The sequence below is a fragment of the Eucalyptus grandis genome, chromosome 11, assembly GCF_016545825.1.
Source record: "Eucalyptus grandis isolate ANBG69807.140 chromosome 11, ASM1654582v1, whole genome shotgun sequence".
Taxonomy (NCBI): Eukaryota; Viridiplantae; Streptophyta; class Magnoliopsida; order Myrtales; family Myrtaceae; genus Eucalyptus; species Eucalyptus grandis.
In genome coordinates, this window is record NC_052622.1 from 25823592 (window position 1) to 25966280 (window position 142689).

At 38.7% G+C, this 142689-nt stretch overlaps 12 protein-coding genes and 1 pseudogene across 16 annotated transcripts; 6 read left to right on the plus strand and 7 right to left on the minus strand.

The window, feature by feature from the left end:
* The first annotated feature begins 8386 nt into the window (after positions 1 to 8386).
* Positions 8387 to 14881, plus strand: LOC104425558 (E3 ubiquitin-protein ligase RHF2A). 2 transcript variants are annotated; one of them, XM_010038279.3, is made up of 10 exons: positions 8387 to 8704; positions 8831 to 8898; positions 9558 to 9695; positions 10073 to 10119; positions 11000 to 11062; positions 11149 to 11254; positions 11339 to 11721; positions 11835 to 11942; positions 12032 to 12394; positions 14599 to 14881. In XM_010038279.3, the coding sequence occupies exons 2-9, from the start codon at positions 8893 to 8895 to the stop codon at positions 12342 to 12344; spliced, it is 1164 nt and encodes a 387-aa protein (XP_010036581.1). In that variant the 5' UTR covers positions 8387 to 8704; positions 8831 to 8892; the 3' UTR covers positions 12345 to 12394; positions 14599 to 14881. The 2 variants fall into 2 exon arrangements, with proteins under 2 accessions (XP_010036581.1, XP_010036580.1); XM_010038278.3 differs by lacking the exon at positions 8387 to 8704 and having other exon boundaries at positions 8725 to 8898.
* A 3391-nt stretch (positions 14882 to 18272) lies between these two features.
* On the minus strand, positions 18273 to 20148 carry LOC104425559 (fra a 1-associated protein). The gene is made up of 2 exons (XM_010038281.3): positions 19943 to 20148; positions 18273 to 18835 (listed from the first exon to the last, which is right to left on the minus strand). The coding sequence occupies exons 1-2, from the start codon at positions 20131 to 20133 to the stop codon at positions 18466 to 18468; spliced, it is 561 nt and encodes a 186-aa protein (XP_010036583.2). The 5' UTR covers positions 20134 to 20148; the 3' UTR covers positions 18273 to 18465.
* A 10217-nt stretch (positions 20149 to 30365) lies between these two features.
* Positions 30366 to 34272, plus strand: LOC104425560. Of its 2 annotated transcripts, none has more exons than XM_039305484.1 (5): positions 30366 to 31036; positions 31747 to 31902; positions 32030 to 32716; positions 32868 to 33654; positions 33705 to 34272. In XM_039305484.1, the coding sequence occupies exons 1-5, from the start codon at positions 30647 to 30649 to the stop codon at positions 33986 to 33988; spliced, it is 2304 nt and encodes a 767-aa protein (XP_039161418.1). In that variant the 5' UTR covers positions 30366 to 30646; the 3' UTR covers positions 33989 to 34272. The 2 variants fall into 2 exon arrangements, with proteins under 2 accessions (XP_039161418.1, XP_039161417.1); XM_039305483.1 differs by having other exon boundaries at positions 32868 to 33543; positions 33675 to 34272.
* A 1531-nt stretch (positions 34273 to 35803) lies between these two features.
* Positions 35804 to 36118, minus strand: LOC104427543. The gene has a single exon (XM_039305225.1). It carries the CDS (start codon positions 36116 to 36118, stop codon positions 35804 to 35806), a length of 315 nt encoding a protein of 104 aa, XP_039161159.1.
* Positions 36119 to 40520: 4402 nt separating this feature from the next.
* On the minus strand, positions 40521 to 43288 carry LOC104425561 (putative phosphatidylglycerol/phosphatidylinositol transfer protein DDB_G0282179). Its single transcript, XM_010038283.3, has 5 exons — positions 43128 to 43288; positions 42899 to 43011; positions 42567 to 42668; positions 42208 to 42368; positions 40521 to 40956 (listed from the first exon to the last, which is right to left on the minus strand). The coding sequence occupies exons 2-5, from the start codon at positions 42981 to 42983 to the stop codon at positions 40849 to 40851; spliced, it is 456 nt and encodes a 151-aa protein (XP_010036585.2). The 5' UTR covers positions 42984 to 43011; positions 43128 to 43288; the 3' UTR covers positions 40521 to 40848.
* A 5384-nt stretch (positions 43289 to 48672) lies between these two features.
* LOC104425563 (putative RING-H2 finger protein ATL71) lies at positions 48673 to 49516 on the minus strand. The gene has a single exon (XM_010038284.3). It carries the CDS (start codon positions 49412 to 49414, stop codon positions 48779 to 48781), a length of 636 nt encoding a protein of 211 aa, XP_010036586.2. The 5' UTR covers positions 49415 to 49516; the 3' UTR covers positions 48673 to 48778.
* Positions 49517 to 54840: 5324 nt separating this feature from the next.
* On the plus strand, positions 54841 to 57503 carry LOC104425564. Its single transcript, XM_010038285.3, has 3 exons — positions 54841 to 55270; positions 56735 to 56842; positions 56934 to 57503. Exons 1-3 carry the CDS (start codon positions 54947 to 54949, stop codon positions 57243 to 57245), a joined length of 744 nt encoding a protein of 247 aa, XP_010036587.1. The 5' UTR covers positions 54841 to 54946; the 3' UTR covers positions 57246 to 57503.
* An 18331-nt stretch (positions 57504 to 75834) lies between these two features.
* Positions 75835 to 85508, plus strand: LOC104425566 (nuclear transcription factor Y subunit A-10). 2 transcript variants are annotated; one of them, XM_010038288.3, is made up of 6 exons: positions 75835 to 76104; positions 76637 to 76982; positions 83787 to 83887; positions 83981 to 84049; positions 84316 to 84453; positions 84711 to 84843. In XM_010038288.3, the coding sequence occupies exons 2-6, from the start codon at positions 76742 to 76744 to the stop codon at positions 84756 to 84758; spliced, it is 597 nt and encodes a 198-aa protein (XP_010036590.2). In that variant the 5' UTR covers positions 75835 to 76104; positions 76637 to 76741; the 3' UTR covers positions 84759 to 84843. The 2 variants fall into 2 exon arrangements, with proteins under 2 accessions (XP_010036590.2, XP_010036589.2); XM_010038287.3 differs by having other exon boundaries at positions 75856 to 76104; positions 84762 to 85508.
* Positions 85509 to 86549: 1041 nt separating this feature from the next.
* Positions 86550 to 88701, minus strand: LOC104425565 (syntaxin-121). Its single transcript, XM_010038286.3, is given in 3 exon segments — positions 86550 to 87173; positions 87705 to 88154; positions 88157 to 88701. Coding segments are annotated over 3 exon segments (999 nt in total). The 5' UTR covers positions 88284 to 88701; the 3' UTR covers positions 86550 to 86751.
* Positions 88702 to 103315: 14614 nt separating this feature from the next.
* LOC104425567 (DExH-box ATP-dependent RNA helicase DExH1) lies at positions 103316 to 112000 on the plus strand. 2 transcript variants are annotated; one of them, XM_039304866.1, is made up of 16 exons: positions 103316 to 103543; positions 104138 to 104283; positions 104692 to 104791; positions 105015 to 105224; positions 105353 to 105448; positions 105795 to 106070; positions 106521 to 106724; positions 106822 to 106977; positions 108718 to 108810; positions 109417 to 109631; positions 109967 to 110126; positions 110250 to 110523; positions 110604 to 110796; positions 110904 to 111090; positions 111204 to 111572; positions 111681 to 112000. In XM_039304866.1, the coding sequence occupies exons 2-16, from the start codon at positions 104138 to 104140 to the stop codon at positions 111810 to 111812; spliced, it is 2811 nt and encodes a 936-aa protein (XP_039160800.1). In that variant the 5' UTR covers positions 103316 to 103543; the 3' UTR covers positions 111813 to 112000. The 2 variants fall into 2 exon arrangements, with proteins under 2 accessions (XP_039160800.1, XP_010036592.2); XM_010038290.2 differs by lacking the exon at positions 103316 to 103543 and having other exon boundaries at positions 104147 to 104283; positions 104688 to 104791.
* Positions 112001 to 118092: 6092 nt separating this feature from the next.
* Positions 118093 to 118974, plus strand: LOC104427544 (dof zinc finger protein DOF3.5-like). Its single transcript, XM_010040625.2, has one exon. The coding sequence runs from the start codon at positions 118093 to 118095 to the stop codon at positions 118972 to 118974; it is 882 nt and encodes a 293-aa protein (XP_010038927.1).
* Positions 118975 to 123860: 4886 nt separating this feature from the next.
* Positions 123861 to 125492, minus strand: LOC104425568 (E3 ubiquitin-protein ligase PUB23). Its single transcript, XM_010038291.3, has one exon. It carries the CDS (start codon positions 125295 to 125297, stop codon positions 124053 to 124055), a length of 1245 nt encoding a protein of 414 aa, XP_010036593.2. The 5' UTR covers positions 125298 to 125492; the 3' UTR covers positions 123861 to 124052.
* A 13377-nt stretch (positions 125493 to 138869) lies between these two features.
* Positions 138870 to 140114, minus strand: LOC104427545 (annotated as a pseudogene).
* Between the last annotated feature and the right edge of the window lie 2575 nt (positions 140115 to 142689).

Sequence of the window (142689 nt, forward strand, 5' to 3'; positions counted from 1 at the left end):
AACAGAAGCATTGCAAGTATAGAGCAGATAGCCACATTATCTTTATGCTCTCTCTTTGACCGTAGAAATGAAAGCACAAGACATTTATGGCAAAGTTACTTCCTAAATTAAAAGGGCCATCGAATTACTAGGAAGCAAGATAGAATTAAATTGGTTTTCCTTTTCACAACCAAGAGTAGATTCCGCAAACTTTTCATGCGAGTATAGCAATATGAACAATCAATGCAATCTTAATTGGCATTCAATTCCATGCAATTTTATCACGACAAAAGATAATTCGAATTTAGTATGCAAATTCAAGGCAACTTACGATTTCATGGGAACATGTAATTTCAAGGCACCATGCGATTTTAAAACGGCATGTATTTCCAATATTAGCACACGATTTAAAGCAGTGTGCAATTTTAGGATTGTGATCTACATCATTTCCTTCCTGATACCTCTCAAGGAAAATCCTGAATTGGATTCCAAATTGACAAGTTAGTGTGAGCTTATCCATGCGATTATGCACTCTTCCTCAACATGTTCGAGCGGCGGCGTAGTAAAGTGATCAAAGGTGCGTGGTATTGAAGGTTGGCCCCTTTGAACTCACAGGTGCTTGAAAAGTCACATTTTCCTTTTTTTTTAAATATAAATATATATTTTCTCTATATTTTAACCCCACGTTGATGGTGGGTTTCTCTCTGGTCCAATGTCCATTTGACACGATCTCGTGGCTATCGAAAGGTTGTATGTTGAACTTCTCATAAATGCAATTTGTGTTTTACGAAAGAGTCGGTGTTATATAATTCTGCAAATCAAACAGATGAAAAGTCACGAACTCTTCCTCAAAAAAATTTCATCCAAGTAATTCCGCAGGCGATGTAAAGCTCACAAATAGATTTACATGATCCCATCATCTACTATACGAAAACACCCTATCAAGGTTAGATGGGTATGATTTAAAATCGCAATTTTAATGATCTAGCTATTTGATTTGGTTAAATTCTGATCTCTCATGGAGCATGAACCAATTGTACCATTTAATTGAAAGTTTGACACCGTTGATTTCAAGTCAAAATTTGGTCAAATTTCCCATAAAAAATTAGGTATCTACAATAGCCAATAACTATCTCTCTCTCTACAAGTTCTTCATATTATCAAGACGATTTGAGTTCAAAAGAAGAAAGTCGAGAAGTGACATAGTACAATTGGTAAGAGTTAAAGGATCAAAGATACTTAATCCAAAAATAAATTTGATGAACAACAACTCATCTTCCAAGTGATAATGATATCACCGTGAATCAATGAAAAGATAACTTATGAAATTCAGTACGATTCTCATCATGTGAACCAGAAATGTGTGGATACATAGTTGCGTTTGACCAAAATCAATACACGACAATAGTTATTTTCTAACATTAGTCGTTCGCCTCATTGTATTTGTCTTCATTTGCCCCTGTCCACTGCTTGGATCGCCCACTTCATTTTTATCCTAATAAAATCTGAGAGGAATCAGAAATGATGGCAAATGTCAAGGTTGACTCGCAAATGAGACAACGATTTAAAATCATTGACCCATAAAAAAGGGGTGCTGGAGTGCTGTTGTTGAACGACCCGCCATTGGGATTTTCATCATGCTTTCAATTGAATATATGGGCAGGCGAGTGGTTGATTTTCCACCACCTGTCGACCCAATCAATTGAAAATAGCCCTTCAAAGGGGACAGATGAGTTTCCACTTTGAAACGGCTCGGTATGATTAGCTAGGTTATCCAGTACATGAAATGCTTCCCTAATCTTATTGCATAAATAAAATATAAGTTAATTATCTAGATTGATGACTCAGCTATATGATTATTTCTACTTCGTAGTGGTTAATTAGAGATTTTTTTTTTTGGTAAAGGGTAAATATATATTAGCAAAAGAACCAAGGAGCTACACACCTATATGAAAAGACCCTAGCACCTAAGCTTACACTCAAAGGACAACCAGTCAAGCGAGTGGAAGAGGTGCCGGGGACGGGGGAGAGGGGGGGGGCAAGGAGCTGCATGACGAGGAGAGAAGGAAAAGCAGCTAGATCCAGGCTAAACAGCAGCCAAAAAGGAGGAGAAGGGGAAAAACAAAGGCACCCGCGCAGGGGAGAAGGAATAACACCAGAAAACTGAAAGATATGAACGAAGGGACACCATGGATGCATCCAACGCTGAAGAGAGAGGACGCATCATTACAGTGAAACGCCTCATTCGAAGATCGAAGGATGGATTCCCCAACTGAGTTGTAGTCTTCTCGTACGAGTCGTATTCTGGACCTTCAAAAGGTAAAGGCTCTATCCTTGATAGCCATGCGAAGATGTTCCTTCAAAGCCGGAGGGATAAGGTTTGGTTGGAAGATAATGTTATTCCTTTCCTTCCAAATAAGGTAGCATAACGCGGCAAAGCCAAAACGAGCCACCGATTGATAGAAGCCGGTGTCGAGAGATGCTTGATAACCCAATCTAAGTTATCCTTCCACGTAGAGTTCCGCCATGGGAGGTTACATTTATTCGCCTTAAAAGCAACCAGACTAGCCGAAATCGGGCATCCGAAGAATAAATGATCAACCGAGTAGTCGAATAGAGGAACATAACATACATGAGGATATTGGGATTCTCCCATGAGCGGACAGATTACCTGGGTTGGTAATCGGTTGCGAGTGATCAACCATAAGTGGGTTTGATAGCGGGGGGAAGAGAGGAATTCCAAATGAATCTCGACCAAGGCACAAGATGGCCCCTAGTCCTTAGAAGTGTTGGTTAATTAGAGATTTTATTGCTTATGTAATCATCGCACGCGAGTATTCTTTCTTTCATTGCTGAATTAGCCCTCCATGACAACCTCATCAAATCTTCCCCTTATCACTATTTTGAGCTACGGAGTTGAGCGAACTTTAGTTAGTTTAATCCTTAAGCATTTTTTAGTCATGTGGATGGATTTCCCGACCATTAACATGCCATCAACCTTGGATTTTTATGTTGAGTGGAAAAAGCAGTTACGACATAAACTTAAATTGCAGTAATGAATGTAAAATCTGGGATAACGTCTAAAAGTGGTGGTTGCTCTTATTGCCTTTCCCAACCCTTTTGCCGTATAAACAAAAAATTGGGACTCAAAGCATCTACATCTACTGTCAAGTCGTGAGAAATTTTGCGAAATTTGCTCTAAGATCCCGGATTTTCATCCATAACTAAAACTAGGGCAGATAATTTGATGCATCACTAATATTAAATGAGGTAGGTGAATTTAGTTGCGCTTGTAATTAACCCTATTATTTTTCTATTTCAAGATTTTTCTTCTCTTAGTCCATTTGGCATATATCAAGTTGGGCGTTCTCTCCAGACCGTGAATGCATCATTTCAACTTGTGACTGAGCATTATATGCACGGAAAGATTCGATATCTCCTATTCAACTTGGGATCAGCTCTCCATGCATTCTTAGCTCTAATTTATGCGTTCTTGTATGTTAATCTTATCCAATTTAAAAATTCCATAGCGAAAACATTTGGCCATACTTAGTAAGAAGAATATATATGGCTCTTATTCATTCCCCTCGTGACAAGAGTCGATTGAATTCTATCTGGAAACAAGCCAAATGTTCTTGCTTCATAGGGTTGTTGTTGAGCTCCAAAATGATATACTCTGATCATAAGGGAAAATTACCAAAAGTGTTTCAAATTTATTGCATTTATGTCATTTTATTTATAAATTCTTCAATTGTGTCAATTGAGTCATAATTTTTTTTTTATAGTCTACCAATTTAGTTATTCCAACTAATTTTGATCAGAAATTATTGATGTGAATACCAGCTAGTCTAACACAATACAATCGATGTTGCCCATGGACAAATTTAAAAAATGATTGAATTTCTCTTCTTTTTTTCTTTTCGTTTTCCTTCTTCTTCCACCGTCGAGCCTTAGCAACAATTAGCGACCGGCCATAGGAAAGGGTTGACCTCGCCGAGATCTAGCCTTAGTTGAGGTCATTGAGGCTCCACCTTGCCCAATCCCAACAAGGGCAATCCTTGCTAGGGATTGGTTGCCGAGGTCCAACAACCGGCAAAATAAGAAAGGAAAAAGAAAAATATTATTATTTAAAAAAAAAATTAAAAATTATACACACCAATACTAATCACGTCATGTATGATAATCAGCATCTATCAGTATTTTCTATTAAAATCAATCCAAATAACTCAATTGACATAATTGAAAAGTTCATGCCTAAATTTGTATAAATACAATAAGTTTATAAATTTTTTTTGATAATTTCTCCCTGGTCATTCGCGCCACAATCATGAATATTCTATTGATGCGGTAAGCCCTTGTCCACTTCTCATCATGGGTCAAAGATGAGCAGCTTCTAGACAGGGTCTAGACCAGTTCGCATTAATGGTGGGGGCGTGGGGAGGGGGACCAGGAGCAGTAAGGTCACCGGCAAGAGCACCCAGAAAACGTCAAAGAAAATATCTTTCACTTTTAGGACGAGGAAGTCTGTTTAAGGTAGGTTAATTCCGACCCACAAATGTACGTTCAATCTCATTAAACCACTATCCGACGCAAGCCAGAGAAATCGAAATTGCTGTGGGACATGTCCATAGGTTGAGGATAAGCAGAAGTTGAAGCAGCCATGTGAATGATTTAATGAAGAACTTGAAAGTCCATGTAAGAAGAGGACGTATATATAGGGAAAAATTGCTCGAAAAATGTTAAATTTATTGTACTTTTGCCAATTTTATCCTAAATTTTTCAATTTTACTAATTGAGTCTTAAATTTTTTCACGTTTTGCCATTTGAATCCATCTAGTCAATTTTAACAGAAGATCGTTAACATAAACGCTAGCCAAGTGTGTAGCACAGTTCGCCTTGACGTTAATAATTTTAACAATATTAAAATATTTTTTTGATATTTTTTTTTCTTTTGTTTTTTTTTTTTTTTAATCCTAGACCAATGAGATGGTCGATCACAAGCGAGGGCCACTACCCTCACCCTTTGGCCAAAGAGAGCCGCAATGCCCTTACCCGTCATAGGCAAGGACATCGGATCCTCGCCCTAGTTAGCTAGTGAGGGTCGCAAAGTTTAGACGCCGTTGCCCAAACCTTTTTAACCCTTGCCTATGGGTGGTGATCTTGCTGGCATATGGCAAGGAAAAAAAAAACATAGATCAGCGATTTCTAATTAAGATTGATTAGATAGACTCAATTGGCAACATGTGAAAAGTTTTAAAACTGAATTGACAAAAGCACAATAAATTTTAAACTTTTTTAGACAATTTTCCCTATTCATAACCGCTACAAAATCATACTGTAAGGTAGAGATAGATGGAGAAAAGAGTATGGATCAGCTCATAAATGCCAATAACACCGCGTTATCCCCGTCATACATATATATATATTTGTCTAAACAATAGTAAAAATTAGCACTATACCGATGGTTTAAAACGTGAAGAGAAAGGAGAAAGCTTGTTCCACTTAATCGTTACACCCAAAAGTGATAAGTGCCCAATCAGTCCTAAATCAATTATACAAAAACCAATCTAGTCCTAAACCATTCAATTTTACTGATGCAGTCATAAACCTCTGCACAAAATTCCAATGTAGTTATTCTAACATGACATTCAATCATCGTCGATAGTTTAATGTGATATGTTGACGTGGGACAACTTGTGAATCGCGGTGTCAATGATTTCAGTAGCACTTGGTTGAATGACTACATTAAATTTCACATAAAATTTTAAAACTACGTTGGCCAAATTAGAAAATTTTAAAATTAAATCGACATCCATAGAATAGATTTTGGACTACATTGATAATTTCCCCCTCCCAAAAATAGAAGGTAATTTCATTGCGTAATTCCCTCTAGCCTATTTAGGTCTTAGGCCTAATAAAGAAATATCATGAATATACAAAAAAATCCTACCATCCTGTGTAAGATATACATAACAACGCAAGTCTATAAACAATCTTTGGAATATATGACGCATTGGTATCTCTTTAATGGTGTGTTTATTTGAACAAGAGAATTATTCACAGATTAGTATTATGAACTTTCATACGTTTGGTTTGCTAAGAATGATCAAATGATGGAAAACCATTTATGGTCCAAGAAAATATTCATGCTTAAAGTTAGGAAAAAAATTTCCCCACGTTTTTTAAAAAGATTTTCCAAAAATTATTATTTTTCTTTATAATGAAATTTTCCCCGAGATAAACACACTCATGTTTCAATGACATGTTTGTCATTAACAGGTGAACATTCTAAGTAATTGCCTAGACCAAAAAAAAAAAAAAAAAAAAGTTATTGCCAACTACATATATTTGAAAAGACATAAAACATACTAATGTGGAGAGACCATGCATTCATGCCTAAGGTGCTATAGTACGTATTGCCCCTCCGATTAGTTATGGTAGAAGCAAGGCACGCACTATGCACATGATTGAAGTAAGATCATTATGTAAGAGTTTTCCTAACGTAGACTAAATTAATTAATATTATAATTTACTGTTTTTACGATTATCGTAAAACAAGGTTGGTCTAATGTGAGATAGAAGGTTTATTATTTAGTCTAATATGGGCCTAGCTAGTGACGGCCGAGTTGAGCCTGGCCCGTAATGAGGAGACTTGGCTGGAAACTCTATAAATAGTGTTTAAGTCTCTCTTCTAACCATAATTCTCACATATATCATCACCTAAGGAGCGTTTACCTAACGCTAAACGTGAGAGGCCACCTCATTGAGCTAGTGATACGGAGGGCAATAAAAGATAAGGACTTGCGCGTGGAACATTGTGTTTCCGCTTCCGCTTCAAGAACGAATCTTTTTACTCAATTATGCATGTTCTTGTTCTAGTTATGGAGATCTTGGGATTGTGCAAATTGCATCCAACATATTGTGCATGAAAAAATGGTGGATGGTTAATACATGAAGTTGATGAGTAACTTACTGTTCATACTGAAGAAGTTGTCACTTTGGTTCATTAAGAGATGATGACCGGTGAAAATGGGGACGATCTGTCTTGGTTGTGGACGAGAGAGGAGCTGAAAAAAAAAATAGAGTGAGAAAGCATTCAGGGAATCATCTATCTATAATGTTTTAAACTTGTATCATGTATTGACTACACCTCATCATTTAGTAATTGATATTTACTGATTATATTTTAGGTAATTAATTTAATTAAATGAGAATATAATTTCTTGGAAACTGTACAATGACCAAGGCGTGATTGTTGGAGGGTCATCACTCCGAAATTTATTATACATAAATTTAGTTGTCAGAGATTATATATTTTTCTCTATAAGTGACAAATTAGGAGTAAGTCCTGGAGAATCGGTGAAATTGACTCACAGGCTTGATTGACGGAAGTAAAATTGAATATAAAGGCCCAAGACACACCAAACTAGGAGGTCAAAAAATTTAGATAATTACCTAAGTTTCTATCCAAAAGATATCTGTGAAAATTTATGCATCACATGGGCATCATACTAATTTATTCTCAATATCTTAGATTACCAAAATTTAACAAAAAAAGAAAAAAAAATTGATATCGAGCTGTAGATTAGTTTGCTTCATTTTAAGTTGACTCATCCTAGCATCTTAAATGCCCATGCTGATGAGGATTTATGTATTAAGGGAAATAAATTACCCTCGTGAACTTCTTTTGAAAAAAACAAAAAACAAAAATACCAATGAGGGGAAGACACAATATTTTTCTTGAATTTCTACATTTCTGTATCTTCCTTTTTTTTAATTTGAAATGTCTCGAAATCAAATTTCGACATGGTTGAGAAGGTCGCCATTGAAATAAAAAGCGGTCCAGTGAAAACAAGTAAGACGGGCGTCTTCCTCCCATGGCGGATATATTCTCTCGATCCGTTTGAACATTCTTCACAGGGAAAATCACGAAATGTTCTATGAAAACGAGGTTGTCTTGGTCATCTGAAGGGCAGGTGTCTAATTGGAGAGCCGACATCATAGTACTTGGATAGATAAAACAGATGGAAACACAGGTGAATGTGTGGCTTACATTGGAGATGATACCCCTCCGTGAATGAACGTGCGAAATACAAACAAAGGTTGGACCTTTTTCTATGGTGAGGTTGGTGGGACGGAGCTGTCCGGCATTGACCCGCTCTCTCTGGAGTTGCCCAAGGACCCTCCTGCTTCAACACCCCTCATTGAATAGACGTCTCAATCAAAGATGACAACTTCGACCCCAAAAAAAAAAAAAAATTCAAGATGACAACCATTCCACAGCATAATTATTGGTCCTTTCAAAACGAGATTTTTATGGGAATTCTTGGAAAAGTAATCTCCCCCGATTTCGTCACGGGCGCCACGAGGAAGAAGCAGAAACGCCCCATTATTGAGGAGCGATTCCTCACTGGAATAGATATGATGATGAACTGCGAGTCCCTCCTCCGCGCCAGGGGGAGAAAATAGTGCGTTGGGGTCATATCAAGAATGAGATTTTTGTGGGTAGACCGTAGAAAGATCATTGGGGGCTACTACCCAATGCGATAAGATGCCCAATTATTTAAAGCTGCGTGGAAAAAGATGGAGCTTTTGAGGCCCCATTTTCTGATGCTCTGGTTGGAGAGAGAGAGAGAGAGAGAGAGAGGGTCTGTTGTGTTTTCCAACGCACAAAAATACATAGAAAAGCAGACAAAAAGAAGAACCAACCAACCCATTATTAAAGGTGGTAATAAGACTTACATGTCTTCTCCTCTTTCCTTTTTTTTTGTCCTCTCTCTCTCTCTTTTCCTCTGTTTGATTAGATGGTCTGAAAAATCTGGGGTTTCGTTTTCTTGTCATGGATCTCTAGCATTGTCGCAGTTCGAGGAATCAATCTCTCTTGCCCATCTTCCGGGGCGTTCATCTTCCTGAATGGAGGTATGTGGATTTATTCTTTTTTAATTACTCAACCATCGAGTTTTTCGATTTTCTCTTGTTCTTTTCTCGGTTGTGCTCTTGATTGACCATCTTCACGTATTGTTTTCATCTACCTGTGACCAATTTACATCTGGGTTTTCTGTCTCTCGTTTGCCCTTTTTGTATTTTTGGCTGAATTCTGCCATTCATTTGTGGGGGTTTCTGTCCAAAGGGTATTTGGATTCTGATTGAATTATGCATTCACGATTTTTTTTGGGGGGTAGGTGAAATTGAAATGAGCTATATTTCTGAAGAGGTGTTGTTGAGCATATACGAAGTGTTATAAGCTGGATTCACACTGTATGTTGTGATGACATCTGGAAGGGATTTGCGGATAATAAGCCGGAAACTGTGAAGGTAGAGGGAGATTATTCATCAGGAAAACTTGTAGTTTGAAGAATATCACAAGAAGAAAATACGGTATTTATACCGTATAGAGAGTCTAGGCAAGTGTCTTGGACTAGCGAATGGTGGAAGACTTATAACTTTGAATTTTGTGAAAAGGTAGCTACAGTTTTATGAAAAGAAGTTATATGGGATACAGAACTTCCGAGATCATCTGCCACCGAAAGAATTGCATATGAATTCTTAATTTTAATTCTGGCATGAGATGTGCACAGGTTCTGGACGAGGAGGCAAAGAGAGCTGGAGATCTTATGACATCAGCAGCAGCTTTTGTGGAAGGAGGAATACAAGAGGCCAATGACGATGCTTGCAGCATATGCCTGGAGGAGTTTTGCGACAGTGATCCTTCAACGGTAATACACACGCATGCACGCACACACACACAAGTTCTATCTCCTAATGATGATGTTGTTGCATTAGGCATTAGGCATAGGCATGGGGACCTGAAGATGACATTGAATATGTTTTTCGCTACTTGTGGTGCTTCTTGTTATGCCAATGATATATCTCTTTCTTCTTTGATATTTGAGCTTTAGCACATATTAATAATGAAAAGGAAAATGTGCAACATGTGCAGAACTTTAAGCATCCAAATGACTAAGTAAGGTGTGAACATGATGAATTTCCCTCCTAATATTTTGCTTGTTTAAGTTGGTATGGGTGCCTTCTGTTCAATTGCTCTGTTTATATCTCATTATAATATGTTCTCTACGTTTTCCCCTATCCTCAGGTCACTTGTTGCAAGCATGAGTTTCACCTTCAGTGCATTCTTGAATGGTATGTTTATCTTTTGTTACTTTCTTTAGAACCCCTTCCCACCACACCTCTCTCTCTCTCTCTCTCTCTCTCTCTCTCTCTCAGAGAGAAAACGGGCGTTGCATACAAGCACATAGATTCATTCTCCTGATTGCAAATCTTTTGATATGCCTCTTTCCATAGATATATCTTCACTTTGCTCCATTTGCTTCTACTCCGTGAATCATGTTAATGAATGGTGGGGCTGAGCTTGATGTGATGGTGAGGGAGTCACAAGGTCAAACCATAGCAGCTGGCCCCGAAAGTTTAGAAACCTTTGAAAGAAGAATTTGAGAGAGCGTTTTAAAGGAGGTTTAATGAATGGGAAACAAAGTCCTAACTAAGTCTATGCACAAAGAGTAAGGCTACATAGATATGACAGTACCTAAATATACAATCAGGAGACTGTGTTTGCAGTTTGCAGTTTCCGTTTCCCTAATGAATGATATGGTTTTGTGGGATGGATTTCATGGGGACAAAGCTATGCAATGAACAATAACATTGACGTTTTTCAGTGGGTCTCCACACCTCCCCTTGCCTGACCAACAATAGCATTGATGTTATTCGGTGTAGTTTCGCACGTTTGACATCTTAAGGATACTGACCTTATTATAGCTATCATCTTCATTGAAGTCATGAATGGACTCTTGTTTCGCATTTGTTTCACATTGGTTTGCAAGCCATGCCTTTAGAAGTTTGGGAAAATATTATTCACCTCACTTTTTATCTAGCACCCATTTTTTACCTCTCTGGTTTAGCTTTCTATTGCACAATGTGTTCACTTTAAAAATGGGTAATAAGAATCTATTTTAAATCATTGTTAGAAATGAAAGCACTTATTACTCTTAATCTTGGCTTTTAGGTGTCAGAGAAGCTCTCAGTGTCCCATGTGCTGGCAGCCAATCAGCCTGAAGGATCCTTCCAGGTTTCCACCTCTGGTTTGTTTTAACACGTTTTTCTGACATTCTTATTGGTGGATCTTTATGTAACTTGAGGTGCATGTGTCGGCAGTCAGGAACTGCTGGATGCAGTGGAGCGAGAAAGGAACATTAGGCTCGCTCCAAGAAATCCAACAATATTTCATCATCCAGCCCTCGGTGATTTTGAGCTGCAGCATGTCCGTTGTTCTCCTTCCAATACCTTTTGCCATTTTTCTGTTGATAAGATGGAACTTATGTAATCTTTTCAAATTCTAATGCAGTTACCTGTTGGTGCAAATGATGCCGAACTTGAAGAGCGCATAATCCAACACTTGGCAGCAGCTGCTGCAATGGGAAGGGCTCATCACCTCAGCAGACGGGAAGGCCATAGGGGACGACCGTCTGGTCATGGCCGTCCTCATTTCTTGGTCTTCTCAGCTCATCCTAACGGTGCTCATTCTGGTCATGTCTCTGGTTCAGTGGTACAGGTAGAAGGGGAAAGTCAACCAGCGGCAGTATCTGTTGCTCGTACATCAGTACCCATCGAATCCACTGGTGATGATTCACCTCGTCAGATTTTGATTCAAACTGATCAAGTTTCTTCTTCTGCCTCCGGGTCTCCTGTTACTCCCACAAATAGACAAGGGATATCCCTTTACAGTCGGTATACAAAATTATTTATCAACCTTAGCTATCACTGTATTGAATCATTGGATACAATCAAACCATGATTGTGATCAATACATCGTCATTAGACTATGGATCATTCATTTGCAGGAGCTCTGCTGGTCACCCTCCTTCTCCAACTCAGGATAGGGCAGGCCCATCAGAATTTCAAACTATTTCAGAATCTCTAAAATCTAAATGGAATGCCGTCTCAATGAGGTACCTTATTGAGTATCTCATAAGGGAAAAATTTGACATTGTTTTGTAACAATTTGATGTAATTTTTTTTTCGATGTGCTATAAGCCAGGTATAAAGAGTCCCTTAACAAAAGCACCAAAGGTTGGAGGGAGCGGCTTTTTCCCCGTCACACTTCTGTGGCTGATCATAATACTGAAGTTAGAAGGGAAGTGGTTGCAGGAATTAACAATGTGCCTCACATGATGGGAAACCTTGAAATTAGGGACAATAGTGTTGGTAATATTACTGAATCATCAAATCAGTCTGCTAATTGTTCAGCTGATGAGGCTGCCATCCAGAGCAGTGCAGAGAACCGGGAAGAAAATCCATCAAATGAAGTCAGTTCATCTGCTGCCAGTGCTGCCAGTTCTGTGTCCATATGATTTGTCAAACCATCAGGAGTTGCATCATCTTCGGCATGTCATATCTGTAGGTGAGTCTTCATCTTGAAGCAAAAATCTTTTAAGACCTGTAATGTTAATGAGATGTCACAATGCATGTTTGTCATTACAGTTGTTAGCCAGTTAGTTGTCGTCAATTGTCTTAGTCACTTGCAAATCTCAATCGTCCAACTTATTAAAAGCAATTTGACAATTTCATTGGTAAGAATGTCAGCTCAACCCAACAGTCAAAAATCCGATAAAAGGTGTGACTTGTCCATGTCAACGCATTTCCCTAATATTTTGTAATGAAGCGGTCCTTTAAATGACCCATATAGTCAAACTCACTATACAGTTGCAGAACTGGTTGGGTCTAGAATTTCCATATTGTAAGATTATTTAGACCGTTCATGTTACTGCTGTCAAATTTATCTTCCTTTTGTTGGGAAAATAGTATAAGAATCAGAAAAAAAATAAAAAATAAAAGTAGCTTCCGTCTCAGATGTCCACTAATGTAAAAATGTGTAAAAGTAACTGCTATATAGAGAAGAGTGAGTTGAGCTTATCATCTCAGCCATCAGTGTATGTTAATTTTTTCAGAATGCACTTGGTCCATCAATTTTGTCAAAATACTCGACTGATGATACTTCCACTACTAATGAACTCATTTAGAGAACATGTGGACTTTATTATTGCTCGCATAACAGATTAAGAAAAAGACGTTACTTATCAGAATCATAATTTACAAAAGAGCAAAATGGTTGGAATTGTAAAAAGGAAACATAATTGATGTTCAAATAGACGTTGTTTAAAGTTGGAAGAAGGTTGATCAGTAAAAAAGTAATAGGTAATGCAATAGATGAAGATGGAAACCCTTTAGTGTACTTGAAAGAATAAATGAGAAAGGGATGCTGTCCTGAATGAAGAGTTGTGCAGTGATGATGTATTATAGAGAATTATGAAGTCAAATCATAAGAAACTACATAATTGAGGCAAAATTTGTTGGAGGAAAGTGGCTAAATATCAGAGAAGATTCTGTTTGTTGGACTGATTAGTTCCAAAATTGGTAGTTTGCTGTTTTCATAATAAAAATGGTTGTTCGACACAGTATTAGAGCTTCAAATCAAGAATCACCTCTTGACACTCCCTGTCATTTTTATCTGGTGCTCCTCTCTGTCCTCCCATCATTGTTTGATGCGGTCATATGTTTTCTCATGTAAGATTTGATTAACGCATGAGGGGAAGTATACATGGAGATACATATTTGATAGTTTAAGCTTTTGGGGACAAAAAACTGTGATACAACTATGCTATATCAAGATTATACCTAATTGACCATTAAAAAAAAAAAAAAATTTGATCCCACACATGCACTGTGCAGAAACATTATAATAGATTGATCTTTTGAAAAAAAATTGCTAACCGCACGACATTCTAATCTTGGGAAAGTCCTTGGAATTGCTTAATATTGTCCTGTGTACTGCTTCGTCTTGCAAAGAAAAGTGAGGTGCTTTACACATGAAGCATCTAAAGAAAGAGATTATGGAATTAAGAGACTCATGCCTGTCATTTCTCACGAACTTTTGCTCTAAATAGCAAAGACTTTCTGATGTTGAAGATGATTAGTCAAAACTCTCTTTTCTCCTCTGGAGTTCAACAAGCCATGTCCCCTTTTGCGCCGAATAGGAGGATTAAATCTTCATCGAGTTGATATAGGTATGCTCAAATGGCTAAGGAAAGGCATATCCAATGACTGGAATGGAAGTCTTCCTCTGGAATTCAAATTCTCAATCTGATTTGAAGATATTCTAAGGGAATACGTACATAGTTTGAGGATTCGGCCTGGTTAAAAGGTTGCTTACCATTGATACGTTTTATTGCTTACCAAACTACTTTCTGGGGGTTACTAACCCCCCCCTAAAAAGAAAAGAAAAAAGAAAAAAAGAAAATGTCTGGTGGTTCAAGAAGCTGACCAGGATGCTTGCCACCAATACAACAACACAAGCGAACAGATTTCCCTACCACTATATTTGTTGGCTGCATGAACATCTGAAACCTCTATGATGGTTGCCTTTGGATTGATTTTGCTCGGTTAACATTAGCTTCTTGGTCATATTAGACCGTGGAAGCGTGGCTTTTGAAGTCTGTACCAAAGTCTCAAACAAACTTCCGTTATTTTCTCTTAGAATTGGAATGAGTCGGTTTACGTATCATTCTTCAGAAAGATGTTTCCCACCGAATTGCTTTCAAATTGCAGGACGAGTATACTCCCAGATATGACTTGCGGATGACCAGATGCTTTGGGTAAGAAGTCGCACAAGGTCCTTGCCATCTTTATGGGATAAAAGAGGGAAAGAGTTTAATGTGGACTGGCATTCATAATGGGTACATCTATGTAAATCTTGTTTATGTGCATGAGACTCAAAGATTATATGCCTATTATGCTGCCATTTTGGAGGGTAATTTCTCATTTATATATGGAATACGCATATAGTTGAAAATGCATATCTATCCCCCCTCCCAGTCCCGGATTTGTTCTTAATCTTTCAATCGGGATCTAGCAAATCCTGTCTTCTCTTTCCGCCCCTCTTTAGATTACCTTTCTTCAGTTCAGCATGTTTTGTGAGGGGTTTTGGTTGAAATTTGTTTGGATGCTGGCGTCGTGAAGAGGTGATTCATGGTGAACGGATGGAAGGGGTTCTTTCTCAGACCTCGTCTAATGTAAAGAGGCATCTGGCAGGGCAGCAGGTCAGCAGGTCAGATGCACATACTTTAGATTCACTCCTATATAGTATCTGTTGTGTCACCGTCACTGGGTGTGCAAAAGAACCAAGATCCGCCCGAACCATCCGAAACTGGACCGAAACCGCCCGGAACCGGACTGAAACCGCTTAGAACCAGTGCTTCTTGAGGGAACCGGTCCAGTTCCCGGTTCCAATTTATGAGAATCGGTGGATACTGGTCCGGTTCCCAGATCCATGGACGGATCCGTCCACCTGTCCACCCGGACCAGATCGATAATTTTTAATATTAAAGAAAATTGATATTACTAATTAAGGCAAGCAGTGCACGAACCAAAATTAATCCCAATCTTTGTGTGCAGAAGAAAGTCCCGATCCTCCTAAGGCGCCGCTTAGCCCCTAACCTTCTGAGACTGCCAGAGGGATGATAAGCCTAAACCCGACTCCCGTTTTGGGGTAGCGTAGCCTTTGTCTTCTGGGTATCTTTCCAGAGTGGGATCTCATCTCTCTTGATTTGTTGCTGCACAAATACTTAGTGCGGCAGTGGCTTGCATTAGCTTGTATGTTTTGTCTCGTTAGTGATCGGATGCGAGTGTTTGAGCTTATTTGAGTTGATCTTGATCTGGGTTTTACGTCAAGTTCGTCCTTTGGCATGCAGTTTTCTTGACAAAACGTCGAGCAAATGGAGGCATCCAGAAGTTAAAAAGTCTAAAGTGGACCTTGACAAAACACCCGAGTAGTTAGTGGGCAAAACTCAAAAGGCCAATACGCTAGGAAGTGGGATGGGATTAAGAAAGTGATATTATTATTATTGTGAGACAGGTTCCATGGATCAATCTGGGAATCAGACCGGACCGACAGTCTAGTTCCCGGGTAGATTCATGTAACAAACGGATGGATCCCAGTTCCAAATTCTCGGAACTAGTCCTTAACGGGCAATTCCCGGTTCTAGGTTGGAAATTGCCTGCCCAAATCATACACACACAATTAGGGGTGATCGGTAAGGTCTAAACTTGGACCCTATACCCGACCCCGTTATAACTAGTTCTCCTTTTTTGGACAATGTGTCCGACCCTGTTTATATTGGACCCTGTACCCGACCCATTCTATTTTTCCAATTCAGTTCCAATGTCAATCCCGTTTCCATTGGAACCTGTTTTGCAATCTTCCGATATCCTATATAATTTCGAATTTTATATTAATACGCGAGAAAATAACGTAATCCTCATAATTTGTATTGAAACATTAAGCATTTGTAATAGATGAATACATGAACTTTTTTACTAAATAAAAAATTAAGGATCCACGGGGCTGATTATAATTTATAAAATCATAAGGCAAAGAATTAGCAACAAACATAGGTCTATATTAATCTTATTCCCATAACTACTATATGAAGCTACTCATTTATACAAGCATAATTCCTCCTACAAAAGAGAAATTAAGTGAGCCAATCCACGTGGTACACAAGAATTTGGCAGCAACGAACACCATCCATCCGCCGAACGGTGCGAGAGGGAGCTAATGAGGGAGGAAGCAAGTGAGGAAGAGGAACGACGAAGGAGGAGTGCCGTGCATGTTTGAGAGAGCTAAGAGGAAAAACTCCGTGTGATTATAGAAGTAGGAATAGAAATAAGAGGAAAAATTAGAGTTTTGGATCTATACTTACAAAACCGGTCCGAGAACCGGTTCCTGAGTGGGTAATCAATCGAACGCGGTTCTCGGACCGGTTTAAACCGATTCCAAATTTTAGGAACCTGTTCCCGGACCGGATTTAATGGGAACCTATTCCCGACCCTATTTTCCGAGTGGGTTGCTCCGGTTTCCGGGTATACCTGGTCTGGTTGCACATTCTTAGTCACAGTGATGCCAGTTGCTCAAAAGATGCCTTTAGCGACGAGGTGATTTACAACAATTACTTGTCCATCCTTGAAGAGCCTCTTTGCAGCATGCGAACACCTTTGCTAATCATGCCGTTGTGTCTTTCATGTTGCGAATGCATGCGTGCGTGCAGATCCCAAATAGTAACACAACCCTATGAGAACAATCACCAAGAGTGAAAAAGAAGGTGATCAGTGAGAGGAAACTAATCTAGTTATGTCAGTTCAGTTTGGGAGGGAGACTAACGCAAGGCAATTACAAAACTGAGCTCGAAACAGTGCCTAAGATATTCCCTAATTTGAAATCCTAGAAATAAGCATTGGATCAGCTGTAGAGCGGATTTGCTGACATTCTTATATAAATGGGTCAACTCTTGCGTGCACTGTAAATACGAGAACGCGCGACATTATCCATCGACACCATTGGAAAAGACCAATGAGAAATTATTACACTTATTACATACAAACTTTCAGGATACAGAGGCAAGCCCCATTGTCCATCGACACCGTTGGAGAAGGCTGATGAGAAATTATTACATACGAACTTTCGGGATATAGAGGCCCGTCTTGGCCGAGGGACACTTAATGAAGCTGGTCATTGCCGTGTGCGGTAACATCTTTACGTCAAACACATAGGATGTGTTCTAGGATCAACATAAGGTGTAGCAAGATTTGATACATCCGAAATTCAACGAGAAAAGAGATCCAAACATTGAGTAATCATCAACCATGATAACAAAAGTGTCGAGTCTGATCGGCATGTCGGGAAAAGAAAAAAGGTTCTCTTCGAAGCACTGGCGTTGAATAACCAGAAGAAAACTTCCATACTCAAGGCCTTTCCTGCCGAATTCAGAGAAATTGGGGAAAGTAACGCAGTGTCTGCCAGTTAAGGAATTGCTCGGTATGCCGGTCAGTAAAGAGATTCAATAGAAAACCCCAGCTGACCGAGTTGAAAGCCTTAATATTAGCCTACATAACACACCTGTCATTCTTTGCAAGAATGAAATCTCATCTACATAGACGAAATCAGGGGAAGAACTCTTCAACCTGTGTGTTGACATCCTGAACATGGATACATTACGTCCTAGATTTCTCACATTGAGACGGTGACCATCAGACTCACAAGGAGAAAAAGAGCCTTTGCAGCATCCAATTCTTGCACAATCTCAACATCAAGAAACTACCTTTACTGCTTCTTTACATCTTTCCTACTATGATCTCACAACATTCTTTTACTTTTATCTTTTCATCTGCTGCTAGATGATATATATCACTCGCCGCATAATTGAATAAAACTTCATCCTCGATCATTTCCCAGGAGATAAACAGCTTTATTGGCCCAAAATGTTCACAAACAGCTTCCCCAACATCAGATGTATTTTTTCGACCACCAAAAAAAAAAAGATGTATTTCTAGATGCTATCATCATTCTTGCCTACTTAAAAGTAAATGGAAAATCTTGCAAAAACGCAATATAGCATCTTGATGACCAACAGGCTTGGTCTAAACGTCCTTAGCTATTCCAGAAAAGTCAAGTCCAGAGTCTGGCTCATTTGCTCCAGGCGATTTTCCTCTGGGAGAAGGCTCTTCAATCGGTACCCCCCGCCTCAAAGATGACCAAGACGAATCTCCATCGTGCAAGGAAGGGCCATCAAACATCCCAAACAACCCTTTCTTCATCTCTTCAGCCGCCTCAAAGAAACGGTCTAAGTTACCAAAGAAATTCCGACCGATTGCATCGATGTCGCTATGCAGTCCTGGTAAGTCGAACACTCCATGGTCTGAAGATCCAGCGGGGAAAGACCCTCTAAGGACCTGTTCCGTCACATCATCTTCTGTATATTCTTTGTTAGATTGCACCACTTCGACAGGCCTGACAAACAGAAAGGATCCATACCCAGATCTTAGATTCCAAACAAAGAGTGACAAAGCACATTACTGGGTAACATAAAATTGCTCATACAAGAGAAATGCCTCACTGTCCAGCAGATATACTAATCAACACTAAATGCTTGCTGTTGACCATCATAATGCATCTAGGAATCCTAATTCACAACCTTATCAACATTTGAGAAAGACGCTAAGAGTTGATTTTCCAAGAGCCACCCAAAAGTTTCCTAGTAACTTTGCTGCATTAATAAATTGAGCAACTGGGTGAGTATGATATGGGTGCTCCAAAAACATAATCCATCACTCTTAAATTTTATGTAAATCGTACCTTTACGTGATGTTCAATAAGAGTACAAGAACAGAAAGAATACATCTCCAACTCCTACCAATTTCTCATTATTTGGGACTTATGCACAAGTCAGCTAAGACATCAGGTCGCACAACATACCCAAGACAGAACCAAGAACATCTCCTCAACAGGATACCTAGATAACTGGAGACGAAAAAAAAATTAAGACCAGGCTTTGCTTAAACTTTTACCGAAACAGATTACAGGCCCATCCTCGTCTCAATTCGTCTTTTCTCTTCTCTTTCTTCTTTTCGGTCCATTAAAATGTCCATAAAATATTGGCACACTAGTAAAGAAACCATAAATCCCTAGGATGGTATCTCCCTGGACGACATGATCGGTAGACAAACATGAGATGAACCGCCCGCAGACAACATAAGCCCGTCGCGACCCAAATACAAAACCAAACGAAAGAAGAACAATCTAATCACGACGATCAAATACGGCAGCAAGCACATTCCTTTGCGTTCATCAAGGTTGAAAGAACCTTCCACATTTGCGAAGACCAATGCCACGATTCATTCAGCGCTCAGGAACAGGAAACGAAACAGACGGCAAAGGCATCGAACGTACTGCCGATGATGAACAATCAAACCTCGGCCGGAACAATCACAACTATCGATAAAAATTACGAACAGCGCAATCAAACCCCAGGACAAAACACCCGAAAAAAGCGACGACAAGAACGTGCGAAAACCGGAGGGACGTATACAGAGGCAAGGAAGGATGAGAAGAAGGAACCTTCCGACGCAATCGCGGAGGATTTCCTCGGTCCGCTCGCACTTGCGGATGAATTTGCCGGGCTCGACCTCCTCCGTCCGGCAGCGGGACTTCACGACCTTCCGGGTCGAGCACCGGTCGCCGGTCCCCGCGCTCCCGCCGGAGGCTGGCGGATCGCCGCCGTCGCCGTCGTCCCTCCACACCCAACCCATGCTTCCACCTCTCTCTCTCTCTCTCTCTTTCTGAATTGCTTCTGGCGCAATCCAGAACTTCTACGGAAGCGAGACGATGGGCCCGACGAAGGACGGCCCGGACCATCCCGGCCTGGCCCAAATCAGCACCGCCGATGGAAACTCTCGACCCACCGTTTTCCATAATTTCCCTTTTTTCTCGGATTCCATTGCGAGTCCCGAAATTACGAAATGGACCTTCCTGGCTGAAATTACGCGAAACTCCATCAGGCGTTGGCGGTTTTACGGATCTACCCCTGAACATTTTTGGGAAAGTTGGTGTCGTGTGAGAACTCTTTCGCAGGAGAGGAATGAAGAAAAGTGGCTAATTAATATAAAAAGTGCAGTAACATGACTTGAGATTTTGTCGGTCGATCGACAACTTATGATTTTTGGGAAAGTTGGTGTCATGTATGAACTCTTTGGACCACACTTGGGTATCTTATAAAAATTTAAAGTAGCTTGAATGGTAAAGAGAGGTAGCTCGAGAGGAAAGAAACGGGAAATTGTCAAGATTGACTTACTTGTTGGTGAAGTGGAGGTCGCTCTAGTGCCGGTGATTTTTCCAAGCTGTTTTGGATTTTCCAATGCCTCAATAATGCTGGTCAGAATAGATGACAATGGCATCTCCTTGATTGAAGTATTATCGAAGGAGCTTTCATTTTCTCGGAACGTTAGTACCAAAAGTCAAAGTATTCCCCCATCCTTAACCGAGGAATTAATTGGAGGGCCTACATTAATCCTTGATTGGGTAATTGATAAATAAGACCATCACCTCTGTTCATGGAGAGTATCTTATACGTCACCCTTGTTTACGTCAAAGGAGAGAGATGCTGGGAATCGGGAATCTTTCTCTTTGCATTTCTATTTTGGTCAACTGAAAATTTAAGCTTTAAATCAGATCCCAAAAAAAAAAAAAAAAAAATCTGGACCGCCATTGGTAGAATTCACGCTAGGAAAACCGAGTGAGCTTCCACTTGAAATATTTGATCATTTTTCGATGTTTAAACTATTTGGAAATATTTATTCCCACCCATTGTTTTTATTATCCGTTGTATAAGTAACATTTAGAATAATAGTACATAGAAAAACAAAATGTAAAGGCTAAGAGTGCACGTGTACTTAAGATGCATTAAACAAAGTCAATGATCTACATCATGGCCAACAGGTCAATAGAATTTATGAATACCAATATGAAAATATCAGGGAGTACCTTCTAAAAGAAAAGAGATATCATTTTTATCTCGTTATTTTATAGCTAAAATATTTTAGAGAGTTTATAAGAAACCTTCAAACTATAATATCATCAGCAACTCCGCATCATATAGATTTTAAATATTTGCATACGATGACATTTGTCTTAATAAGAGTTTCAATCAGATTGAGTAAACTTGTAAATAAAGGTACTGCAATTAATACTTGGTTTTAATTTGACTTTCCCAAGATTTGATGAAAGAAATTAAACTTTTGCTGATTAATGATATGAGAACTAATTTTGTAACTAAAGCAAAGTATATTGAACAAAATTGAACATATCTGAAGCCAAGAGGATCAAAAGTGTAACGTTCTTAGGAACTAGGCACCACATGCCGATTCACTGGTGTTGACTTGGTATATTCCGTCTACAGTTTGACCAAAAATTGAATTTTGTCATGAAATTGTTGTTGGAGATAAATGAAAGGACTAAATTATAACAAGATATAGTACATGGATCAAAAATACATTCAAGTAATAACACAAGGAAAATCTTTATAATTTTCCCAAATGAGGTTGTGTTTGATCATCTGAATTTCTAATTAAGATAAGACCGGATATGATCAGATATGAAATTTATGGATTTTGCTATATCCTATTTATTATCTAGTGAATTGTATTAATAAAACTAGATATTCTCACATCATATCATGTTTATTATTTGGTATGAACCCATATTAATGTAAATGAACCTAAAAATCGCACAAATGGGGATGGTAAGAATCTATCACAATATTCTTGCCTTCTTCATTTTGATTTGTTTAGTTATTTTTATTTTCCCTCTCTTTTTTATTTTCTTTTCTTTTTTCTATTTCTTTTTCCCCATCCATCATTCTCAAATAAAATTTTATTAGATAGTAAACTATATTAATATCCCTAAAATATGTGAATTATATTATAAAATAGATAGAATTTTGAATATATATATATATATATGTATATATAGGAATAAACAAATATGAAATTGTTGTAATTTTTTATTTTTTTAGAATTAAAATATCATTTTAATTTTTTGATTTAAGGAGTTTGTTATTCGAGAAAAATCACTTTTCATTTTATCTACTTTTATTCCACCTCCCTTATGGAATAATTTTATTTGGGTTATAATTCTCTTCTATACTACTTTAGCATGTCTTGGATAGAACCAAGTATAAAGCATGATAATTTTTATTATATTCAGATTTTTTTTATGATTACCAAACATAACCAAAGAGAATTTAGCAAAATATTATGCATTCTAATGTTGCTAGAAAAATATTCATCCCAAATTACCGATAGCTATGAGATAATGGTTTTATTTTATTTTTTAGAATTTTTTGGGTCAAAAGAAATTTCTATTCATTACCAAAATGATATATGATAAGCAATCACAAAAAGTCACAATAATAAGGCAAACCCATTTAACTCCAAAATATATCAAAAACTAGAAATCAAGGCATATCATCATAGCATGGTAGGTAGAGATGATTACAGCCTTGTTCTTCAATGACAAATTTATGAATGCGTCGAAGCAAAAGGACCAGTAGCAATCACCGAGTCACACATCATCATTAATGATAAGCATATGTCAAGATCTTCATTTGTAGTTATGGCTTTGTCTTTCGGCATGCGCCCAAGTTCAATGTCTTCAACACCATCATCATACAAAAACAATATACCATGTTGAAAAGGCTCAAATTTGACACTTGTGAGAACTAGCCTTGTAGCCAATGCAAAGAGCCAATGCAAAGAGCCAAAGTTTTTAATTAAAACGCATTGAACGAGTACAAATTTGACTATGAACACCAATAAAACTGGAGATGTGATACTTATTCATTAAAACTCCAAAATTTAGAATTAGATTGGAGAAAAATCTCCCAGATATAAGATTGGGAGAGTAAAGCTCGCAAATCTAAAACTAAACGGGGAGAATAATGAAAGAACTAAAACGAAGGGCCCCTAGGAGGGGAGGGAGAGATCTACATCAAGTCCCTCCGCTCCATAAGTGGAAGGGACGAAGAAAAGTTCAAAGAGGGAGAAAGAGGGTTGGGAAAGGAAAGGTCTCCGAGGGCCATGGTTTAAAAGTGGAGTTATTTATGTTCCTGACATTAAAATTCAGGCCTTTTCATCCATATCTTGATTCTTTTATTATTTTATTTTATTGAACTTATAAGAAGATAAAGGAGTTAGTAATTGGATAAATTTAATGCAAACATGCTAGCCACTGTTGTAGAAGACAAATTGCTGTCATGCCATATTAAGAAAAGGACCGTATTATCCCTTGCTTTTAGATTAGGCTTTGTCATCGGTTGGGCCATGTGCCATCAGTCAACCACATGGTACGAGGCAATTGAGCAATGGTTTTCTCAAATTCCCATCAAATGAATGCTTAAGATTCACATGATTACTGACATCCTGTGACCAATTTCATACCGGTTTCGCCAATTCTTTTTTCTGTTTTTTTGTCTATATTGAAGTTTGTATCTGTGTCTATGTTTCATCAATCCGACCAGCCCCTTAATTATTATATCCACCAATTCAAGTCCCCGTCCGATCCCCACACGTCCGTGTCATGAGGGCCCGTACATTTGCTACCATAAATCTGACTATGATCTTCTACCATCTTAAACATTTTTCGAATGCAATTTATCATTCTATCGATTGCAGAAGGATATGGACAAGAGGATAAATCCATCTGCCTCATTTCCCAAAGGCATGTGGGTCATGAAGTAGGTTCTTGGCTTGTCATTTTTTGTCTGTAGCTTTCAATTAAATAGAAACATCAAAACTGTTTAATCTCAAACCAGTTTCGATAAGTGCAAGTATGTGAACTTGCTTGGGACAACAATTAACATCTCCAAAATCGGATAATGTGTACTCCAATTAAAAGGTTGGGGGCAATTTTTACTCTCATTAGGAGGAAATTAGGTTTTTTTTTTTTTTGGGTAAGGAATATGCACATTTGACAGGGTGATTAACAAACGAGTTGATTACCATAAGATTTTGGGATCCAAAAATTATTAACGTGTCGGGAGTACACTTGATTATGGACTTGACAACTCACAATGCATAGTGCCAAATGGGGCTAAAGGCTAAATAGGCCGTGGATATGACAAACACATTGTAGTTATGAAACTCAACTCAACTGAAGCTCCTCCATCTCACGGTAGGCATCTAGCCTCATTCGGGTTTTTCACAACTCATAGACTCTATCATCATGAATAGATTAAAAGAGCCAATTTGATAATTAATATAGATTTGGATCAAAGTTTAGAGATTACAAAGAATATTTTTAAAAAAATTTAGAGATGGGCTTTGTCTTTCATTTGAATTTCTTTAATCCACATATTCGTAAAGTAATTTGTCTTTTTCTTGGGAGCGGGTGGTGTCAACTATTGACAAGAAGGGAGGACAATTTGTCAGGTTCGAAAAAAACAAAATTGTATTTTTCTCTTCAATAATGTAAATGCCCTTATTTGGTTTTCCACCTAGAATCACGAGCAGATCCGCACCAAAGTGCAGCTACAACTGTCGCCTACACGATATAAAATCTAAAGGGATAATTCCAATTTTTGTCCAATTAATTATATTAATTGCGCCACCAACACCTGTAATTTTCGTCTATCAATCAACATAATTGTTCGGTGAACGGAGATCGGAAAGTCCGGTCAAATTGATGATATGAACTACATTAGGACTAAAGTCATGGGACTTAATTGTACAAATTAGAAGTTACAAAACTAGATTGCACAATCCACATGAGAATAAGATCAAAAATAAAATTATCCCTAAGGAAAACTTAAATAACATGTAACTACTTACCAAGAAAATTCAACAATTCACTCTTGTGCACAGCAATTATGCTTTTCCCCCGTCGTATATACTAGACAGATTTTCTTATGACTATTGAAAGGGCGTGTGTGAAAAGAAAAATTAGATGTGCGGTGGAGAGAAAAAATACTTAAAAATTTGAGTCAATTTGGAATAAATAAATCTGATTGATTGTAAATTTGCAAAGATAAGGAGCGGGTTCAAATCCAATTTTGAAATTCGGAATGTTCATAAAATAATTTTTGGGACAACTTGGTGCATTATGAGATTTACTTTGTCAGCATATATTTAAGATGTTAGTTTGAAATTATCTTGACCTTTAAAGTTGTGAATTTGTTAATTTATCATGACATATTATCATGGTTACTAAACCTAGTGGTGGAGCCTTCACATAGGTTGACCAGTGGTGATTGAAATGTTGCATCAATGATTATCCGTGAAAATTGACCATAAAGCCATATTGGAATTTTATACAAAAGTTTAGAACTAAGTTGGTAAAATAAAAAATTTTACAACTGAATTTACATACGTACAATAGGAATAAGACTAATTAGGTAATTTTTCTTGAGTCGTTTGGTCATTTGCCCTAATACCAACAAGAATATATGGAAAGATTCTTTCCCACGAGCTATATCAAAATTTAAAAACAAAAAGACAAGGCTCAGAATTCACGTGCAGATCGAAAGAGACATCAACCAAAGGCAACATTCTAGCATCATGGGGCAACAAATCAACAGAAAAAAGCCAACCTTTTGTATCTTCTCCCTTCCAATTTTTTTTTTTTTAACTTCACATCCATTGTGAATAATCCTCATTATCCAAGCATAATTGCGTTTGACCGTGTATGTTCGTTCTAACGGTCGCAACGGGTTAAATGGAGGGGACAGACATCGCGTGTATATAAAGACCCTAGAATCAATTTTGAAATTGCAAGTTTGATTCCAAGATCAATTTCAGAGTAAATAGGGTATGTTTCGAATTCCAAAAAACTGAAAATCGATCTTGATAGGTAGGTTTCAAGTTTCTAGTGGAATTGAAACCTCCCTTAAAACCACTCACTCCTTAATTGGTCATGCCATATTAACGAATTATTATTTATTTTGGATCAGGGTTTGTGACTTTTTGTGCATGTACGATTAGACCACATGGTACGAGGCAATCGAGCAATACTTTTTGCAAAATTCCCATCGAATGAATGCTTAAGATTCACACAATTAATAGTATTTATGATTAATTGCATACGCATGTCTCCAAATATTTTTGCATGTATATTATGCTAACAACTGTTTATACATCATCAATCCGACGAACCCCTTTATCACATCGACTGATTCAAGTTCCGGTGCGATCTATGTTGGTTGTTTGTTTGTAAAACAAATCAAATGTGTTTTTTCCTTGTCTCACATAGGAAAGTTGAGAAGAGATGAGTCACTTTATAAGTATGAACTCCTTCTAGTTTGTTCAAAAAAAGAAAAAAAAGAATGGATTGTGTGCACCACGTGCAATGTGTGATTATTAGGCACACTTAACACTTAGCACACTTGCAACTTAATTAGCACTAACTTGTTTTTTTTTTTTGGGTATGATTATCTCAGTAACCTTTGTTAGTAGAAATGTTGTATTTGTTCATTCGGTATTTTTGGAAATTATAAATTCATAATATTATTAAAAAATTATTTTTTTATTATTCCGAATTTTATGTCTTTTCAAAGATAACCTTTGAAGATATACCTGTTCAACTTGCAACTTAACTTAAAGGAATATCTTTTTCATTTTGCAATCTTCTTGAAGGGTTACCTATGTTCATTGAGACCGAGATAAATATGTCCATTTTGGCACGAATGCTAATACAGTCTTTTTGAGTCTTCTTTTGAAAATTACAGCTATCAATTCAATTGTTTTCTAAAGATACTCTAAAGAAATATTAGAATTACTTTTTAGTATTCTCAATCGAGACTTCATTATACCTTAAAGGAAATTTATCGATGACTATTAACAACTTTGTATGATAAATAATTCCTTAAAGAAAGTTATCATCCCTCAAAATCCGATTCCATTCTATTTAATTCGAAATTATATTTTACGACACCCACGTGTCATGAGACCTCATGCAATTGCTAGTAGAAATGTGACTATGATCTTCTACCATCTTAGACAAATTTTTAAATGTGATTTCCATTCTATCGATTGCCAAAGGACATGGACAAGCGGTTAAAGCCATCTGCTTCAGTTCCTAAAGTTTCGTGGGTCGTGTTCCCATTGCAATGAAGTAGACCCTTTTCTTGTCATTTCGTTTGTATCTTTCAATTGAATAAAAAAATCGAAGCTGTTCATCTCAGACCAGTTTCGATAAGTTGTGACACCTAATTATTATATTATTTTATAGTACAAGTCCTTGATGACCTCCCGTCCAGCAGTGACATCTCCTTTCCGGAAAAATTAAAAAGAAAGAGAAACATATGATTACATGAACTTGCTTGGGACAACATTGGTATCTCCGAAACCGGATAATGTATACTCCAATTAAAAGGTTAGGGGCAATTTGTACTCCCATAAGGAGGAAATTAGGTTTGGGAGATGCACATTTTATAGGATAATTAAGATAAAAGTTTACTACTATGAGATTTTAGGATCCAAAAGTTATTACTATATCATGAATACACCTGATTACGATTCTTATGAGCACATGGCCCACTGGTACCAAATGAGGCTATGGACCAATTTGGTGGGGCTAGAGCGACCACATATAGCTATAGAACTTGACTCAGCCAAAGCTCGATGTAAGGGTCTAGCCTAATCTAAATTCGCCTAATCATTGGTCGAACGGTTTCAATTTGCGGGCTCTATTATCATGAATAGATTAAAAGAGCCAAGTCGATATTTTATATAAATCTAAATCAAAGTTTAGAGACTACAATAATATCATAAAAAGTTTAGAGATCAGCGTTTTTCTATCCATGTATTCGGGAAAGTAATATTTCTTTTATCTTAGTGGCCATTGACAAAAGGGGAGGACTGTTTGTCAAGTTCCAAAGAAACAAAATGTATTTTCTCTTCAATAATGCAAATGTACATGTAATGACACATTTGGTTTGGTTTTCCATCTAGAAGCACGAGAAGATCCGCTCCAAAGTACGGCTACAACTGTCGCCCACACGCTATAAAAGTAAGGGGATAATTCCATTTTTGTCCTATAACTTAGATGAATTATGCAATCGAGACCTATAATTTTGGTCTGTAATTCAATATAGTTGTTCGGCTACTAGACCAAAAAGTCCGGTCAAATTGATGATATAGGGTACATTGAACATTCGATTAAAGTTATGTGACTTGATGTACATTTTAAAAGTTACATAACCTGATTTCACAATTCACTTAAGTTATGATATCAAAAATTGAAATTATCCCTAAGAAAGATTTACAAAACAAGCAACTAATTTCCAAGAAAATTCAACAATTTCACTTATGCACACAGCAACGGTGCTTTCTCCTCGTCATATATATCAAACATATTTTTCTTATGAGAATTATAAGGGCAAACGTGAAAAAAAAAAAAGAAAGCTGTGGATTAAGCTTCAAATTCAACCAGCCACGAAAAGATTTAGTTGTATTTTTCCCTCAATTGCCGCTTTTCTTGTCGAAATGTCTTAGCCCCTCTAAAATCTTATCCATTGAAAACTCGATGATTTAAGATTTTGGCTATCAATTAATTGAACTCACTGAATTTGGGCTCGGAAATCTAACGTGGCTCTCATGTAAAATATTGCATGAATTATTCAATTAGTTTGAAACCTATTATACATATATCGATTCGATTTTTAACTTTTTAGTTTTGCCAATATGGTGCCAAATCTTTGCACGAATTCCTATGTGGTCCTTTCGACTAATTTGTTGGAAAATTGTTGATGTAATGGCTATGTGCGAGTTCGGTAAAAATTGATCGGAATGATTATATCAAAATTTTGCATTGAAATTTGTACCTAAATTGGCTAAACTGAAAAATTCATGAGTAATTAAGTAATTTTCCTTGAGATACATGGGCATTTGTCATGGTATGATTTTCGATACCAAGAATATATGAAAAGATTCTTTCCGAGGAACTACATTCATTATTATCCATTGCACTAGTGACATCTACAATAAGAGTGAAAATTCCAAACAGAAAGACAAGGCTCCGGATGCACGTGCGGTCGAAAGTGACGTTTACCAAAGTCAACAATCTAGCGGCATGGGATAACAAATCCACAGAAAAAACCCAACCTTCAGTATCTCCTCGCTTCCAAATTTGTAAACTTCATATCCATTGTAAGTAAATAATCCTTATTATCCAACAAAAGGAAAGCATAATCTTGTTGCCCGTGTGTATCCATTCAATTTAATGCTTGAATGGATTAGATGGAGGGGAGGAATACCATATATCTATATCTATATATATAGTATATGGCTCTACTATATATGCAAAATAAATCATAAGTAGATTTTTTTTTTTGGGGGTAACACATTGGGATGATTAATTTCTTGGAAAATAAATAATCCGGAAAATATTTTTCTTAAAAAATTTATTCAGAGTAATTAGTCAATGAAAAATGTGTTCATAATCGACGGTACTTGGATAATCAAAAGAGGACGGTAACCCGTATTTGGTCAAATCCCGTTAGATCCGTTTTGGTTTTTCTTGGGGGGAGAAAAAGTCATTAAAGAGCATCTCTATTGAGTTATCCGAATCTCACCGTAAATGCCCCGATTCCCAGAATCGCAAGCACAAGATATTCTCCTGCCTTTTCGGGTCAAACCCGAAACCCGCGTTCCGGGTTTACCCACCGTATTTTCCGGCGATCTTCCCTTTCGTTTCCAATTTTATTTTTATTTTTATTTTTTTCCGCTGCGGAACAAAATACGGTTCCGAGCCGAGCGTCGACGCCCGTTGACCTCAAATTACGGTGCCGTTACGGAACGGAAACGACGACGACCGAAACAAGTCAGCAGTCAACGGCCCTCGCCGCTACGCCGTTACTTCCTCCCCTCCCCGTGCCACGTTCCGTTGCGGAACCGGCGCGTTTTTTAACGGAGCGGCGGGGTTTAAGCCGGGTTAACTTAACCGCGCCCTCCGGTCAAACCATCGCCTTCGCCTTCAACCTCACTGTCTCTCTCTCTCGAGCGCACAGTAGAGCGAGAGTGGTCGCAGCTGGTCGTTCGTCTGTTCTCCATTCAACTTTCTCTCTCTCTCTCTCTCTACGGAAAACCAACGGCATATTCTCTTTCTCTCTCTACCCGCGACAATTTACATCGGGGGACGTGGATTCCTCGTAACCCACCTTGGATTCCGGCAGAGATCGTCTCGAAGATCGCGAGCGCCGCACGCCCGGTCCTGCCCCGCTCCGAGGTCGTCGTCGTCGTGGTGTGAGATTTTGTCCTGAGTGAGGCGGAGCCAATGGGGGTGAAGATGATGAGGTGGCGGCCGTGGCCGCCCCCGGCGTCGAGGAAGTACGAGGCGAGGCTGGTGGTGAGGAGGCTGGAGGGGTGCGATCCGCCCCTGCCGGAGGAGGAGGAGGGGGGAGGGGCGAGGCTGGCGGTGGAGATCCGGTGGAAGGGGCCGAGGGCGGCCGCGCTGACGATGAGGCGGGTGGCCGTGAGGAGGAACTTCACGAGGGAGGCGCGCGTGGGGGAGGGCGGCGTCGTCGAGTGGGGCGGCGGCGGCGGAGGCGGCGGCGGAGGCGCGGGGGAGGAGGCGGAGGAGGAGGAGTTCGCGGCGGTGTGCAGCCTCTCGGCGCACAGGGACCGCGCGTTCCATCCCTGGGAAGTCGCTTTCACTGTCTTCAACGTGAGCCGCCTTCTTTTTCCGATCACTTTTTACTGAATTTTTTTCTGGGTTACTCCCTTTTCCGCTCCTTCAGCAAATGCTGGTGCTTTTCTTGATCGAGCCTTCGATGCTTTCGGAGATACATGTCTTTGCATCTCTTCACCGGATGCCGAAATCGGTCGTCCGACGATTCCGGTGGCCGATTGAATCGATTTCGTAGTTACTAAGGTTGCCGGAAAGTCAAAAAGTTATCTCCTTTCTCGAAAGTCAAAAGATTTCTGACAGCCGGAAAGTCTGAAAGTGGTCGCTGATGATCTTTCTTGCTTGAGATTGGAAAGTGAAGGTAGTCAAGATGATGATGGATCATAAAATTGGTGAACTTTTTTATCGGTGTAAATAATTAAATTACAGCTTAAATTGGCTGATATGGTCCTTTTCCATGGAAATGGCAGTTTTTTCCTTTCGAGTGTTTGCTACCGTGTGGCGTTATTCAGCTTGTTTCTCTCTCTTTGACTAAAATTTCTTTTTATTAGAATTTCATAAATGAGGTTGACCGGGCAAAGTTAATGTGGGGGGAAGATTTTGAATAAACTGTTTTGTCCAATTTGAATATTGGGTGTGACTTCTGAATTGGCTTGTGGCAATGCCTCGACTCTTTTTGCATTTTCGTCTTGTGATATTCATAGTAAATTTGAGAAATTCAGTTGTGTCGGAACTTAACTGTCGTGCAGGTAATTGATCAGCCCACGAAGAACAAAGATCGGGTCGTTGGAGCAGCATCGTTGAACCTCGCCGAATTTGCTTGTGCGTCTGGGCAGAAAGAATTCGAGCTGAGTGTCCCTCTGGTTACTCCTGATGGCGCTACGAATTCGTCCTTATTGCTTTGTGTGAGTGCTGCTGCATATTCTCTGCCTGCCTCCAGTTTTATGCTATGGATAGACTTCTTCTTTCTGTAGAATTATCAGTCCTTCTTTGAGTTATTTGTGTGATGTCTAGAGCTTATGCTCCATGCAGATTGTTCTCAGGTTAGTAGAACTGCGGACTACCCAGGAAACAACTGGCATGGTGCAGACACGAATTGCACCTGTTGCATCTCCACCACAGTCGGCTGAAGCTGTGTCAGCGGGAAAAGATGAGCTTTCTGCTCTTAAAGCTGGTTTGAAAAAAGTGAAGATCTTCACTGAGTATGTTTCCACCAGAAGAACAAAGAAGGCTTGTCACAGGGAAGATGGCAGCGACGGAAGATTTTCTGGCCAGAGCGAGGATGGCGATTATAACTATACAGCCGACTCCAATTCCTTTAATGATACAGAGGAAGGAGAGTCGGATGTGAGTAAGGGAGAGTCCAGTTTTAGAAATTCATTCAGCTATGGCACACTGGCATATGCAAACTGTGCGGGAGGCTCATTTTACTCAAGTATGAGGATAAGTGCTGATGCTGAGGATTGGATTTACTATAGCAACCGCAAATCAGATGTCGGTTCCTCGCACATGGACAATTTCACTGCATTGGCTTTTGAGCAATCACAGTCACATAGTTCAAGGCGTGGTATTCTGTCTTGGAGGAAACGGAAACTGAGTTTCAGGTCTCCTAAAGCAAAGGGTGAGCCATTGCTAAAGAAGGCTTATGCTGAAGAAGGTGGAGATGACATTGATTTTGCCCGTCGTCAGCTTAGCTCAGATGAATCTCTCTCCTTTGGGGTATGAACTTGCTTTCTATTTGCGTTTCTTTGCTTGTGGATCACATTCTTTTTTCATGCCAGTAGTCCTCGTCAACTAGTGTCTGTTCAGTGAGTTTCCTTGCTACAAATCTATTCACTGATGTAGTAACTAACTTGAACTCTTTTCTCAGTGGAGTAAAACAGATGAAGACTCATCTGGACATCGTTCTTCAGTTTCTGAATTTGGAGATGACAATTTTGCTGTTGGCACTTGGGAGCAAAAAGAAATCATAAGCCGTGATGGACATATGAAGCTCAAGACCCAGGTTTTCTTTGCTTCTATTGACCAGCGAAGTGAGCGTGCAGCAGGGGAAAGTGCATGTACTGCTCTTGTTGCCGTGATAGCTGATTGGTTTCAAAACAATCGTGACTTGATGCCCATCAAATCCCAGCTTGATAGCCTGATCAGAGATGGATCGCTAGAATGGAGAAACTTGTGCAAGAATGAAATGTATCGGGAACGATTTCCGGACAAGCACTTTGATCTTGAAACGGTTCTTCAAGCCAAGATACGCCCTCTTTCTGTGGATCCTGGGAAGTCATTCATTGGGTTTTTCCGTCCAGAATGTATGAAAGAGGGAAAGTTCCATGTTTTTGATGATGCGATGTCCTTTGACGATATCTGGGAACAGATCAGCAGCACAGGATCGCAAGCATGCAATGATGAAACTCAGTTGTACATTGTCAGTTGGAATGACCATTTTTTTGTCCTCAAGGTAGAGCCAGAAGCCTACTACATAATTGATACCCTGGGAGAGAGACTCTATGAGGGTTGCACTCAGGCCTTTATCTTAAAATTCGACCACAGCACTACAATTCTCAAATTGCCGCCACCTGTCCAAACATCTGGCGATAACACAGCTGATCAGCAAAACTCGCTTCCTGTGCAACAAAAAACGCTGAGCCTGAAAAAATCAAGCCCCAGGAGAATTTGGAAGTGACTGAAGTAGTAAAACTCGATCATGGAGAGCCAACTGAAAGTCATGAGATGGAAGAGGTCCTATGCCAGGGGAAGGAGTCGTGTAAGGAGTATATTAAGAACTTCTTGGCTGCAATTCCTATAAGAGAACTGCAAGACGATTTGAGGAAAGGTCTGTTCGCGTCAACACCTCTTCATCACCGGTTACAGATTGAATTGCACTACACAAAGCTCTTACCATCGCTGGCCATAACTCCAGCAGATCAAATTGTCGAAACAGCACAAACTCTCGCTGCCACCAGCAGCAGCACAGATAGCCTAATGGAGACATGACTCTGTAGTGTGTGGTAAACCTTAATCCTAGCTATTATTGACTTGATTCTGTTGATATGCTTTGTGTCATAATGTGAAGCGGGTTTGACAATGTGAAAATTTTAGTTTTGAGAGCAAAAAGAGCTTGCTCATGTTTTGGACTTGTACAGAGAGATCCTTTGATCTGCGTCTGTGTTGAACTCAAATTTTAGATTGTCTGAAAGAGGTCTCGTGTGAGGATCCGAACTTCTACATAATTCTGACTCAGTCCTATTTCCTGGCAACTTTCATGAAATTTTTCTTAATTGTTTTGTCCCTTTTCCTTCCCTGGGTCGCAGTGATTCTATTTTCATAAACTTTTAAAAGCTTTTTTGTGGGATTCTGAACTACATCATGCATCTCTCTCACCAATTGCAGCATTGAGGTTTATGTGAGGAGAACTTCGACCCGGATACACACCCAATAAAAATAAGATCAGAGTGTTTCCGGGGCGCTTTAGCGAATATGTTAAGAGCAATTCAAGGCACTGATTGCACGTATGTTTAAAAAAGTTAGTTTCTCTGGAAGTTGAAAGTTCCTTTATTCATTAGTTCAGCACGGGCCTGGGAACATATGATAGCAGGAAAAAGAGGAATCTTTCTTGAAATCTTTTCATTTGAATGAGATCTAGTCAGCGTGTTGAAAGGAGTGACTGACTAGGAGTTATGGTGTCCCCAGGCTTACTCTATTAGATGGTCCCCAGGAGCACAAAGTCATGAGTTTGTGCCCATGGTGGTTTCACATGGCTGTAATGCATGACCAGCGAACGACATTTCATGTGTACTGTGGACCCGAACTTGAAAAGCTTTGTAGCATAAAGAGAGGGCATGATATAGGCAGGAGGATGGACATTGCTGGCTTCTGATTTCGAATTTCTCAACTAGAAGTCCTTTTGCACTGGTTTCTTGCAGTTAACCCGGCCCTTTCGACTCTCGAAAGCTCGGTATCAGTCTGACCCGGGTTCACTCCTTCCATCTGGTATAGCCTTATTAGATCCCTTCACAGAAACTGCTCTTTAATCAAGCAGAAACCCTTCGATGGAAGCTGCAAAGGGTTTTTGATCAATGGCCAGGATATAGGACCCTGCGATTCGTCTGATGATAAACCACAGCAAGTGACGAGTTCGCACAGCTCTAGCTTATGATAGGGGTGGCTCCTCATTCCCTTGTCTCGTTAGGGGAAAATTGTCAAAAAAGTCCTAAACCTATGGCACTTTTGCTAATTCAGTCCTAAACCTTTTAACTTTGCCAATTGAGTCCTAAACTTTTTCACTTCTTGCCGATTCAGTCCATCCGGTCAATTTTTGGCCAGAAAATGCTGACGTAGACGCTGACGGTGCCACGTAGACTACCTCTTGGCCGACATGGACAATTTTTAATAATATTTTAATATTTTTTGATTTATTTTTAATATTTATTTTTATTATTTTTCTGTTTTTTCCTTTTCTTTTTTGTTTTTCTTGGCCTTTTCCGGTGGCTGCCACCGGCCACGCCTAGACTGGCCTCGCCCACCACAAGTGAGGCCCCGCCAGGCGAGGGGAGCCCTTGCCCAAGCGTGGCCCGATAAGGGTCGCTTAGGCGAGGTCGACCCTCCCCTAGGCCAGGGCGGCCTCATCGGGCGTCGGCCGGGCGACGCCGAGGCTCGCCCTCGCCCAAGCGTTGGCCTCGCCTAGACTAGATCTGGCGAGGCCGGCCCTCGTTCGTGGCCGCGCGGGCGTGGGCCATCGGCCACAGGCTAACGCTCGGCCGTGGGCGCCAGGGAGCTGCCCTCGCCGATGTGGATCTCGCTCGCCTTCACCTAGACGTTGAGGAACTCCTTGGCCTTCACCCCGCGGAGCTTGCGGATCCGGTGGGGTTCGACATAGACCGACACGACAGTGTCGTAAGAGACAACCACGTTGTCGGCCACCTTCTGCTCCGCCTTCTTGCGGTGCTTGAGCCACACCAGCCCCACGCCCTTGTCATAGCCGTACTCCTCGATCTCCTGGGATGCCGTGACGAGGCCGTTGGGGAGGCCGATCTCCGCCAGCAGGAGGTTTAGCTTCTTGCGGCAAATCTCGTCGCCATGGTAGACCTTGGCCTTGGTCTTCATCTCATCCGTGACGAGAGCCATCCTTGAGGAAGAAGAAAATGGAGATGACGGAGATGGCGGAGGTGGAAAAGGAGGTCGAGATGAGGTGGGGGGAAAGGGCTCCCCTCGTCAGGGCTCCTCCTCACTGGCTAGGCCTCACCTGGAGGCGAGGCCAGCCCGGCTAGTTGTGGCGGTGGCCGGCCACCGGAAAAGACCAAGAAAAAGCCAAAACGAAAATAAAAAATGGAAAAAAAAAAAAAAAATTCAAAAAAATATATTAAAAATTGTCCACGCGGCGTTGGCTATGAAGCATGGACACGTTGCCGAGCCTTCCGAGTCCCGTTCAACACATGTCGACGTGTCCGACATGCTCGGACACGTCGACACGCGGTTGAAACGTGTGTCGAGAAATCGACATGTGGTCAACTTTTCTCGACATGTGTGTCCAAGAGAGATTGTTGAAGAAGACGATGGTGGGTAGAGAGGTGAGGTCGAGGAAGAGGCCGAGGAAGCGGAGGTGAGGCCGCGACGGCGAGAGGAAGAGCATAAACGGAGGCGACGCTACGATGGAGAGAGGAGAGAAGGGGAAGAAACCGAGGGATGGGGGCGATTGATGGGGCGCAGGTGATGGGGGCGCAGGGAGCAGGTGGTGGCGTAGGGGGAAAGGGAGAGAGAGAGAGAGAGAGAGGAGAGAAGGGGAAGAGACCGAGGGGGCTGGGGGTGATTGATGGTGGGCGCTGGGAGCAAGTGGGCATAGGGGGAAGGGGAGGGGGAGAGAGAAATGGGGGCAGATCTGCAGAAATCGAAGGGGAGGATTTTGGGGGTGGTGGCGTGGGAAAAGAGAGGGAGAGAGAAACGAGGAGAGAGGATTTGAGGAAAATAATTTTTGTTAAAATAAAAATATATTTTTAAATATGCACACGTATTAATTATGAATATGCTTTTTAAATTTTTTTATGAATAGATTTATTAATATCATTAGTGTAAATTTATTGTAAATTCTTATTTATTTATTTGTGAATTTGAATCAAATTAATTAAAAATAAAAATATTTATTTAATATATAACGTGTTGGAATTCTCTACTTTTTAGAAATGACGTATCGTGTGTCGTGTCGTGTCGCGTGTCGCGTGTCGTGTGTCCGTGCTACATAGAGCGTCGATAATCCTACATGGCACCGCTGACGTCCACGTTAGCATTTTCCGGCCAAAATTGGCCCGATGGACTGAATCGGCAAAAAGTTAAAAGGTTTAGGATTCAATTGGCAAAGTTAAAAGATTTATAACTAAATTGGTAAAAATGCAATAGATTTAGGATTTTTGGATAATTTTCTCCCTCGTTAGGCCAATGCGTGCCGTCATTCAGGCTGTGGACAATTAGAATTAAAATGATGATTTCGCGTAGTGACATTCATAAAACATGATTAATAAGTGTTTGGGGCATCTGCTAAACAGAGCTTTTTGCATTTTAATTTATCTAATCAAATCGCAACACCAGATCACACATTCAAGTCGATTGAACCAACAAGTAATTAGAGATATGTTAAGATACATACGAATTGATTGCAAAATGATTGTTTCTTTCATTTGATGATTATTTAATCAATAAGACCTTTTTTTGATGTGTTTGATTTTAATGTTAAAATGTTTCTTTTGTGATTTCTAATAAGATGAATCATGAAAGTATATTTCGTAGATCACTTCAAATAGTTCTAGCGCAAAAATAATCATTCAAAAGTTTCAGAATTAAATTTTACTTTGTCCGATAGTTTTGAAACTTTTACCATCCTTTTACCCGATTTTAGAAGATTGTCAATAGAAAAACATTAAAATCTACTTCAAATAGTCAATTAAAAGGAAGTTAATAGAAGAGGCATGTTATAGGGGGAACAGTTATAAGAATCAATCGTTAAACAAGATTAACTATTGTCAATCTTAAACGGCTTAGGTTGATTTGAGTAGAATCACAATTAGGAGGTAGTTGATGTTCCAGACACTGGCAAGAGAGTCTGAACCACAATAGTTGCAATCACCTCTAGCTGTGGCCATTAATAACTGATCAATGGATTAGTCCAGTTAGGAAATGGACCTAAGAGAACTTGCCCAGGTCTGACCATAATTGAAAAGTTACAAATTTCTTTGTAGAATAACAGGGCAGGCATACGTATACAGGGTGGACGTGCTTATGATTAGCTTTATTTAAACAGTTTATTCATTATCAATCTCAAACGGCTTGGAAGAAAATCTTATATCTCAAGAGGGTGTTCCGAAATGCCTTCTATTGGAGGATTGGGGATGGCCGCTCAACTTCACTTTGGTTTGATAACCGGCACCCTTGGAGTCTTCTAAACTTAATCTTTTCGGATTCACTTATCTATAGCTTCGGGCTTTCTAGGCAGGCAACAGTGGCAGATCTTTTTTCTGATGCTAAGTAGCCTCTCAAGACGGTACTGGAGTCGTGGGAGCACCCCCTCCCAAGCCTTTCTTAGGTCTCGGAATGCTTTTATTGGAGTGAGAATTCGTCGGGCCAGTTCACGGTTGCAACGGCTTGGGAGACCATTAGGCGGAAGAGGACTCCAGTCCTTTGTCATATGTTAGTCTAGAACAATGCAATCACGCCACGATATCAAGTAAACCTTTGGCTTATAACCAAGCGCAGACTTCCCACCCAAGCCCTTCTCTTGTCTTATGGTAGAATTGAGAGTGGATTCTGCGCTTTTTGCAATGATATGCCTGATTCTATTGACCATCTATTTTTTAGTTGTCGTGTCACGGCTGGTGTTGCTTTCTTTTGGGCGGCCAGATAATCTGCCCTAGCATAACAAGTCTTGGGAGGAGAATCTTCGTTGGGCCACCACTTTGCTATTGGGCAAAGATTTCTATAAATGCTTTGCCCGCTTTTCCTTTGGTGCTCTATGTCATATTATTTGGAACAACAGGAACAACATTCTTTTTAGAGAACAGCCACTTGCCATTCCGGCTATGAAAAACCATATTTTAAAAGTGGTTAGAAGCATTTCCCTAAAGCACTTTTCAGTTATAATTTACCAAATAGTCTTACATTTCTTAAAAGCTCTTTGGGCTAAAAGCCTTTGTATTTGGCAAAGGCTTTTCCCAAATGTTGAACCAAACGGGCTAGAGATAAGGCTATCACATTAGGAACGTTGGCGATAATTTCAATAATAGAAAGTTGCGGTGGGTCAACATTAACCCGATTATCTTCTCTAGGGACACTTAATCGCATTCTTCGGTTCAGCCGACGCTTGTAATTTGCTTCTCAATCCAAGGTTGCTGTTGTTTGCTGTGGAAGTTGTGGAGCCTCTCTCCTCCTTGGCTGAGGTTTCTTTTGTATTTGGTTGCCGGTTGTTCATGCCGTGCTAGTTTCTTGTTGTTTTTGCTCTTGTTGTAGTTTGGTTGCTGTGTGTTATGGATTTTACATCTCAGCATCCTTCCACTCATAATGATCTTATTATTTTGAGTGTAAATTTTGGTTCCTTGATCTTTTGTATAGTTGGTCATTGCTCATTATATTTATTATCTTTACCAAAAAAAAAAAATCTCAAACGGCTTAGGTTGATTTGAGTAGACAGACAACTAGGAGGAATTTGATGTCCTAGACACCGGCAAGGGAGTCTGAACCACAATGGTTGCAATCTCCACAGGCTCTGGCCACTAATAACCAGTCAATGTATAAGTCCATGGAGTAGTCCAACTAGGAATTGGGCCTAGAAGAACTTGACCAAGTCTTGCAAAATAAGAAGTTGCAAATTTCTTGGTGAGAATAATAGGGCACACACACAGGGTTGATGGGCTTACGATTAGGACCACACTGACAAAATTGTGAAACCATTTCATGTGTTAGTTGAGAAACATCGACTGAATTTATGTCCTTAATAATTCCGGTCTATATCCTCTCTGCCTTGCAGCACTGAACCGTGTTTATAGTCCCTTGTACTCAGCTTGCAAATGCTTCTGGTGGAATGCAGCCGGCTTACTTTCAAAGCCGGCATGACATGTGTGCTCTTTAATCAAGAGGCCTTGCGGATTAATCATAGATCTCGAACCAAGAGCAATCCTAGGTTCATCCCCTATGAGCTAGAGCAATCTCTATGTTTAATACACATTCTGTTTAAGACATCAGGAAAGTCCTCGTTCCAAAGTGGACAGAGATGAATTAAGATGGTTGGGCGGAGGCTCTGCAAATTCTCTTTTAAAACAGCTCATAGATTTCCACAGCAGTATTTTCTAACCTTAGAGATCCAACTCCGAAGCACCCCTAATCCCCTTTCTGGAGTCAGGCATCAGTTCAATGGCATAAGACAATGCCTTCGTGGTCTATGCCATCAGTCCAAGCACATGGGGAGCAACATTTCAGTGATTTATAGGAGGTTGTGGAGTGGAAAGAAAAACCCATGTATTATCCAACCCATACGTCCCAGAATTAGTTACCGTAATTGAACAGGTATTTGTGTCATAGAACTAATAATGCTTTAAATATAACTTTTACACAACAATGACAGGAATAATAAGAGAGACAGACAGTCAGCATAGCCTGACTGCAATCTAGACAGGATTTTAAACCTTCAACAATCACAATGCCAACTTATTGAACTCTATGCACAAAATATAAGCGTATTGTATTTCCAGGGACCAAGTAAATACTTACACAATTTCATCACTAGAAGATAGAAGTATCCACTCACACAATTCAAGGGACTCATCTTTGACCAACTAGCACAGATGAGATGCACACTTCATAGTCCACAACTATCCTTAAATCTCTGCCACAGATGAGCCAATCCCAATGTCGAAATTAAAGCCAATGCATGTAAGCTCTCGCTTGTCTCCATCGTACATCTTCATCTTCAGGGAATATGAACCCTGCATGCCAAACATGATTATCATAATATGTGAAATCCATGACACAATATTCCAGAAATATCCAGAACCAGAAAAAAGTCATGCTAGAAGGATAAACTAAGAATTTGCACAAACAGAACACACCTCCAGGACAGTGCCAGCAAGGACAACAAGCAGGAGACAAGGTTGGACAAAAAGAACAAAGAGAAGAAGAAGAAGAAGGAGAAGAAGAAGAAGATAGCCTTAAATAAAGGAATAGTACAACATCAACTTAGAAGTCATATGCCGTTCAAGTCATGTTATGGTTTGGAGCAGTTGATATGACATTCTACTATATTGCAGAGGAAAAACCCAACATCGTAGCACCAAAACTGCAATAATCTATGATTTCATGAGGTTTTACCTATTTTTAAGATAATCAAGTTGTAAGTCAGGGGCATAGAATAAGTTACACCAGCTATATTGACACTTTCGACAACATCACCATACTTCAAGAATTAAATTACAAGAGAAACCATCAAACAATTTCAGTGAATATCTTTGCCAAGATTCACTTGCACGAGGACCCAGAAGTATTATCAAACTGAACATACAAAAGTTGGAAGAATATACTATCCAGATATGAGAAGAACGGAAAATATCAATGCATCAATGATACTGTCTGATCAAATGGCAACACTGCACCGTATATGTTAGTCTAACATTGACTAAGGTTCTTTGAACAGAAGAAAACCACTTTAAAAATCCTGGCAAGAACAAACCACCACAGGCTGTCAATAAGAAAGTTCTGGAGATGAGCAGCTGGAGTAGCTACAGGATATTGTTTCCTTACCACAGAGAATTCTTGCAATCAAAGATTTCTACCAGAATTCTAATCATGGAGTACCACTCGAAAGTAGTAAGATAAAAAAAAAAAAAAAAAAAAAAAAAACTAAAAACGGAGCTTCATTGGACGAAAAAGAAAAGGTGTGTTAAAACTAAGCAAGGAGAACTTGTAAATGGTGATAGCAATGTTGCACAAACTGAGAAGTTCTTAATCTCATTTCCACCTCTTTACGTCAAATAACCAAGCAACACTTCAACAAAAATGAGACAATGTAATATGAAAAAAACATATCAAGCGAGCTGGATTGAGATCATTAGCTATTGCACATCAGAGCAAGATTTGCAATTACGCCCCTCTTCTACATTATAATGCAAAACACTCGTAAAGCACGCAAATAAAGTTTCTGGGATTTAAATCTCATGAAAATCATCAAAGTGTAATCTTACTGGTGGAGTGTATCCTGGCAGGACTTGAGAATGAGCAACCACAAAATCCCCCGTCGTTACGGGGCAAGAAGTCTCAGAGCAAAGGTCATGGGTCTCGGTGTGAATGTGCCACCCAAAGTATGAAACATCAATAACCAGTTTCCCTCCAGGGATTGCTAAACCTGCAAAGACAACCCCCAAGCAACGGTAACACAGAGCACAACATGCATGTTGCCCAACATATATCTCGACAAAGTATCAAATTTCCCAACTTTTTCTTTTGGGTAAGAATCAAATCTCCTAACTTGACCGTGCCTTATTTGAAACAAGGGGTATTGACACCATGGACAAAGGAAAGTGAACAGGAAACAAGAAACTACCCGTTGATGCAGAGATGCTGAACGTGGCCGTCTTGCCTCTCACAACCGGATAAGGCGAAATCTCAACCCCTGTCACCTTCACATCATATTCAGTGTTCTTATCTGCATCACACACAACAAACCCATTACCCAAAAGGGGGAAAAAATCAACCCTATTGAGCATATATGCACACTTCACCGCTTGCAACACCAAACATCTAAGCCACCGCAAACTACCATATCTCTTAAATTAATTTATGCAACAAATCAAGCACCAAAATTTATGAAACCACGACCGAGTCCTCATCGCAGAAAATCATCAAAATTCTTTCGAACCCATCAGGGAAACTGACCGCAGTAGCTGACTTCGGTGGTGGTGGCCCGAGCCAGGGACGCGATCGCGCAGAGCGCCAGCACGATCAGCTCCGACTTCGCCATCCTCGCGCACCCACTTCGCTTTTCCGGTCTGCCGAAGCAAAATTATCAACAGAATCGCAGAAATTTCAGATATTGCAGAGAACACAGACCCAATTCGAACGAATACGATTTGATAATCGGATCGCGAGAGATTCTTTCACCAACCTGCGGATTGGGATTCTGCTCGAGCAAATTGCCCGTCGGAATCGAACGAGGCTGTTGTCTGAATCGAGGAACAGGATCGGAAGTCGTCGGTTCTTGCCGTGATCCTTTTTCGGTTTTATTCTCCGTCGCAGTATTATCTGACTTCAGGAATTTTTCTTTTTTGTTTTTGGCTTGACATGAGAGCTTTCGAAATTATATTGCAAATGAGTCCTCCGACTTCCCTGTATTTGCATTTTTCATCCGACCACTTCTATTCTATGCTTTCTTGCGGTTGAATTATATGGTCCATTTGGACCTGAGCAGGTCTTTAAAAGGCTCACGGAGGATACAGACGGAAAAACTACCTTGGGTGAGAATCCCGTATTATCTTTCTATTTCTTTTCTGTTATGAAGATAAAGATAAATAGGGAATTAAGAGATCTCACGATGGTGAAGGTAGATACCATGCTACGATTTTGATTCTTCTTACTAGGATAGGCATGTATCGTAACTTCCTCGTGTCTAGAGTAAATGATGGTTAAATGCCCACAGCTAGATTAACAGCACCGTTCTCAATCACAGGTTAACCAAGTTCCCCCGGTTGAGGACAATGCCGTATTTATTTCACCTAATGTAGAATGTCACAAGATTATCGCATGTGGATATTTCTTGAATTTTTGCAGCTAATATTATGTTAGGCTGTCAGGTGAGACTACGCAAGAATCTCGCCGGAGTTGAGTTCTCCCCGGTGAGAAGGAATTGATGGCGGGTGGGAGCCTCTCAAACATCTTGTTGATTTAATAACCTCGTTTACATAGGATGTTTTGATTTTATCCAGGATTTAGATATCTATCTTTGCCTAAATTCACTTGTTTTAGACCTATTTTCCCAGGTGAACTCTCACTTTAGGTCCCGTAAATGTCGAACTCACAAACAATTGTTTTATGAGCTTCGATGAAGTATAAATACTAATCATCGAGTTTGGCGTTTAATTCTCTTTTTCTCTATCTCTTTAGTTCCTCCTTCCTCTTCCTTCTATTTGATTTTCCTGCCCAGATTACCGTTCTAAACCTATCTTTCCACGTGCCTCCATTCATCATTATTAGAGATGTCAGAACTAAATAAAAATTGAACCAGAACCCAACCAATTTTTCATCATTTTCGATTTGAATAATGAATTTTTTTATTATTTTATTTCGTTCGGGTAGTTTTGGTTTGGTTCAGAACTGAACTATAGTCCATTCTCTTAATATTACAATATTTACACGATTTCTCTTTTTTGTCACTAAACCTCTTGTTAATATTACAAATAAGAAAATAAATAAATAAAACTGACAAGTCACCGTTTGATTTTAAGATAATTCATACTCAAATAGTTTAGTTCGGATTTCATGAAAACTTGAACCAAACCGTTAATATCATTCATTGTACCAAATGACAAACATTACAACTATAAATATGAGAGACACATAAATAAAAGGTTCACCGTGGAACGAGTTAAAAGGAGGAATGGAGAATAGATCTCGAGACCTTTAGCTAGCTCCGGTTTGTTTTAACGCAAACTCAACACTAAACTTAGGATAAAGCGATAACCACTTTTAAGAACACAAGTTTGTACGAGGCAATATTGAGGTATATAAAATGATGTTTGAACTGCTCATGTACTAGATACGATGAAGCCCTAAGCGGAAGCCTCAACATATTAAATAGGTTAGGTGTCAAATTTTAAATATGTGACTTTGAATACAAGGATAGACTTAAGTGCAATGTCATTTACTAGGAACATTTTGAACTATGAAGAGACAATGCGGATTACATTTCATATCTCAAGCATTTCAGTTCAAGCAATATTTAAATTAAATAATAATAAGCACCTAATCAATCCTAGTAATTCATTCTTTTTCTGTCAACTTTCCTGACGATATGGCACTCATAACTAGGAAGTTTGAGACTGACAGATGAGCTACCTCATAACTAACAAAATTTGGGTTGACCAACATAAAAAAGGACACTAACCGATAAGTCATTGACTTGTTCTTTACCGCTTGGTAGATGGTTGGGAATATCTAACATTGTAAAAAATCTTAATCTTTTTAGGTTAAAAATATAAAAAATATTTTCACCATTGATAATAATTTATGTCTAAACACATTTTTAGACGATGGAATTAATTTTTTTTCTCACACGATATGGCACTCTTTTTTAGAATTTTTTTAATTATTTATTTTTCATAATTGACTCGGCTCACTATTTCGTTGGAAATAAAGATGCATATGTGGACGCTAGGTAATTAACTGAAGAGTGAAGATTCATGAGCTATGTGTACCTTGAAATCTGGATCAAATCACTAGTCAATGTTAGCGTTTCTGGTAGTCTCGAATTGAAGGATGAATTGAAGGATGCTGACATGTGATCCCAGCATGTTTCTATGAAGTACGAGCAAAGGGCGATGAGACGCTATTGTAGTCTCCCCGGTGACACCGATTCGACATCCAAAGTCTCAAACTCAAACAAATTGGGTTGGTCGCATCCATGGATTGTTATAGTGACAGATGAGAGGTCCTGCTACCCTGAACTAAGCTAGCATAGGTGAGACGCGATTGTGCCAGCCGTGTACGCTGATGTGGTTGTCTTAAACGGTATTTTTTAGTAGATTGAATATTATGAATCTCACGTCACTCATGTTTATGAATTGTCGTATATTAATAAAAGAAAAATCTCATGTGACTTTTAATTAACATGATAGGCTCCGATGAGTTTGCCTACAAATGAAATGTAAATCTAGTAGTTTGATTTCATGTTAAACTCATAAACTCATATACGAGTCAAATTGCCATTACAAGTAGTAAGTTCTAACGCAAAAACAGAAATTCTTATAAGTGGGAGCTAACATTAATCGCATAATATTAGAGTTTGTCTTTATAGAGTCTATAAAATATATATAGCCAATGCTAGATTGCCAAATTCATTTACACAATCTTATTATTATATCGGGCGTAGCACATATTGATTACAGTAATAATGTGGTTGGGTAGTTAAAGTAGGCTAGAATTAATAGTGACTTGTGATAGATGAAATGGTTAGAACAAACACTAGAGTTAAGCTATGGTCCTCTTTCCTATCCTAAGATTGAAACACTTCAGTTTATCCATCGAAATCATCTAAAGGAGGAGGAAAGGGGGACCTGGCCTAGAAATTTGTATGCTCGTGTTGGGGTTGATCATATCAATTGAAAATATCACCAACCATGGCTCGATCAAGTATAAATTTGCAACACAATTTCTAGGTACTCCAAATCTACATTTGGATCTACGGTTGTTAAATTTTAACATGTGGCATCAGAGCCACTTGTACATTGGTTTAGAATTCAATTGATACTTAATCTTGATGAGAATTCATGCATAGTGCTTATGTTGCAATGTCTATTAGCTGAAAATTTAGATATGAAATTCAATATTTTTGTGTACTTAACTTTGAAATTGATGTAGGGCTATTTCTAATCACAGCATGTTGAATAAATTTTGTACATTCCATGCCCTAAATCGGCCTTAATATGCATTGAATTGCATATTAAATCTAGTTATTGCACTCTTAAGCGAAGATCTTCTTCCTACAATTCCGCAGTAGAATCTTGTGAACCATCATCGATTGGAGTAGGAAGATCAGCTGTTCTGTCTGTTCACTGGCTTTTGTAATAGGAACTGTAGCAATTATTTCAGAAAGAACAATCCAAGGAATAGACACAACTTGATTTGACTTAGAAGTCTCAATAAAGGGAGATGTTCAAACTTCAGCAACATCGAACTCCAAATGCATAAAATCAACGATCTTACTACCACAAGTAGGACAGTAGAACCTGCCAACTTTTGACCTTTTAGGATACCCAATAAAGAAGCAAGGAGTAGTAGTTCTAGGATCAACCCTTTTTCTCATATGGGTTACAGATGTTACCACAGTAGACAACCCCAAACAAGGAAATGGTTGAGAGAAGTTTTCTTTCGGTCCAGATTTCACAAGTCGTTTTAGGTATGGATTTGCTATGGACTTCGTTCAGGGTATACAGAGCAGTCATAAGAGCTTCATCCCACTGATGATCTGGTAGGTTACACCTACTCATCATGCTCCTCACCATATCGATAAGAGTGCAATCCTGCCTTTGGCCGCACGATTTTGTGGATGATTATATGTCATGTTCTTATGGGGCAACAATCTAACAATTTTTCAAGTACTTGGCAAACGGCTTGATTTTCTGCCTGGTTGCATCATGTTTGCCATGGTGCTCACCACCATGACTAGCAAAGGCGTGGTAATGATCACAATTGTGGTATGGAAGGTCCCAAAGCTGCCATAAAGAAAGTTATCAAGTGCTTCTTTTGCAGCAAGAAAGGACACTAAAGAAAGACTGCTTTGAATCACAAATCTTGGTTAGCTAAAAAGGTAATTCAAAAGGAAAAAGATTAACTTTAGTTTGTTTTGCGTCCAATTTAGCGGACGCGTCTTCTGATTCTTACTGAATTGATAGTGGCGATTCTGTCCATGATGCAATCTCACCATGGTTCAAAAGCATAAGGAGACCAGATCAGTCTGACCAAGAAAGTTGTGAATAAATGAGAAGCTACTGAACGAGTCAATATGTGTTGTTAGGTTGACTTGAGAGTATGGTTTTGACCTTGCTCTGAAAACACCTTCCTTCTTTTATAAGAAACTTGCTTTTATTCCAGTGTTCGACATGTCTGGTTTTTCATTTGCATTTGGTGATTTAGCGGACTGTCTTCTAATTCATAGTGAATTGAATTCTAAAACTTTCAAAAACTGGAATCAAGTTTTAAAACTTATCAAATTAATACAATTTAGTCATTCCGTTAATTGCGTTTTCGAAAATTTTAGCACTCGATTGTATTTTCTTGATCAGTTTCAAAACTCGATTATATTTTCGTGATAAGTTTTAAGACTTTTGATACACTTATGGCAATATCATTGTAGGGGTTTAGAAGCATGAAGAAACCAAATCAGTCCAGACCAAGCTTAAAGTTGTGAATAATTGAGAAGCTGCTCACGAATTGATAGGTGTTGTTTGGTTGACTTAAGAGTCTGGACTTGAACTTGTTTCAGAAAACACTTTTTTTTTCCTTCTTTTACAAGAAATTTGCTTTCTACTCCAGCGTTGGACAAAATCTGGTTATCATTTGCTTTTGGTGATTGTAGAGTTCAGTCATCTTTGGATTGTACAGTTGTTGGATCTGGTGCTTTATGCAATGGTTTATATCAGCCGTGTTTGGCTTCGAATCATGTTCAAGAACCTTTCTCAGTTGAATCTTCTGTCCCGAAAAGATCTTTGTGAAATGGGAAGTCTACTTTGTATAATCCATGATAGAGTTTCTGAACAAAATACCCTTTAGGCTACAGCAACTTGGTGCTGCATCTACATCCATATACCCTAAGAAAATTTGAAGAAAATTACTATCTTTATAGAAGAAGCTCTAGAGATCCAAAAGAATATGAGGCTAATCATACAGGTAAAACTGCGGTATAAGCAGGAAAAAAAAAACAAGAATAAATATCCCTATATAGAAGAAGAGGAGCATGAGTTCATTTACAGTAGAACCAATTCATCCAAAAACATGATCAATTCAGAATCCTATACCCTTCTTTGATGAGGATCCATATGTGATTCAATCTCTCCTAATTGCGAGCGGAACCACCTCCGCGAGCGGAGTCGAGAGCGGAGTCGGCAGAGGCGACGTCCTACACACCGGGCACGTAGGGTGCAGGCGCAGCCACGGGTCGATGCACTTCTGGTGAAACAAGTGGCTGCAGTCGGGCAACGCCCGGAGCATGTCGGTGTCCTTGTAATCTGCCAAGCAGACTGAGCAGCAGCTCGCGGTGGAGCCCTTCTTCTCGAGCTTCGCCTCCGAGTAGAGCAGCTTCGGGTAGCCCGTGATGGTGGCCTCGTCGAGGCCCTGCTCCGCGAGGCCCTGCTCCACCACGACCACGACTCGCTCCTGATCGGTGGCGGGGGGTGGCCGGTGCAGGCGCCGAACCCTCCGGCTGGCGAAGGCGGAGGAGGCGGACGCACCCTGGAGGTTCCGTGCGCAGAAGTAGGAGGCCAGCGTTATGGTGGTGATGAGGAGGAGGACCCCGACGGAGACCCCAATGCCGTACCCGAGGCCCCCGATGTTGTGGCCGCCGAGGACTCCGCCCGAGTCGGGGGCGGTCGCGTTCATCTCCTCAAGCAGCCTGTTCTCCAATGGCGAATCCCGTGGCGAGATCGGTTTGAGGCGCGTGGGTGTCAGCCATGGCCACGGCATGAAGCAAGGGCTTTACTTCGGGGATCAAGGATTCCAAAGTCAATGGTTACAACATGCAGCGATGGAGATTGGCTTGAGAGAGAGAGAGAGAGAGAGAGAGAGAGAGAGAGAGAGAGAGAGAGAGAGAGCTTTAATTAAGGGAAGGTGTATTTGGGCGATGCGTACGAATATAAAAATGTTAAAAAGCCTAATCGCTTCGAAAGGAGAACTTGGCTGAATACAAAATGGAAGATCTGGTAAGGGTTTTCTCTCATTACTTTTTTGGTGTGGTGCGTCAACGCATTGAACGTGTCGTTTGCAAAGCCTATTGTATTGCACGAAGTGGGATTAGATGCATCAGAAAAGTTGTGGTGACGTGAATGGTTCTTTGGTGAATTTTTTTTTTTTTTTCAAAATCTGTCATCAGCTCTCCATCCCTGATGTGTCAACTTGGATTGCTTCATTTTAGAATTATGGGGTTTGGATCTCCAAATGGAATCCGTAGGCTGAGAAAAGGCAATCTCCCCCGTCGCTTGCGATTCGAGCCGGCCCCCACAGACAACGTGCCAAGGCCGACCCTAAGTGAGCTTCGCTCTCTACATCCCTCTCTCTCTATCTCTATTCTCTATCTCTTCTTTGCCACAGACGGGCTCGACGAACAAAGGGTCGAGCCGGACGCCGTGATGGAGTTCATCCAGATCTTGGTTGCGGTTTGGTTGAGCTCGATCAGACTTAGGTTAAACACTCGATGCGCGCCGGAGCTCGACTAATCCGCATTGAGCTCGATGCCGACAAGGTCATGATGTTAACTACTCATCTTTGCTCTACCGGATCTGGGTTTCTGAGCAATAGGTTGGGGGGGCGTTGTTTCAGGTTTAGGATAAGTGAGTTTTCATTAGGATTGATTTTGAAATGGTGGGAGGGATGAAGTTGCAAGCGAAGGGGTGAATATCCAAACGTCATTGTAGATTTTCAAAATTGAAGATGAAAGAAAACAAAATAGATGACTTTTGTTTTTCTATATATTCCAATATTCTTGTAATTATCTTTACCAAAAGAAAAAATATTCATTGTAATTATGACAAAATCCCGTGACAAAATCCGAAAAGAAAGTGGGAACGGCTAACCTTCCATCGTCACTCGATGGAAGGGTGGTTACCTACTACTTTAATCAACTCGTTGCAAGTGTGATTGTTTTTTAAGGTTACGTGCACGACATTACAAGCTCATGCATGGCTGCTTGTAGCAAACAGCGACACAAATGTGCCCGTCGTGATGTGGTTGGCTTGGAGTTTGGAAAATAATTTTTTTTTTTTTTTGCCCCTTTTTACTCTCTTTTTTTCCCCTTTAATATGCAGTTACCTTCATCAGGGGTTTGTTAAGTTTCTTTATCGGGTAATAATATGAATGATTTCTGAACTTTAGTTTAATATCCTTAAATTTTAAATTTGTTCAATATGACCATATAGTACCAAAGCTATTTTAAAATGTTCAAAGTAATCATTTTATTAATTTAATATAAAGAATAATATTGAACATTTTCATATAGTCCATGGGCTAAATTGAATATGTACCAAATGTTCAGATATTACATTGAATAAATTAAGAGTTCATAGGCTACATTGCATATTGAGTTAAAGTTCAGTAATCATTTGTGTCATTCTCTCTCTCTCTCTAAATATTTCATTATAGAATCTAATGACCATGTCAAGGTTGCCAATCAGGTGATTTAAGAAGATTTGTTATGCTCGATAGATTTTAGTAGAACCGAGAAACTATTGGCGTGTTAGACTATTGTAAAAATCCTCTTATCCAAAAGATAAATTTGTAGATCTAGTAATCGAATTTGATGATGAAAAAACATGTTTAATTCACTTATATGTATCTTGAAGGGTTTAAATGTTCTGCGTGATATTTAAGCAAGCTTGAACTATAAAATCAAAATGAATGATGTTTTGTTGGCACTAATAAAAGTTATACAAAGAACAGGGTAGTTGTGTAAGATCTGTTTGATAAGGCTCTTGTTTTGAGGCATAGTTTCTTTTCAGAAAGAGTTTTTTTTCTATTTTTATCCTCTGAAACAATTTTAAGTAAAAGAATATATTTGGTAACTACATAAAATTCTATTCTCGGAATATATATATAACCTATTTTTTAAAATTTTAAATAATGTTTTAAGAATTGTTTTTCTTTTTTTCTTTTCTTCACTGGCTGCCATCGGTGCCGGTCGGCGGCCGGGGTGGACGAGGGCGGGTGGCCACAAGTGGCAAGGAAGAAGAAGAAAAGAGAAAAAAGAAAAGGAAAAATAGACTCATTTCTAAAAATATCTTTGGGAACAAGAAGTTACTTTTTTAACTTCTTGTTTTTGTTCTAAGTTTATTCCTTAACCGCTTTTTTATTCTAGGAAATAGAAAAATTAATTGATGTTACAAAATGGATTTCTATTTTATTTTATTTTATTTTATTTTATTTTATTTTATTTTTTGTTCTGGAGAACAAAATAATAGAAAAACAAAGAAAGAGAAACATTAACAATCAAGCCCATAACGTGTTGAAAAGCCTATGCTAGCAAACGGCATCTTGTCTTCCATTCAAGATTTGCTTGGCATGGCCGACGCAGAGGCGGTCAACACGGAATAAAAGCTCCGACATAGGTGGTGGCGACGGGGCAGAAAGATAAAACAAAGAAGAAAATCAGTCTCGATCATTAAAGATTGTAAGTGTCGGTATCTCAAAATCTCACATTGACGAGTTGTGCAGGTCTAATTTCCTACAAAACTTTACAACCTTATATTTCCAACATGAAACATACCTCCCTCAATTTAATAATCACGTATAATCAGAAATGGTTTAATGTAATTCCTCATGGTCTTTGAAGAGAATGATACATTTTTTTTTTGTCAGGAAAAGTATTGAAAAGCTCTAAACTTATTATATTAGTATCAATTCAATTTTAAATATTTCAATTGTACTAATTTAGTCATAACATTTTTGCATTGGGACTAATTTAGTTCATTTGACTAATTTATGTTAGAAATCATTGATGTGGAAGTCAACTATCATGGGGCACGGGTCGGTACTAACTTGGATACGCCGACACTTAAGTGCCATAACTTTAAAATGGTACGCACACACCAAGTGCCATCATCTGAGTAAAATGGGACACTTAAGTGCCACTCCGGCAAAAATCCGGCCAAATGGCTGACGTGGCGACTTTCCGGCGAGCTCGGTCCAAAACGGCGTCGTTTTGCGCGACGTGGCGGCGTCTACGTGTAAATAATAGTATATAAATTAATTAAATTAGATTTAAAATATTCAAAAAATTTTAAAAATTAAGAAAAATTTTAAAAATTAAGAAAAATTTAAAAATTTTAAAAATTTTAAAAAATAAGAAAATTAAAAAAATTAAAAAATTTTAAAAATTTTAAAAATTTTAAAAAATTTTAAAAAATTTTAAAAATTAAGAAAATTTTCAAAAATTTTAAAAAATTTTAAAAATTAAGAAAATTTTAAAAAATTTTAAAAATTTTAAAAATTAAGAAAATTTTAAAATTTTTTAAAAAATTAAGAAAATTTAATTTTTTTAAATTAAGAAAATTTTAAAATTTTTAAAAATTAAGAAAAATTAAAAAATTGTAAAAGGGGGGTGGGAGGCCGAACGGGCGGCTCCCTTGCCGCCACCGCCGGCTCCCTCACCGCCGCCACCTCCGCCGTTGTCGCCTCCCCCACCCCCCTTTTTTAAATTTTTTAAAATTTTCTTTTTTTTTTTTTTTTTAATTTTTAAAATTTTTTAAAATTAAAATTTTAAAATTTTCTTATTTTATAATTTTTTTAAATTTTTAAATTTTTAAATTTTTTTAAAATTTTTTAAATTTTTAAATTTTTTTAAATTTTTTAAATTTTTTAAATTTTTTTAAATTTTTTAAAATTTTTAAAATTTTTAAAATTTTTAAATTTTTTAAAATTTTTAAAATTTTCTTATTTTTTTTAATTTTTTAAAATTAAAATTTTTCAATTTCTTTTTTTTAAATTTTTTAAATTTTTTTAAAATTAAAATTTTTAAATTTTACTTTTTTAAAAATTTTTAAATTTTTTTTTTATCTTTGATTTTTATGCCGATAATAATAAAATATTGCGCGTAGATTTCCCGGCGAGGGAAAAAAAAATAATAATAAAATATCACAGTGTCCCCATTCGAAAAAAAGTGTCCCACTTAAAAAAAAAGTTCGAGTTTTGAAGTTATGGCGACTGTGTGTGGCGTCTTGAGACTTATGGCGCTTGTGGTATCTTCCGCCTCAACTATCATACATGGCACGGTCGTGGTACTAACTTGGATATTTTAAAATTTTTGGATTTTTTATTTTATTTTATTTTTCCTTTTTATCCCATTAATTTTGGTTGGCAATGTAAGCCCTTTTCAATTGCTAGGGAGGGTTGCAGTCCATGTCCAAGCCCTCGCTTGATTTAGGCAAGGGCCCTTGCAATTGGTGAGGTAGTGATGGCCTTGCCTAGAGCCTTTACGACTCAGCCGGCTTTAGGCAAGGCGCCCTTGTCATCGATCCTCCTAGCCAAAGTGAAGTAAAAAAGAAAAAGAAAAAAAACAATAATTAAAAAAGAAATGAAAAGAAAAACAAAATAATTATAAAAATTTCAAAAAATGATTAAATATTATTAAAAAAGTCTATGTCATGAGCCAGTTGTGCCATGTGGGACATCTTGTATCAATATCAACGATTCCCAGCCTAAATTGGCTTGATAAATTGAATTGGTACTAATGCGAGATTACTTTAAAACTAAATTGTCCCAATTAAAAATGTGGTTTATAATTCAATTAGTACAAATGAAATAAGTTTAATAATTTTTTTGAAAAAAATATTCAAAAATTTATAAATCTATTGTACTTTTATCAATTAAGTCATAAATATTTTAATTTTGCCAATTTAGTATTAAATCTTTTAACAATTTGTTAATTAAGTCTATCTAACTAATTTTTGTCAAGAAATCGCTCACGTGGACATCGACCATTCTACTTGATATAGGCAGTGGTGATGTGAACATCGTGAAATAATGTTTTAATATTTTTGAATTTTTCATTTTTTTCTTTCTTTTTTATTTTTTTTTAAACTTAAGGTTTAAAGGCCGGTGAGGGCTTGGACACCACATAGGATGATCAATGTAGTGATTTTGTTGTATAAATTGGCCGGATGGACTGAATTGAGACTAATATGAAAATATCTAGGATTGAATTGACTTCGTTGAAAATTTTAGAATATAATTGATATCAATGCAACTGATTTATCACATTTTATTTTATTTGCGCTTGTCTAGTACTCAATGAACATACCGGGCCAGAATCTGTGAAATATGGGCCCGTACTGTGCGGCCCAAATGCAGGCCCACCTAGGTTCGACCGTCGTCGTCGTCCTCTCCATCCGAGGCTCTTTCACTCCAAGACAAAGACCAGACCAGAGCAGGACAGCGAAAATCTAGAAACTTGCAAGAGCAGCGTTGACCTCGGCCGGAGATCGAAAGCGAAGCCCGACCGTCCACCCCATGGCGCCGCTCCCCAGCCTCCTGGCGAGCGCCCTGCTGGCCCTCGCGGCCGCCGCGTCGCCGTCGTGGCTGGCGGCCGTCCGGTCGAGCGACACGAACGGCGCGTACTCGACGTGCGCGGACACCACCGTGCAGCGATCGGACGGGTTCAGCTTCGCCATAGCGTTCGCCGCGAGGACCGCCTTCTTCTTCAACAGCACCCAGCAGCTCTCCCCCTGCGACAGCAGGCTCTCCCTCTCCTCCTCCGGCTCCCAGATCGCCGTCTTCCGCCCCAAGGTCGACGAGATCTCCCTCCTCACCATCAACACCTCCTCCTTCTCCCCGGTCAGTCGCATCCTCCCTCTCTTATCTACTTTTGTTGTTAGAAATTTACATCAGCGGAAGCGGTTTCGTTGGGGGTTTTTCCGTTTGCTTAAGTTAGTCGGTATCATGGGTTAAGTGGGCGTGATTGCTGAATGAGCTGTGGAAATTTGAAGTCTTTGGCCGTCTGATTTGCGCTAGCATTGCATTTCCTGATAAAAAGTTTTGTGCTTGCTTCTGCATATGAGGGATTCGGTAGCTGGATCTTGCTTTAAAGGGCTCTTAATGGGAAATTTATCCATATCATTTGAAATTCATGCACCTGCGCTCGCTGACATACGCCCGTGCGCACACAGATAGGACAGAGTTTGGAATGATTTTACCATAACTTTGTGGTTTTCATGGTTTGTTGTCTGAAAATATGTTTGGTTTGAGTTTGTGTAACTATTTTGTGATCGAACTTAGTGTTGATAACCACATGCTTCTCTCGGTGTCTACCCAATCGAAAATATTATCTTAATTAGGCTTCTCTGTTGATTATGCATCTTGAGTCCTGATCCAATTTAGAAAGATTGGACGACATGAGGGTGGATTTTGTGGCCCATGTCTTGTTTCTCTCTCTATTGAAATCTATCAGGTCTGCATCTTCTCAGGGTGATAGCATTTCTTATAATTTAGGAACCCGCAGGGAATATGATTTTCGTATTAAGCTTCTTCTCTAATTTTTATGGTATATTATGTCCTTAAATGCTTTGTGATCCTTCAGAGTCTTTCTTGGTCTTTTGTTTAAGATGAGGATAACAAGCCCTTTCTAGGTTAGGACCAAAGTTCATCCTTTCATCATTCCTCGTTGTAGACTCAATTTGTGGTGTTTTCTTGCTTTTTACTTGGAAAAAAAATCTGGTATAAGATGAATGACTATGAATGATTAATTCCTTAGATTGGAGCTTAAGAATCCTTTTTAACTTTGTGGATAGGTAGTTTGCTTGGCTTTTATATACTGAATTTGTCATTACCTTGACAAACCACTATAAAGGAAGAAACTGGGGACTCTTGTTCTGGATATGTGATGTTCTTTCAAACCGTGTCAAAGATGCAGGGTGAAACTAACGTCTTTGAAATTTTTTTGACAGGAGGTTACAAGTACTCTGAAACTGTACAAAACTACTTGACTACATAAAGCGTATATTTATGCACATTACCACCAACTACAAGTGCCATACTTCAGTGATTGATTGGTTATCTGTTTACAGTTTTCTCCTAGCGAGCAATTGCTACCATTTCTTCACTCTCCATTGATTTTTAATATTATAAATTTGGTCAATAAGTTTGTCCATTTCAGACAAACAGTTACTTGAAGTGCCAGAATTTGAACTTCTCTTTCGCTATCCTTTGGTATCATCAACCTTTTGCGTGTCTTGAGGCAAAATCTAAAATTGCACATGCTATATGATGCATACGATTTCTGATAAATTGTTTTCTTCACAGGACACTAGTGGTGGCTACATGGTTGCATTTGCTGGTCGGAAATATGCTGCAAGGTCTCTCCCTGCTTTTGTTGCCAACAGCACGTACACAGTGACCAGCTTCACTCTTGTAAGCGAAAGATTTTAATCCTATTTTGGCATCTTGTCATAATCACTCTGCTTAAAGATCCAGTAAAGGAGCTGTTCTGCGGTTGATGCAGGTGCTTGAGTTTCAGAAGGGAAGGCTGCAAAACCTGTACTGGAAAAGAGATGGGTGTTCTTCATGTTCAGGAAACTCAAACTTTGTCTGCCTAAATAATCAAGACTGTGCACTCAAAACATCCGACTGTAAAAATCGTGGAGGCTCAGTAGATTGCAGCCTTGGGATTCAACTGGCGTTTTCAGGGACAGATAAGCACTTCAAAGTACTCAATTCTTGGTATGAAGTCGAAAAACTTCGCCAATACTCGCTCTATGGACTTTATTCAAATCTAAAAGACTCTCTAACTAGTCAGTATAACAAAATATTCTAAATGTTCTCATGCTCAACTTTCTATAGATTTCTCGTGGTCGATGCAATCTTGTTGTACATTTGTGTTTATAACTATCTCCATGTTTTTGTTGGAATTTTTGTACTGAAATAGTATGATGCTGGGGCTAGTTCTTTCTTGCCTCCTATTTTTTTTGTCCTCCTGCTACCGTGAGGACTTGTTGACAATTTATGTAAGCTACCTTAATGAGTTGAAGTTGTTTGGACCATGTTCATAGTGGTATTGGCTATTTTTGAGGTATCTTGCTCATCAACTCTGTAACATATATACATAATGAAAATGCATGAAATACTAAACTTTTGGTTTACATGGAGAAGTATATCAGTAAGTTATGTTGAAGTCTTGATTATGAGACACTAGGGACATCTATGTTCAAAACACGGAACCACCAAAGTTTCATTTTTGGAACTTGTTCTCTGTTTATTGCTTGGATCATTTTCAGTCTGGCAACCAGCTGAAAATAATGACTATGAGTAAGCTTCTATGTTTAGTCTAGGGAAGGTTAGATTCTCATGGTCAGTCTAGGGAGTTAGGTAAATGTGAGGGGCCGGGGGGAAAAAAAAAGAAGAAGAAAAATGTCCTAACTATGGTAAGGGGAAAAGGAGAAAGCCACATGAGAGTTTTTTTTTTTTTTTTTTTTTTTAATAAAATAAATGTTTATCTCTATTTCTCTATTTGATCAATGGATCATCCAATATTTGATTAACATGATCTTGTTAATTAGTGCTTTAAGAAACTTTTTAGTCACTTTAATTTTAACAATATTGATGGTGAGTTCCTTGGTTTCACAAGTAGCAAGGATCACAAGCTTGAAGCATGCCTTTGAGATCCCTTGATTTCTTATGTTTTCTTGAAGCTGATGTCATCCGAACTAAATTATATTCAATTTTTTCTTGCCACATGGTCAGTAAAAACTTCCTTAGGTTTAAGATAATCAAGTAAAGAAATAATGAAGATAATTATATTACTTACTATAATGAATATATCTGTGTAATTGATTAATGACTTCACTAAAATAGGTAAGGTTTTTATGCAACTTGATCCTTCCCATCACTAATTACTTTGTTTGAAATTATTGGATGAACATCACAGCAAAAACAAGACCTTTGTTTATGTTGTCAAGATCCATATACTCGAGATCTTTTCTGGTCTCTTTCCAAATCTTCCATGTTTTTTGTCTCCCCTTTTAACTTGCATCCAGGTTTTAGGTTTACACATTCTAACTAGCATATGAAGGTTTCACTTCACACGTCTAAACCACCTCAAGGAGCTTTTCTCATCTACTCTTAATAGGCCAAATACCAAAAAAAAAATCACATACTCATTCCAGGGACACAGCTTCACTTTTCAAATGTCCAAAAAATATCATGTGCTTACCCAAGGGACAAATTGTCACTGTTATCTTTTCAATCCAAACTATCCTATGTAGCAGATATGTAGCTATGTTTGCCATGCGCACCATGGCCATCATAGATCGTGTCTGCACCATGGTCATTGAAGATCGTTGCTTGAAGAGTCAATTTTGTGTGAAACATTGTTGTGACCATTGCTGACCTCAGATGTGAGGCCAGCACTAATCACTGCCTCTAGATTGAGGTTGGGCAACTTAAGTTCTGGATTAGATTGGGTCCCATGGGTATGGCCATGGGAGCCCGTGAGCTCTCTGTGCAGAACTTACATGGACACGAGCTCTGTTCCAGAGAGCTTGCAGGGCCAGCGCAGGCTCAGGTTGAGCTTGCATGGCAGGCCACACGAGGTCAAGCTCATGGCTTGTGCCATGGGAGCTCCCATGGTCACAAGCCCCAGCTTGATTGAGAGAGAGAGAGAAAGAAAAGGAAAAGGGGGTTGGGGGGGGGTGTGGTTTGCTTGTTGATGACAATTGAGAGTGGGTTTGGTGAGACACTCTATTTGGAGCCTCCATTATTAGAGTTCGCCAAGCTCTCTTGGCCTTTGCGAACTTTGTTCTGAGGTGTAATTTGATGAAGGCATAGGCCTCCAAAGTCAAAAGAGGGCATCAAGAGCACACAGCAGTAGTTGTGGCCAACATTGACCTTGACAGTTGGCAATGACGCCAGCCACACCCCCTTCCCATTTCTCCCCTTCTATCTGTGTCCTCTTTCTTTCATCTTTAATAAACATTACTTTGTTTTGACTAGAATTGTTAGCTTTGCCTTTTCAATCTGCGTGAAAAAGCTGCTCGCCAAGTCATTCTCCGTATCCGCTCTTTAATGTGTGGTTACGTAATCCGCTACATAGGGATGGAAATGATGTTGGTGGCTATTTTTATCCTCAAAGAAGAATACATAACTTTTGTTTTTGGATAATTGAAATGTAAGGCCATTTTTGTCCTTGGATATAAGTACATGTTTGATTTTTGGATTTGGCAATTCTCAGTCGCATGTACACCAAATTTTCATTGTATAAAATCATCTATAACCATCTCTTTTTTTGACTGGCAATAAATCCAGCCAATCATCTATTCATTTTTTTTTTTCAACTTTTGGTGGTTGACTGCGTTATTTTGTGCCATAGTGCATCGGCCTCTTGCCCTGGTGGTATTATAGTTTGAGAATTTAGAAGAAGGAAAAGAAAGTGACTTAGTGATTTGTTACGATTCTCTTTTTTGATTTGTTAAGTTGCACATCCAAGATAGGGGTTGGTGATATACCAATTAACACCTTGGATGGACAGTATTGCACTTACGTGCGTGACATACATGCTTTTGCCAAACCATTTTGAAAAAGGCACTTTCTTTCTTGAAGAACTTTTATCTAATCCATGCGACGCTCATGCTTGTGGAAGCTAACTTATTAGAGGTTAATGTGACTCCCTTGTTGAAGCCCTTTTCGAATAGGGTTGCCAAACGAAGCCCTTCTTTGTTCATTTGTAAAGAAACTTAGCTAAGTGCTGCATTGTCTCGATTGTGCTTCCAGAATTGGTATTCCAACCTTTTTATGAGCATTAATACAACATATCTTATACACATACTTTACATTAGAGATGTCTATGACAAGATCACATCATGAAGATTTTTTTGGCTTAGCAATTGGAATATTAAGGAAAACAGTTGAGAAGTAAGTGGAATTATATGTTATGGAGGGATTATTTAGTGAAGCGAGTATAATTTGGTACTCTCAAAGGAAAAATCATGACTAAAGGAAGAGTGCTTTGCCATGTTAGGGAATTTTTATCATTTTCAGTGTATATGTTAAGAGTTAATATCACAAAAAATCCCAAACTGGTAAATTTGCGACAAATTTATCATAAATTAGTGTTTTGATTATAAAAATTTCAAATTGGTACATTTATGATAAATTTACACTAAATTAAGTTTTTGACCAAAATATCTCAAACTGGTATATTTGTAACCATCGTTAGTTTTCGTTATATTAGATTAATATCATAAAAAATCACAAATTGGTACATCTATGATGAATGGAGTGTAAAATTTTAAATTGGTATACTCGTTAACTGTCATGTGTTATTCAATTCAACAATTTGATGTTAAGATTTAACAAAAACCGATGATAAATTTATCAAAGGTATATTGGTTTGAGGTTTTTAGTGATTAAAAAGTTAATTATGAGTAAATTTATCATAGACGTACCGATTTGAAATTTTTGTGGTATTAACCCATATGCTAATAATATTTTGATAGATTTGTTTGCTGGTCCAATGTTTTGTTTATTACTTAAAAGGAGAATGCAAACTCTGTTCGAGATGGTCTTTTGTCAGTCTCAAGATGGATATTTATTTGATTGAGAACATTGCGTTGTCAGCATCGCACGTGTCAATAACGGATATAAACCTAACCATGCAAGAGAGTACATATAGGTCGTTCCAATTCCCTCTCCAAAGTTATTGGGATTCGACATTGTACAACGAGGATACAGGTATTTTGGCACCGTTGTTTAGTTCTTCGTGGATGGCTTTCCTTTCCCGGAGGTAAAGCTTCTGGGGTTGTCATTTCTTCGTATCTCTCCGCTTCCGGGAAACTTTCGTACCTCTTCAGCAATCGTTCGATCTCCGGGCGAGATGGCCACATGACCGGTTCGGTATCACCACGACCATACATGATAACGAACGCAATGACACCGCACGCTTTATTAATCTCACTTACTTCCTCAGCCAATTCTAAATGCCAGCATTTGTTTCTCTCAATCCACATTAGCTTAACCTTCTTTCTCATCATGGGTAATTCTTAATGTGGACTCTCTTGCCTCCATATGTGTAAACGTCGGTGTATTTATAGCGTGCTTGAAGATGGTGATTCCAAATCCTGGCATTGTTGATTCAAGGCAATCGAGAATCAAATTAGGAAGTTTTTTTTTTTTTTTTTTGATAAATGTAAGATATATATTGAATTTTAATCAAGGAAGCTATACAGCAAAAGAGCCTCAGTACCAACAAAACTTGCACTCATGAATCAAATTAGGAAGTTGGGTGCACATGAATGGTGAAAAATCTGGATCATGGAAATAGATGTGCAATTCATAATGCGTAGGTTATGGGAGTTAATGATCCGACTCTTTTCTCTTTTAGGGTTATCTTATTCAGCATAGAAAATCACGGTCATTCAATGAAAGGCTTTGGATACACGACGGCCTTGTGCAGATTGCTGATTTTGTTTCGAAATCATGCCTCAAATGCATCATTGACCGAGTGTGGCAATGTTCAAAAGTGGAAGGGAACGGAAGAGGAATATTCTCGTTTGTGGCGGTTGGAAGGAACATGGATAGGTTGAAATTAATAGTTCGTAATCAGATTGAAATCCAAGAACTTAATTTATAATGGTGAACAACCAAGCATGAAATAGAGCCTTCGAATATCACATAGTCGGTCCAGCAAAATGAAAGGAAAATGAAGAGGGAAAGAACCGCACGTAGCCGGTATTTTTTGTTATGATTTCGGGAAGAATCCACCATCGGTCGTGTGATTTCACTCGATTATTGTGCATAGAAACTTATTAGCTTTGGTATGCTAGATCATGAAGAGCTAAAATGAAAAAAATTGACTAGGTTGCTTTTTGTGGAAATAAATTTTTTAGAGTTGTGAAGTAGCGCGTGTAAGTCATTTCCAATATGAAATGTTAATGAACTTTTTATGGAAGAGCTTTGCGGTGTTGATTTTTGACGCGGGATTGGAGGATCAGCCCAAATTTGGGATTTCATTTTCTATTTGTGGATTTTTACATTTATTGGAATGTTTTAGATTATGCCATTTCCTTTTAAAATGTTGTTTGATTAGATTTTAGGTATTATTTTAATTAATTAGGAGATATGATTTACTATTTAGGAGTTATCTCATTAGAATTCTTTTTACAAAAATTGATTTTTTTTTTAAATTTATTAGAACGTTTTCTCTTTTTGAAACAATATAGAGAGTTTATCGACATATGCGTTTGCGATTCGCATCTCTTGCGTTTTTTGTTTTCACCGTGTTAATTCTAGTACCGTAGTAGGTGACGCGTCCTTCAGATAGATTGAGTATCATCCTTTTATGTAAGGTCGGAATGACTAGTAGAAATGTTAGAACGTCCATATATCAAAGAGAAATTCATAGAATATAAATTGGTAATCGAGGACTCCACCATGGGCCCCCCGTGCCGGGACGGCACCGAAGGGTCGGGCCTCTATACCTTGGGGGAGACTAGCCCAGCATCCCATTGCCGAGGCCTCTTACTTAAATCACTAGTAATTGCAGGTTTCGAACCCTCAACTTTGGCGATGAAGGAGAGACTCTCAACCAACGTAGCTGCCCACGAGTAGGTTAGAATATTTAAATGTTAATCTCTATCAAATCAAGAGAGTTAGATCATGTAGCTTAAATTGCTTTTCAACTTGCAGAGTACTCAATTTGCAGTTCATGAGGAGCGTCAATTGACTCATAACTACATTAGGCCTGTTTGATAACTCAATCAAGCGCTTAAAAATGAACATTTAACATTTAGGATGCATTTGTTTGTAGGGAAACTTCACGAAGAGGGAAAATACTTTTCAAGAAATCATTTTTCAGGAAAATTCTCTATTTAGTGAAATATGATTGAAAATATTTTTAGTGTTTGAATCTCATTTGGAAAATGATTTTGATCTCATGATTTTATCTTAAGCAAATAAATTGTCTTTTAAATATTTTCCATATTTCTAATTTTTTTTTTTTTCCTTTTTCCTTCTTCCTCATTTGCCAATTGTTGAGCCTTGGCGACAATTGCCATAGGCCATTGGTGCTATTGCTGAGGCTTGGATAAAGCTGACCTAGCCAGCCTCAAGTGAGGTCGAGCCTTACTAGAATTGGGTAGGGTCAAGCTTGCTAGATCTGGTGAACCATACTGGTTGAAGTTCGGAAAACTAATTCCGTAAAAACACATTCTCTTAAACAAACACACCTTAAATAAGTTTGTTTGATAGCCTTTATAAGAATTGATTTAATAGACTCAATCAAGTAAAAGGTCCATTGAATGTAGTAAATAAGGCATACTTAATTTGTTCAATAGTGACAATAATCGATAGAAAATAGATTCATGTTAGATATATTGGCAAACCTTATTGTTCAAACCATTTGGTAAGAAATCAATAAGATCCAGCTATTAATTTTAAATTAACCATAAAGATTTTAAATTTTATTTCAGCACTTAAGATAATGGGCACTTAAAATTCACTAATGAAGTCACTCCCTGTTTGGTAAAACTGAAAATTAAGTGTCCAAAATTTTATATTTAATTTGAAGTGTGGATTCGCCCACAAAAGATAAAAAATAAAATTGAAGTGTTGATAATCTCAAATGTTGAAATAGAATTACAATCTTTTCTTATGACAATTAAAAATTGAAAGTTAAATACTATTAATCTCTTGCTTAACATGGAAAGAATACTATTGGTATGTTTTGTCAATATATTTGGCAAGATTCTAATTGCCATCGAATATTTTTTAGTTGAACAAATTGAATTACCCCTTCCTTGAGTACCAGATTTAGTGGTTGCTTTTATAATCTAATGATTTAAATAAATTTTATTTAAGGTTATCAAACAAATTTAATCTTTAATTTTTGAATTTTTAATTTTCCACACTTAATTAAGTTATCAAACAAGTGATTTTATTGGTCAATCTGTCATTAAGTGCGTTTCATGGATTTCTAATTACACACGCCTTGATTGATTATCTGTCAAAATCACTCAATTTTGTAAGCGAGGGCTTACTTAATCGGCCAATTGATTAAATATTTTTCAATGGGATATTAGGGAGCACATAATAGAAGCTCAATTACTACATCTAGGATATTGCTAAAAGGGAACTCAAGTCTATGCCCGTTAATATATTCAAGTAGACTTATATTCTCTAAAAACTTAAGCTAATAAGTTAGAGGCTAACTATAATACATTAACTATTTTATACCACACCAATTCTCTAATATGAGAATTCTATAACATTACTCACATATGTATCTCAATAATCTCCCCCTCATATGTGAACTTAGTGTTAGGTTTGATCCTCCTTAATTTATGTATTCTTTTGCATCAACTTATCTTTCACCTTTAGTCTCTTTCTAGAATGAACTATTAAGGATGCCATTCGGACCGTGTTGTTACATCACAATGCCTCAAATTCCTTCTTTGAGATATTCACCAAATACTAGAATAGATTGGGGATCTATCAATCTACCATCGGCTCTAATACTATTTGTTTGGAAGTGCGTAACAGAATCCCGATACTTTCATTTGGGGAGATCGCAAAGAGAGAGCTTAAGTCCGAGCCAATCGACATATTTAATTAGATTCGCATTCACTAAAAAATTTAGGTTAGTGACTTATAAGTCAATTATGATGTATTAACTATTCTACACCGCATCATTTAATGGAGGGAAAATCTCAAATAAGGACCCAAAGTGCAATTATTTTTTCAAAAGAGGATTTGAAGTGGAGTTTGTCTCAAAGAATGACCCAGAGTGGTTATTTAGTCTCAAAGAAGGACCTCACTCGCCGGCTGGTGAATAGATGCATATCTGATGCATATTCCGATAGCCTGATTAGGGTATTTTTATCAATTTTTTTTTTCTTTTTTTGGCTGCCCTGTTCATCGTCTTCCTTGTCCCATGTTCACTTCTTCTTGTCCAAGAACATCGGACTTGGGGAAAGGCCGGTGAGTGCCGACTGCTAGTAAGGGTCGAGCTCGACGCCCATCGCTGACAGCAAGCGAGGGCCATCGAGCCCTAGCTGGTCGTGGGGGAGGGGGCCGTCCAAATCAAGGCCCTACAAGGAGGTCCTCGAGGGAAAAAGGGCCGTCCAAATCGTAAGATTTGTTGCGGTTTTGAGGCTGCGGGGGGTAGGGAATAGGCTTCACCAATTCGGCAAATTGTAATTTTCGGGCAATGTGAATTAGAGCCCTTGCCTTTTCTGCAAAATACCGTGGGAGGAATCGCTGGATTTGGTGCGAGGGTCGAGGCTTCCTTTTTTTGGTAATCCATTTGTTTTCTTTTTTCGGTACGATTGGAGCAGATTTTGTTTTTGGAAATTCGTTGCGTTGGAAGTTTTGGATCTCGAAGGATCGTGAGGAGATCGGGTGGCGAGTTTCCCAAATCGAGCAAGTCATTTAGTGGGATGCATTTTCGCTTGGCCAATTAGCGATTGGGCGGGGCTCCGTTGGCGTTCTCAGATCCTGCATTGAGGTATATTGAGCAGCGCCAAGGTGGAGGACGTTCCTCGTCGGCTGGTGGCTGCTCGGAGATCAGTGATTCGCGTTCGCAAGACGAGGGGAGGTCAGATGGTGATCCCGATATGTGCAGAGTGGACGGGAGTGATGTCAAGAGCAATTTGAGGGAGTCGAAGAGGAGAGGGAGTTGGGAAATGGGGTTGAAGGTGTTTGGGGAGGGTCGGGTGGAGAAGTTGCGGAACACTTGTTGCCGCACTCCTTGCAGTTGCGGAGAAGTTGTCGATCTGGGAGCAATGGTGGAAGGGATGAAGAAGGCGATGTGGGCATCCTAGTTGTAGTCCTAACAGAAGATGAGGTTGTCGATAGAGTGGTGAGCGAATGCGGGGGAGGTCGCCCCTCACGACCATCAACGGGGTCGCTCCTTGCCGGCCTTGGGCAAGGGCTCGCCCACCTCATCGGCCACTGATAAGGGCGGGCGAGGGCTCGATAGCCCTCGTGGCTGGGGTCGGGGCCACCCTCTCCCGCAGCTAGCGAGGGCTTGATAGCCCTCGTCGGCTGTGGTCGGGGCCACCCTCGCCTGATCTGACAAGGGTCAGCCTGCAAGCCCTCGCTCATGGCTGGCGAGGGCTTGATGGCCCTCGCTTACTACTGGCGATGGGCATCCAACCCTCGCTGGCCCTCACCAACGGCCAACACTCGCCGGCCTTCCCAAGTATGATGTTCTTGAGAAGAAGACGAACAGGGGACGAAGAAGATGATGAACAGTGCCACCATTGACCCAAAAAATATAAAAAATAAAGAACAAGACAACCGAAATTTAAAAAAAAAAAATTGACAAAAATATCCTTGATTAGGCCATTGGAATATGCATCGGAGATGCATCTATTCACTGACCGACAAATGAGGTCTTTCTTTGAGACTAAATGACCACTTTTGGGTCCTTATTTGAGATAGACTCCACTCTAGGTACTCTTTTGAGAAAAGTAAGGCACTTTAGGTCTTTATTTGGAATTTTCCTTTCAATGGAAGACTTTTTTTTTTAACATAATTCATACTTGTATCTCATCATGGAATCATTATGATGATATCAATGTTAAAAGCTAGCAATAATGCTCATGTGTATGGTAAGAAATTATTTAATTTTCATCTATTATGAAATTACTATTCATTTTCATTTTTAGTACTTAAATACTTCAATACCTAAATTTAATTTTTCAACACTTATCTTTCAATTATATTGAACGAAATAATTATCAAATTTCCCACACGTGGCTTGTGCTTGTCCATTGCAATTCTTTGTATTTTGAAGATAACAATTATGTGTAAACTAATACTCAAGTGTTTTGAGTGTTTGCTTTTGTTGGTGCTGAGCCTCCTCCCCTGTACATCCTTTTAGTAAAATCTATACAATTCTTATCTTTACCAAAAAAAAAAAAAAATGTGTAAACTAATACTTGAGTGTGTAGACAGACAAAATATCCCTTACATACACAAGTTCATATACAGATAATGAATACATTATAATGTGTGTGCTAGTGGAGAGCTTCCATATTCTACAAATGGAGAATGACGTACTGAGTGGAAAGTGTTAAGAGTTGGAAGGACATTTGGATTTTGGTGAACATGACTGTTGAGATGCTTGGATGGACCAAATAGAAGAAGAACGACTAGGGTAACATTTAGGTTATCAATATCCTTGGAAGGACTTAAGTGTAGAAGGTGAATAAATAGTGATTGGATGAGATCGGCCAAGTTTGAATGGATCGCGTTGTAGAAGAAATTCTTTCTACAGGCAAAGTGGACCACGTATTTGAAAATGAAGACCTAGCTCTAAATCAATTTGATTTAAATTAAATTAGTGCTTTGGAGGCAATTCAGGCATTGGAATCCAAATAGAGACGTTGTGGAGAAGTCAAATTGGGATTTGCCGTTCTTGGCTAAGCAGATAAAGTGTTAGGAAAAAAGTAAAGGCAGTTTTATCGATTTCGAGTAAAGTCCATTTATTATATGCAAAAAGATGTTTTGAGTTATGGACAGACGCTGCAACGGCTTCTTTGACCTATATGTGCGTGTGTCCAATGGGATCAACACACTTTGAAACCAGTTCTTTTTTCTTGTGCTTATCAATTGAGAAAAATCTTGTGAAAGTAGAGTGATTTTTTGAGAGACTGCTGGTGTAATTGTTGTAAAAGAGTGCTTCGAGCGTAAAGTGAAGTGTGTGTACTTGTGGAATGAGCTACAGTCCCCCAGTGTAGAGACGACTTCATCTGTGAACATTGTCAAAGGCCTTAGGGTTGCAAATGGTGGATTCCGGCTTTGTTAGTGGATTGTTTTTGAGTTGAAACTTGAAAGTGGAGTAAGTCAAGTGAAAAGACCCAACCACTATAAATTTGCTTTGCAAGCCCTTCTATTCCTTACTCTCCACATTTCAAATTTTAGAAGATACTTGGTCTGTACTGTATATAACATTAACAAGCACTATTTCATCCTCTACATAGGTTTGCATGAACTTGTTATTGATTCATACCTTCTTGATTATCAATTTCAATCCATTTCTTCTTATGAACGAATCCAAACTTTGTTTCATGCGCAATTAGTGGAAAAGATAGGCCCACGGCTAAGGGTAAATATAGTGAACTTTTTTTTTTTTTGTTAGAGTAAATATAGTGAACTTTTTCATCTTTGGTAACTACCATGATTCTTTTGATAGATGAATGTTTTCTCTGTGAGATTACCCCCGTAAGAATTTAGTCGAGTTTATAATTTTGCTATGAATTCAGATTTATATTGCTATTTGACAAAACAATAAATAATATACAAATAAGAAAAGATAATTATATTATCATAAGTTTTGTTCAACGCTCATTTTAATGCTAACTTCTCAAGTGATCACATAAGTAGCACAATTTATTTAAAAAAAATGGTTTCTCAACATACAAGACAGGAAAAATTCTACTATATCTCAAATATCAAATGAATGTTCGAGTTTTAAAAATATGTATACTAGTGCGACAATCGACGAGGAATAGCACAATGGTGGACATGGTGGTCAAGTCGAAGCAAGCACTGGGAAATAAATTGAAGCGTAGGCATTGAATCACGCCCAAGTTTGATGTCCAGATACCGAAACTTTAATTTCTCCCAGTCACTTTCAAGAAGCAAAGAAAGGAGAAATTAATTTGCTTTTCTCATCCTAAGTTCGCTGGTTTCCAGCTAGTTGGAGAACTCACTTTTGTTTCATCCTTCGGTTTGGGGGGTTTAATCTAAGATATTGCTACGTAAAACAGGACAAATCGGATAAAGTTAAGAGCAAAAGAAATTTTAATGAAACTTAATGATGTGGACCTAAAAAGGATAATTATGTTGCAGTTAATGTGGACCCTGGTCTTAACCTTTTTAGTCTCTCTCTCTCTCTCTCTCTCCACATGTAAATTTTTATTATAAATGCATAGTCTCTACATAATATAAAATGTTTCCACTCTCTCTCTCTCCACATGTAAATTTTGATTATAAATGCATAGTCTCTACATAATATAAAATGTTTCCACTCTCTCTCTCTCCACATGTAAATTTTGATTATAAATGCATAGTCTCTACATAATATAAACTGTTTCCACTCTCTCTCTCTCTCCACATGTGAATATTGATTATAAATGCATAGTCTCTACATAATATAAAGTGTTTCCAAGGTTCCTGCTTTGAAAAACATAAAATGCATGTATATCTGCAAAGGGGACCCGGTTCTTTCTGTCACATAATTGTGTCTAATCAACTCAACTTTCCAAAACACAATCATTTAGTTTTTTCAATCTATGTACTTTGTTTTTGCAAGCCAAACTATTTAGCTCTGTACTTAAATTTATGTAGTCCGTTTTACTTTCTTTAAGATGGCCAGAGATTAGATATCCTTGGTGCAGGGTCGGCCACATGATGTGATCTATCCTTTTCACTTAAATAAGCATATAAAGGGTGGGAAATCAAAATAAATTGTGTAATTAGGCTGGTCAGAGAATTCCATAAACTAATTTGTGGACCGGAGAGAATACAGAGTCTTTCGGAATAGAGATATGGAAAATATATATATTAAGATTGAGTTTCTTACTTGTAACAAACTGTTTTTAAAAGTCAACTGTGGTCTATTTATTTAAATGTTTCTGTCACATCTTTTAATAAGTTCTACTTATAAATTCAGTTTTAGTATAGACCTATCATTGCAATCCAGAATATCCATGATTGGTGGTAAGAATATAAAGCCAAAAGATCTAGGCGGTTAACAAGCTTAGGCTCTTAGCATCAATTAACTTTCGGCAAGTGGGATGAGCTCGGGCCTGCATAACCCCTTCATTTTGAATTTTCAAATGACATGCATCTGTGATTTTGCTCATGAGGAAAAATTAAAACATCTCTCTACAAAGTTCGTAACTATCCACTTTTTTTTTGGTAATTTCATATATTCAAGTCATAGTACCGGAGCAGCCCATGGCGACTTGTAGTCACCGTGTCTCCACCACTTTTTAATGACGGGATCCTCGTTGCAAGCACTCTAGATCTGGCGGGTATTGCCATCGGTTCTCCAAATCTCGGTTTTCGAATTGCGGTGGAGGTGTCACTGTCTTCAACAACCATCATTGATGATAAGGTGATGACCAAATATATATATATAAATATGTATATGAGAGAGAGAGAGAGAGAGAGAGAGAGAGAGAGGGTTGGGATCTTATTAAGAGTTAGAGGTGGTGACCAGTTGGAATGGTAGTGATTGATAGGTGATGGTTGCACAATTAGTGGCAACGATTGTGGCGTCATGGTGATCATTGTTAGAATAATTAAATATTAAATTATGTCTTTATTTAATAGCCATAACTTTTAAAACAGTTGAGAGTCTCATATGATATTAGTATAGAAAGTCTTGAGTTCAATTTTTTCAGACCCCTATTTGCCTTTCTAAACTACAAAATGGCATCATTTTAACCTACCCAAAATTTTGCCATAAATTGACTAGTTGTGTAGTCAATCAAATAGTTTAGTTCATGTGTTTAATTGGAAAAGTATGACACAAGACTCTAATGCGATTGCTATTTACTAAAGTAGGATTTAGAGGGAATAATTATGATTTTATCTGCATGCTGATATGAAAGAATTATTGCGATATGCCACAATAACGAAAATAAATATGTGAATGTTCTAATAGCTACTGCATAGAGAAGATCATTACTACTATACAATAGTTACTATAATTATTGTGGTAACAGAGACACAGATTTAATACCTAGTAATCAAGAAGATTGATTCTTCACCTTTAAATCCATTATATGAATTCCAATGTACTCTTGAATCTTTCCGTTGATATAATTTAATACTAAACATTTGTGAAATTTCAATATAATCTCTCCATTCAATTTTCTTTTATATTTACTGATGTGACAGTCTATCATCATCGGCTGTCAAAGCCATCCTTCCTGCAAGGTCGACAATTGGACAAAAGGACGCTGATTTAATCAACCTTTGTTTGACATCTCCAGCGTCACCAAGCTCACTCCCAAGCTCGGCAACCTCAAGGGCATAACAGTGCTCCCGAACTCTCTCTTCCAGACTCAAAGCCTGACCTCTTTCACTTCCACGTTGTCATCAAGGGCTATTCTAACGACAATTCGCCTCATTTTTCCATCCCGTTCACCACTTTGAGGATGGACACTGACTTGCGGGCCCGACAACTTCAATTATTTCTTTGCTATGTAGGGTTTTTCTGGATAAAAAAGGTATACACTTTGCTGCATTCACAAGCTATTGTTGATGGGTTAAAATTGGATTTGTTTATTAGGTCCGCTTTGGTGGATCTTTACTTAAAAGTTCTCGAAAGTGGAGCTCGCAAAGAAGCTGTTTGATGAGACACCTGAGAGGGACAACGTGTTGTGACACCATGATCTCTCCTCCATGGCCCTCAAGATATTGACGAGTTGGCCCGCCTTTAAACCTAGATCTGGATGGCTGGCATTATCACGAAACTCGTACAACCCCAATGAGGTTGTCGTGGTTGTTGGTGACCTCGGAACAAAATCGAGGTGCCATGGACGGCGACCTTGGTCGAGGTTATTCATGGCTTCCATGACCACGATCTGAGGTCCTGGGGCTTATCGACCTTGACTCTAAGGTCATAGCGGCTGTCCTCAACCCTAGGGACCACCATGAACGAGAAACAGAGAGAAATTGCCGGTGATCAAGACCCGAGATTATCATTTTATCGGGTAGTAGGTGAAGACTCTGAAAAACAGAGGTAGAAGATGAACCATAACCAAAAGGAAAGAAAAATATAAAAATTAAGAAAAACGACATCGTTTGATCCTATCAAATTGTGACTGAATCGCAACGTTAGCAGTTTTGGGTGAGTATTGGTCATACTATATTAAAATATTACGCAAAATATTAGGATTATATTGGCTCAATTAAAATGTTTAGGCTAAATAAATCTCTTATCAATATTATATTGTTTGTCTAGAGATAATTATATAAAGTAATAAAAACAGTGCAAGTATCTTAACTTTTGACTTTTTACAATAGAATACCTAAATTTGTTACTGTTCAATCAAGTACCTCAATTTTTCAGGTGAAAGTTAAATAATTTGCCATATCCTGTGATTTTGCAGAAGTGGCTACCTTATTTGACAAAGTTAAATATAACTGGTAACATGACGTGCTTGCTCTATAAAAAAATTGGCGTCAATCCTTTTTAGTATTGGGTGATGAGGAGAGAGAGAATGCCAGCTCGGACGATTTTTTAGCCATCCAATATGTTTGTGCTAACGCGACAACATCTCAAGTTACCACATTGGATGAGAACTTAGAAAGCCAATGGCTATTTAGCGACCTTATTGTCCAAGTTGACGTCTTCCGTCTACGATCTTAAGAGAGGCCTCATGTTGACATGCATTGGAAAAGTTGTTGTACTTGATAAAACCAAAAACACCGAATTATAAAACGAACTGAAGTTCATATATTGTGGTGGTGTCAGTAATTCGACAAACTGCAACAGCTTTCACCTGGACAGTGCAAATGGAGAACCGCCATGAAAGCTCTGTCGAGCCGATCCGCGACCTTTTTTCCCCTGTAAATTTATGTGCGAAAAGGACTTGCGAGTTTACTTTGGCATGTGGTCATTGTCTCTCATTTTCATCCCTTTTCTTCCTTCTGCGGCAGCAGAAGCAGCAGAAATCTTGAAGCCCGAAGGAATCTGCAGTCCCTATCGACCAGCTGAATGGCTAAACGTTGACCCAGTCCGTGGCTTTGGGTTGTAGGATGAATCGGTCAGCATCCATCCATTCATTGCCATTCATTTGATTAATCGACTGCAACGTTGCAATCAGCGAAACTTCTTGCACCCGCATGCGCTGACAAGCATAGGACAACGCAAGTTGAAGTCATTTTATAATAATGTTTACAGTATTAGCAAGAGCGAAGTAAGCTACAAGATTGGCTAGCAGCTAGATTTACTAGATAAGCTTAAATTTGCAAGCTATTAGGGTGGCCAAATTCCCTAGAGTTGTAATCATTTGTTGTGCTCTTCAAATTTTCTTTCCCTTGAACTGTTGAGCCTGCATGAGGCGTATTTTCTAAAGTCTCTACGTACAACACCTTAAATATATTCTAAATTAATTTAGAGGAAGAAAGTTAATTTAATGAAGTTTTGACACCCTTGAAAGCATGGTATATATTTTGACCAAAAAATGATCATGACATATGTTACTTAACAAACGAAGATGAATGACCAAGATGCATTCTGTGCGCAAGTCATACTTGTGAATGGAAAGAGGTAGCAAGTGTTCACATTATAATCAAAATCTTAATATATAGGAAATGACAATATGGTCGCCATAAAAGAGTTTATCAAGTTTAGTGTTCGAATATTACGTGTCTCATAAATTTGTAAGGTTTTTGGGATCAATTCGTAGGGAAGTAATTCGTTGAGAATCCCATCATAATCGTGCAAAACCTGCTTTTAAAATTTTGTAAAGCACTTTAAAATACTATCAGACCCGGAAAAAAATGATAATGTTTTATAGCCACAGCATTTGAACATATCCTCGTACCTTAAAACATTGAAAAAATAAATTAAAGTAAAAGTGGAAAGGAAAGATACTCCCGAGGTGGCAGAGGAGCGATGGTTGAAGGATAATCCGATGCTGTCCTCTCCCAGGGTGCAAAGGAATCTGCCCCACATTGGTTGGCACGTAGTCTTGAGCCATTGTTATTTTTTTTTCTATTTTATTTACGCTATTTGATATTTTATATGAAGATATAATCTAGGGTTTCAACTATTTTATTTCTGTTTGTTTGTCGTTCCAGTTCTTTAGGGTTTCACTTGTAGGCTTGTAGCAACTATTTCTCCCCCATAGATGTTAGTGAAAATATAGACTTGTTGAATATTACGGAATGACAGTAGGCGATGTAAAATCCTTGCATTCTTGCATGGAAGAAAAAGGAGGAAAACTTGGAGACCGGTAAAGTAATTAAGAGACGAGACTTCAAGTAATTCTCGTGAAGCATGAAGTATCTCGGTTTCACTTTTACGTGCAAACTTTTGAGTTTGAGTTGTACTTTAGATGGTGAATGGGTTGCATTTGACTAGATGGGGAAGATGGATTTAGGGTAACCCAAAAAACTGATTTAGTATGTTAACTAAGGATGCGCATACCAAAATTTCTGTTTCTTTATTTCTTTGTTTTACAGTCCCTGAAACAGATTTTGAATACAAATCCGATTGGTAAAATAATTTCATTTTTTTCTTTTAATTTCTAGAATATATTTCTATTCTAGAAATAAATTTGGAATAAAAATCATAAGTTAAAATTTTTAGCTTTTGTATTTTTAGAACAAAAGTGAGAAATGATAACTATTCTTATTGTTCACTTTCGTCATCACCCACCACTCACCTATCGCCTGTGGGATGTTGGCCAACTGTCACTAGACGTCGGACGCTCGTCGCTGTCGCCGCCTCCCTAGAAATAGAAATTTATTCTTTTATCAAACGAATTTTTGTTCTAGAAATAGAAATTTTGAGTCGTTATTAAATGCTTTTCTTTGCTCAAAAACTTGTTCAGGGAGTAGAAATAGAAATTGATTTCTATTCTAGAAATATTGTCATGTGCGCCCTAGGTGTAATACCGGGATGAATATCATCACTTGTAGAGTTTTCTTCTCCAAAATGGACATTTTTATTTCCAAGGGGGAGCGAATGTTTCAATACTAATATCCTATTTTGATTTGAGACCTTTAGTAATCGACCATCTAGATAGATTACTTGTCACATTTAATCCAAGTAACCATAAATTATCCAAAAAGTTGAAATTTTGGGTGCGAGCCATCTCATGATTTATCATTCTTTAGTGGTTTTTTTTTCCTCCTTTTTATCGTTTACTTACACGATCTCCATATAATATTTACACAAGATGGTCAGCAAGGATTATAGGTATCTTACATCATAAATGTAGTCATATATATTTATATGTATAATCTAAGTAATGGGCATCTAAGTAATGCGGGTTGAATCAATCATTTCACTTTCCACATTAAAAGCAGCATGACTCCACCATTGCTAGCTATGCAATTTTGACTGCATCTGTTATCTCAGCAAAGCACCTCAGGTTGTCTTTCGTAAGTTTCTTACCAAAGCCAAAGTCATAACCCAACTTGCTCACAACCAAACCAACTGCTATTACAATATGATTTAAAAGGGGTTGCTTTTTGAAGTAGACCATTAAACAAACCTGCCACTATCTCTCCACTCGATCAACAGACACACATCCCTCCAACACCATCGATTTTTGGAGTATAATAAGAAAAAAGAATAAGTCATTTCATTAAAGCGAGAGAGAGAGAGAGAGAGAGAGAGAGAGATGTTTTTTGCTGGAGTAAATACTACGGACTGTATTTTTGAGCATTGATATAAACAAGTGCATGAAAGCTCCAGGTCATTGGCTGGTGGTCGTCGGCTACTTCTCCTCCCACTGGCGACGCATTTATCGGCCTCTCTCTCTCCTTCCCTCTCTCTCTCTCTCTCTCTCCCCCTCTCCCCCTCTCCCTCTCCCTCTCCGAACAAGGCTTTCTCTATCCTGTTTTGCTTCAAATTGTACGACATGGTTCCTAACAAATGGGTGTCTCTTTGCTTGAAGCTGTTCCTGCTTCCTTCCACTTGTGCCTGAGTACGTCTATTTACGTTTCTGTTTCTATTTCTTTTTGACCTCATCCCGTAAGAACAGTTTAATGGGTCTCACCGCAATCTTCAAGCTGTGTTCTCAAGCTTGTGTTTCCATAATTCCATGCTCTGTGAGATTTCTGCCGTTTCTTTCATACAGTTATCTAGAGACGATGTTCTTTATTTTTATTTTTACTTTTTCATCTTCGTTCAAATTTCTTTCTGGGTTTCCTCTATTTTGTTTGATTTTCTCAGTGATTTTGAGTTCTATTGCAGAGAACAGATTTATTAGTGAACTGTTTTGCCACTTAATTCCCGTTGATGACTTGTTTATTTTTCTTAGTTCATGCTTACTTTGCTTATCAAGCCAATCCTTTTGTGTGTTGATTATTCAGGATTGGAGATAATTAGAAACCCATGTAGTAATTTTTAAGTTCTTTCACTTTGTAAAATAACTTAGTCCTTTGTGTCCTTTTTGTTGCCTTTTTTCAAATCCATTTGGGAAATAATCCGAAAAGTATACTTCGTTGAATCTGCAGGTCCTGATTTGCAGTAAAGTCAAAGCAAACCCTATTTGAAAAAAAAAAAAAAAAAAACCAGAATTATCCTTGTGATATTTGCGAAGATATACTGGCTATCAAGCCATGACTTTCAAAGAGCATGAAATGATTCACAATAATCCAAATACACAGTCGTCATCGCTGTCGTTTGCGCCTTGGTTGGTGCTCCATGGCTCACAAACTCCTCAGAGTGAATCTGTTGGTCGATTGAATTCAGTGGAACACCATGCTTCTGAGGAGTTCCACCCTTTATCCAAAAAGGCGACTCAAGCTGTTGAAGGAAGTGCTGACAGGCCAGATATGACTCAATTTGCCATCTTTTCTGGTACCCCTTTTTTGAGCATATAATTTATGACTATTCCTCTCGAATATATTTAAGTCTCTTAAATGTCGCTTGTCATACCAGGAATGATTTTGTTTCAATTTAGTGGCTTTGGAGCTCACATTGGTGATGTCTGTCTTGCTTTTTATTTTCTTGCCAAGCTTATTTTAGTGACTACTACTTTCACAAGGTTGTTGATCGTGAGAAGTAACATAGCACAGAAATAGACTACATTGATGAATAGAAACAAGAATGCTATGAAGTTACTGTAGTTAATTTGTAAAAGAAATACCTTTGCTTATGGATTTCTTTACTCGGATGTTTCATCAGGAAGAAGATGATCGAAAGATGCTATTGAAATTGACTTCTCTTGCTTCTTCACTAGGCTAATATGATTTTATGCATGGCGCATTAATCTCATCTCCCATAGTTTCAAAGGTCCTCACATATTGAATTTGTCGAGTTCTCCAGTAGAAGAATAGTCATTCAATGGCTTTACAATTAGCGTATTCAGATTGCACTTTTCGGGCCAGTCCTAATCTTTTCAGAGTTCTGCCATTGATAGATAGTACATACTAATCTAGAGCATCATAAGGTACCATGTTGGGAACACAAGGTATTATTCTTGTTATGCCTAATGATGCAAGTTATATTCTGATGCTTCAATGGTTTAAGGATCTAGTTTACAGGACATTACGTAGAGATCTTTCATTAGTTAGTGTGAAGGATCTTCTTCTTTGTGTCGTGCATTTTTATGTGTACAGCTAAATCGTCACGTGCATGTAATCCTAATCAGTAAAGCACTCATCAATTGAAACGGTTTGACCAAAGCATCTCAGTATGCAAGAAAGGAGAAAACAAAACTCCGCATGCATGTCCACATAAATTTATTAACTCGTTGGTTGGATTCTAAATCAATAATCAAGAAATTGGGTAAAAGGGTACTAATTCTCACGACAAAGAACCTCGGTCATGATCGGTGATCGGTGTGCTTTTGCAGTGACATGCTTCTCATTAGCACAGTATGTAGACCTCTGTTGAGTAAAGGCTTAACTCCTAAAAATTGGATGGAGCGACTTATAGATGGACTATCACATGTCCGACTAGAGAGGAGACAATGACATTGCAGAAACAAACCTAGTACTCTCAGAAATATTTCTAGTTAGAAGCAAGAATAGCAAAATCACAGCAAACCTTAATCTTTTATGCACCTCTATTTCAGTGTCCTTTCGCAATTCAGGAGGGGAACACCTCGCTTTCTTGTCATTTAGCAAACAGTATTTGCATGCAAACGCTGCTGTCTAGGAGAACCTTTTATGTCGACAGTGAGCATATGCTCAAGGTGGCATATTCATAAAAAAGGATGCTATCTGATAGCAATTCGTAAGTACTAAAATATACTCTACCTCCACTAGAGGTTTGTGCACATCAAGTTCTACGCTTTCAGATAGAATAGTAAACTTTTGTCTATTGAATATATCTCTAGATTTTGTCCATCCGCCTTACTCAGCAGTTCGGGATTTGTTAGCTCTTTTCTCTCCCGATGCTTTCTTCTACCCCTGATTTCACTTGTTTGTATGTGTAATCACTTGTGCCATTCCTATTAGACTGGGAAGACGAAATGGTATCTTTAGAAGGTAAAGGTGATCCCATCCACAAGAAAAACATTTGAATATCTTACATGTTTCTCTTGTAGAATAAGTGGAAGCTAGTGGATCCCAGTCCTCGAGGAGAGCCAACCAAGAAATCCTCTATGAATCTAAAGAATACAAAAGTTACAACTGGTCAAGTGTTTTTCAGCCCTAAACTACACTTAAAGCAAAATCTACTAGTGTTATATCACAATCTCTAAGAAAAAAATTCACTTTGAAAACTCGCAAATAGAAAACCCTAATTTTCTCTTGCTTGTTATAGTGTGTAATAACCAAGCATAACTCTGATTTTATATGTTCTTATGCAACTTGCCAATTAAAATCAGGAAACCTAGAGGACATCCAACATACAGGCTAGACTTCTACCAAGTCAGGTTTTGTCTACAAGAACAAACAAGAAATATAATTTAACAACTCTTCACCTTCGCTCAACGTTTGTAGCCAAGTCATAGTATTCATCATCTATGCTAGCTCTCCCAATGCCACAAGCACTCAAGCATCACTAATGTCTATCAAGCCCAAGTTGAGCTTGGACTTGTCCAGAGAAAGGGACTCGATCCACATCTACAAAATTCTTCATCGCGAAAAGCTTCTTCTTGGTCATATTCTCTCTTGACATATTATTTTTGACATAGAAATATTTGTCACCAAGGAATTCAATTCTCCATATCTCTAATTTCTATCAAACACACCGAATGAAGCTGATGTCCCACGCTAACATCATTTATCAAGTCATTAGACTAATACCACCTTTTCAACTCCTATTGTTGTCACCATGTATTTAGCATTAGTCGTTGATGGAATTATCTTCTCTTAATGATGCCTTCAAACAGACAACATAACTCACAGAAGTGAAAGGCATAACTACTCAAAAATCAACCATCCTTCAAATTCCTTCTATGACCCAGCATTGCAATTCCAATAGTGTGTTTGATCAGCTTTCCCAAGGGATTTTCAACCTCCAAAGCCCCTTGAGGAAAAATATAAGGTTTTGGTTCACCTTTTGGTTTAGCATTTAGCCAAATGTTGGCCATGGCAATGTTGAAAGCTCAAAGCAAGTCCCCACTTGCTTTGGCTTTCAACATTTGCGAAAGGCCATTTCTAGGATTAAATGTTTTTTTCTTCCAAAGCTAGCCTCATTAATTCTTTTCATTTTTTGATTTTGCTCTTGTTGTGATTGTTCATCTTCTCTGTGCAAGGGCAGCCAACGAGGCCAAATCTGGTTGAAATGGGGCCGATGAGAGGTTGCGACCCCAAGTGGCCCTTGTCGAGGTCGTGTGATCCTTGTCGATAGTCACCCAAGGTTGTGCGACCTTAAGTGGCCCTCACCTGTGTTGCACAACCTTTGTCGAGGGTTGCCTAAGGATGGGCGCCCTCATACAATAATTGTTAATGCTAGAGCTAGCTCACCAGTAGCCTGAGCCCTTTAGGGTTTGAGTGTTTTTTTATTTAATATATATATATATGTTGCCAAAGCCCTTTGTAATTTTTTTTAATTTACCAAACAAACACTAACCCAAAGTTTCTTTGCAAATGAGTTTTTACCAAACACAATTTGCATTTCTCCAAAGGGCTTTAGGCTTTCAGCATTGACATTTTCTCAAAACCCGTTTCTAAAGCCGAACCAAATGTAGCCTTACTCCCACACTATTTGAATTGCGTCCTCTAAGTCTGAAAAATACCTCAATGATTGTCGTCCAAAAATAGATAACTAAGAGGATCCACTTTATAACATCACAATGTGAACTTTGATTAACCATATTAATTCTCTTGATTGCACATGAAAGATCAAGCCTAATATTATCAACAACATAATTTAGACAACTAACCGAACAAGCATGTGAAGCAAGAGCCAAATGCTCCACCTCCAACAATTTATGATAGGCCGCTGGTGGAGAACTTATAAAACTTTTACTTTGCATGTTGAAGTGCCTTGATGCTTTTTCAAAATAACTCCTTCAAGTCACTTGCAATATTTTCACATTTTTCACTCTCAAATCTCCAAACCCAAAGCTATCTCTATTGTAACCAACTTATTTAGTTCCATATTTGCATGCAATTACCACTTTATCTCAGTCACCTTTGCTGATCACCTTGAAGCTTATCAATTGTGACCTCGAAATTTACTATTATTGAATTTGGTGACTTAAAGATAGTATCAAATATATTGTGCTCTGAGTATGTTTGGACTATCTTAGAAGCTCCATGCTCCACTTGTTTCCAAATATTGTTTAGATTTTCCTCAATATTTGATCCCTTATACATCTTTCGCAAACAAAACAAATTTGTTGAAAGTAACATCTCTAATTACATAAGCTCGAGTGAATCTTTCCCAGTGCACCACATCCTATGTCACTTCATCTCATGTGCACAACTTAGGAATATACACTTCCATGCCCTTGGCTCATGTGCATCATTACTCACACAAGCATATGCTAGGCAACCAAAATGCTTAGTCCGGTGTATTCATTGCTTTGGCCTAGAAGTCTTGAATTAATCTAGCATGTAAGAGTGAAGAGTGAGCTCTCTTCTCATTCATCAATTCTAGCCTTAGATCAACTATGGTGTGTCGGCAACAATGCAATGTTTCACCATGCCTTCCTCTACACAAAATTAGCCAAGCTAAAATATAGTTAACTCCAACCCTTTCATTTCTCAAGCACATGATCTTCCTTTCTATTTGCTTTTTATCATTGCCTTCCACGATTTGAACCTACCATGCACCTCATTCTTGTACTTTACAAGACAAATCCAAACTTTCCTTGAAGTGTCATCAACAAAGGACAACATACATCTTGCATCACTCTTGGACACAACTTGAGGATTCCCATGGGTTTGAGTGTACATAGCCTATAATCTCCAAGGTTTTGTGAACTCCCGTTCCAAACTTCACTCTCCATCGCCAAAGTTGTAGTGTCCATAGAAGTTCAATTTCTCGATCCAATGACCTCCCAATAGACCCTTGTGGCTAAAAACCATAATTTCCCTCTCACTTATGTGTTTGAGACTCATTTACCACAAGTGTATCGTGTTTTCACTTGAGGCCTCAGAGAATCTAATAAATGAGCCAATCATTGTTGTTCTTTATAGGAGATATAGCTTGTCGACTATTTTCTCTTGCATCACAATAAGCATAGCTTGAGAGACATTCAAAACTCTACTTTCAATAAATATCCAATATCCAAACCCATTAAGAGACCCGGTAAGATAAGATCCTTTGTCAACTGCAATACATGCCTTACATCAGCCAATGTTCTCAACACACTCCATCAAGCATCTTAGTCTGAACTGCTGTGATAACTACTACACATGTGGCACTATTTGCCTTGAACTCTTTTCCACCCTTTGTGCATTGATAAATGATAAACCCATGTCTATGAGCAGTCATATGATAAGAACAATTAGAATCAAATACCCAATCATTACCTAATGAACTCGTGGTCACTGCTAACATGTAATCAACATCTCTGGAACTTCACTATAGTAGAAATATTACCATCACATGGAGATTCCAACTTAGCTCATTTATCCTTGTGGTTCAAACAATCTATCTTATATTGTCCTACCTCATTGTAGTGATAATGTTAATGATTCCAAATGTTGAACCTCGATTTAGAACAACTCTTCTATTTGCTACCTCCAAACCCTCTATGTTTGTCTTTTTCTCTGATAATAAAACCTTGCAGCATATCTAGTGCTAAGTTATCTTCTTACAACTTTTTTTCTCATTCTTTAAAAAGAAAGGTAGATTTGACCTCTTTCAAAGTAATCGTAGTGAGGCATTGTAATAGTGAATCAATGAAATGTTCAAAGGAATCTAGTAGAGATACCATCAACATGATTTCATGCCTTGTTTCTCACCTAGCTATTCTTTAACTCCATTGTGAGTTTGTTGCCACTCGAAATTGAAAAATCATTTTCAGATTATACAAATGATTGTTCAAAACCTTCATTTGATAAAGTTTCTCCAGTTTTGCCCACAATTTTGCTTCATCCTTCTCTTTGACCAATTCAATCAAAACCTCATTTGACAGATTCGATAGGATTATGCTTTTTTTCCTTTTCCATCAACTCTACATTATCGTCCTCTTTCATCTAACGGTTCACCAAACCCTAGATTGTTATCAGGCAAGCGTCTTAATGCTTCACAATTCTAAGTTGTTCCTTCTAGTGAACTTCTCGATAGCAACTCTTGTTTGGACAGAATTGCAAAAACAACATTTCTAGATAGTGATTAGATAAGTAAAAGCCTTAAATGAACTCTATAACTGTAACCTTAACTACAATATCAATTGCTGTGAAATAACGTGGAAGTTAATGGATATTGCAATTCAAGTCTACGTGAAAATAACAAATGACCAAAGAAATCATTGATGAATAAAAAAGAACACTAGAGATTTATGTTGTTTGGTCTAAAATTGGCACCCATTCCACAAGGAGAGCTAGCCTTCAAAATCCGCTATGAATTTAGAGAATATAGAGTTTACAATCGCTTGATTGCTCAATATTTCCTAGGCCTAATTTACACCTAGAGAAAGTGTTATCTCACAATCTCTTACAGCATACTCACTTAGAAAACTCACAGGGATAAACCACTAAACGCTTCTCTTGGTTTCTCGAGTGGGTAATAACCAAACAGAAATCTGTTTTATATGTTCCTATGTAACATGGCAACACAAATTAGAAAACCTCAATCTTCTTTCTTATTATCTTTAATCTAAGATCAGACTCCAAAAAATTTTGGACTGCACTAAATTTGCTTGGAGGTTAAAGTCCCCCTCCCCCCAAGAAGACATCCAAAATATGGGCAAGACTTCTTCCAAGTTGAGTTTTTTATATTGGTTCGAACTCGAGACATAATTTAACAACGTTAATGAAACCATACAAATGCAATTTTATTAATGGCCGCATGTGTCGTTCATAACACGAGGCAGTGGAGTTTTTAATGGCATATTGAGTTCCCGGCAAGCCTATCTAAGCATAATCGAGTTCTCTTAAAACCAGCCGGTGTAGGGAGTCTTGTAATTGTTGTCAAGTTATTGTTGTGTCGGGATGACAGGGACGCAGCTGCATACTCGAAAGCCTTTTTGCAATGATCTTATGTTATCTTATATTTCGATCATGAAGTATGACCGTCGTACCTTGTTAAATGCAGAAGAAAGTAAATTCTCAATTGACTGGCGGAAGCCTCAGCTAACCATGTCAGCTCTACCGGAGTATGGTTCTAATTTCCATAGTGAATTTGGCCCACCGATGGTATCATTCTACAAGTAGCCTTAATATTATTCTTAATTTATAGTTTTATATTGCTAATGCTAAATTTTTTTTGTGGATGGATGATCATCCAAGATGTATTCCAAATATTCAAATGTAGATCAGATTTCTGGGCTATTCCCTCTTTATGGAGCTCAATGCCAGGTTCGTTTATGTGCAGTTTTCGTCTATCACCTATATTGAGTAGGTTCAGTCTTGCACGACTAAGTGTTTGCACCCTAAACAGTTCCACTCCTGTTAAAACATCAAATACGAATCAGATTTCATTACTTGCCTCCTGATGGAAGCAAAATCGTTGCAAAGTCATGTGCATTTTCCTTGAATATAGATACGCAAGTGTGGTCTTTTTCGGTTGCGGAGACGTTCTTGGAAGTCTTATAATGGTTTGCTTTGCTCTTCAATCCATATAGGGCCGCATCATGCTTCCTCTGAATTTGACAGCAGAAGACGGACCAAGATATGTAAATGCCAAGCAGTATCAAAGGATCCTCACACGTCTCAAGTGCCGTGCAAAGAAGAAATTGGAGAACTTTGGAAGAGCCCGCAAGGTATTTCCTCCATATAGTATCTCCACAATGCTAATAATTTATAACTGTCTGCGATTGACGATGAGAAAGGCGGGGATTGAAACAGCAAAAAGTCATAGCTGTAATAACTTTTCCTTCAACTCAAGTCATATGCCCAGCGTGGCAAATGTTATAACTGTAGTAAGTCAGGTTAATCAGAGGCTTTACTTTAATTGGATTTGGTAGAAGATTACATTATGCAATAATTTGTCGTTACTCTGATATGTGCTTCTTCTCAGGAAGATGTTGCACTTCAAATCATATTCATTTCTCTTTCTATGTGCTGATAGCCATACATGCACAAGTCACGCCATCTTCATGCTATGCGCCGCCCCAGGGGATCTGGAGGTCGCTTCTTAAATACAAAAGCCCTGAAAAATGCAACAGAAGTAAACATGAAGAAAACTGGCAGTGATGGAATGTCACCCTGCCCAACCAGTCCTCAGAGTTCAGAAGTCTTGCAACCTGAGAGCAGAGGTTTGAATGCATCAAAAGTGGGAGATAACAACAGGACCAACCTTACTGGTTCGGAGGTGGCCAGCCTGTACTCCCCGCATCGGCTGCTGAACAATCATGTCCGACCATGCGTTCACCCACATCTACATGTGGACAATGGGGGGCATGACATGGTTATGCCCGGAAAGTGGGCTCCAGCAGCTGATAGCTGCCACGACCTCAAAGTCGTCTGAGGGCAAAGGAAGTGGTTCCGGTGCTAGTAGCAGAACCATGGTCACATCCTAGCAGCAATTCGAAGCTCAGTTGCAGTTACTGTTCTTGCACTGAGTTTCTTGGTCTGGAGGAGGCAAATCATCCTTGGCTCGTGCATCAAGGCTGTCTTGACCATGCTACATGGCATGGCTTTAGGCTTTGAGACCTTGATGCCCAATAAAAGTATAATATCAAAGGTGACAATTTTAGGTTTCGTTGCTGGATCTTGATGTAATAAGGGCATGTCAAATGTGTGTTTGCTGTAAAAAAGACATCAAAGCTATGCATATTGAAACCTGAGTGGCTGTGACTTGTTGGGTTTTCTGATTTCTGGGCGACTTAGTTTGATTATTTGCACTAGAGCCTGCCTTTCGGGCATATCCCTTTTCTACTGAGCACAAGTTAGTGATTCAATCTCGTAGTCTTAGTGAGTGGGCACGCCTCAAAGGTATGATAAGTGGTTTAAGTATAAACCACTGTATATGCTTGTAAAGATGATGCATTTTATGTTTGTGTAGAAGCCTGATGCTTTGTAGGAAAACTGAATTTCCAGAGTTTTAATGATCCAGTGAATAGAACACTCGAAATAGTAGGATTAGGCAGAAGAATTCATGTGGTAGGCAGATTTCCTTGCGTGTTCTCATCATTAGAGGTTAGCCTCCACTGTAGTTTTGACAGGCCACAAAGTCTGTTTGGTTCAGCACCTGTCGCAATATGGACAAGGATCGTGTCTTCACAAAAGTCAAGTAATTGCCAGAGTAGACATATCCATTATACGCTTAGATATCATATCATACTCGATAACTCATAACTAATGGCATGAACCTCATGAACCCAGTTCTAAAGCCGCAATATACCACCTTTTCCAGTAGCCTTTCAGAGCCGCTGTAAGCACCAGTTGCAATTACAGTAAGGTCTCAGTTGCCCCTGAAGATGACTGAGCTTCATCACTCAGTCGATGGATATAATATCACTAGTCTACTTTCTGATCAGACGAACACTAATATGTCTTCTCAGTAGGTTCAGTTCCAACCATACCTATGATTGAGACAACATGCGCATGACAGTCAAGAGGTGTGATCTTCTTCTGGCTGATGGAATAGGAGGGTAATCTAACATTTGGCACTGCATGCGAGACTATCGAATAAACCTAATGAAGAATGGAGAATTATCCATCTACATCCTCTCCGAACCCAGTAGAACGAGAAGTAAAGAATAGGTGAAGTTAAGAGGAAAAATCCTTCAAAAAGCAGTAGAGTCGGTCGGCCACTATGATATCCACAAAACTATGAATTTCCTTAAGCCTTTTGCAATTTTGAAAAAGCAAATGATGCAGCTCAAATCAAAGTTGGTATTGAGTCCCTCCGAAATCACTGAAAAATTCGCCGCTGACTGAATAAAAATTATAGTGTACTTCCATGAACAGATGACCTACCCCCATCAAAAATCATATGACTGAAGGCAAAAAGAATAAAGCAATCAAATTTAAACAGGGAAGCCTCAAGTGTCGAAACCACAATCTCGTATAGAACAATATGTATATCACTGAATAAACCAATAACGCAAGGAACCTCAAACTGCAGGCGGCGGAGGGGATAGCACAGGTGCTGGTGGATTATTGCTGCTGCTGTTATTTTTTTCCCATGGCTTCACAGTAAACAGTACCACAAACAAAACAATCACTAGCAAAATTATGATGGCATAACATGTCCACTTCCGTGTGTTCTTCTGCAACTTCCTAGCGGTTTGCAGGCGCTCGGTGCCACCTCGCACAAACGAATTAGCTCTCGCCACGTGGCTCTCGATGTCGTCCAGCTGCTCGCCCTGAGACTGCACCAGCACGGCCATGTCCAAGAATACCTGGTGCAGCTCCTTAAGATTCTTCTCCATGTCCTTGACGGCATCGTGCCTCTCCTGGATTTCTTGTATCGTGTCCAAGATTCTCCCTCTGCCTTGCTCCTGAATGGCCTTCTGCAAGAAGGTCTCGCTCTCACCTGCATATGAATCAGAGACTCGTAAGCATTACCATAACAAAGCTCAAATACTATCCTGCATTACAAGGAAACCAAGACAGCAAATAGAAGAGTAGTTCCTCTGCCTCGATCTTCATAATTTTTCATTGCAGAAATTATTCAAGTCCCTAGATTCTGTGAGTTCTAAAGTGCACAATGAGCCATGGCTGATCCTCAAAACAGGACAGAATGACATTTGTTCCACTGTAAGCATAAAGGCATGAACTGAGTACAAGCAACATACAATCAGCAACCAAAATATTAGATATACCCAATTCCAGTTTTCGATTCTACAGCTTCCAGTTTAGTCACACCACCAATCCCATGCCAAAACTCGATTTCGGAAACGGAAAATTTGTCCCCAAATTCTCATAATTCTCAAATCTCCACTGCGTTTGACTTTTTTTTTTTTTTCTCTATCAGCACGAATACCCTCGATGCAAACACAAACACGGAAGCGCGATCCTTTCACGAAATTGGCATACCAAGTGTCGTAGCATATTGTGAATCTACCTGTTGAGATCAAGAGATCGAGCGTCCTCTCGTCGGGGTTCTCGCCGGTGACGGTGAAGTACCTGCGCTGGACGGTCTCCCGGTACTCCGACGAGATCAGCTGCCTCAGGGCGTTGAAGCTCTCCATCGAGTCCTGCAGCTTCTTCCTCAGCCCGCTGACCACGGAGGTCCGGGTCCTGTCCGACGATGAGCCCGGCCCGCAGCCGGGGAGGCTCCGGTTGGCGGCGTTGGACCGGTCGAGGGCCTCGAGGCGGACCTTGACGACCTTGGCCTTCTTGAGGGCGGCCGTGACGTCGCCCTCCATGCGCGACCGCAGGTCCTTCACGGCCCTCGCGTTGTGCAGCGTCTTGCTCTGCTCGTGCGACGACCGCAGCCTCTGGTGGAGCGACTCCAGCTCCTTCAGCTCCTCCTTGATGCACTCCACGTCCTCGAAGAACTTGTCCAGGTTGGCCCCCCGGAGGAGGGGGCCGGCGCCGGCGGGGCGCCCATCTCGACGTCGTAGCCGCGGTCGGAGGCGCCCCTGGAGGGCGACCGGTCGCTGTGGAAGCGGGAGAAGGAGCGGGAGAACAGGTCGTTCATGGCGGCGGCGGGGCGGCGGCTGATCGGAGGAGTTGAGGAGCGAAGAAGGTCGGATGGGTTTCCGGGCGAGAGCTCGCGGATGTTATAGCCGCGGGTGGGTTCTGCGGGAAGGAAACGGTAGAGGAGAGAGAGAATGAGAACGCAGGCGAGAAGTCAATGATGGGAACTGGGGAAGGAGGAGGAGGGTGGCGGTGGGGACAGGCGGGCGAGAAGTAATTCTTATATTTTCCGGGAAAAAGGAGGAAGATTCCGGGAAAACGCGAGGGAAAAGCGCGTGAGTGGGGGTATAAGGCGGGCGGGCACGCGGAGGACTTGGTCAACCCGTGCGGTGAAGTGAAGACGGCGGACGAAGGAGGAGGAAGAGACCTGGTCAGGTCTCGGATCGCGGGGGGATCTTTGGAGTTCTCATCTTTCCTTCTCTGTTTGATTTGTTCTTTTCCCGAATGTCGTTTTGCACTTTGCGAAGGTTCGTCTGGACTCGCCCTCGGTTCCGCTTCGGGTGCCATTTGCAAGTACGGATGATGAGGAAAGAATCGGGATTTTTAAATGCCCATAATTAAGAAAAGGTCAGGTGGGGTTGGTCTCGAGACTTTGGTGCATCCTTATCGCTAACCCGCGGTTAGATCTGATCATGAATTGGACGGTCCACGAGATCATTCGAGTCGAGAGGGCTGGAGGTTGTTTTAGGGTGGGCCGGGATGGAGGTGTCTAGTTATGAGGGTCGACACGAATGGGTTTGAACCACAACTAGCCTGCAAAGTACGATAGCTATGCATATTTTCATGTTGGGCATTTTGAGAAAGGAGTTAGGCTCGATTTACGGGTGGTCTGATTTTAGGGTTAGTCCAAGACCACCCGTAAATCATCTCCTATGCTTTCGTAATGGTAGTGTTTCACCAGTTTTGTTCCTGATATGGTTCATCGAACGAATGATATGTTTTGGCTTTTATTAGAGGAGACTCAAGTTTCGTGTTGAATCCGAACAAAGGATTTCAAAATACAAATATTATTTCCAATCTTTGCATCACAACATTGACAGCTTGCTAACTTTCACCTTTGGTTCTAACTTATGCTAGAATTTAATCAACAACATAGTTTAGGAATAGTTTGGTAAGCTAGAACTTAGTCAACAACAATATTCTTAGATAAGAACACAACATCGGAATTTAATCAATGACGTCAAACTCGTGGTACAATACCGGAATTTAATCAACGACGCTACATTGGAATGTAGGCTCTCATTGGAATCTAATCAATAATGGGAATCTGGAAGCGATGGCTATGAAACTAAAGTGCGATAAGGTAAATATAAAGTAAAGGCATTTGATGTGTTGTTCGAGAAGTTCTTTATTGGATGGCTCGTGGTATATATAGAGCAATTTGGTAACCGTGGAATAGTTTTTTCTTCCTTGGTGACCGTCCTTGATATGATCTCTTCACATGTTTCTCTATCTTCCTACTATCCTTTACAATTGCCTTGGTCGTGTTATACTACTCCTAATTAGTCGACAGCGGTTGCATGACTTGGTCACTGAGTAATAACTGCTCCTTGATTTTGTGTGGTCCTTTGCACATATGATGATTAAGACTCAAATTTCAATGTCAATACTGCTCGAATTTATTACCCATGACATTATTCCGATATGTGGACACTTTGTGATTCCTTCTCTTACCATCGGACCACATGCTTCCATTCACAGGCTCATCGACACCTAGTCAAACTTTCTTGCGTGTTTTTACTTGTCCTTTATCCTTGTGACTAACACGGGACTCGTTACCATTTTTATCCTCATGACCAGCACGTGACGATATGGGCAACTTGGATGTTAGTAGGTGGAGATGGTGAAAGGGTGCGACGGATTGATTTATGTAAAAATAGATTTTCTACATTTGACCCCGGCATCCGAAACTCTCTCTCTCTCTCTCTCTCTCTCTCTCAACCCTAGTCTTTATGCTTATGTAATTGTCTCTTTATTGTAAAAGTATGTCCACATATGGTCTTTCTCCACCAAATAATATAATTTTTTAGATTTGATTCTGACGTACTATTAGTGCTAGACGTCGCTTCATGCTCATTTCATAATTGGCTTCTGCATAGTTTTTGTCTACAAAGTGAATAGATAGTTAAGTACATAAAAAATTTATAGTTTTCCTCCTCCTGATGACTTAGATTTTCGATTGAATTTGCTAATATTCTTCGTCCTCGACCTTGTTGAGAGTCGAGCCCAATAGCCTATCAAGAACAAGACTAAAGAAATCAACCAATCTAAGATCTTGCATATTGATGTTGGACACTTAGAAAATGAACCGTGAAAACGCACATTGAATCATGCTCGTTGATTCGTGGCGTTTCATCCGAAAGAAATGAACAGAGCTGATACAAGACCCCATATAATTCACGGATTGTCCCCTACTTTATAATATTCTGTTTTTGCCTACATGTATTTATAAAACAATTAATGGTAATTTACTTTAGAACTGTTATAATATTTAAATAATAAATCAAGCATTCATCTAATATCTTAAGCTTTTGAAATAATTAGCAATGATCCTATTAAATTTTACTTGGTCTTAGAGTTAGGAGATCCTAATTTCGAATTCTCAATACCTTTATTTACCTCCCTAATTGAATATTTCTTAGGCTAAAGCTAAAGTCCAGCCTAACCTTTGACAAGAACATGTGCCGTGAGATTAACTTAATCTCCACTATGCTATCTGCGTTGCACATAAGGTCAACCTTCAAATTTGTTGTCCAACCTTAAAAAATTCTGGAAACCAAATTGGATATCAATATTTCTAAACGGTAACCTAACAACTCCTACTTTTGCATACCTCTCACTTTGGAAATTTATATAATGTCCCATTTTCCTACTAAAAAACTAGTATCCATGCATGAGCATAGCATGCAAAAAGGGTCTAGAACTATGAAAAAGATGTAAGAAATGTTATAACTTTTGTACAACACTCATTTTAATACCAAAACTTTTCGAGCAATCATTTAAGTGTCACGTGGGTGAAAAGATGAATACTCAAGTATCTCCAATGACAAACGCTATTGATTCAACCTGCGTGAACTTGATAATGAAACCTTAATTCATATGTGACTTTCTTAAAAAAAAATGGATAGACACAAGATGACCTAGCAAACGGACTGTTTATTTTTATTAAAGTCAAGGAAACGTAGGGTTCTTCTTTATCATGTTGTATATTAGCAAACAATTTGTATAGTCTAGGAAAGGTAGGGTTGCTTTTTGTCCTTGTCTTTGTCTCTGTCTTCATCTTCCTTGCTAAAAACCATGGAACGAGGAAAGGTAAAAGCAACTCAAACATCTCTCTCTCTCTCACTCCCTCTCTCTCTCTTCAATTCGTTCACTTTCAATCTGCTACTTAGCGACGAAGCCACGACGGCGGGGAACGAGGTAGGAGAACTTGCTTTTCTTCGTGTACGGGCTGAGAACGAGGGTTTTGAGTTGAGGTTGCGTTAAGGGTTTTGTGGTAGTTGTGTCTGTGGGTGTTGTGGTGGATCACTGAAAATCCAACAACATTGGATTGTAGGAGGTGATTCTTTGAAAGCTCAAAGCGCATTGGACTGCAGTTTTGAATTTTTCCCCTAATTCCTCAATTTGGAGGTTAGGATTGGGGTTTAAAGAACACAATTGATTTTTGCCCAATTCATTAATTAGGGGGCCAACAATGTGTTAGATGACGTGTTTAAGTCCAATCATGTTGACTTCACGTTTTCGGTGAGTCGCATTAGACAATTTAATATCATTGATAGCACTGAAATGATTAGTTTTTTTTTTTTTTTCAAAGTGACACTCAAGTAATCGCTTAAAAAATTTGGCATTGAAGTAAGTCTCATACAGAAAGATTTCTAATCTCATTTTTCCGTTTAATTTATAATAAATATAGAGATTAATTAGACTTTACCTTCTTAAATGTGGAGTTACTTATTGTGTATAGTAAATTTTTAAAATATAATTTTTTTTTCAGTTGAATTTCTAGAGTTAACAAAATGTTACGCTAAAACTTCATCTCCACAAGCAAGATGCAAATTATGAAATTTCTACCTACTGTTGTCCATTCAATTACGTGTAGATCCTGCAAGCCCTCCACTTGTTGATAAGTAATCTCCTTCCAATCGTCGGATTGCTCAACACAATTCACTCTCATTAATTCACTTGTAGCTATTTTAAAGGGGAAGGCGCATAAATTTTTGAGCTCGAGATTATTTACGTTAATTGTAGTAGAGTCGACTCAAATATCATTTTAGGAACGAATCGACTTGATTGTATTAATTTGACTGGTCAATTAGATTTTTATTTATGAAAAGATTCGCCAAGGGAAATAGCTCTCTCCCGTGTGATTAAGAAAAATTGTCATATGTTGTGATTAAATAATTCTACATCTTGATTTCAAGACGGTTTATAGGAACGAGTTCCTATAATATGAAAAAGAGCTCTAGTTCAAGATTCCCGAGTATATTGTTAAGTCGAGCTCAAGGTAGTCATAATCAGTTCAACTAGCTTGTGAATCTAGTCATGCTTAATCATATTCATATTATTTTTTGAGATTATGCATAGTTGTAAAAATGGGGGAAAAGTACAAAAAAGTCGTAAACATATTGCATTGGTACTAATTCAGTCCTAAATTTTTGAATTAAACCAATTTAGTTATAATTATCAATTTAGTCCATATGGCTAATTTAGATAGGAATTTATTGAGATGGGCGCTGGCGTCCTATGTAGCACGCCTAGCGCTAACATGGGTATTTTTCAAAAAAAAAAAAATTACTTTTTTCTTTCTTTTTCTTCCATGGCAATTGTGTGCTCCACTTTTGCCTTCAAATACACTGTTCATCTTCTTCCTTCCTTGTGTTCGCTGGTTTGTGTTGAGGTTGAGGTTAATCTCGCCCATTGCTGAGGTTGAGGATCAAGCGACCCTGATTTGGCCCTTCGATTGGGGGTGCCTCACCTGAGGTAAAGTACAACTCAAAAGGGCTATCCAATGAGCAATGTGAGACTCACTTGTTCGAGTAGGAAGTGGCAATCCATAGGGCTTTGTTGTCTAACAACGTTCAGACACTCGACCCTGATGAAGCTGATTTCTTCTTTAGCCCCATGTACATGTTGTGCAACTTCAGCACTACCAATGGCTTCCTGGCCATCGGCCACGTGAGGTTGCTGTTGCTCTCTGTCGTGCAGCTAATTTCATTGGATTTTTGGGTTAGAGCACAGAGGGAGAAAAGGGTGGGAAGCATCAGTGTGGATGAGATGGGGTGGGCCTTTAGGATTTTTACCCAAGACACAGGAGAGAGAGAGAGATCGGTGTGGAATTGTGGATGAGAGAGAGAGAGAGAGAGAGGGCGTTCAGAGCAAGTACTCGCCTAGACCCGATCCGTTTTATTTGTTTGGAGCGATACCCTTTTTAACTTTCTGGTCTTTAGAGGTTTCACCAAGTTTTGTCCAGATTGATGAGTACAGTTCAAGGGATCACGCTATTTTAAATGAAAAGCTTGCCTTTGTTTCGTGAAAAATATAGATGTAAAAAATCATTTTCTAGGAAAAGGGACGCCATCTTTCCGATGTTTTATTGAGATCCAAAAATGAACTAAAAAATATTTTTTGTGGTTTGATAAAGAAAACCTAATTGATTTTTTTTAAATAGACATACATTGTTTGAGCGCAAGCCATTTGCGTGTGGGTAGCTATAAAATTGGACATGAGCACTAGAGCCCTTGGTTCAACCTCAATGGACCCCAATCCATGTGTCAATGGACACGGTCACCTCGGTCTCGAGCAAGAGCACAAGCGTTGATCCTTGAGTTCACGGAAGCTAAGCCCAAGAACCCGGTGCCTATCCTTGAAATCCGAGCTCAAATTCATTAACTTTAAGCTCGGGTCTACAAAACGTGGAGTGTAGGACTCCAATGCCTAAGCACAGGAGCTTGATGCTTGTATCCGAATCCCCAACATCTGGCTCTTGAATTTATTGAGGCTAGGCTCAGGTACACAAAAACCAAATGGTGTGATGCTAATGTTTGAATCCAAGAATCCAATGCCCGTGCCTAGGTACTCGACACTCAAGCCTTAGTCCATTGAGGCTATGGTCAGGATTCCTGTGCTTGTGCCTGGGTCACGGGTACTCATGTGTGAGTCCTCAAATGCCTAGGCTTAAGACCCTAACACACATTCCCAAAACCACTCATGCTAATGCCTAAGCCATTAAGGTTGAGGCTCGAGAACTCAATGCCCGTGCCTAGGTCCATTGAGGCTAAGCTTGGAACCCCAACGCTCATGCCCTAGTCCTCAGTGACTAGGCTCGACCGTTAATGTCCCAAGCTAGCCTCAATGGACAATGGACCCGGCGTCATGGACTTGTGCATTAGCACTGGGATCTTTGGCCTAGCCTTGATGGACCTATGTGTAGGTGCCAAGGACCCTAGCCCCAAGGATTGGGGCGCGAGCACCAGGATCTCAGCTTGACCTTGATGGACACAGGTCTAGTTCTGGGGAACTTGGCTTACCCTTGATGGTTGGGCAAGGGCGGGCAAGGGTACAAGCACTAGGAATCTGGTTATAAGAATGGGGACCAAGGCATGGGTGTTGGGACCCAAGCATCGCCGCCATGGTCTTGAGTTCGCCCTTGATGGGTTGGGCCTTAGCATGGGGGACTTGATCCTAAGCGCTAAGGACTTGGTCTCAACGAGCCTAGACTTAGGTGTAGGGAAATTCAGGCGTAGGCACTAGGGTCTCTAATCCAGGTGCGAGGACCCAAGCCACAAGTACTAGGGTCTTGGGCTTAGCCTTGATATACTTGAACCTAGGCACAAGTGTTTGATTTTTGGGTTGATTTTTTTGACAACCCTTTAATCAAAAGTTAATTTCAGGTCAAAAATTGACTTTTTGCTTAAAAATATGTCAATTAGCCTTAATTTTACTCTTGTCAAATTAATTTTTTTAAAAGTCAACTAAAGAATTGACTTTTGATCAAACATTGGACCAAAAATTTGGAAAAATTGAAAATCCACAAAACACATTTGGCTTTTGTGTTGAAAATTTCATAAAAATCTATCAAGAACCTTGTTTTTCGAATTTTTCGATTTTAGATTCAAAATCGGCCAAAAATAAAATTACTTTTGTTTTGGCCATAATTAGGTATAGTTCTTTTAACGACATTTAGTCTAGGGACTATTTTTAATCCACTTGTTTATTCAATTTTGAGAATTGCCATGTCAAAAGGCAAATTGCCATTTTATGTTATAATTAGGGGGTTAAAATTGATTCTTCATAGTTGCTAACGGACGATCGTTTTCCACTCATTTTCTTAAGATACGTCCAAATTGAGGTCTATTTTGAGAAATTCACATGAAAACTTCCCAATTTGAGGAATTTCACTCTCTTGAATGTAAGAAAACCGAGTTGTTGAGATTTAATTGAAGAAATTTAGATTTACCTATTCAAGACTATGGTTCAATTTCATGAATCAAGGTCCAATTTTCATATTAGACCTCGATTCATTTTTGGCCAAGGTCTTGCCACTTTAATTCAAGGTCAATTTGAATGCATTAGGTTATCCTAAGCATGGGTAATTAGTCAAATAGGTTTATCACAATGTTAATTGAATTGAATTTCAATTAATTTGCAATTTTAAACATAGAATTGCCAAATTGCCTGTTTCAGCCTACGATATTCAATTACATGTACCCATAGTTTAAGTCCATTATTTTTCACAATAATCGTTCGATTGAGTTACTAGAAAACCCATAGATTGCATCCATGGGGTTTAATTGGCTAAATTGTATCAAAACCGGACAATTTCTCCTCAAATTGGATAAGTTTTTTCTTCAAAGAACCAAATTGTATACATTTTAAGCCCATAAGGTAAGAACTGATCAAAATCGGCCTGAACCGATCAAAAACCGGTCTAGAACCAATTAGATCAACATAAATCGATCTAACTAGTTTGATCGGCCACCGATGAGGCAAGTTGATTTGGCCCCTTGCTAGTCGGTTCTAGACCTCCGGTGACTGGTTTTAGGATCTTCACTGTGCTAATTTTATCCTTGTGCCCTTGCATTTTTAAGATTTTGAGAATTACCTCCTGAATCTCGGAAATTTGCGCTTTAGCCCCTAATTGGGCCTTTAAGCGCAATTCTCGTTTTAAATCCCAATTTTTTTAGAATCAGACACATCCGATCTATTATATGACACATCTTAATGGTGTTTAACTTATAAAAATTTAATTTGGCAATTAAATCAAGTTTTTGACCATCTAATCAAATTGGCAGCCAAAATTGCCTTATCAGGATCTAGTATAAAAGGGATTTTCCCTGCAATTTTGAAAGGGAGTCTCATTTTGTGCAAATGACTCTCTCACTAAACTAAATTCTCTCTCCTCTATGCTTCTTCCCACCCTCTCTCTCTTTTCTTCCCTCATGTGCAACTACTTCTTGCTAGCGAACAACCCTCGCAAGTGATCACATCACCGCTGCTTCACACACACACACACACACACACACACACTCTCTCTCTCTCTCTCTCTCTCTCTCTCTCTCTCTCTCTCAATGCTAATGCTAATCAGAGTTTCTGCTAGCTCTAGTAATGGTTTGATCCACTCGATCAAGCTCGATCATCAGCATGGACATTGGTGATCATTCCCGTGTCCTTTCCAAGTTAGACCGTCGGTCTGACGCCCTGAGTTGAGTTGGCGCTCCAGCCGGCTCCTAGGTATTTTGTGATGGTCCGATCCAATCCTTGGAGCTTAGATCGTGTTTTGGCGACGATCTCTTCATCCAATTGTATCCAAAATTGAAGCTAAATGCAAAAAGGTAGATTCTCGAACTTGAAATCAATGAAATGAGATCGACGTATTCGATCGGGGTTAGGATTCAAGATTAGATCCAAATGATATGCTTAAATCTAATGTTGATGAAATTGTTTGATGATTTGTGGAAGTTTAAAGCTTATTGGAGATGAACTTGAGTTTTTTTGGATGAGATTGATGTTGATTTGCAATTTTCATAACTTTGTAATATGCCTACTATTTGGCCTAAAATGAGATCCTAAATGAGCTTATTTGATCTCGAGTCTCTCTAGGCTTAGAGAATAGACTTCGAGACCTTCAATTTGATAGGTCATATTGGAGATCGTTCGAACCTTGAAAAACACATCCGAATCTGGTCAATTCTACAGTAGTTTAGATTGATTTTATGGTTCTGTTCTTATTCTGATTTTTGAATTTTCTTATTTTCATGCTGATTTTTTTGTTAATTTTTGGAAAATTTTTCTTCACAAAATTTGTTCGAAATCTTCTCGAGTATGTCATGCATTTTTTCTAGATTTTTTGGTGATATTTTGGTTAGTCGAAGTTGCTTAAAACTGAGCCTAGGTTGATATGTCCTGCACCCAATCCAAGTTGCATTTTTGTGAAATTGAGCTTGTAAATGAATCCATTTGACTTCATAATCTTCATAAGACTTGAAATAAAGTATGATTCGCATGATTTGCTCGTTGTTTAGTATGTCAATTGGATGTTAACATTGTGAAGGTTTTGCTGCGAATTGTGAGTCTAGAAACATGCATCTATCTTATTTTTTTCACTTAGATTTGCGTGATCTCAATTAGGCTTTGATGTCTTAACAAAAAACGTTCCGCATTTTGTATTCCATATGTAGAATTTTTCGTTAGATTTTTGCATGTCCTTAGGTAATTGAAATCAAGCATGTCCTGTAATGTTGAGGTTAGATTATAGACTTATCATGAGCATACCAAAATGCATTCATTTGGATCTCTAAAAGACCAAATTTTATATCAATGCCTTCTTAACTTTTAAAGTGTGCATTACAAGCTTTGTGTCCATATATGATACGTCACATTTGAGTATCGTTTAGTATGTGAATTTCATGTGTTAATTAGGCTAGTTGTATTGGAAAATCATCTAGCATGTTACTTTAGTTTTAAGTCATTTTGCATTGCTAATAACTTTTATGATTCTTTCGCATCTCAACCTAGGGTTAAATGTTTATCCGAATTATTTTTCACATCCAATCCTTCATTGTATGCCAATTTCATGCCATTCATACATTGTTTAAGTGACTTTAAAAGTCATAAATGCATACTATTTTTTGGGGATAAGTACACTATGGTGCTATAAGTTGTATACGACGCTTACTTTGGTGTCAAAAGTTTCCATCGGATCACTTAAGTGCCAAAAATTTTGAAAAACGCTCACTTTGGTGCCAATGCCGATCTGATCGGTCGGAAATCTGACGTGGCCTTTTTTATTTATTTATTAATTTCTTATACTGATGTGGCTCGCTGGAGAGTCCAGTCTTTGGCGTCGTTTGGCGTCTTAAACCCCAAGTCGAAACCCTAAATCCCCAAATCGAGAGAGAGAGAGAGAGAGAGAGAGAGAGAGAGAGAGAGAGAGAGAGAGAGAGAGAGAGACCATGTCGGCGTTGTCTTCTTCCCCGAAGAACAACACCAGTAGAGAGAGAGAGAAGCCATGGCAGTGTCGTCTTCTTCCCCGAAGAACAACACTAGCAGAGAGAGAGAGAGAAGCCATGGCGGTGGCTTCTTCTTCCCCGAAGAACAACACCAGTACCGGCCACTCTTTGAATAGAGCCCAATCCACCATCTCCATCTGTGCCTTCGTTGTTTCCCTCGCACTCCTCGTCTTCTCTCTCTCTCTCTGCACCTTCAACCCCCCTTCTTCCTCCTCCTCCTCCGCCCTCGCCTCCTATTTTCCCATCACTTCTTGGCCGAGCGATGGTGGTTGAGCACGGTGGCCGAGCGACGGTGGCCGAGCGATAGTGGCCGAGCAAGCTAGGTCAGCGAGGATGAAAAAAAAAACCCTAATTTCAATCACAAATGAGCTATACAGAGTCGTTTTTCCTAAGCCATCCACATAGGACGGCAAAATGACGTCGTTTAAAGGGTTTATTGAATTTTTTTTAAAATATAAAGCCATGTAATCATTTTGGCCAGAATTTCTCGTCGGTGGCACCAAAGTGATCGTTTTTTCTCCGATTTAGCACTTAAGTCATCCGGCGGAAACTTTTGGCATCAAAGTGAGCGTCGTACACAACTTATGGCACCATTAGTGTACTTATCCCCTATTTTTTGATTAGTTAATGGCTGATATGTGCACTTTTACAAATATCGATTATTGAGCATCAAATTGACCTCGATTGAACCCGAACCTTTCTAGGAAGTCATAGAGCTCATTTGAATCTTTCAAATGCCACTAGTTTTATGTAATTTGCTTGTCGTTAGACCCACTTTCCATTTTTTTTCAAATTAGGTTAAGAATTTTGATTTAGGATAAATTCGGAACCCTTGTTTTACCCTTGTTTAGGCAGACTTTTGTTGCTTTCGTGTGAATTTTTCAGTAGTGATTCTTGAGTCGAACCCTTAACAGACTTTGATTGTTGCCCTTTTATCTTCATTGTGGTGAAATTTCATGATTTTTAGATCCTGTTTGATAGGTCAAATCTCAGTTGCAATAGCATAATGTCCTGTTGTTTTGTCAATTTTCTGATGCCATAATGTGCATTTTTGGATTTTTGTAAATTCATGCTTATCTCTTCTTAGGAAACTTTCTTCATGAAAATTATTCTTTATGATGTCATGCATATTGTATAACTTTTTTAAGGATAAATTATCAATGGGTCATTTTCAATTTTGTTTATTTGGCTTGTCTTATTTGAAATGTTCTGTTGTAAATCTTTGTTGTGATTGTTTATATAGATTTTTAAGGATGGCTCGCATGTAGAATTAGGACTCATTGTCTTCATGAAATTTGTTTTAAGTTTCTCGATCTTCATTGTTAAAAAATTTCAATAAATGAATTGATCTTTTGATCACATTTTCCTCAACATTGATTTGAGATGTCGTTTTTGCATATCAAAATGTCTTTGGTACGTGTGATGCTTCCAACATTAAACTTTTTAGATTCTTTCAAATCACATTGAGATTGTCAAGGTTTGGATTGTATTTAAAATGTCTGCAACGTCTGTGAGTGCATGATATGCGAGCCCCAAATTAGCTTTGGCAATTAAATGCGTTTTATAGCCGAGACATTCATTTGTCTAAAAATCTCTTTTTTCTTTCTTAATGTTTCATACATCTGAACTTTTTGAAGCATCAGGTGAACTACACACATGTTTGAAATCATGTCATTTTTTTTTATTTTTTTTTTAGAAATGCTTGTGATTGTGATTGGTGTATGCCTATTGAATAAGTGACTTGCCGATGGTTCACTCAAATAGGTTGATTGTTTGAGAAATAAGACTCAAGGGCCTACCTACCTATTTAATTCATGCTGATGTCTGTGGATGTTAGATGCATATTAGGTGCAATGCTTGATCCCATAGGTAGATCTTGGGTCTCATTTAGAATATGATTTAGGGATTCATAAGCATTAGTGGCCATGCGAGAACACAAATAGTCACTAAAACTGTGGGTCATAAAAATGAATTGGGGTAGGCATCTAGAGAGACTGGTGCATGAATTGCAAAGGTTGATCTTGAGGCCCAAATTTCAATAGTTTTGAACATTGCTTCAATTGTTTGATTGTTCTTGATTATTCATCGTGTCTTTGACTATTTTGTCGTGTAATGATTATTTCTTTTCATTATATGTACCGTTTTTCCTTAATATATGTTTCGGGTTTCTTCATTTGTATAAACACCTGATGAGATGTGGGTTTCATTTTTTGCACTTTATTTTTGTTCGCCAATTGGGGTTGCATGTTAGATTTATTGCTTTCCTATATTATTTACTTGGCTGTTTACTTACCATCTAGTCCTTTAAATTCAATTTTGTGATTTTTTTTCCTAGAAATAGAATTGCATGAAAACGATCATCCACGTGTAATCATTTAGTTTAGGTTCATCGATCTCAGAAAAGTAAAAAGAAATGCATGGACACCTTAGGTAACATGACATACCGTTAGGCACCGAAAGGGTGTTAATAAAAATATTAGCGTAACTCAAGTCCTCGAACCTAAATATGTAGTTGCATAGAAATTGAAGGACAACTCCCGACCCTCGATTCTGTTTTCTAGCCGATCCCCAAAAATGAGACTAGTAGCGGCTCCCATCTTTATTAGGTTATCTTAAACAATTATACTTAATAAAAATAAACCAATCATGAGGGGTATGGACCTCGATGAGGTTCACTGCGGTTTATCATACCCGCCATGGAAAGTTTCTAATGGATGAAGTGATTCCATCCATAGGGAGCGTGTATTGGGGAGGCTGCCATGGTAAAGGTAACTCAGAATCCGATTTCCACACCTGACTTCCTTTTCTGAGGTGTGCAGCTCATGTGGGTGTGGATCACGACACCTTTTGCTGTCACATGAGTACGATTTTGGGAGAGCTTGTAACTACGTGCAAGGGAACTCACAAATGGTTCGTCTTGTAAGGTGAGGTGATGATGCTTTTGTGGATGTGAACCGTGAGGGAACTCTTATGATCAAGTACCTCTAAATTCGACAATTTCCTCTATCCCCTGAGAGGCAGCGAGGTTGGGTCGCGACACAAGTCTATCTATAGTTTGTAATTTAATTCTCTTTACTTGTTAAGAAAATTCATTCAGTATATTTATTCATTGACTTGGTCCCTATTAAATTTGTAACCATTTTTTTAGAGTTATTATTACAATTTAATTTTATTGGTTACAATAAAAAATATTGTATTACATATTACTACACATGAAAGCCATCATTTTGTAACGTTTTTGTAATAGCTATGTAATGATTTTGTAACATTTGATTTATTTCTTAATAAATCCTACGTTATTTTATAACTATCCTCAATTTAATGATTGCCAATTGATTTATAAATGGTTGTCATAACTCTATCTTTCGTTTGCCTATGAAATCAAACTTCAAACCACAATCTTTAAGACACACTGAATTAAAAGAGAATTTTTTCTTAAAATGATTGTTTACTTACCAAAGTGGCACTCAAGTCGTCGCTAGAAAATTTTTGGCACTAAAATGAATGTAATGCGAAAGTTATGGTATTTTTAGTATTCTTTTCCCATCTATTGTATATTAAAGATAGAGATTAAATTGACTTTACCTCTATGATGTAGAGCCACTTATTGTGTTTAGTTAATTTTTAACAATAAAGGAACCTAAGAATTCACAAACAGATCTTGTGGCACTATTGCTTACTTTATTACTATTTTTTTTTTATATTATCTTTCCTCTCTTTTTTTAATTATTTTATTTTTTATCTCTTTTTTCCTTTCCATCATTCTTTAATAAAAATTTTAAAATAGTAAATTATACTAATATACTTAAGATATGTTATATATTACATTTATTTTATAAGATATAATTAAATTTGAATATATAAATAAAAATAAGATTAAATTAAAAAAGTAATTTTTCATCTTTTCATCTTTTGTTATTTTGAATTTCTTATATTATAATTTAAATATAATTTATACTAAAATATAATTTCAATTTTGTTAATTTAAGAAGTTTATTATTCGAGAAAATAGCTTTCTTATATTGGATATTAAAAATCCAATTCTCTTTTATCTCACATTCCTCGTAGGATTATTTTATCTTACTTATATCTTTTCTATATCCGTTTATCTTGTCTCAAGCCGTCACCAAATATAAAATATAATAAATTTTATTATATCATAAATTATACCTTGACTGCAAAATGCAGCCTTATAGAGTAACTTAGGAAAGCTTTTTTCCATTAATCATATTAGTTGGAGTTAACGGATGAATTTTATTGTACAAAATTGACAAATTCAGGACTTTATCGTACTCTTTGAAAGTTGTAGAATTCAATTATATTTCCACGATTTAAGTTCTAAGGATTCTCGAATTCAATTATATTTCCATAGGTTTGAAAAAATCTATCAATTCCATTTCTAGGGAAAGTATAAATAACCTGGCCCTGCCCCATCTCCCCCAGCTCAGCGTGCGCGGTGCATAACTACATATGGTCGCTTTCCCTGCGATCCTCTTCACTCTCTTCTCCTTCCGCGTGCGCCCCTCGCTCTCCGCCGCTCCCCCTCATTTCCTCCTCCTCTCCTCCAGAACCTTCTCCGCTTCCGCCATGTCCCACCGCCCCAACTACCAGGGCGGCCGCCGAGGAGGCGGCGGCCGCGGCGGGCCCGCCGGGGCGGCGGCGGCGGCGGCGGCGGGGCCGCGGCGGCCGCGGGGAGCAGCGGTGGTGGGACCCGGTGTGGCGCGCGGAGCGTCTCCGGCAGCAGGCGGTTGAGGTAAAGTTACTGTTGTTGACTCTCTCTCTCTCTCTCTCGATCGACCTTCGTGGTTTTAGTGATCGGATTGGTTGAGTTTGGTTCATTTGTTGGCGAATCAATGGTTCGGCTACATGTCCGTCTTGCATACGAAGACGGATTGTTGTATCGTAGTAGTGATGGAGCGGCTGAGCTTCGGGAATGTCCAAATCCCTGGCTTTGTGTTCGCTTAGGAATGATGGTACGGGCTAACTAACTTATTACTTGTTACTGATCGGCGATCATGTTTGCGTAATCTTGGACTTGGTGGAAAACGTTATTACTTCGTGGTCGGGTATACGCAGTGCCTTCTGGGAGAAAAAAAAGTTGCGGAGGTTATTCAATAGTGATGGAACCATCATGGGTACTTTCATAATTCCATTTATTTTGACCGAAACGATACGAGAAACTTCCATTGTGAAATGGGGTGCTACTCAACTTCTCTCTGTGTTGAGGAGGTATCTTGCCACTGGGTCATTTCGCACGATCGGGATAGTGATCACGTGGTAAAACTGTTGCGAACGAATTTTGTGCTTGCCTTTTCTGGGGGATTCATCTACTGTTCTTGATGTTCAGATGGAAGTTCTTGATGAGAATGAGTGGTGGAGTAAGATGGAGCAATTGAAAAGTGGTGGAGAGCAGGAGATGATAATTAAGCGTAACTTTAGCCGTGCAGATCAGGATGTTCTGTCGGACATGGCTTACCAGCATGGGCTTCACTTGTAAGTTTCAACTTTCTCATCTTATTGCTTTTGTGCTTTGGAAAGCTAAAGAGAGTGAAGTCTATACCTCATTGTTAAGTATTGGACCACGGAATCCCTGAATGGTCACTTACATGATGACGGATGAATTTTTTTGAAAAATGGGGAGCTCAATTGAGCTCTTGTTTATTTATACAAAGAAAAAGGATGAACATAACTATAATGAAAATTTTGACATGGTACATACAACAAATAAATGGTGAAAGAAAGTTACACAAGGATGCTATTGTGATTGTGACCTAAATATATGAATTTATATAACTTGAAATATTAGTTATTTTTTAATTTTCCACTAACTTTATAATGTACATTTAAGTTTGGTCTCCTACTTATTTGTACTTTGCAACTTCCTGGCCTTGTGAAAGAAAGCCATGCATACAATAAAGGGAAGGCACTTGTTGTTAGCAAAGTTCCACTGCCAGATTATCGGGCAGATCTGGATGAGCGCCATGGATCGACACAGAAGACGGTAACATTCGCACGCAATCCTTTTGTGGATTTCTGTTCGATTGCTTTGCAATGAAGTTAGAATGTGTTTTTAAGAGTGGGGCAAGGCAAACCTTTGACATAGCTTATATGTAGTGCAAAAGTCCAACTTTGGAATGTGAAAAGGATTTTTCTTTTCTCTTCATTGTTTAGAGGAAGGTTTTCCACTATTGGGCTTTTATCTTTATTTTTTGTGCTTTGTGCAGATTCAAATGTCTTCAGAAACCCAGAGACTTGTTGGAGAGCTTTTAGTTGGTTCCTCAGTATCTGTTGGCAGCTCCTCTTTCCCATCTAGGCAGGGGGGTAAACAAGTATTGCCAGCTGGAAATATAGAGAAATCTGTTTCAGTATTGGAGATCGATTCTGCTAAGGAGAAACTTAACGCTGAACTTTTGGCTAAGCAAGAAAAGATGAAGGTGGGTATTGTGATTGGAGCGAGAGATTGTATCACTCATTGATATCTATTCGTGAAATCAGATATTTCTCTTGTTTATGAATCCTCTAAATTCATCAAGGCCATTTTAAGTACAAGTTGCCCTTGCAGGATAGCGCCAATGTCAAGGCAATGCAGTCTTTCCGCGAAAAACTTCCTGCATTTAAAGTGAAAGCTGAGTTCCTAAAAGCTATTGCGAATAATCAGGTGTAGTGCCTTCTTCTTTTGATCTGTCAAGTATTGAACTGATCTTTCTTGTAGAAAAGACTTATTAGGCTGTTCTTGCTTGGATCGGCTTTTCAACACAATAAGTAAATCAGCAAGTTGTATGTTTGTCAATGAGTGTCACAACTCTAAAATAAAGCATCTTACTTGCTTTAGTAAGTCTATACTTCCTCGCTAGTGGACTTTTGAGTTTTGTATGAATTTTCACGATGCTACTACGTTACTACTATGACAGACCTGTCTGTGAGATATGTAGTGGAAGTGTTTTATTTAGATGTTTGATGTCTACTATCACATTGATTTTTCTTAGACACCTTTGATGATCTAGGTACTAGTAGTATCTGGAGAGACAGGTTGTGGTAAGACTACACAGCTCCCTCAGTTCATTCTGGAAGAGGAGATATCTTCTCTTCACGGAGCTGACTGCAGCATAATGTGTACACAACCACGTCGTATATCTGCCATATCTGTTGCTGCTCGAATATCTTCTGAAAGGGGAGAGGCACTTGGTGAAACTGTTGGATATCAGATCCGTCTGGAAAGTAAGTCTTCTGCAGAAACAAGGCTGCTATTTTGCACCACTGGAGTACTACTTAGACGACTGGTAAGAAAGTTTTGATGATTATTTCCCCTCTCTTGAAACTTTAGTTTGAGTACTGTACAGATAAAAGTAACTTCTTTAGACTGTGCAAATGCATCTTTTATGGGAATTACAGACTGCACTTGCTCTCTGTGCATTCAACACGAATTCGTAATTTGGGGTGGTACCTTGAAATTTCATATTATACCTTCTATGGAAATTTCATGATTGAACATGTTTGTAATGAAACTTTTTAAAAATAAATTGTCTTTTTATTTTTTGGTCGAAGAAAATAAATTGTCTTTGGATGTTGTATAAGTCCTCCAGTCTCATTGGACTTACATTTCTGCTACATGCTGTTGTTGCACATGGTGAAGCTCTTTTGTCAACTTATGGCTCATGCATTTTTGTTTGTTCATTTCATCACTGTGATGTGTTTTCTTTTTGATCTCTGACCATGATGTGGAAGCGCAGGCTCAAGACCCGAAATTGACTGGTGTAAGCCACTTGCTTGTGGATGAAATACATGAAAGAGGCATTAACGAAGACTTTCTGTTGATAATTCTGCGTGACCTTATTCCAAGGCGTCCCGATTTACGGGTTATTCTGATGAGTGCAACCATTAATGCTGACTTGTTTTCCAAATATTTTGGAAATGCTCCCACTTTGCATATACCGGTAAATGAATATTATTTAATAGAACAGTACTTTTGCGCATTTTAGTCTTGGAAAGATATCTCAAAACTGTGCACTATTTGATGTGTAAATCTTGCAGGGGTTGACTTTCCCTGTGGCAGAGTTGTTCCTAGAAGATGTGTTGGAGAAAACTCATTACATTATAAAGTCCGAGTTTGATAATATTCAGGGAAATTCAAGGAGGAGGAGGAAGCAGCAAGATTCTAAGAAAGATCATTTGACTGAACTTTTTGAGGCATGCTTCTGTTCCTTGTTTGTTTTGCTAATTTTGTTTAGACAGCATTGTTCATTTTCTTTCTCAGCGTGTATTCTATATCAGGCAAAAGAATTAGAGATGCATAACATTACTTCTGAATATATGTAATGGAGATTACTGGCATTTTGTTAGTCTTTAGAATGATTTGATGGGATTATATAACATTGTATTACGTTGACAACCTAATTCTTTAGCAGGGAATCACTGCGTTTTAATCAATAAGAAAAAGAGAACATCACTGATTTTGCATACTGTCCAGTTTGATTTTTCATTCTGAAAACATGGTCATTTTCGACTTGGGGTAATTCTATACCATTGGCACTGTAATTAGACCAAAGAACTTCATTTTGTGTCTGGAGTTGCAGATAATCTTGTGTGGAAGGCAGTATTTTCACACAGGACTCGAGGGAGAACCAGTTAACCAACTTTGTTTGCAGTTCAGTAAGTTTGAGTGGTTGAAATTATTAAAGAAAGAACATGGTACAGATGTAAACTGCCTGACCAGTGGATTATGATCCTGAGTTTGATAATTACTTGATGTGTGAAGCATTTTATTGATACCAACACTTTGCACCCTCCATTCAACTGGCATCAACACGGCTGGAAAATGCATTAGTGGTACATTTGGTTTGTGGAATAGAAGAGAAATTGGAATGTCACAGCCACCCTAAAGCTACACTAATTAACTGGTCTTCCCGTCATTTTCTCCCTCACACAAACTTAGCAATTTCTTCTATTTCTCCAAACCAGTGTGTTTGCTCCAAAACGGCTGAGAGTTGATATTCTTTCTTTTGGGATACTATTGAGCACGAATTGCTGGTAAAGTAGGATCTTATACCAGTCAGTATCTTGGGTTTCTTTCCTTCTGTTTTTTTTTTTTTTTTTTTTTTGGGGGGGGGGGTGGGGCTGGGGGCGAGAGTGAGAGAGATGTCAGAATCACATTTGTGGCATCAGATCTTGTGCCTAATCTATTCCTGCAACATCAGTCTAAACCATTGTGTTTGCCCCAAACTGTTGGTGTTTGTGGCAGTGCTGAATTCTATTTCTGCTACATCGGACTAAACCAAGATGTTTGCCCAAAAATGGGTGGGGAGAGGAGGATATGTTATTTCTTTTAGGTTACTTTCTATATCTATTCCTGCAACATCAGTCTAAACCATTGTGTTTGCCCCGAACAGTTCATGTCTGTGGCAGTGCTGAATTCTATTTCTGCTACATCAGACTAAACCAAGATGTTTGCCCAAAAATGGGTGGGGAGAGGATATGTTATTACTTTTAGGTTACTTTCTATAGAGAGAGAGAGAGAGAGAGAGATGGCTGGGGAGAGCACAGATCAAGTTGGGTATTTTAGACAGTCTCTTGGGTTTCTCACTTTACCTCTCCGCACATGAAGGAAAAGAGGCGTAATGCAAGTTAATTTTAGAATATGGCCATCCAAAAGATTCTACATTTTACCTCATAATACCCATCTGGAAATTTTCTGTCTTTTATCCTGTTTTTCAAATGTTGCCTTGATGGTCCATGGTTAAACCATACTGTTCTGGTTCTCTTTTTGATTCACAAGTATTTAATTTAGAGCAAGAAATATTTGGAATGTATAAAAGATATTTTTCTTGTGGACCTTTCTTTAGATGCACATTGTCCTGATTGCTATTCAAAAGTTTTCTTTCGTGAAATTTTATATTCTATTAATTTTGGTGCGACAAATTATCTATATAGGACGTCGACATTGATTCTCATTATAGAAGCTACGGCAGATCAACAAGAGAGTCTCTTGAAGCTTGGTCTGGTTCACTGATTGATTTGGGTCTGGTATGTTCTTTTCTTGACTGCTCTCATAGTTCTTATATTCTGAACAACTAGATGTGGCACATCTGACTAGGATGAGTGGCGGCATTACTAATGGATGTTAGCTCAGGCATTTTTTCCTGACATTGTTAATGGTGATTCTTTAAGAGTTCAATTACAAGTCCCAGTGGGGATTTCCTGTTGTTGGATATCAGTTAGAGGATATTGAACGTATTTGAGGTACTGAAAAACAAATTTGACATTGAGATTGAGAGGCATGCAAGTCAGCTCTATTTCCAAAGGTTTTCCTTTTCTCTAAACCAAGAATTGGGAAGACTAGCTGATGGAGCAAAATCCAAATAGAGTTCCCTTCTCTCTGTGTGTGTAGAGTTAAGCTCACCCTCTTTTTGGGGTATAGCCAGTTCTACCAGCAAGATGCTACCCTATAATTACTGATTAAACAATAAAACAAATTTACTTCCCCATAATAAGTGTTCTTTTGACTCACATTTGCTTTTGTGATTAGTTGTAACCAACGTTGTCTGGCTTTTGTGGTAGTTAGTGCATATCATTTAATCAACTACTAGGAGATCTTCGCACTTTAATTTTTGCAGCATTGAAAATTCACAGGTGGAGTCAACTCTTGAATATATATGTCGCCACGAAGGTGATGGAGCCATTCTTGTATTTCTCACTGGATGGGATGACATTTCAAAGCTGCTTGACAAGGTTAAAGTTAACCATCTGCTTGGGGATCAGAGCAGGGTTCTTGTCCTTCCTTTACATGGTTCCATGCCTACTGTTAATCAACGGGAAATATTTGACCGTCCTCCGCCAGGTAAGAGGTAAGCACCTCCATCTGTTCTGATTTGGACTTTCTTTTTCCCATGAAATTAATTTCATCCTCCTCTGTCCTCGTCTTTCTTGCTTATTATGGGGATACTCTCCCAGATTATTCAGGATAAACTATTATTACTCAAAATTTTTGTAAACTGTTGTAGTAGTATATTAATATAGACATATCGAGTTGGAATTTCATGTTTGTCAATTTAGAGTTTTCCCCTGTTGCTTTTGTGCTTATTAGTTGGTAGCGGACAGAAATGTGGACATTATTAGTGTCATAAAGGCTTCCACTTCTACTTATCAATCATTGGCTATAAACGGCTGCATCATTTTGCAGGAAGATTGTGCTGGCAACAAACATTGCAGAGAGTAGTATTACAATAGATGATGTTGTTTATGTTGTTGATTGTGGAAAGGCAAAGGAAACTAGTTATGATGCTCTGAACAAGCTGGCTTGTCTTTTACCATCCTGGATTTCAAAGGCCTCAGCACATCAGGTATGCATCATGATGATTTAACTTGTCTCAGTTGTGAACACAAGAAGTGAGATTTCTGTGAGCTCTGTTAATTTTGTTTCTGAGCCTCTCTCTCTCTCTCTCTCTCGTCTGGAAACACTTCAGAGGAGAGGACGTGCTGGACGTGTGCAACCGGGAGTTTGTTATAAGCTTTATCCAAGAATCGTTCATGACGCAATGCCCCAGTTTCAACTTCCAGAAATTCTCCGGACTCCTCTACAAGAACTTTGCCTTCACATTAAGAGCTTGCAACTTGGTGCAATAGGATCATTTTTGTCCAAGGCACTTCAGCCACCTGACCATCTTGCTGTTCAAAATGCTATCGAACTGCTAAAAACAATAGGGGCTCTCGATGATAAGGAGGATCTTACTCCACTCGGTGAGGGAAATAGAGTGGTTTCTCCTATTTAATACTGGCTTTGCATTGTAATTGTAACCTGGTATTCTTGCACCTGACAGGCCGTCACCTCTGTACTTTACCTGTGGATCCAAATATCGGGAAGATGCTTTTGATGGGGTCCATATTTCAATGTCTGACTCCTGCCCTAATCATTGCTGCTGCTCTCGCTTACCGTGACCCATTTGTCCTTCCAATAAATAAGAAAGAGGAAGCTGATGAAGCAAAAAGATCCTTTGCCGGTGATTCCTGCAGGTTGAATCAGTGGTTTGGGCCTTAGTTTTTGCTTACTTTGGAGCATCATGTTGCTGAAATCAAAACTCCTCTGTTTCCAGTGTAAAATTTTTGCATGTCTACTGCAGTGACCACATAGCACTTCTGAAAGCTTTTGAAGGGTGGAAAGAGGCAAAACGAAGTGGGAACGAAAGATCATTCTGCTGGGAAAACTACTTGTCCCCAGTGACCTTGCAGATGATGGATGACATGAGAATGCAGTTCCTGAATCTCCTTTCTGATATTGGCTTTGTAGACAAATCAAAGGGCCCTAGTGTATGTCCACCTTGGTGATATTTTGCATAGCTTGTTTTGTTGCAGCATGTCCTCTCTCTCTCTCTCTCTCTCTCCCCCCTGTGATTTTGGACTTCCATTCATGACTGTTGCAGGCATACAATCTTTATAGCAATGATTTGGAGATGGTATGTGCAATTCTCTGTGCTGGGCTTTACCCAAATGTTGTTCAGTGCAAAAGAAGAGGAAAGCGGACAGCATTTTACACTAAAGAAGTTGGTCAAGTGGACATTCACCCAGCATCTGTCAATGCAGGCATCCATCAATTCCCCCTGCCATACTTGATATACAGCGAAAAGGTGAAAACTACCAGCATTTTTATCCGAGACTCCACAAATATATCAGATTACGCTTTACTTCTTTTTGGCGGAAACCTTGTTCCCAGCAAAAGTGGGGAGGGTATTGAAATGCTTGATGGCTACCTTCACTTCTCTGCATCAAAGAGTGTGCTGGAGTTGATACGGGTAACTCCTTTACAATTCTGAGTGTTTGTTTGCATTTGTTAATTCGATTCTCCTTTTAGTTTCTTTTCCGTTCTATAAAAATTCAATTTGTGAGAGTATTTTTGGCAGAAATTGAGAGGGGAGCTGGACAAGCTTCTGAATAGGAAGATTGAAGAACCTGGCCTGGACATTTCCAGTGAGGGAAAAGGGGTGGTGGCGGCTGCAGTAGAGTTGCTTCACAGTCAGAATGTACAGTACTAATTCATGTCTGAGAAAATGGACATTTTTATCAGATGATTCAGGGTACTACTTAATTCTAGTTGCAGCCTAGTTGTTGGAATTTTATCTCTTTGCTAGGATGAATATTAGTTTGTACTTTGTACATCAGGGTGTCTATTGTATAACTTCTTTTACGGCCTAATATATCCTGCAAAAACTGCTTTTTGGTATGACAGTGGCTTCTTTGAGGAAGAAAACCTAGCAAAATTTTGAGTATGTTAATTGCAGTATTCAGTAATCTTGTTGGATAGGATCTCTTTTTATGTGCACGTGTTCGCGCGCGCGTGTGCGGAGTGAAGGCTGATAATACGGTAGACCTGTGCATGCACTGAATTATGATGTATGTGGTTGATCTTGGTGCTGGCTGAAGGGTTGATTCTGGTTAGGGATGTAGTCGAGCTGAGTTGAGTCAATACAGTGCCAAGCTCGAGCTCGACTGGACTTGCAATTTTGGGGTTCAAAACTTGACTCAAGCTCAATCAAGTATAGAAAATTTAGGCTTGAGCTCAATTTGAATTGAAAATCCTACCACTCAAGCTCAACTTGATGCAGTAGAGTTAAGTTACAGTTATTATAAAATATTTTCGAGAAAAAAAATTATAGAAGCTCAATTGGACTCGCAAACTTTTTGACTGGAGCAAGGGTGAGCTCAAGCTTCCCTTGAAATTAGACTAGTCGATCTCGAGTAATCATCGAGCCGAGTCCAAGCTACTCTCGGTTTCACTCCTGATTCTGCTTATTCAAGTAAGCATCGTAGCGTGTGCATTATTATCCATTTTAATATGATTTTAAACATTCTGTTGAATAGTTCTTGTTGAGTATCTTTATCTTACTCAGGAAGTAAATGGCTTTCTGTTGCTTTTTAATGCGTGTGGGCCCTTTTTGAGCCGCACGGATTTGATGCGTGCTCTTCAAATCAAAATATTAAAAGAGCCATGAAGCAAGAAAAGGTTCGTATTTTTTTTATCATTTTTCGTCTCCATCAGTGAGCAAGTGGCCCTGTATTGCTGGACAAGTTTTAAGCATGGCGTACTTACGATCTTGCATTGCAAAGCGGAGGAAAAAGGGGAGAAAAGACTGATAATGCACCGTTCCTTCTCTCTCTCTCTCTACCTTTTTTTCTGATGAAGTATGCATTTCTTGTTGATAAATCAAGAAATCTGGTATAAACTATTCTGCTTCTATGCTGCTGATCTCTGAGTCTATTTAGAACTTCATGAACTTTAGAGAAACTTTTTGCTAGAATCACAAGATTTCGTGTTCCTCATTAGCCAAACTGAAGTTTGACCGTGGCATATTTTGCAATTTTAGAGATCACTGATCATATAGCTATACCTTTCCAAGCCTCGAATGCCCCTGTTTGTCGTACAGCTCAATTATACTTCTTTTGATACCTTGCACCATATGAAGAGATTGTTTTGAGTTTCAAACCGATATGACAATCTAAGCATCTGCTGACTGCAACATGCCGCTTGTTTAATCCGTCTTTAGGGGATAATTTGTCTAATATAGCCGGTCAACATGTGAAACTATGCTTAGGAATCTTTGGTGTGGACCACACTAGTCTATTCCAAGGCGTCTCCTTGGCTTATTCCAAGCATTATGAATTGCGAAGCATTTCAAAAGGAATCGCCATCCAAATTTCTATCTGAGGGTCTTGGATGAGGATGCATTATGCCAAACCAGAAAGATTAAATCGAGACCAAGGCATTTTATCTTGCAGCATGCTGTTTCCAATTTCAATCCTCTATTGCGTCACGAAATTGGGATAGAGAGATAACCCTACAATGCTTACCAGCCACAAGGAAGTCTTCAACTCTTCATACCATCCCCAATGCTAGACTGACTACGAGACCTCGATACTCCAGAGAATTTTGGCAGGAGGAGCTACAGGCCAAATGCTTCTTTGCCTGATGAAACATTCCTTAGCCCTACCAATCCATGATGAGCCTGATTCAACAAGTATCACCCAAATTAGCACAGCAGCTTTCTTCTGCTGATGGATCAGTAACAATCCCAGATCACCTTCCTCTTTCGGTAGACAAACATCAAATCCATTTGACGTTCCCAGCTGTAGAGAGTAGAGCTTATCTGTACTAGACCATTAAAGGGAGCTGTAACTTTCAATGAAGAATGAAACCCAACACCAATAATAGACAATACCATATAACACTGAACTAACTAACTTGAGTCTCCCAGCGAAAGGCAATCTCTACTCTTAACACTGCCTAGAGTTTTCTGTCAATCAAGGGCTTACAATCTCTTGTAAATAGCTTGCAAAAAGTCAAAAGCAACCCCGGGTGTCTCTCGGCAAACTACCCATCTTCGTAATCAGTTGATCATCAGTAATTCCAAAGGCCCAGGAGCTCCTTGAGCTTAGATACAGAACCTCCACAGTGTCGTCATCCTTCTTGCAACTCCAGAGATCTTATTGCATTCCTGGATGTCCTTGCCTTCATAATCTCATGAAAGAAACCAACGTTGTAATCTCCCAATTTCGAGCCATGTCAATCTTAATTTCTGCCTGGAAAACGTTTCTTTTATTGATTGTAGCCGCCCGACCTCCAAACTAAGTGAACAATAACCACAATTACCGGATAGTGGATATGGTTAAAATTAAATGGGTCAACATCACAACCATATTATTCCAAAAACTCACGCATTCCAAATTTAAAAATTCATTCTCTAAAGTCAAACGCGTAGTAAAGTTACCCAACTCTTTTCCAATTTTGTTCTCCCAAATTCTTCTAATTTGATTTTTACAGTAGTAAATTGCTTGACTCGTATAAACAAGATGAAGGTCCAATGAGATGGCGAAACGGGCATTTAATTATAAAAAAATAAAAATAAATGGAAATAAAATGTTATACGAGAATTCCTTGTGGTTGTAAAGCTTGGTCGTGAAAAATGGTGAAGTTACAGGATCCAAGAAGCCCATGATCCAAGAGATTTTTGGGTCAAAGCAATGCGTATAAGACTACCGACCAATGGGACATTCCTTCTTTTAGAAAACTCAACATCCCCTTATCAACTCCCTAATTTTAGATTTAGAGGTGCTTCCATGTGGATCCACATTGGTACATGGGATATATTGGTCAAACCCTAGCTACATCACCAGTTTTGCCGACATATATCATATTTTATGTGTTGGGCTTATGCAAAATGTCTTACATTCATGTCATGCATGTGTCTGAAGAAAATGTTATGATACAAAATAAATATCCAAGCGCTATAAGATAAGATCCATAAATCCCTTTTTCAGTAGTTCTCTCACTAGATAATCTTGAATTGGATTCCCAATAGACAGGTTAGTGAGCTTATCCGTGTGGGTACGTGCTCTTTGAATAGAAATCCATATTTCAAGAGATCCTAGTCTATTGGTGTTCCAAAAATGCCCTTAAGATGCCTCTTGGGTTAATGTATAGTGCGACTTGTCAAATATATTGGTCATATGAGATTCCCCAGTATGATTTTTTCGATCTAAATCAAGTAGGTTTTACACTTTCAACTGTTTTGAGTTATGATACAGGGAATGATCATAGTCAAGATCGCCATTCTTGGATCCATATTCATCATATAAGAAAAAGTCCGATAACTAAGGAAAAAACCTTCTCTTTCCACATCCAAACTATCATATTTTTTTGCTGGAGCTTAAATTAAACCGCACTATTAATCAATTACTTATGAGGCTAAGTGGAATATGTGAAGGCATGCATGCATCATTAAGCGTACTCTTCTATTGTCTCTTCCTTATAACTCCATTTTACTTGTACACAAATTGCGGACCTTACTTGTCCCGCCAGAATCGAGCTGTTATAAAGGGTCAGTTTTGGGATTGCTTGACCCAATTACTACTTTAACCAAGTTGTTTCCTCAATTTGATTTCGTTCTCTTGATAACTGTAATAAAACGTAGATCGCTGCTTGGCTTGCAACGCTTTTGTTGGCTATAACTTCTTACAACATACAGTTGTAAACTTGCTAAGTTAAACTGTTCGTTTCCCAATGACCCCTTGATGTATATAAGTTGTGCCTGGAAAAACAAAAAAATTAAGGTTTCGTTTATTTCACGGATCATGAATAATTAGAAATATATTTTTCTAAAAATAATTATTTGTATTATTTGAAATAATTAGTCAAATGAAACTATTTTCACTATTGACAGCTTATTCATAAACGTTTTTGGGGACGATAGAAATATTTTTCATTCATTCATTTATTTGCAATACAAACGATCATTTTTAAGAAATCATTTTTCACATCTTTCATCCGGAAAAGGAACGCACTCTAAGTGTCGTGCCCAAAGGCAATGAGAGTTGAGAATTGATCATGGAGCCCTGCTAGTGGTGTTTAGCAATTGATATAAAAAATTGTAGGATTAGTTACATATTTAAGGCAAAATACAAAACCAGGAATCTATTGTAGCTGCCTCATCTATTTAAGTTTAGAGGCTAAAATATCATCATGTATATACTATCGAACATTAGAAATATGGAAAATCCCTTGTAAAAATTATTAGGCATTTTCTTTATTGGCCCAAAAAATTCTCGACTTTGCCAATGATGAAGTTATTTACAACGCAGCTTCACTTTTACGCGTCACCAAATGTAAATAGTTTTATAGTTTGGTCACTCATATAGAATTTAATTTGTGCTTTATTTGAATGATTCATGAGGTTAGTGGAGTATTTCGTGGATTCAAGATTTTCCCACTTGCTTAGGTTGCGGATGATAAAACTTCAACTTTTTTTATTTCTTTATTTCTCTGTTTTTCGGAATAGGTTTAGAATAGAAATCCGTTTGGTAATGCAATTTGATTTTTCTATTTCTAGAATAGATTTACATTCTGGAAATTGATTTAAAGAAGAAATCAAAGGCTAAAATTTTTAACTTCTTAATTTCTGAAATAGAATTTGATGTCAGAAATCAATTTCTGTTCCAAAAATTTTGTCATCCGCACCCTTAAAGTGGACTTCCTTGTCCCAAAAGGGGGAAAAATCAAGCTAGCTTGCAATTTTTCGACCATCCCTACTCATACGGGATGAGCTTCACTCCTCATAATTAGATCTGTAGACATAATTCGACCATCCCTATTCATACGGGATGAGCTTTACTCCTCATAATTAGATATGTAGACATAATTACACCAACCATAACTATTTGGAACCTAATGGAGCTTGGTAGAGCAACAAACAAAATAACGCTAAGATGGCACATCGAGATCCAAACTCTTCATAAAGGACATTGTTAGCATGTTAGACAATCAATCTTGACAGAACTTATTGATCATTATGCGACCAAGAACCACACCTAAAATACGTACGGTCACGATTTATTGAGTTCAATCAATTTTAGAGGAGAGGTCCAATTTTGAACCCCCAATATCTCATCTCCCTTAAAGCTATTTTCATGCTGGCCGACGCATGTGCACTTACCACATGAACATTCAATGTACTTTTTCAAAGTGAACACATTAATTGCAGATATATCCTAAAAAGGGCACCTTTATTTTGACTAAAATGATCTTAGATAAGATTCTAGGGCATTTACTCCTACGCTGCAAAATCCTAAAAAGGGCACCTTTATTTTGACTAAAATGATCTTAGATAAGATTCTAGGGCATTTACTCCTATGCTGCAAAATGGAGCTTCTCCAACGAGAGAAATCCATGGGATTAGTTAATGTAGGTTGATGAGAGTTTAAGGAACTGGAGGCTGCTAGTATTTTATATGCTGTGGATGCTTATGCATCGGCTCGTAGAAATGGTGCGCATCACAAACTTTGTGTCTGCTCTCCCAAGCAACACCCCATCGTCTCTCTCGAGGCAATTGCTTCCTCCCTCGCCCACCGTAGCCCAACCACGGGGCGGCACGTATTGGGAGACACAGACACCTCGTATCAGCCTGCGGTGCTGCGGAAACCCTGCAACTTCCCTCGTCCTTGACGGCACCGGAATGTCAACTCCCACTCCACACTCTCATGTGCACGAGCGCCTCCACATTTCCATGTGCCTCTCTCTTTATTTTTATCAGAACCCAACGGAAAAATGATAAAGAAATGTCATCTCGTAGCTAGACTCAAGCATGTCTCTGCTTCATTTAACTCTCTCCCCACACTTCTTCACACTAATCTCTCTCCCTCTCCCTCCCCTCCCTTCTCTCTCCCGGGTTTCAGAGGGAGAGTGTATGTTCTTTTGGTGGTTCTTCATTTTTGAGAGAGAGGAGTTATGATGGTGGTTTGAGGGATCTTGATGACTAGAGAAAAATGGAGAGAGCATGGAACCCAAGTGTTGAGATGTCACCCAACTGTCCACGTTGTGGATCTTCCAACACCAAGTTCTGCTACTACAACAACTACAGCCTCACTCAGCCCAGGTACTTCTGCAAAGGTTGCCGGAGGTACTGGACGAAAGGTGGCTCTCTCCGGAATGTCCCCGTCGGCGGCGGTTGCCGGAAAAACAGGCGGGGCAAGACCATACGTATATCCTCCAGCGCTGCTACTTCATCAGCTTACCTTGCCGCTGCCAGCAGCCCTTTTGGGAGTGGATTGTCGTGTGGTTCTATGTTGAGAGACAGCAATAGTTCCTTGGCCGATCCAAGTAGCTCGTCTAATGGCAGCTCGCATATTGATCTTGCCCTCGTCTATGCGAATTACTTGAATCAGAAGCCCGAACCGGCACACGAAGAGTTGGCCGGTGGTGAATCCGATCACCACGACAGTCAGCCTCTGGCAAATTCAAAGCAAGTTCACGACTTGGACAATGTCGAATTGATGCATGGAAATGAGCTTCTTGGATGCGAGTTCATTTCTGAGCTTTTTTCTGAGACTCACTTGAGCAATGGAAATAACCAGATGTACCATCAACCTCATCATCAAGCAGGTGACTCTAACAATCTTAACGGGATCATTGATCAGATTCAGTCGTGTGATGGTGGTGATGCGAGCTACTTTGGCGGGTTGCCACCTTTGCCAAGCCAAGGGGGCGGCACGTGGTTGAATGACCCTGACCATTTGATGATGAATCATGGGTTTGCGAGCACAGAGCTCATGCCAGTTCTTGGTCCAGAGGCTAATCCAGATCTCTTGGCCAGTAACTGGAGGGAATTTGATACTTCTATACAGGATGCTACTTTCTCCGGGAATTGACACAGAATGTGATCATACCCTCTCAATCCTCCCTCTCTCTCTCTCTCCCTCTCCCTCCCTCTCTATACTGTTACTCAATACTACAATTATGTATAGAAAGACATGAGAAATAAACAGAACCTGAAAACGAATTATGTTTACTTTATCACTTGTATGAAAATTGATTTTCTTTAGCATCTGCGAGGAAGTTTTAGTAAAGTTATTCGAAGGCACTGACAATGCAAAGTCCCGATTTGACTCTTAACATCACCTTCTTCGAGGTTCTTTTGTACAAAGCCAATCCTCGCCAATAATCTTATGTCGGAGCTCGACGACTCAACAAACCAGGTATTGAACATATCACAGGCCTCGTTAGATCCCGCAATAAATGGACGTCACATCAATTTCGCAGGAATGTGCACAGGGTGAACAAATTGGTAATTCCCGATCGTGATCTGCTACTAGCCCGAGCATATCACATGCTTCCAATGATTAAGTGGAACTTTGTAGCCGGTCTAATTTGCTGCAAAGAGCGTAGTTTTGCTAAATATGGTAGAGCTGTAGGGACACGCTATTGACGAAACATACTAAAACATGAATTTGCAGCTTCAAACTAGAGATCTCCATTTTCTTGGAGAGTTCCTATTTTCAGCCATTATCTTTGACTTAAGTTCAAAATCAATTTAAAGAAGTCAGCCAATGCATTAAAGAAGGGAGGAAACGCTCTCTGAACTTGACAGAGAACCGCATACCATGATGTTCTTTTTCACTCATTAAAGTTGGACGACTATTTTGTCCAACATGTGAGGCGTATGTGATCAACTATCAATCTTGACTTTAGATATCCAAGGATTTCGTTGCTCGCCCAACTCAATCCCGGGTACGTTATTCTTGAATTTGTCATTTGATGGATCTTGCAAGAGCCCTCGGATTCACAGACCAAGATTTTGACTTGTGAACCCTTTTGCGTCTCTCATACTCTGTCCGTGTCGGAGTTTGATCATGAAATCGGACCATTCCCACACGCCAAAACCTAAGTTTTTAATGGGGAAAAGGATTGGAAACTCACCTCTAGAGTGCTTCTCTTTCTCGCTGTCCTCTGGCGAACGAAATTTGCAGCTCAAATTCAAGTGTGAACATGCATTCCAAACAAACTCCTAAATGGATAGAGTTGTTGGGATAAAATCCTGATTTGTGTTTATATCGACCATTTCCTATATCAGTCATGAAGGTTTCCATTAAGCTCCTTTTTTTCATTTCTTTGTTATTTTAAGATTTTCTTTTTGTAACACGATAAAAAAGCTTAAAACCCTGATCATTTGTTTTTTGAATGCCAAATTGCTGGTACTCTTGCGCATTATTGGGCGGCTAAGTGTAATTTAGCTTGGCAAAACAAATGCTGGGTTGATAATATTGCTTGGGTTACCAATCATCTTGCTGACAATAGTTTCCACCAATCCTTGGCTCGCTTTGCTTTTGGAGCTTTATGCTATCTTATTTAGAAGGAACGAAATGAGATTATCTTTTGCAACCACCCCCTTTTCCTACCGGCGTTGAAGATGCATCTTCATAAGGTGATTGAGGATAAAGCCTTGTCCTTCAATCACGTCCTAGACATTTCCCAAAATAGAAGACTGCAACAAAGTTGGGAATTGCCGTCGTCAATCTTTGATTGATTGTGTTCTTCCCCTTCTTGTTGTTGTTTTGCCTCCTAGTGACTATTTGCCTCTTTTTTTTTTTTTTTGGTACCACGGCACCCCTACACTCTCTTGACTCCTATGTCTTTTGAGTGTTTGTTTTGTTGGTGCCAGGCTTTCTCTCTTTGTATATTCGTTTGGTAAAATCTATATCATACTTACCTTTACCAAAAAAAAAAAAAAAAAAAAAAAAAGCTTAAAACCCCGTGGGTTGGAAGGGGGAAAACAAGATACCCGTGGGATTGGGAATGGATTACATAGACTTGTCCAGCACAGGAAATGGGAAAAGATGAGGCACCCCGCCTCGCCTCATCGTCATCCCTACTCCGGTCGCCAAATATTTATGGTCTTGGATTTTCAATCGAATTGGGTCAACCCATCATGAGCTTTTACAAGTTTATTGTACGTTTCCCCAACATCTCTTACTTGTACGTAATGTTGGCTATTATTATTGGTGAAATCCTTTCATTGATTGCGTTGTCACGCACGGCACTTGGATTTGCATGTCTGGTAATAAAAACAGAAAAAGATGGCATGCAACAGCATTTTCTCTAAAGTGCAAAGGTACCGGATGAAACACTAGCGTGATCAAATTTCTCAATCTAAAAATTTCTAGTAAATGAGAATCCAAGTTACAATTGATATGACTTAGTAGAGTCTATTTGAAGTGTAAGCACCATTTAATGAGGAGTTGTTAGCATATGCCTATCAACCTGTTAAACCTCCTCAAGGTTCATCTCGGAAGGGTCATGACGTAAGTTATATAAATAAAATCCAATAAGTTAGTAACATAATTCATAAGTTTTCACATAATAAAAAAAATGATTAATACCACAAAAAAGCCTAAACTATCTTCACTGTGATATATTTAACTTAAATATTTTCTTTTGTGTCACTAAAAATCCAAAACTTACTCATTGTGATCAAATGTAAAAAATCCTAAACTTATACCAATGTGACAATATACCATGGATGGAACTATAATAGATGGTATATATGTCATAATTGTACAAATTTGGGTTTTTTTGTAAAACAAAAAAAATTAGGGTATTTGTGTCTAAGTTAATAAGTTTAATGTTTTGGTAATAATAATAATAATAATAATAATAATAATAATAATAATAATAATAATAATAATAATAATAATAATAATTGGAGGCATTTGTGTCATAATGGGCATAATTTGGAGTTTGTAGTGGTATTTGCCCTAAAAAAGATTGGTAATTTCATAAAACTTTAAGTAAATTGCCACAGCTAATGACATTCACTTCTACCAACATGTTTTCATACTTACTCACACTTGTTGAAATTTATCAGTCCATATTTGTGGACACTGAGTAATAAAATTATGCTTTCCAAGTTGAATATGCTACCGTCTTTTTCTAATATTAGAATTATAAAAAGAACGGCGAGATGACTTCCTTGTATCTTAACATTATAAAACTGTTTTTGATAAGACACTTCATCAAAAACATTATACTTCTGCTCTGAAAGTGGATGTTCTGTCCACGGATACAGTTGCGAAAGTTGAATGGACTTCGGAGTGACGAGCAATAGGAGAACAATGACTGAAGACGATCCTTCGATTGTCCTTTCCTTTTTTTTTAACTTTATTTTCTGGCCGAATGGCTGAAGACCTTTTCAACAAATGCAAAAGGCCAACACATCATTTTCAAAGAGGAGGAAAAATTGGCACCCAATCAGGAGCCTCTGGAGCTTCTGTAGGGCTCGCAATGTCTTACTTTTACATGATCTAAGTCCGCTAGTCGTCGCTGAAGCGCTGAAATGAACTCTCGAGAACACGTAACGGTAGTCCCATCATTTCGCGTAAAAAGAACGATTTGGAACGTGTTTTCCTAAAGATGACTGCTAGTATCGTGTAGAGAATTTTTTGGGCAATAGCTTCTCTTTTGGACACCGTGATGAGCGGGCTCTGCAATCCACATCCATGAAAGCTTGAGCTGGCATCATCACTCTGCATAAATGTAGTAGCTGAATGGATGTTGAAATGGCCCAAGAATGGCCACCGAAAAGCGCATTGACCATCTGAAAAGAAAGTTATAGGACGTAATCATGAAAGATTAAGATCTTTCTCGCATGCCCAACCTTTTACAACGGGCATCACATTGCTATGATTTCGCTGGAGGCTCTCCTGTCTTAGTGGCATCCAAACATAAAAACACTAGGGCTAAAAAGATAGGTTAAAACAAGTTTGCGAAGAAGTCATTCATTTGTATAGGTGAATGTCGAGTTCATGAAGTTTCTCTTAGCTTCATGACCAGCTGCGATGTCATCTTCATTACATGATGGTTTACTGTACGATACCACCATCATCAATCTGCTTTAATAAAGCCAAAATTTTTTGTAAAGCACTTTTGCTGATTGGCACATGAACATGGCGAAGGATTGTTTTCTTACTCTCGTCAGATAGCAACGTTACACCACAGAGAAATACTTCCTCTCCATCACTACGAGTGCATGATGCAAAGGTTGATTCAGTTGCCGTCCTATTGACCTAATGTGTTCTTGGTTAGTTGGACATCGTGAGGAAGTATCTTGTGGATTAATGAAACTGCTGAGATCAAAGCAAAGCAATCGAATCCCTTCTTTCCGTAAGATTCGATACAAGTTCTAAGAGGGAACTTGTATTTTGCTTAAGCTTTAGAAATATCTCAATTTGATTGATCAGCTACACTATACGTAAACAACTTTGTACAACTAAGGGCCTGTCTTGGTAAAAAGTGTTGAAAATTTAATAACTGAATTTTAAGTTTTCACAGACTTAAGTGCTGAAAATAGAAACAGAAAGCTGTTTGATAATAACTGAAAATTGGTCACAGCGAATATTATTAATATCTAACCAAATATGGAACAAGGATCGTTAGCAACAGGTTTTAACAATATGGCAAGGTTGTAATTACCATGAATCACTTCTTCCATTGAATAAATTAAGCACCTATCCCTTACCAAATTAGACGAATTTCTAATCGAATCTTTTAAGCTAATACTAAGTAGGGTCATCAAACAAATTTTGTCTGATTAAGCACTGAATCTTAATCTGCAGCACGTACTTGGGATTATCAAATAGGCCCTAAAAGTACCTCGGCAGAGATCTTCCAAGCAAGTTGCAGCAATATTGCAGAACAGAGTAAGTCCTGATTTAATTAGCTTTCCTCAGATGGAAGCAGATTTTCCTAAAATCATGGGTCATATTATCATGGACATCATTTCATGTCCATATCTATAAAAGAGTACTCCATCCACTACGGGCGTTCTTACTGTGTCCATCATCAGTTGGAAAGGTACAACTTTCACTGATGGTGTGACAGTAACCATTACATGAATTAATATACAAATTCTTAGCCAAAAAAGGCAAAGAAAACTACAAGCTCACTCTCTCTTTCAAGATGGGTATGATGAGAGCAAATTGGAGGGTATACAAGGAGAGTGCTTCCAAACCCTAGCGTGCAATTTCAGTATCTCAATCGCCTTCTCTTTGGTCTTCCTCCCAGAGTCCACTTGCAGAACCAAACACAGCTTCGCTGCGACGCCCAACTGCAACATCTCTTGCGCCAGGCTTGTCGTTGCCGAGAACTTGGAGACAGAGAGCAGAATTCGGACCGCCCTCTCGCTAGCCACTTGCGAAACTCTAAGTATTCTCTTCGACACGACTGCGATGCCCGCCCCATGCCTTAGCAACTCCGCCCTCCCCTCGGCGCATTGGCACAGCATCTCCAACAACATCAATATTAACTCGCTGGTCCTCCGGTCTGAACAACCGAGAAGTAGCTCTACCAATATGGAGACTGCCCCAGATTCGACGGCTTTGATCCTGTTTCTGCCCCAAGGGCATAGGTTAATCAGTAGCTTCAGTGTGGCCTTCGTGGCCTGCTGAGAGATCTGGTCGTGAAGGACTTGGGCCACCTCGGTGAAGAATTCCTGCCTAAGCGTGATGATCTGCATCGGCTCGGCGACCTCGAACATCGACTTGAGCAGCAGCACAGCGTATGCCCTCGACTCGTAGGGCCCACACTGCATGATGCGTGTGAGTGATTTAATGAACTCACCGTCCTTGGCCACAAGGCTCTTGAGGCCCGGCGCAGAGAGCTGGAGATGGTAGAGGATGCACAGTGCGTCGTCGCTTGGTGATTTGATGTCAAGCAGGGATCCGTCTTCCGATGCCGATGCCTGATCTTGTGAGGTGGTGTTTATCACGGAGGCCAGGAACTCGATGGCCCCGGCAGCTTCCATGCACCGCTTGGCCGAAGTATTATGAGAAGCGATAGATCTCAACCGCCTAAGACACTTCTGCTGGAGCTGAGGCTTGTTGGCATCTCGCAGGATCTCGGTGATCTGGGCTTTGCTGACGGGGGCCTTAGGGGTCGGGATTCGCTCGATGCCATGCGACGAGTTGAGGGTGCACCAAGATTGGAGCAGACGGCGAAGGGTGTGGTTTGGGGTCAGGTCCATGTCGGAGATGGGCTGTTTTGTGACGGGGCACAGGCTGTTTTTGGATGAGGCCAGCCATGTCTCGATGCTCTCTCGGTCATAGGTTATCCCCGTCGAGACGGTAACCGGATCTCTCATGATCTCCAGTGAGATGGGACAGAGGAAGAATGGAGGAACTTCGACTTCATTGTTCTCCATTTGCTCACGGCGTGATGTGGCCGGATTGATATGCTGACGATGCAATCTTTATGCCGATTCCGAGTACGATGCCTGATGAGCTCTTGTGATGAGAGAGGAGATAAGATTGTGAATTTGTTTAGTTTGGCTTGGTTATATATATAAAGGCGGAAGGCCAGGCACGCAGAAGAAAGTCAAAACAAAACACGGAAAGTTAGACGTAGAGAGAGAGAGAGAGAGAGAGACTTTTCAACGGTATTGAAAGGCTCAAGAATGGCCAACTCTTAATTACCTGGTCGTGAGTGATTAAGAGGGCAAAGGGCAACAAAAGGGCGACGAGAGAGGAGGGAGGAAAGCACGAACATGCTACCTCCTCCCTTTGACTTTCTCTCTCTAGAACTATTGCGTGGCTGTGCACCAAGTATTCTTTATCGTTTGACATGACATCATTTTATGATGGCCAGTGATTGCCGACAAAATCAAGTGGAGACACCGTCGGATCTATGCATGTTCTAATTATTTATGTTCCTTTTGATTTCCTTTAACTACTACTGCGGCCATCATCAGCGCCTTGATCCTTCTCCAGTTAATAATGGTTGGCTTCAGCATGGCGTTGCTCCTTCAACCCTTTTGAGTTTTGACCCAACAAAAGTCGAAAATGTCAACGCTGATCTGGTGAACGTGGTTCGAGCATTCTGGGTCAAAGGATCGAATCTAAAAACATCTGATACAGAGTAAATATGTCATGACCAGGAAGGGTTATAGCCATTTGGGAATACAGCCTCGTGATCGATAAAGTTCAACCCTAGCAAGATACGTTCCTTGTACAATTCCGATGTTTCTTTTAGCGAACAATGTACAATTTAATGATCAAGACATCCAAATTCATAATTTTCCTGGATGTCTACTGATTTTCTTTCTCTTCCATCGCACAATAAATCACATTTTGATTGTCAATGTAAAATTGCATTTTAGAACTTCTTGCTGAAACATGTGGACGGATCTCTAATGATGAACCGGGCTGCACCTTTTTTACGAGCCTCCAATGTTCCAAATTGTATCATCAAACAAAAATCGTGTGATCTCCTTTCTCTTGTTACAAGTTACTTCTATGGCAACTCCTAGGATCATGAGGTAAATACCTTACTAGAAATTAACTGTTAACTCGAGGAGGCAAGAGACTCGAATTTATTCGCCGTTCTTTGTGTGAGCCGAAAAGTTCAGAGCCGGATTAATTAATTAGGGAAGACGCTCGATAACATACATACATATATATTGCATACTTTTAGTGTATACTAGTGACTAACAATTTAAAACAAAAAAAAAATAAGGAAGCTGGAGACAACTCCGTTATCCATTTAAATCTTAACCATACTGTGTATTTCACTTAAAATGTACAAATAATTAATAAGTTATTGAAAATTTGTGAAAATCTAAACCGTTACACATAGGTCAAACCCTAAAAGGAGTACTCAAACTAACCACACAAGGCAGTGAACATTTGATGGTGTGGGGCTAGATTTTGACTTATGTGTTGATCGCTCAACAGGTTCTCTCCCCAATTGGTGCAGGATTTCAGATCTTACAAACTTTCGCACTTACGGAACCGATGTTTACATAAGTATTGGATTGTACTGTGCAACAATAATCCCTATTTCAACGTTTTGCTCAGTCAAGTCATGCGCCTCAATCATCCTGGAAGCCTTCTAAGAGCTAGACCTTGTTTGAGCCCTCTCGTTGCAACGATCACCTTTGCACTCGTTAGACCAGATATGGGTCTAGTCCATCCAAGAACCACACATGCATTTATTAGGGAGGTCAAACTTTAATATCATCAATAACAATCTAGTTTAGTCTTCATGGGCCAAGCCCTCAAAAAGATTACTTCAAGTAACGCATGGGGGTGTGTATGAAACTATATATCACTCAACAAAGACTCTCCCAACGCCGTAGGACTTGGGATGTTGCATACCGATTTCAAAACATTTGCAAAATAACTTATGTTTTGTCAATATGAAAGTATCACGAAATGGAAAAAAGATCAAATGCGTTTATTTGTGTTGGGACTTGAATACAATAAATGGTTCCTACTTCCTACCAAAACACCTAGCTATTCGATTTTCCAATCTTTTCATCTCAAAAGGACAAAATAAATAAATAAATAAATAAATTATTTTCCCCTCACTAGCTTCATTTGACCCATATTCCATTGGAGTTTTCACGTTGGTCCATTTTATTACGTCACATGCTATAGATAACTTGGCCAACTGTTCACCCAACACATCATCTCCATGGTTGGCTATCATGGTCAGCTCTTTTTTTTTTTTTCTCTCTCTCTTTTTTTGTGGCCATTATTTGGTCAACCCCGTAAGGTTCATGATGCAAACTTGAAATTCTAGCAACCACAATGAAGAGCCAGCTATTATTTTATGAAAGTAATCGAGAAGTGCAATGTACCGTAGCTTTTATGAATTATGACTATCTTGCAAATGGCCATGTCGGTGTTGCCCTTGTACTTTTGAGGACCAAGCAAATCCCACATAGGGCCAGATTAAGAGAGAGGGTTGACCAAATTTAGGCTGTCTTCGTTTATTGCAGGTTACGTGCTGAAATAGGGAGCACTCGTCAAAGACGGCACTAAGAAATGTCACCTCCACATGTTTCTGATCCGAGATGAACGAGGATAACGATGCTATTTCCTCCAATTTCAATATGCAATTTTGATTTGTGGGAATTAACTTATTCGGACTGTAGAAGCAAAAGGATTTAAACTCAACCCACAACATTCCATTAATGGAAGAGCCACTACCAATTGGTGGGATGGTGACGACGGTGACACTATCGGTGTTGGCGTCGGTCATGAATACTCTCCCGTGCTAAATCCAAGGATAAGTGCTCAGAAATCTTGTATAAGTACAAAGTAAATGTGAGAATATTATTAGTAGTATTGATTTTATGTTTTTTCTTTGCAAAACGAGATATGTTTGGTGTAAGAATATTATAAGCACAAGTGATTCGTTCTCGAAACTATAAATATATATATGGAGTCGTTGCAATACTTTACAGACTTCAATTTTTTTGCCATAAACATATATACCCCTTACCAGTTTTGGTGAAATCAATATTTTCCAAGATTTGGGACGTTTCTTGAGATATTCAGAATGAGTTTATCTAGGTTGTGAATGATAACAATTCTGCTCCAACAATCTATTTATGTTCGAGAAATAGATTTTTTTTTTTTATTTTTATTCTCCAGACAAGTTTAGCAAAAATACATGTTTGATAACAATACAAAATTTTTGTTTCTCAAATAGAATTTCCTTTAATAACAACACAAAATTTCCCCCTCTTGAGCGATAGTAGCAAACCACGATGGTGGACAGTGAGCAGTAGCAGACTAGTAACAAGAGCGAGCGACAAGAAGAGTTTTTATTTTTCATTTATTTTCCAGAAATAAAGAATTTCTGGACTAAATAAAAAAAAAATGAAATTGCATTACCAAACATATTTCTGTTCCAAACCTATTCCCGGGAACACAAAAAAATAGTTTTGGCAAAAAATAAAATGGTTATCATGCACTCCCCCAGAAGGGGTGTTCATGTAGTAGGTTTTAAAATATGGCAAATACTGGATTGATCCTAAAGCCAATAGATTAAAAATTAGTTCGCCGTCCATCAAGCAAAACTTTTAGGAAGAAACCACGATGCATGAACAAGAAACTCAGAAAGAGGTCGACGCCGCAAACCAGCTCAGCTTGGCTGCAGCCAGAGATGTCTTTGTCTACACCCGTGCATTATCTTTGTTTTCAATTGGATATTCATTGATTAAATCAAGTCTCGAGCTCAACCGAAATTCAACCCCTCAGCTCACAAAGCCGCGTTTCACCAGCGTAGAACTTTGAACGTACGTCGACGGCTCGATCACCACCGAATACAATTCAATTAATGATCGATACATTCAGATATATCCTGCCCAAGTTGCAATCTGTGTGCCGTTTCCTATCTGCGTATTAATAATAGCAACCTGCGGTCCTTGGAAGGTGGAAGGGTTGTCTACTTCTTGAATTACTATGAAAATAATTAATGATTCTAATCTGGATTTTAATTAGGTTTAGGGTCAGCCCTTGCACCGACCGCGACACAACTGCCCAAAGTACCATTTCAGCGGTCAAACGGGAACGTCGGGAAGTTGATGTTGTCTTTGTTAAACCATTATCGTGATCAGAAATGTCAGACTATCAATATTTTTGCCAATTATTAAAGCATGGGGTCTCAATGTATTTTGAATAGATTGTCGGATGAGAGGAGACTTTGAACTTTCTCGAGGAGGGTTCCTCTTGCGAAATGGATGAGAAATTTATAAGGGATTTTGCTTCTTTGCAACTTGCATGCATGGACCATACCATCTCCTTCCTATTCATGAGATGTTTAGCCTTTCTGACATTGAATACAAGACCTGCATGCCGATGGTGTGTAACCTGGGGGCCAGTCCTAAAGCTCTTTTGGTTATGGACTGTCAATTATATTTCATCACCTGAAATGAAAGTGCATAAACAAGTGTATAGACACTTACAAAGGGATGAATTATAAGTCTGCAAGTAAGGTAATCAATGCACGGGCTCGGAATAGATCGGTCCTTATGTCGGGGCTTATTTGTTGTCTAGGCTGCCCATAATGAAAAAACTTTTAGATATAAAATTGCAAGTTCGGACGAGGTATTATAACTAAGGTTGAGTCTGGGAATGCTTTGCATTTAGAACTTGCATTGGAGTGAGGGACCTTAAGTAACTTTCATTGAAAGCACCACTGGTCTCCGGTGCATTACGAAAACCCTAGCAAGGATCCGCTGGGTCGCATGACCCTTGACAATGCTTTCCCTAGGTCTAGTGACCCGAATGAAACAGATCTCATCTCGAAATCGATGATTTAAACCCTATTTTGGGTACTCAAATCACTAACCAAACTTAACGATTTGCTTGAAATCAACAAATTAGCTTAAAATTGATTACCTAAACCCTAACTTACGAACTTTATTTAAAATCCTACCCATTCAATTTGTGAATTTGATTTTGGGGTTAAACTCTTTCTATTTCTATTATTTGAGAAGAATGAGAGATATTATTCTTGTTTAAATATACACTGTATTGATTTGGTTCAATTGATAAGCTTATTGTACATGTCATTATCTTTAGCCAAGTTTGATGCCACATCAATTTCTTTTAGCTAGAAAAGTAAATCGTGGATAATTTTGATCCACAAAAAAAAAATGTTTGTAGTTTTGTGGAGTCATTTTGTAACATGGAATTGTTTGGGTCTTAAGGGTATAATTCCTGTTTTTGGGGGGTTCCAATAAATATTTTCGTTTCTAGGGTAAAAGTTAGTGCTTTTTATGGATTGTTTGAAAAGTACGGTTATCTTTGTCTTGGTCGCATGAGTTCATGCTTTTCTTTTTGGCATTTGGCCTCCCTTATTGTTTCAAACTGTGTCAAGACTTGGTGTCGATTTTATGAAGTGTTCTATCCGGTTGTTGTGGAACCACATTTACCCAATATTGTATGATATGAGAAACAATGATTTCCGTTATAGTAGGCTTTTAGTTTTTCAATATATCTAGTTGTGTTTTATAAAATAATCCATTTTAGAAGCTTGCGGGATAAATAAGTTTTATATATTTCACCTATATGTTAAAAAGCAAAAGCTATTATAACTGCTTCATCATCTTCTACCTTTTAAAGCTTCAAATTCATTCTATGAAAGCTACATCTTGAATCACAAAATGTTTACTCTCCTTACTTCAACACAACATTTCACCTACCACGTGCTCTCATGGTCATAAGCCAAGACCATATCATATAGTGTAGAAGAAAATGTCAAATTCATTATTAGAATGATACATGTGAGGGATATAACCTTCACATCGTACTAAATGTGCAGCAACAAACGCATGATCCTCTATCATGGTTGGTGTTTGTGTTTGGTGCCGCAACCATTGAAACCATTAATTCATATGTATAAGGGTAATTGTGCAAATTACTGTATCAAATATTGAGATTTGTTGAGGTGAATAAGACACCGAATGAAGTAGAGGGTTATATTGTCCAAAACTATCATCGAGGCGCAATGTGGATCCCATCAAATAAGGGTGACATGTTAGCGTTCAAATGTTATTATTATTATTTTTTTTGGTGGAAAGCATTCAAATGTTATATGAATTATAAAAAATTGAGGTCATGTTCCAAAGAAATGTCGTAAAGATTGGGCATATCCGTAAATTTTTTGACATGGAGCTGACTTTGCATCGTTTTACACATCTAGACTAAATTGAATTAATAAAAAATAAGATTCAATCGTGACATAAATTAATCGCAATAGTCCATTTTAATCCTTGGACTTGAATAATTTTTTCAATAAGATCTTTGAATTTTTAATTTTGATCAAGTTTTCAAACTTTTATAACTTTTCTAATCAAGTCCCTCTGATTCCAAAACCAAGTAATTAGAGTTGCATGTCCATTCGAGCCAGCAAGAGTTTTGACGTGGGAAGAACTTTTTGGCCACCATGGACTTCTAGTGAGTGGTTCTAAGGTGAATTCCAAACCTCTAAGTTGAAACCTATATTGTTTGGATCAGTTCCTAGATTTTGAAATCTAAAACCTATTCAATAGATTTTAATGTTCAAACTACTTAAGATTGGAACAGCGTATCTTAGCAAAGAACAATTAAAACCTTGAAGGCCGATTTCATCTATAAGTAGGATAATTAACACTGAATCCTTGTTGTCATTTACTGAATAGATATTTTGAATTCATTCCCTATACGTCAATTGGGTCTAATGTGAAGTTTTAATTGATCCGACTTGTGCGCTCTTTGTGCTCGTTCCCCAAATCAATGCGACGTAATCAACCTTCCGAACTAATAGCAGTTATAGAAAAAGTCAACCTTCGGGTTCTCCTAATGTGCTTTTGTTTAGTTAGAAACAATTGTAATCTCCATGATTTGCACGTTGTATTGAAATATTAATGATTGCGTGACAGCATTTAATATAATGTGAGATAATATTTTATTTTGGACAACAAAAAATAAATCACAAATAATATTTATTGTGGGGCCCTATTCTTCAAGAATTTGTTGCTCATAATAGATTATTATCTAAGTTCTAATAAAATCAAAATTGTTGTTAGCTGACCTAACTTATTTAGGCTTCCATATTTCAAAAGTTGCAAATGGGTCCAGCCAACCTCGTGCTTATCATTACATTTAATGGGTCCACATGAAAGCAAGATGAGAAAATCATATGCGACAAAAGTGGTGAAGTTAGGAAAACTACGATGGTGTGCGCTTTTAACTTGTTTATTACAAGAAGCGGGGTCACCAATGCGATAAAACATGGGCTGCTTTGATTTCGATTTGAAAGATTTCGAAGTGGATGAAGGCGGCCCGTCTCGACATGTTTTTCATGTCCGTCAATATTTTAGACGGACTTGATCATTTGCGTGCATTATTGTTAAGAACAATAATGGGAATTCGCTCCATCTTTTGGCAAATGAGTTAATATAACATGGGTAGATGTTTCCTCCAAAAGTGTTGACAAACCACCTTTCGAAATGTAAATCAATATAAAAATCGACAAAAGAAGCTGAAGGGTGCTTTGTTGATTCTTGATGAGAAATGCGGGTTGATGAGAAAATTGAAGGTATCAAAACTAAACACAGCCAGGGTTAATCATGCAAAAGGGTATTGGAACGTAAAGATAACATGAAGATGAAATTGAACAACCTTTGTCTATTGATTAATTGGTGGTCTTTACTCAAAATTATAATCCTAATACTTATAAATACTAGCAGCAATTAACAACATTTATGTTAAAATATGTTTCAAGTTTGAGCTTGAAGTGGAAATCTGAATATTCTGAATTGAAAATTATGTGGACGCTTGAAACTGCGCAATGCAAAATACTGCAATTTTCTTTTACGAGTTACAGTTGATTTTATTTCCTCTTTGGAGCCCAAAGGCTATTAGATCTGAAGACTTTGACTCAGTCAAAGTGGGTGCAAGAAAGAAAAATAGAAAAAGGAAATAACAGAAACCGACTTTTAGTGGGACTTTGCCAAGAGGTTTATATTGTATAATATACACACACACGTAAAACAAGTCAGAGTCTTTATGCGCCGCCGTTGATGTGCGAGGGCTGTGGGCAAATTCTTTACCGCCCACGTGTCTTTATCTGAAGAAGAATACGAGTGTTGTAGCTGATTAAATTCTTAAGGTAAAAATTGTGTATAATTTCTTCGTGAAATTGAGAGATTATTTAGTGAGAAATTGTAGGACTAAATATTGCACAAGTTATTAGATGTAATTGGGGCTTGAGAAACACCGAAAATGTTTGAGTTACTCGAATGTGGTTGTAATTTCCGTTATATCGCTTGATCTATAGTGGAATTCATTACTGTTTTTCCTGTAAATGTAGATTATTATGATTGAACCATATAAATTTGGTGTTCAATTTATTTTCTTTATTCTATCTATTTTATTATTGGATCACTTACTTTCTATAACAATTGGTATCAAATCTACGCTTGCCTAGGTTGAAGTGAATCAATGGCAATGGAAGAAGGGAAAGTGAGAATCGACACATTTGATGGAGAGGATTTTGGTTTTTGGAAGATGCAAATTGAGGATTATCTCTATTAGATGAAATTGCAATTGCCTCTATCTTGGGAGAAAAGAGAAATGATGAAGCAAGCTAATTGGGAATTGCTGAATAAATAAGCTTTAGGTGTTATTCAACTGACATTGGCTCGTAACGTTATGTTTAACATTGTGAAAGAGAACACCATTGTGGGTTTGATGAAAGCTCTATCAAATATGAGCGAGAGGCCTTTTGTGATCAACAGGGTCTATTTGATAGGACGTTTGTTTAACTTGAAGATGAGCAAATGTGCATTAGTTGTTTGTAGATCACATTAATGAATTTAATGTGATTGTAAATCAATTGAGTTTGGTTGAGATTGACTTTGAAGATGAGATACGTGCTTTGATTTTGTTATCCTTATTGTTTGATATTGAAATACTACTATTACTGCTATTAGTAATTCATCTAGGTCAACAAATGGATTTTATGGGGTTTGAGATTTAGTTCTAAGCAATGACATCATAGAAGAGAATCTGACGAATTTGTATTTGATACTTTAGTAGGTGAAAACATAGAAAGAATTAGTACATACGTTAATAGGAGTAATATAAACATGAACTTATGTAGTCAATCTAGACTCGTGGTGTTGTCTGTTGAGACTATATAGCAAGAAAGGGCATCTTAAGATGAATTGTCTAAAGCTGAAGAATGAGAAGAGTAAGGGAATTATAGTTAAGTCTATAGATGATGTTGCGATGTAACTATGGTAATTCGAATAGTGCTAATTATGTTTTATCAGTCATTGGTTATTCATCATTTAATAGATAGATTATGGATTCTGGTTGTTCGTTTCATTCTACACCAAAAAGATACCGGTTTACTACTTATTAATGCATGGATAAAAGTAAAGTGTAGTTGAGGAACAATGCTAAATGTGACGTTATAGGTGTTGGTAATGTTAAAGTCAAAATGCATGATAGTGTCATTATGACACTAATTGGAGTAAGGCATGTTCCAGAGTTGAAGAAGAACCTGATTTCCTTGAGTGTCCTAGATTTAGCTATGTGTTATTATATTTAATAATATAGAGTTATGAAAATTATTGAGGTGCTTTAGTGATAATGAAAGCAATCAAACACAGTGGCCTGTATAAACTTTAAGCTAAGACGATGGCAAATTTCACCATGGAGATGTCGGATGCATCTGTTTGAGAGTCTAAATTTTGACATATGTGTTTCGGGTGCATTGGCAAGAGAAGCTTGAAGGTTCTTAGTAAAAGAAATCTCTTGGGGGATTATATTGTTAACAAACTACATATATGTAAGTGTTATGATTTAGATCAAAAGTGGAAAGTGCAGTTTAGTATGTCTGTTAAAAAAACCACAAAAATTGCAAAGTTAATTCACTTGAATGTTTGTAAAATGTCATGGTTTCCTTTAATGAAGAGTTCTAGATTTATACTAACAGTTATTGATAACTACTTGAGAAAGATGTGGATGTATGTGTTTAGGCACAAATTTGATGTTGTTCTAAGGATCAGTTAGTTGAGAACTTTGATTGAAAGGAAGACTAATAAGATGATCAAGTAGGTATGGACTGATAGTAGCACGAAGTTTTGCTCAAAATTATTAGGTGAATTCTACATGAAAGAAGGCATAGCGAAACACCGCACTAGTACTAATAAACCACAATATGTTGCAGAATTGATGAGTTGAACATCACTAGAGATGGCCCATAAAATACTCTTTAATACTGGTATGGTTAGGAGATTCCTAATAGATGCACTTAGTACGGCAAGTTACTTGATGAATAGATCACCATCGACTGCGATTGGATGTTGGACTCTTGAAGAAGTGTTGTTAAGTAACGTTGCTGATTATTCTATTATAAGAATATTTGGTTGTCCATTTTATGTTCGAGTTAGTGATGGTAAGCTCAATGAAATTGCAATAAAGTATATGTTCCTAGGTTATACACAAGGTAGATTGAGCTGACCGCACCAATCGGTGACCATTTGGGGTTAGCATTAACTTATAATTAATTCTAGAAGGTATATTCCCACCGGCATGGGACTTGAAACATTACAAACTCCCCACTTAAAAAGTTGACATCCTCTTCAATGTTAAACTCCTCTTATTTGATATTTGGTTTGGTCCACTTCTACCTTCTCCACCATTCTAGATGTTTGCCACAAGTCACACATTGTTTGAGCTCTTTTACTTATGCAATTACTCTCTACCCTCGTTAGATTAGGTCTAGGCCTAGTTTGTCACCGAATTGTATATCTACTTGAGAGGATCTTATTCGTATACCATTTATGACGACCAGCCCAATTCATATGGGCTAGTTTCAAAAAAGAAAAAGAAAATGGTTGAATTAATCGCACAAAAGTTATGACTGTTTGAGGATGGGTGTCAACTTATGAGACTTAATAAAACATCTTTCAACCAACATAAGACTTGAATGTCATAGTTGTGCTTTGAAACTAAAGAAATAATTTTCTTTGACCTTAAATTTCTATAAAAGTTGGTAAGTTTTAATCGATATGGGTGAAAAATATTAGCCCGTAAATTGTTGGTTTGTAATTAAAAGTAAAAGTACCCACTTTTTATAGAAGTTTACCGGCATTTATGATTTGTTTAAAAAACTACCAACTTTTTTCAATAAATTACCGACTTTAATTTGCATGCCTTACAACTATATATTTTGTCGACACTAGGGCTGAGCGCGGTTCCCGGGTTACCCGGGAACCGGAACCGAACCGGAGGAGGGTCCGGTTCGGTTCCCGGTTCCAAGGGGGACCGGTTCCGGTTTCGGTTCCTTTTTTCTAGGAACCGGAACAGGAACCTGTTTCGGAACCGGTTACTTAGGGCAGAAAAAGCTCGACCGTGGATGTTCTAGTGACTTGTATGTGATGTTCTAGTTGAATTTTGGCTTCGGCCTCTAAATAAAAGTTGTAAAGGACTTCTTGGAGTATAACATACTCAAATTTGGGACAAAACAAACAAGTATAAGTGGGTGAAATCGTTATTCTTTGGAAAGACTGGATCTGGAGATTTTGGGACCGACCCTTGATGAATGCATGGACTATAAGGCAACCTTTTTGTCGAAATTTCACTTCGGTTTCTTAACAAAAGTTGTAAAGGACATCCTGAGGTACAACATATCAAAAATTTTAGAGAAAAAAAAACAAGAATAGGTAGGTGAAATCGTGGTCCTTTGGAGATGGTTAGATCTGGAATTACGGTACTACGAACAGGGATTTTAACCGTCCATATTTAATTATCTAGGACGAATTTGACTTTGATGTTTTCATGAAGTATCTACCTTATGGTCTTGGCTATCACATAGTTTAATTTCATAATTTTTAAAGGTCATTTGGGTATTTAATCAGAAATGTTTCTAAAACTGTGCAATCTGATGTGTTCGGATCTTGTAAGTTGCAATGCGTGGACTATATCATTTTGTATGAAGTTCTTTTGGAAATGTGTTCTGCATGAAATATCTCTCTTCATGTCTTCCCTACAACATATTTAAATTTCGTAATTGTTGTAGTTCATTTGCCTATTTAACCAAAAATGTTTCAAAAACTGTGCAAGTAGAGAATAGGAAAAGTAAATCGATTTTATCTTTTAATCCAGAACGAATTGGACTACGATTTCTTCATGAAACTTGTACCTCTAGGTCTTAAATACAACGTGTCTAAATTTCAAAATTTTCTGAGTTCATTTAAGAGTTTAATCGAAATTGTTTTCAAAACTTGTACATCTAGACATTCTTGTTCTAGTGGTGTTTTATTTCTACTTTCTAGTTTGCTATTTGTTTTGAAATTTCTAATTATATTCTATTATTGTTGTGCAGTGTGAAGTTAATGTATCAAGATAACATGTCAATGGGAAGTTACCGTGTAGTATACACGTACATTATAGTTTTTTTTGGTAACGTGCGCTTACGTTATATTTTTTTTTAATAACGTGCGTGCATGTTATAATTTTTTTTTGGTAACGTGCGTATACGTTATATTTTTTTTTGGTAACGTGCGCATATGTTATAATGTTTTTTTTTGGTAATGTGCGCGTACGTTATAGTTTTTTTGGGTAATGTGCGCATATGTTATAGTTCAAATCTGAAAATAACAAAAAAAAAAAAAAAAAACCCTGTTGGAACCTGGAACCGACCCTGAAACCTGTGACAGGGTAGGTTCCAGGTTCTCGGTTTCCACGGGTAGGTTCCAGGTTCCTCATTTTGAGGAACCTATACCTGAGGGTAGGTTCCAGGTTCCGGACGGAACCGAACCGGAACCTGGAACTGCTCACCCCTAGTCGACACATACGAAATTATCAACATTTGTATATTTACCGACTCTTCTACGATAGATTTACTAACTATTTTTCGGTTATCAATTTTCATTCAGTTCTCTTGCGGATTATTTGCTTTTTTGACAACTACTATATTGTCAATAAATTACCAAATCTCTTTTGCGGAACTTATCATAAATACTACCTTTTATATTACTTTTTATAAATTTTCTCTGGTTATATTACAAACTAATTTTAGATTATCTTTATTGCAATTGTTCAAATAAAAAACACTTATGATCGTCTTCAAATCACCGACTTCTGTAACGGTTGCGAAGTCGTGCAAAACAGCATTGTTAGGATCTGGGTATTGCGGCCACATCGGATAGTTCTTCATGCTTGGCTTGCCGTAGCACTGGTGCGGCTCGTGGTATCCGATGCTCGAGGCTAGTTGTTGCCCTCTACTTGGACTGGCCCTTCTGTTCTGCCATCGAGCTGATGCAACCCGACGGATCAGAAACTTCAGAAAGCATAATCGATCCTTTCGTTCGACGCCATCTTTTGTTCCTCCAAGTAGGAGAACGTGTCGCGAAGCTCTACCATTGAAATATGGTCGAAGATCTTCCCTTGATCAAGATCGATTTGGTACAACAGGTGGTACATTTTCAAGATGGGAATGAAGAGAGAAAATTGGAGGGTATACAAGGAGAGTGCTTCCAAACCCTGGCATGCAATTTCAGTATCTCAATTGCCTTTTCTTTGATCTTCCTCCCACAGTCTTCTTGCAGAACCAAACACAGCTTTGTTGCAACGCCCAACTGCAACATCTCTTGCACAACGCTCGGCGTTGCCGAGAACTTACAGACAGAGAGCAGAATCCGGACTGCCCTCTCGCTAGCCACCTGCGAAACCCTAAGTATCCTCTTTGACACGACTGCGATGCCCACCCCGTGCCTTAGCAACTCCGACCTCCCCTCGGCGCATTGGCACAACATCTCCAACAACATCAATATTAACTCGCAGGTCCTACGGTCAGAACAATCGAGAAGCAGCTCTACCAATACCGAGACTGCCCCGGATTCAACGGCTTTGATCCTATTTCTGCCCCAAGGGCATACGTTAATCAGTAGCTTCAGCGTGGCCTTCGTGGCCTGCTGAGAGATCTGGTCGTGCAGGACTTGGGCCACCTCGGTGAAGAACTCCCGCCTCAGCGTGATGATCTGAATTGGCTCGGCGACCTCGAACATCAACTTGAGCAGCAGCACAGCGTACGCCCTCGATTAGTAGGACCCACGCTGCATAATGCGTGTGAGTGATTCAGTGAACTCACCGTCCTTGGCCACAAGGCTCTTGAGGCCTGGCTCGGAGAGCTGGAGATGGTAGAGGATGAACAGTGCGTCATCACTCGGTTTTTTTATATCGAGCAGTGACTCGTCTTCCAATGCCGATAACTGGACTTGCGAGGTGGTGTTTATCGCTGAGGCCAGGAACTCAACAGCGCCGGCAGCTTCCATGCAACGCTTGGCCGAAGTATTATAAAAAGCGATAGATCTTAGTCGCCCAAGACACTTCTGCTGGAGCTGAGGCTTCTCAGTATCTCGCAGGATCTTGGTGATCTGCGCTTTGCTGATAGGAGCCCTGGGGGTCGGGATTCGCTCGATGCCGTCCGACGAGTTGAGGGTGCACCACGACTGGATCAGGCGGCGGAGGGTGTGGTTCGGGGTAAGGTCCACGTCAGAGATGGGCTGTTTGGTGACGGGACACAAGTTGTTTTTGGACGTATACAGCCATGTCTCGATGCTCTCTCGGTCATAGGTTATCCCGGTCGAGACAATGACCGGATCTCTCATGATCTCCAGGGAGATGGGGCAGAGGAAGTATGGAGGCACTTCCACTTCATTGTTCTCCATTTGCTTGCGGCACGATGCGGCCGGATTGATGAGCTGATGATGCAATCTCTATGTCGACTCCAAGTGCGACCGAATTTGAGTGCAATGACTGATGAGCTCTTGTGATGAGAGAGGAGATATGATTGTGAGTTTGTTTGGTGTGGCGTGGTTATATATATTAAAGTGGAAGGCCAGCAATTTAAAACGAGGCAAGTCAAAACAAAACGCGGGAAGTTAAACGTAGAGAGAGAGAGGAAGACTTTTTGACAATATTGAAAGGCTCAAGAATGGCCACCTCCTAATTAGTGATTAAGGCCGTGCATGATAAAATTTCTACTTCTCTATTTCTCTGTTTCCCTATTTTTAGAAACATGTTTGAAATATAAATCTATTTGGCAACACAATTTGATTTTTCTATTTCTGGAACAGATTTTTATTCCAAAAATTGATTTGAAGAAGAAATTAAAAGCTAAATTTTTAACTTTTCAATTTCTATTCAAATTGAAAAATTAATTTATGTTTCAGAAATTTTGTCATGCGCACTCTAAGACAGCAAAGAGCAACAAAAGGGCGACTAGAGAGAAGGGAGGGAGGAAAGCACGTGCATGCTACCTCTTCTGAGCCTTCTCTTTGACTTTCTCTCTCTAGAACTATTGCGTGGCTGTGCACCACGTGTTCTTTATCGTTTGACATGACATCTCCATTTTAATATAGTGACTGCCGACCAAATCAAGTGAAGACACCGTCGGATCGCTGCGGGTTCTCATTTTTTTATGTTCCTTTTGATCCCATCTTCAGTTAATAATAGTTGTCTTTAGCGTGGTGTTGCTTCTTCAAACCTTCTTTTTGACCCAACAAAAGTCGAAAATGTCAACGCTGATATGGTGAACATGGTTCGAATATTCTGGGTCAAAGGATCGACTCCAAAAACATTTGATAAGGAGTAACTCTGTCATGACCAGCTCGGGTTATTGCCATTTGGGAATACAGCCTTGTGATTGATGAAGTCCAACCCAGGCAAGATATGTTCCTTGTACAATTCCGATGTTTCTTTTAGCCAACAATGTACAATTCAATGTTCAAGATCGCAAATTCGAACTTTTCATAGTTGTCTACTGATTTTCTTTCTCTTCCGGACGATGGACCTCATTTTGATTGTCAACGTAAAATCACATATGAACCAGGCTGCAACTTTTTCTACGAGCCTACGATGTTCCAAATTGTATCATCTACACGAAAAAAAAATAATCTCCTTGCTCCTTTTAGAAATTTATTTCTATAGCAACTCCTTTAATCATCAGGTAAATACCTAACTAGAGATTAATTGTTGACTTGAGGAGGCGAGAGACCTCAATTTATTCGCCGTTCATTGTCTGAAAACAAAAGTTAGGAGTAGGATTAATTAACTGGGGAAGATGCTTGATTATATACAAATGCATATTGCGCACTTTAACTGCATACTGTTGACTGGCAATTAAAAAAGAAAAGAAAAGGAAAGCTGGAGACAACTCCTTTATCCTTTTAAATCTTAACCATACTTTGTATTTTAATTAAAATGTACAATTAACTAATAAGTTATTGAAAGCTTGTGAAAAACCCAACTGTTCCACATAGATCAAGTCTTAAAAAGAGTATTCCAAGTAACCACAAAGATAGTGACCATTCGAAATGTGGGGCCAGATATTGAATTATGTATTGATCGCTTAATAGATGCTCTCCCAAACTGATGTAGGATTTAAGATGTTACAAACACTCGCACTTATCAAACTAATGTTTATGCTAGTATTGGCTTGTACTGTGCAACAATAATCCCCATATTTGATGTGTTGCCCAGACAATTCATGCGCCTTAGTCATCTTGGAAGCCTTCTAGGAGCTAGACCTTGTTCAAGCCTTCTTGCCGCAAGATCACCCTTGCCCATGTTAGATTAGATGCAGGCCTAGTCTATCCAAGAACCGCACATACATTTACTAGTAAATGGAGGTCATACTCTAATATCATCAGTAACAACCTAGTTCAGTTCACATGGGCCAAGCCTTCAAAAGGACTATTTTTTTTTTTTTTTTTTTTTTTTAGTCACGCAGAATTCCTACTCTATACACTTTGGGTTTTTTTTTTTTTTTTTTGGGGGGATGTTAACCTAAACCCACTCAAACTTATGCGTCCCCATCCCATCCCCCTTGAGAAGGTAGGGATTTGTCCCCTCATCACCCCCTTTAAAACATTTGGAAAGAACTTATGTTTTGTTATTATGAAAATTTCAAAAGGACTATTTCAAGATCAACGAAAAAGTGGTAAACACTTTGGGGTTTTCTTTTTTTTTTTTTTTGGGGGGGGTGTTAACCTATATATGACTCAACAGAAACTCCCTCAATTTCATGGGATTTGGGATGTCGCATACTGATTTTAAAACATTTGAAAATAACTTATGTTTTGTTAATATGAAAATATCAGGCTATGGAGAAGATCAAATGTGTTTATTTATGTTGGGATTTGAATAGAATATGTGCTTCTACTTCCTAACAAAACACCTACCTATTAGCTAATTCGATTTCCAATCTTTTGCTCTCGAAAAGACCAAAATGATCTTTTCCTC

What these genes read in the sequence shown, in the direction of transcription:
- LOC104425558 (XM_010038279.3), top strand. An exon ending in GCGACAGTGATCCTTCAACG is followed by an intron (nt 9,696 to 10,072) that starts GTAATACACACG and finishes CCCTATCCTCAG; the next exon opens with GTCACTTGTTGCAAGCATGA. An exon ending in AGCCTGAAGGATCCTTCCAG is followed by an intron (nt 11,063 to 11,148) that starts GTTTCCACCTCT and finishes ATGTGTCGGCAG; the next exon opens with TCAGGAACTGCTGGATGCAG.
- LOC104425564 (XM_010038285.3), top strand. Translation starts at nt 54,947, where the DNA reads ATGGCGCCGCTCCCCAGCCTCCTGGCGAGCGCCCTGCTGGCCCTCGCG. An exon ending in ACACCTCCTCCTTCTCCCCG is followed by an intron (nt 55,271 to 56,734) that starts GTCAGTCGCATC and finishes TTTTCTTCACAG; the next exon opens with GACACTAGTGGTGGCTACAT. An exon ending in CAGTGACCAGCTTCACTCTT is followed by an intron (nt 56,843 to 56,933) that starts GTAAGCGAAAGA and finishes CGGTTGATGCAG; the next exon opens with GTGCTTGAGTTTCAGAAGGG.
- LOC104427544 (XM_010040625.2), top strand. Translation starts at nt 118,093, where the DNA reads ATGGAGAGAGCATGGAACCCAAGTGTTGAGATGTCACCCAACTGTCCA.
- LOC104425568 (XM_010038291.3), bottom strand. Translation starts at nt 125,297, where the DNA reads ATGGAGAACAATGAAGTCGAAGTTCCTCCATTCTTCCTCTGTCCCATC.
- LOC104425559 (XM_010038281.3), bottom strand. Translation starts at nt 20,133, where the DNA reads ATGGGTTGGGTGTGGAGGGACGACGGCGACGGCGGCGATCCGCCAGCC. An exon ending in CTCCGCGATTGCGTCGGAAG is followed by an intron (nt 18,836 to 19,942) that starts GTTCCTTCTTCT and finishes TCTGTTTGTCAG; the next exon opens with GCCTGTCGAAGTGGTGCAAT.
- LOC104425567 (XM_039304866.1), top strand. Translation starts at nt 104,138, where the DNA reads ATGGAAGTTCTTGATGAGAATGAGTGGTGGAGTAAGATGGAGCAATTG. An exon ending in CGTCCTCCGCCAGGTAAGAG is followed by an intron (nt 109,632 to 109,966) that starts GTAAGCACCTCC and finishes ATCATTTTGCAG; the next exon opens with GAAGATTGTGCTGGCAACAA. An exon ending in TTTGCCGGTGATTCCTGCAG is followed by an intron (nt 110,797 to 110,903) that starts GTTGAATCAGTG and finishes TGTCTACTGCAG; the next exon opens with TGACCACATAGCACTTCTGA.
- LOC104425561 (XM_010038283.3), bottom strand. Translation starts at nt 42,983, where the DNA reads ATGGCGAAGTCGGAGCTGATCGTGCTGGCGCTCTGCGCGATCGCGTCC. An exon ending in CACCGAAGTCAGCTACTGCG is followed by an intron (nt 42,669 to 42,898) that starts GTCAGTTTCCCT and finishes TGTGTGATGCAG; the next exon opens with ATAAGAACACTGAATATGAT. An exon ending in CAGCATCTCTGCATCAACGG is followed by an intron (nt 42,369 to 42,566) that starts GTAGTTTCTTGT and finishes TTGTCTTTGCAG; the next exon opens with GTTTAGCAATCCCTGGAGGG.
- LOC104427543 (XM_039305225.1), bottom strand. Translation starts at nt 36,118, where the DNA reads ATGGCTCTCGTCACGGATGAGATGAAGACCAAGGCCAAGGTCTACCAT.
- LOC104425560 (XM_039305484.1), top strand. Translation starts at nt 30,647, where the DNA reads ATGGGGGTGAAGATGATGAGGTGGCGGCCGTGGCCGCCCCCGGCGTCG. An exon ending in TCGCTTTCACTGTCTTCAAC is followed by an intron (nt 31,037 to 31,746) that starts GTGAGCCGCCTT and finishes ACTGTCGTGCAG; the next exon opens with GTAATTGATCAGCCCACGAA. An exon ending in ATGAATCTCTCTCCTTTGGG is followed by an intron (nt 32,717 to 32,867) that starts GTATGAACTTGC and finishes CTCTTTTCTCAG; the next exon opens with TGGAGTAAAACAGATGAAGA.
- LOC104425566 (XM_010038287.3), top strand. Translation starts at nt 76,742, where the DNA reads ATGACTTTCAAAGAGCATGAAATGATTCACAATAATCCAAATACACAG. An exon ending in TCAATTTGCCATCTTTTCTG is followed by an intron (nt 76,983 to 83,786) that starts GTACCCCTTTTT and finishes TGTTAAATGCAG; the next exon opens with AAGAAAGTAAATTCTCAATT. An exon ending in GTGAATTTGGCCCACCGATG is followed by an intron (nt 83,888 to 83,980) that starts GTATCATTCTAC and finishes TGATCATCCAAG; the next exon opens with ATGTATTCCAAATATTCAAA.
- LOC104425563 (XM_010038284.3), bottom strand. Translation starts at nt 49,414, where the DNA reads ATGCCGTGGCCATGGCTGACACCCACGCGCCTCAAACCGATCTCGCCA.